Source organism: Hakea prostrata, chromosome 3, assembly GCF_041222555.1.
Source record: "Hakea prostrata isolate BN-2017 chromosome 3, UWA_Hpros_2, whole genome shotgun sequence".
Classification (NCBI taxonomy): Eukaryota; Viridiplantae; Streptophyta; class Magnoliopsida; order Proteales; family Proteaceae; genus Hakea; species Hakea prostrata.
This window is the reverse complement of record NC_142602.1, coordinates 22450276-22592384: the sequence shown is the minus strand read 5'-3', so window position 1 is coordinate 22592384 and position 142109 is coordinate 22450276. Positions and strand designations below refer to the sequence as shown.

At 38.1% G+C, this 142109-nt stretch overlaps 11 protein-coding genes and 1 pseudogene across 18 annotated transcripts in view; 3 read left to right on the top strand and 9 right to left on the bottom strand.

The window, feature by feature from the left end:
- The window catches only part of LOC149021629 (uncharacterized), a 14410-nt gene extending 10825 nt beyond the window's left edge, over positions 1 to 3585 (bottom strand). The window contains exons 1-2 of the mRNA XM_089149855.1: positions 3272 to 3585; positions 2997 to 3164 (exon numbers count right to left, since the gene is read on the bottom strand). Of these exons, the coding sequence (XP_089005981.1) occupies positions 2997 to 3164; positions 3272 to 3326 (223 nt within the window). The 5' untranslated portion in view covers positions 3327 to 3585. The remainder of the gene's footprint in view (positions 1 to 2996; positions 3165 to 3271) is intronic.
- Positions 3586 to 7683: 4098 nt separating this feature from the next.
- GNC (GATA type zinc finger transcription factor family protein) lies at positions 7684 to 9519 on the bottom strand. The gene is made up of 3 exons (XM_089147153.1): positions 9134 to 9519; positions 8609 to 9016; positions 7684 to 8406 (listed from the first exon to the last, which is right to left on the bottom strand). The coding sequence occupies exons 1-3, from the start codon at positions 9314 to 9316 to the stop codon at positions 8077 to 8079; spliced, it is 921 nt and encodes a 306-aa protein (XP_089003279.1). The 5' UTR covers positions 9317 to 9519; the 3' UTR covers positions 7684 to 8076.
- Positions 9520 to 19502: 9983 nt separating this feature from the next.
- LOC149021627 (beta-galactosidase-like) lies at positions 19503 to 27019 on the top strand. The gene is made up of 19 exons (XM_089149850.1): positions 19503 to 19968; positions 20084 to 20179; positions 20298 to 20410; positions 20530 to 20596; positions 20685 to 20777; positions 20889 to 21032; positions 21504 to 21592; positions 21727 to 21832; positions 21919 to 22006; positions 22664 to 22782; positions 22867 to 23031; positions 23460 to 23635; positions 23730 to 23839; positions 23961 to 24070; positions 24163 to 24273; positions 24379 to 24489; positions 24607 to 24812; positions 24894 to 25230; positions 26352 to 27019. Exons 1-19 carry the CDS (start codon positions 19786 to 19788, stop codon positions 26460 to 26462), a joined length of 2535 nt encoding a protein of 844 aa, XP_089005976.1. The 5' UTR covers positions 19503 to 19785; the 3' UTR covers positions 26463 to 27019.
- A 2069-nt stretch (positions 27020 to 29088) lies between these two features.
- LOC149021626 (acyl-CoA synthetase family protein) lies at positions 29089 to 36504 on the bottom strand. The gene is made up of 6 exons (XM_089149851.1): positions 36271 to 36504; positions 35996 to 36182; positions 34803 to 34992; positions 31866 to 32069; positions 30459 to 30782; positions 29089 to 30385 (listed from the first exon to the last, which is right to left on the bottom strand). Exons 1-6 carry the CDS (start codon positions 36466 to 36468, stop codon positions 29338 to 29340), a joined length of 2151 nt encoding a protein of 716 aa, XP_089005977.1. The 5' UTR covers positions 36469 to 36504; the 3' UTR covers positions 29089 to 29337.
- A 1558-nt stretch (positions 36505 to 38062) lies between these two features.
- LOC149021625 (uncharacterized) lies at positions 38063 to 40786 on the top strand. The gene is made up of 6 exons (XM_089149849.1): positions 38063 to 38897; positions 39664 to 39716; positions 39835 to 39949; positions 40072 to 40170; positions 40368 to 40495; positions 40576 to 40786. The coding sequence occupies exons 1-6, from the start codon at positions 38214 to 38216 to the stop codon at positions 40685 to 40687; spliced, it is 1191 nt and encodes a 396-aa protein (XP_089005975.1). The 5' UTR covers positions 38063 to 38213; the 3' UTR covers positions 40688 to 40786.
- Positions 40787 to 44793: 4007 nt separating this feature from the next.
- Positions 44794 to 46722, bottom strand: LOC149021624 (putative polyamine oxidase 5 pseudogene; annotated as a pseudogene).
- A 15972-nt stretch (positions 46723 to 62694) lies between these two features.
- LOC149021623 (transmembrane 9 superfamily member 7-like) lies at positions 62695 to 67686 on the bottom strand. 3 transcript variants are annotated; one of them, XM_089149847.1, is made up of 8 exons: positions 67617 to 67686; positions 67031 to 67160; positions 66267 to 66431; positions 65977 to 66086; positions 65675 to 65771; positions 65483 to 65595; positions 64461 to 64602; positions 62695 to 64380 (listed from the first exon to the last, which is right to left on the bottom strand). In XM_089149847.1, the coding sequence occupies exons 2-8, from the start codon at positions 67142 to 67144 to the stop codon at positions 63223 to 63225; spliced, it is 1899 nt and encodes a 632-aa protein (XP_089005973.1). In that variant the 5' UTR covers positions 67145 to 67160; positions 67617 to 67686; the 3' UTR covers positions 62695 to 63222. The 3 variants fall into 3 exon arrangements, with proteins under 3 accessions (XP_089005973.1, XP_089005971.1, XP_089005972.1); XM_089149845.1 differs by lacking the exon at positions 67617 to 67686 and adding an exon at positions 67235 to 67542; XM_089149846.1 differs by lacking the exon at positions 67617 to 67686 and adding an exon at positions 67231 to 67287.
- A 996-nt stretch (positions 67687 to 68682) lies between these two features.
- Positions 68683 to 86171, bottom strand: LOC149021622 (WD-40 repeat-containing protein MSI4-like). The gene is made up of 15 exons (XM_089149844.1): positions 85694 to 86171; positions 83778 to 83841; positions 82770 to 82856; positions 82567 to 82629; positions 80949 to 81014; positions 80571 to 80645; positions 79792 to 79867; positions 76693 to 76909; positions 75437 to 75518; positions 74321 to 74394; positions 74033 to 74144; positions 73799 to 73873; positions 72721 to 72800; positions 70505 to 70604; positions 68683 to 69158 (listed from the first exon to the last, which is right to left on the bottom strand). The coding sequence occupies exons 1-15, from the start codon at positions 85819 to 85821 to the stop codon at positions 69045 to 69047; spliced, it is 1413 nt and encodes a 470-aa protein (XP_089005970.1). The 5' UTR covers positions 85822 to 86171; the 3' UTR covers positions 68683 to 69044.
- Positions 86172 to 89927: 3756 nt separating this feature from the next.
- On the bottom strand, positions 89928 to 95328 carry LOC149021621 (uncharacterized). Its single transcript, XM_089149843.1, has 4 exons — positions 95185 to 95328; positions 94956 to 95062; positions 90456 to 90534; positions 89928 to 90353 (listed from the first exon to the last, which is right to left on the bottom strand). The coding sequence occupies exons 1-4, from the start codon at positions 95185 to 95187 to the stop codon at positions 90306 to 90308; spliced, it is 237 nt and encodes a 78-aa protein (XP_089005969.1). The 5' UTR covers positions 95188 to 95328; the 3' UTR covers positions 89928 to 90305.
- A 6055-nt stretch (positions 95329 to 101383) lies between these two features.
- On the top strand, positions 101384 to 121754 carry LOC149021620 (protein ROOT HAIR DEFECTIVE 3-like). Its single transcript, XM_089149842.1, is given in 26 exon segments — positions 101384 to 101460; positions 101539 to 101732; positions 102704 to 102853; positions 104311 to 104377; positions 104493 to 104595; positions 105194 to 105264; positions 105375 to 105438; positions 105534 to 105599; positions 105719 to 105766; positions 105852 to 105914; positions 106016 to 106072; positions 106204 to 106362; positions 106460 to 106493; positions 106496 to 106527; positions 106629 to 106720; positions 110723 to 110801; positions 111560 to 111725; positions 116396 to 116520; positions 116622 to 116884; positions 116966 to 117062; positions 117143 to 117220; positions 117222 to 117305; positions 118801 to 118905; positions 120458 to 120552; positions 120637 to 120733; positions 120960 to 121754. Coding segments are annotated over 25 exon segments (2454 nt in total). The 5' UTR covers positions 101384 to 101460; positions 101539 to 101728; the 3' UTR covers positions 121215 to 121754.
- Positions 121755 to 124697: 2943 nt separating this feature from the next.
- LOC149021619 (zinc transporter 4, chloroplastic-like) lies at positions 124698 to 126961 on the bottom strand. 2 transcript variants are annotated; one of them, XM_089147151.1, is made up of 4 exons: positions 126575 to 126961; positions 126431 to 126488; positions 125594 to 126324; positions 124698 to 125446 (listed from the first exon to the last, which is right to left on the bottom strand). In XM_089147151.1, the coding sequence occupies exons 1-4, from the start codon at positions 126590 to 126592 to the stop codon at positions 124991 to 124993; spliced, it is 1263 nt and encodes a 420-aa protein (XP_089003277.1). In that variant the 5' UTR covers positions 126593 to 126961; the 3' UTR covers positions 124698 to 124990. The 2 variants fall into 2 exon arrangements, with proteins under 2 accessions (XP_089003277.1, XP_089003278.1); XM_089147152.1 differs by having other exon boundaries at positions 125594 to 126310.
- A 1988-nt stretch (positions 126962 to 128949) lies between these two features.
- Positions 128950 to 136684, bottom strand: LOC149021618 (Protein kinase superfamily protein). Of its 5 annotated transcripts, none has more exons than XM_089149839.1 (14): positions 136112 to 136684; positions 134859 to 134936; positions 134579 to 134773; positions 134383 to 134454; positions 133581 to 133703; positions 133245 to 133484; positions 132974 to 133063; positions 132777 to 132878; positions 132593 to 132655; positions 132075 to 132446; positions 131705 to 131992; positions 131187 to 131579; positions 130800 to 131043; positions 128952 to 130577 (listed from the first exon to the last, which is right to left on the bottom strand). In XM_089149839.1, the coding sequence occupies exons 1-14, from the start codon at positions 136185 to 136187 to the stop codon at positions 129884 to 129886; spliced, it is 3030 nt and encodes a 1009-aa protein (XP_089005965.1). In that variant the 5' UTR covers positions 136188 to 136684; the 3' UTR covers positions 128952 to 129883. The 5 variants fall into 5 exon arrangements, with proteins under 5 accessions (XP_089005967.1, XP_089005965.1, XP_089005966.1 ...); XM_089149840.1 differs by having other exon boundaries at positions 128953 to 130577; positions 134392 to 134454; positions 136112 to 136682; XM_089149837.1 differs by having other exon boundaries at positions 128953 to 130577; positions 134383 to 134469; positions 136112 to 136681.
- Between the last annotated feature and the right edge of the window lie 5425 nt (positions 136685 to 142109).

Below are 142109 nucleotides of genomic sequence, written 5' to 3'. Positions count from 1 at the left end.
TGACTATGTGAAGTTACAATTAAGTTTTGCATATCGCTACTTATTTTCTGTTTTTAAAAATCATTTTCTAAGATAGGTATATTCTGATGAGATCTATGAGCATAGATGATTCCAAAGGCTTCACCCCTAGAGGATCCGAATGGCATAGACCCGCAAAGCCCCAGTCATATGATACTGCTATGAAGAGTGTTGATTCTACTATAGTGTCCCTCCAGGTTATCAAACTCAAGTTAGGCACCAGTGGAACCTTATGATTATGGAGCTTATGGTGTACCTCCCACTCTTAGCTATCGGAGTCAACCACTAGGACCTTGTCATGATTATGGAGCTTATGTTGTCCCTGCCAACGACTAGTGAACTTCATTGTTTATTAAGCAAATCTTCAACACTATATGTATACCACATCCACCACTAGCCCTTCTATCAATAGTCGAATTAGTTTATTATCCGGAGATTCCAAACTTCCCACCATCAAGACATCTTAGGCATGTGGATGAGGCCACATATAGAGCTGCAATTGTCGACATCCTATATAGACCATATGCCATAGGACATGTATTGTACTTGGTATAGGGTGCAAAGGGAAGAGGGACACATGTATTAAACCTAGCACAGTAGCAATGTATCACTTTTCTTCATTTGTTGTCTACTTGACTTGTCCTGTTGTCCATGTAATTGATTATTGAGTTACTAAGTTTGAAGTTCTAACTTTTAACTTCCTTTGTTCTCCATGATGGTTAGAAACTCTGTAAGTTGTAATGTAATAGAGTTGCCTACTTGGTAATATTGTTGGTTCTTCTCTTATAGTAGTATATACATTATGTTTATTATGCTTTAAATAGAAAAGACACAAGAATTCAGACCATCTGGAGGTCATATAAGTCCCAAAACAGACAGTCAAAACCTGGAAATTTTGGATTTTCCCTAAGTTGAAACTGAACAGAAATTTTCACCATGGTTAGAAACTTAGAATGGCCTCAAAGGCTTGGATCATCTCTTCTTCACCTACCCCTTTTCCCGCTTTCTATGGGGGAAAGCCTCGATCTCCATTTGGCCTATTCTAGACATTCCCTTTGGGTTTGCATGGGATTGGTCTTGGATCCTTAGATCATTCTCGAGCTCCCCTATTTGTGACCTTTTCCGTAGGTTGGTTTATAGAGCTATCATTCATCACTTATGGTGAGAGCTAAACCTCAGGAGAAGGACGTCTAATTCTAGGTCTTTGAATTTGATTTGGAAAGCTATCTACTTCGACGTCTTTTCAATGTCTCCACTAGACTCTAGTTGTTTCGCCATCCCCCTATTGATGACACCCCAAGGAACAAGCTCATTGCTGTAACTTGTAACCTGGGATTTAGGTTATACTTTTCAGTCTTCTTCTTGAAGGCTGGTCTCTCCTTCCACCCCTCACCCTCTGTATATTCTTTCTTCCCCTCTGCTAATGCAGAGACTAATAGGCCGACTGAGGTGGGCTGCACCAAGAGAGGATTAGGAACAAGAAGAAGAATTAGAAAGGGAAAACAGTAAACACTCATGATGGAGTTTCTCTGCTAAACTTCAATATTCAAATTTTCATAATCAAACTATGAGAATCCTCATAAAATTACATAATAAAAAGGCAATAAGCCTTGTCTCGTAAATAGAAACTAGCTGATACAGGAAAATATCATATTAGGCTAATGCTGAGAAAAGGAAATAACTTATATGATATTCCGTAATCTACCCAAATAATTATAATTATTAAATAAAGTAATACTAATATTATTGACAATATTACTAAATCCAGCCTTTTCCAGACCAGAAATCTGGTTTAGGCCTAGCCCTTGGTCTGGGTTTCCAAAGTAGATCATGTTGGTCCAAGCAAGCCAAGGCTACTACATCTCCAGGGCTTTTTGGTAATGATTATTTATTCATCCAAAAAACTAAAATTAATGAACACTCAAAAAAAAGCCAGTCACCACCCATGCTCAATCAACGTCACTAATTAGTGAAACTGGTGCTGAATTGGATCTGGTCAAATAGTGAACTTGAAGACCAGTTGACAACAAAAAATTGGGAAGTGCACAAAATTAAATCATCTGTTTTAAATTGTAATGTACTTATGAATGGAACTCTGCCCCAATTATATAACTCTCTCCTTCTGAGGTAAGAAAAAATGCCTGACCTAACCAAGGCTCCAAGAATAAGCAGACCTGATAAAGATAATTTCAATATCTCCAAGGGGCAAGATAAACAACTATTGGGTAGTAGGGACACAGCCGATGGGTATGTTGCATTTTCACCCATGACCATAATATGGATAAACAAGCCCAAATAAAACCTAATTTCTACAACAACAACAACAACAATAAGCCTTGTCCCAACTAAATGGGGTCGGCTACATGGATTCTTACCCTCCAATCAATTCTGTTCGAGGCCATGCTAGATACAAGGCCTAAGCTATACATATCCTTTCTCACCACTTCTCCTAAGGTTATCTTAGGTCTACCCCTAGCTCTTCTAGTTCCTTCAATATGGATTATATCATTTCTCCGTATAGGGGCATTTATAGGTCTCCGTTGAACGTGGCCGTGCCACCTAATTTCTACCATTCTCATAAATAACAGTTATATTGAGATGACATGATGACAAACCTTACAAAATGGCCTTTCTGTATAGGAGATTCACCATGCTTGAGCTATACAAAATTTAGCAAAACAGAAGCCACAACATTAACTAGTCACATTCCCCATTTTCTGTACCCAACTTAGCTTCGACACCATCCCCTAATATGGCCGGCTTTGACATCAGAAGTTCAAAATATCAGGAATTAAGATTTCCATCCAGGACTAACCTCAGTCAATGCATTTCAATTAATCACTTAATCAAACAGTATGAAGACAAATCCAAAATCCAATAATAGCCCTTCAAAACGAGCAATGGAACTTAGGGTTTTGTTTGAGTTCATTGGGTGTTCTCCATTTAGGGTATGAAAAGCTCAGTGAGCATTGACTGACCTCCCACAGCAAGATTCACAGTTAAGAGAAGTGGCCATAAGAACTTGTAGCGTCTGGCAAAGGATTCCGTCGGAGGCTGAGGAGGCGGCGGAGGAGCAGCAGCCGCCTTAGGTGTCTCCATGGATGGTGGTGATGTGAATTCTTTAGCCTTGACTTGTTTCAGGTGTGCTGCAAAAATAATTAGCAAACAACAACTCCAGTAATCAATAACCAACAGATGAAATTAGAGAGAGGTAATCAGAAATTGGAGGATCAGGTTCAGATTACAGTTTTACCTTTTTTAGGTTTGGCGGTATAGAGTTTTGGACCATCTGGGCCAGCATCACTCATTGTCTCTGCTTCTGCTTCACGGCTTCTTCAGCTCTTTTCCCCTTCTTTCTCTATATTACTCTTTCTTGTGATAATAATTTCAATTCAGGACTAATATCTCGGTTCTCAACTTATTTCAATAATCTTACATCTTTCATTTCTTATAAATATATATACACTCCCCTAATTTCTACCCAAAAAATATATAAATAAATTAACTAATCTCCCTGGTTTATTCCTTGGATCGCGAGTCTTAAACCTCTACTCTCAAAGTCTTAATTCTTAATCAAGGGGTTTAACCACTTCAACCCCCAAAAACTTTTCTTAATCCCCGATAAAAATCAGTCTAAAAATGTGCATTTATCAACTTTATCTGCCATAATTACGAGATTTCTGATGCATGCATCACACTTAAATGAAAATTTATTGGGTTTTATAATTTACCATTTGGACGGGTAATTTGGATCTTATGAATATTTGAAAAATGTCACGAGAATTCATACTTATAATCATTGCATCTATGAGAGTTTGTAATTTTTTCCCCCACTTCTCATAAAAATTGAAGTTACTCTAAGATTTGATCTTAGAAAAGGAACTTTAGGAAAGCCTTTCCATGTGAGTCAAACATCATGTAGGAAAACCCTTTTTATCATTTGGATTTCCCTCAATCATTCCCTTACTTCACATTTACCCATGAAAGCAACCATTCATTGTGTGACAGACAAACACAATTGCTCCATTTGGGAAAGAAACCAAAAGAAATCCTCTCTTGTCGGAATCCATCGAAATCTCCTCTTTTTCTATTTTCCTTTTCTCAGGAAAAAAAGAAAAAAGAAAAGAATTTGAATGGAGGTATCATGTCTTCACCATATTGCAGGCATTTTAGGTTTTTTAATCCAGGTGGGGTTTGAAGTATTCGGGTTTCCATGGAATTGGATTTTAAGTAGAGTAAGAGAGGGTGTTTAATCTTAAACCTTGGATCAGCATATATATAACATATGGCAACCCATCATACCTCATAGGGCACTCCTTAGGAGATATTCTCCGTGGAGAGGAGCTGAACCCAACTCCTAATGGGTATATAACTCCTAACGTAGAAGGGTGAATCTAGTGTTGGTGATTTTTATACAAGTAAAGTCTAGAGGGTAAATTTTCGAGATACTAAACTAACAACTTTTGTTGAGAGACAATTTGGATACTTTGACCTCAGTCTACAATCATACGCATAGAGCTTGCAAGACAGATAAGTGAAAAGAAAATGAAAGAAAATTTTCCTTTACCAAGCAGTGAAGGTTCATCAACTTATTTTAGGTTTCCTAAACTCTTCCCAAAATTGATGCCAAAACGACAAAGAAACTAGGTCAAATAGAATAATGGATTGAAAAAAATAGAGTACTCTCTCTCTCTCTCTCTAAAAGTTTCTTAAGAAACAACAATATTCAACTACTCTCCAAAAGACGCGCAAAATATGATTTTATAGTGATAAGAAACCTTAAAATGAAAAAAAAATACTGAATTACGAAAATGCCACTTGTGAGATCCCTAAAAATTCTAACCTGATAACCTGGTACTTGAGGTCTGCGTACTCAGAGTTCAGGAAGAGATCAACTCTAGACCATCAAAGTTGAACCCGAAGGTCCAGGGATCGAACCCATGGATTTGGATGAAAGACCCGGCCAACTTGTTTGACTTCACCAAGAGAGAGAAAATTACTCCAAATGCATTAAAGTGAGATTTTGGTATGCCCAGAAAGCTATGCAAGAGGACTTCAAATCTCAGGTAAATTATACCATTGAGTAGGAAATTTTGTAAGGTACCTACCCTCTGAGACCATCGCGATCGACCCTCACATGAGGAAGATATGGGGTTGTCAAATTTCATGAAGTATTTGATTGGTAATTTTTCTAAACATGATATTGGAGGGCCTAGGTTGAGGAGATGTTTTCTGACTTAGTATAAAGATTCGCATGGCCGTTGTGCACGTCTATGTCAAATATCATGCGAAACCGAGCACTTTCAACCGAGTTGACTAGGTGAGCTACCTGCCTAGTTAACCGGGTTGATTGGGGTTGAGTTGACCCGCCTTGTTGAATTAGAATTGATACCCGATTAATCCACGTTTGATCTATGTTCAAATTGAATCCCAATATGAATATTATTTAGCATATTTATTTGCTAGGTTAATTGAGTCTTGGGCATTCGTTAATTTTGTGAATTTGTGGGACTTTACGCTTGAGTTCTCGATTAACAGGTGATGATAACATCACGTATATTATGTAATTTCGTTGTGTATTTAGACTGTGAATAATGTAATATTGCATGATAATTGTTGTTACCTTATACAATCTAGATAATCCTACTTGCCATACTGTATTTTTGACTAAATGATTAAATGTGAATCGTATGTGATTATGTGATTGATTATTTCACTTGATTGATGCATGTGAATGTATGTGACTGTGAAATGGGGTTTACCTATCTTGGTATTCCTAGCTCAGGTTATCAAGGATTATGGTATGGGACACTGTCCTCTGACACCCCAGCGCTTTTCACAGTCGGTGTGTTGTCTAGATGCATTGGTTATGAATCTTGTGAGTGTTACTACCCTTTCAGCAGGGGTATTGAAGCTGAGTGACCCGTGATAATAGTAGATGGGGCTCTGTGTGCATCAAACAAACCCACGGTTATCATGCAGTGGTATAGAGATATGTGTTAGAATGGGACTCGTGATCACCCAACAGATGGCTTGAGTGTCGTGAGGTGACATGAGCGACAACCACCCTAGCATATGTAGATGACTACATGGTTACGGAATGGTAAGCCAAAAGACGGCAGTTAGGCGGTGTGAGGAATACCATTCCTAGGTGAGAACAATAGCGGACCAATAGGGTGTATAGGCATGAGGAAAGGTATTCGGATCACACGTAACAAGAGACATAGTGACTTTGCATTGGGTATTTGGGTTAGAGTAATCATTGACACATGCTAGCTCTTACACTAATGTTGATGTGAGAGAATGTTGACTTAATCCCTAGCCACGGTTGATGTAACAGGACCTATTTACCGTAGGGAACCCAACAAACAAGCTTAAGTGCCATTTGGGAGAGTGATGAGACTGCTCAGAGGAGGCTGATGTGATATTTTAAAGCGTGTCTACTATAAAGACTGCGAAGTAGAAGTTAGATTCATGTTTTTATGCTCATCCTTTGTTTCATCGATTGTATATACTGATATGGGTATGTGTGTGGGTGTGTGTGTGATGAATGCATGATGTATGATATGTTAGGCTCACTGAGTTTTGTAGGACTCAACTTTTGTCAATATTGTCTTTTTCTTAGATTCTATTGCTGGTAGTGATGACGCATGCTATCTAGAAGGCCCGCCGTTGGTAGAGTCCTATGTAGGACCCGCGTGCGAGGATATCGATGTACATGATGCATCGTGCGTATGTGCCAATTGTGCATATATACGGAGGCTAATCTCTTTGAAGGTTGGGGACTCTTCTTGGGTTTGGAGTACTTTCTTTTCTTTTCTTATAGAACACGTGTAACAGAACTTCCGTTGTATAACTCCTAAATACATTTTTCTTGTTGTGGACTTTTATGGAGGATTGTAATAACTTTAATAAATCACTCGTTTGTGCAACCTCACTCTTAATTATGTTATTTTGTATTTCTGTTATGGATTAAAACTCAACCAAATCCTATAGTGTTATCACCCCCGCGGGTATTTCAAGCAATACCGGAACCAGTTGGCTGGGGTGTGACACCACTAAAAATAGTAAAATGCCCAAAACGCCCTCAAAACGATTACAAAACACAAAAATGACGTCCTTCACTGCAATGAACTAAGTCCTTCTTACGAGCTCGTTTCGAATCAACGTGATGAATTTCAGCCCATTCCATGTCTAAGACCCCGAGATACCCCATGTATCACCCCATACGCATAAAAAATGCCCTCGTCAACTCATGGAGTAACATTGACCAACAGTTTTCAGATTGCTGCTCTGGCTAGAGTTCTTTAATAGTGTAATTACCTTTCAATTTATAATAGTTTGACATTTTGAATGTTTGGTGGAACTGGCTAGGGTTTCTGAGTTGTCTCCAGCCAGTGACCTCTTGTCCTTGGAGGATCTGCAGCCAAATGGATTTCTTCAAATATTTCTAGATATTTCTTTTTCTGAATAAGTGAAATCTTACTAATCTGCCACTTATCTTGCGGAGTTGCTGTTATACTACTTTCCATTGTGGACCAGGGTAAGTATACGACCTTTCTTCTTTTTAACAACAACAGAAACAAGTAAAAAAAGCTGCTGCCTGTGTCACATTATGGAAAAGTTGAGAGAGAGAGAGAGAGAGAAGAGAAGCCTATTGAAATTGACTGTCCATGGAGAAGGTTACAGCTGAGTTTGGCAAATAAATCTAGATAATTTATTGCATTCTCTATTGAAATTGACTATTCATGGACAGTAGACAACTCAAACGTACCACAAACTCAAATGATCACTCAAATAGAGGAACTAGAAGAAAAACACAAAAATCCTGAGACATAAACTTGAGAAATCACTCAAACAAAGGAAAAACTAAAAAATTATCCTGTTTGTATTGGTTTGGGTGCTTCTCTCCTGATCTTAATATTCTATCTGTTCCAGTAATCTCTCTTTACCACAGTACACACACACAATTTTCTTATCATAACTAATAGGGAATCAAAGCCAGACAATCACCAAAAACCCAAGAAATAGGAAGAGTGGACGAAGAGATTCAAGCCTTCAGCTACAAACAAGACCATATGATAGAGCCATTAGCAGAAGCGCAGCTTCCTTTTCATCTTGTGGGAACACTTGGTGGAAAGCTGAATTTTTACTCAAATTGATAGTGAAGTCTTCGAAACAAGGCTTCTTTCTGCTATGACTGTCTGTGAGTTTGCACCTTTTGTTGTATTGCTGGACGTATCCTTTATCTGCTTTCTTCTCCTTCTGGTGCACCTTTGGCTTCACAGCCGATGTTCCATTCACAAGAACTCCACCATTTGCCGCTGCTGCTGCTGCCATGGCACGTCTTGCCTTCCGTTGTCGAATTCCACAAGCGTTGCACAGTGACTGCACCCCATGAAGATTAGTGTTTGATGATTATAGAAGCAAATAAATATGCATATATTTCGCTAAAAGGTTATTATTGATAAATAAGGGAAATTAGTATACAATGACTAGACAAACATAAGGAACAATCTCCTCAACCACATCGAGAAAAAACAATCAACTACTCAAACAAAGACAGAGGAAGAGTACCACTTTGATTTACCTTGGGACCTCTTGGACCACTCCTCCAAAGAGGGGTCTTTGTAGTGTTGCAGTCACTACAAACCCTAACTGTACTGTTGTTGTTATATGAATTGTTGGCGGTGTTTTCTGGGTCTAAAGGTGATGTTAATGGCAGCTGATCATGATCCTGAAACTTCTGGCCATTCCCCAAGTGTTTATGTTCACCAGATTGATATGAATTCATCATCTTCCTCATCAATCTCATCTTTGAGGACATCCACTTAACTGGCCCACCATTGCTTTGATTGGCATGATCTCTATCATCTCCTTCACAAAATGATACTTCTAAGCTGTTGTTAAGGCCATTCTCCACAGAAGGAAGTGAAGGAGATTGGAGGAACCCATGATCATGATCCCTTGATCCACCTTGCACAACATACTTGTTTACCTAAAATCACAAAAAATAAACACATATTGATTACTTAGATCACAAGATCATAAGTTTTGATATTTAATTCAGTTACACCCCTACCGCCTCAGAAATTAAAAACCATTCTCCTCTCACCTCTTCTTGCTGTTGATGTTCTTGTGTATCATAGCTTCCTCCTTGCTCCTGAGCTTGGTTGAAGAAAATAGAATTTGACGGAGAAGAAGAAGACCCTTCAGATGATTGATTGAGGAGTTGAAAGTGTTGATCTTCATTGGGTTCTATAAGAGGAAATGGGGAGAGATAAACAGCTGGATTCATGGAGGAAGAGCAGTAGAGGGAGACAGCTAGGAAGCAAAAGAACAGTATTATTCTTTAATCCAGCAAAGGAGAACACTAGATATGAGAAGGGGAGAAAGAGGGAAATCAAAAAAGAATGAAGCTCAAAGGGCCTAATCAATTGGAAGGTAAATCTCTTTTAAGAGAGTCAAGAAAGAGAGGTCTGAAAGGTGTTCACGTGACTTCATGACACCCAAGCAAACAGGTTGAAGAGACAAACTAAATGAAGAAATATAGAATGCTATTACACATAATGACAAAACCCTATCTGCAAAAACTTCATACCTCTCACTCATTTGATTATCATCATCTTCTTCTTAACATATGAATAAACAGAAGAGAGCTTGATGCTCCCATAGAGCGTTATTGAAGATTCTAAATAATAAGTTTAGACCGTTTGATTGACAGACTATATCGCTCAAGTCCTCCTGATTATCAAGTCAACATAATTTTCTGAGTACAACCCACCAAATTGGATCAACTTAGTTTCATCAATCCATAATCTTTAGATTGGAATATTCAACAATCCTGTCATTCTGAGATAAACCCAGATCCCTTTTTTTTTTATCTTCCTTTTTGGTCAAAATGAAACTGATAAACCCAGATCTCAAATGGCTGGAATGACATATCTAGGCTTCATGCTCCCAGAAGCATAGAGTATATTCTCTACAGTAAATGATATTTTTGGGATCATAGTTGAATTTTATAGGAACTGTGCAATAAGAGGAGATGGGGTGAGATCTTGCATGGGAGGATCTTCTCTTTCCTTCTAGTATTGCCAAAAGGCATTAACTACTTTCGCAGGCAAGAGACACAGTGACCCCCCCTCCCTCACTCAAACACTCCTGCTTAGCCTAAGCAAACTTAATTCGACTCTTCTTTTGATTTTGTTTTCTTTTTTTCTTCCCTATTCTACTCTTTTTACCATGCTGAGTTAAATTACAGGAGTTGGTCAGCCTTTCCTTAATTGTTGATACTTTATCCCCTTTCTCTTGTTCCCCAGTGGGAGGAAATTAACCCAATAACAGGTAAGAAACAATTTAATTTATTGGGTCATCCATAATCAGATTTCACTTTACTAGGAAATATTAAAATAAGGATAAAACTGAAAGTTTCAGTGTTGGTGGGGAAATTGAATCGATTTGACTTATGGAACTTCTGACTATTGTCTTCCATTTAACAATCTGTGACTACTTCACATGAGGCAAACAATGATTACTTGAACCGTAAAACATTTGTTCTTTTTCTCTTGATTGTGTGAGATTCAGAGCCTCAAAACTCGGTGAAATGGCTTCTGGTGGGCTTCTATAATGTTAAATGAACAAACCTCCAAATGAGATTCAGAGCCTCAAAACTCGGGGAAATGGCTTCTGGTGGGCTTCTAGCTATAATGTTAAATGAACAAACCTCCAAATGAGAAGAAAAGATTACATCTGTTTTAATATAACATAGTGACCTTAATCTTGGGTTCCTGGCAGCTATCAGTACCAAGGAGTAAGGAGTAAGGACTGAAGCAGCTAGAAAAATATTTAATGTATAACCATCAGTATATATTTAGTTCCTCTCTACCTATGCTGCTCTTCTACCCATCGACACTCATACGAGTGTAAGACCTACACTGCACACGGATTTGTCCGTGTCAGATAGAGTAGTATAGTCCCAAACTCACACACCTATACACGGGTGGAGGAACAAGCATAGTGGAGAGGATCTGGACTATATGCATCAGCTACCTTTGCTTCCCTGTACAACATGAACAGCAAGGAAAAGAGAGAGATAAAATGTGTGTGTTTTTTACTTTGTCCTTTCAATTATGGGCGAGGCTCACCAGTGTTGGTTTCTTGGTCTGATACTCAGAAACTTAAAGGGTAGTTGTAACATCCGTGATACACATCGACCCAGTTGCTCCAATCCATCCAAGGGGAAGAAGACAAGATAATTTCACCATGAATTGAATCTCAAGTTAACATCACAAGTCGATGTAAAATCTGTCTTTCCATGGTAGGAAAATTCACGAGGATAAGTCAACCTCAAATTGGGACATCTTGATAAAACAAAGGACGAGTACTAGAATATGCATTCTGCACCAATCGCGAAGTCTCTAGCTAGATCTACACAAAATTAATGAGAAATAGGCAATAGGAAGAAAATATCAGTACTTAGACATGTTTTTAATATAAAAACAATGGAACCCACTTACAAATGTTAGCTAATTCCAACATAAGACGACCAATTATTTGTTCATGAACCACTAAGATCGTAGAATTTGTTGTGTGTTTCAAATTCTTATACTTATCTCGAAGTTTATCTTATCCCAATTCTCAAAAGCATTTGTGGTGATTTGAAAGGGTTGCTTTACAAGCTCGTCATGACATATCTTTTGAATTAAGGTTAGGTTGGTTAGAGTTCTTGGCGGCGACCTTTCAATTTTTCTCACATTGCATGGTGAATCATGTTAAATCTCTTTCTTATAGTTGTCTAAGTTTGTTTTATTTGACTGTTTCTTATTATTGTTCTACAAGTAAAACTACCAGTCAGCAATAATATAATAAAGATTTTTTTTTTTGATAATTTTATTAAGATCATTATTAGACAGGTTACGTAAACAGTCTAGGAATCACATCTGTTTGCATGTTTGACGAAGAGGATGGATCAAGAAGGACCAGCTGGAAATTTTATCATTTCTGCTGTCAATCTTATATAGTAAGTCCAATTAAGGGTAGTTTTCAGAAACGTCCTTGTAAATCTTAAGGGCCATGCATTGCAATCTGAAGGGCCATCACCTTATGGTTCAGTAGCTACAAGACACACTGTGCTTTAAAGTAGAAGGTCCCCCATTATATATCCTTATTGATAGAGATTCTAAGGTGGCTTATGGCTTTTAATTTTGATGGGCTCGGATAAAAGAGGCAGCATGGCGTATGTGTGGCTGTGTTGCCATCAGCTATGAATGAAACTAGCTTTCACATCTATTTAAGTAAGCTGTTTTAAGGCTCAAGCTGATTTCTGGACAAACTCAGCCGATTTCTGCGGGATCAGAATCTATAGATTTCTAGGGTTTACGAACCCACCATTGGATTTTTATTGTCTTCCTTGAATACCTCCAAGGGAGGAACATTTATTTGAATATTGATAACTGAATAACAAATTGGTAAATTGGTGGTCATTCTATTAATAATGCCCTTGAAGACAGCATATATAACTAGAGCACTGTAAGCATAAATGATAAATCACTTTGTTGTATCATTTTGAAGATAACACAATCTTCTATTCATTGGAAAGAAGATATGAACTCGCCAATGGAGGGTTAGTAAAATGGTTAAGAACATTTAGAAATCAATGAGAGAAACATATTGAGACAAAACTCCAAAATCCATTGAATCATGAATCTGATTTTTAGTAATCGCTTGAATACTTTGGTTAAACAATTCACATTAGAATCAAGAGGAGTTGACCCACCTCAAGCACTAATAAAGCCAATCAAAGATGGACCCTCTCCTAAATATGTAGTGAAGAGATATGAAATAAGTGCAATCCTCTACCTTCGTCCATGGAAAATTGTAACCCACAAGCAAAGGGTATGGAGCAAAGGATACTAAGATTTGGTTCAGTTCAAGGCATGTAGATGACTAGATACAATCTATTTATCCCTTCAAGGCACTGTTACATACTTACATGACAGCATATATGCCAAACGAAAAAAATCTGACTGTAGCGTTGTGCTGTTGTGGATCCCACATGCATTGCAAAGGGAATAAAGCCAAGAGTGTCTAGAGATGATGGAAGTGATGAATCAGATAAATCAAATCTTTATGGACTTGGGGCCTAGATTTTGTGTAATTTAGTTTGGGCCTGTCTGACCAACTTTTTTATGGGCCTCACATTTTAGCTTGCAAACAAATGAGACCTTAAGGTTCGATTTTAATAGTTGAAGTCCATATGTGATAGGCCCAACAAGCCCATGGCAAGAGTAACAAGAAAGATTGAAACCTTTGTAAAAATGGATCAGAAAGTTTGGATCTACATTGAACCCCAAAGTACAAGAATAGAAGAAATGGTTCTTTAAGGAAGAAATGGTTCTAGCAAATCACATTTGTCAACTTGTCAAAACACTAATAGTTCTTATAGATAAGGTTCTTTTTCTAATGTTATGTGAAGATAATTAATGGCAAGATGTAATAGGGTCAGAAGCTAAAATGATCACTTGGAAAAATTTAGTAGAAAGGGGCTCTTTGCTTTCTTCACTTTCCTTTGTAAATTAAGGTTTAATTTTTTTCGAATTGTGGAACTTTATATTAATATTTTTGGACCTAATATGGGTGTGAATGGACTCAAACCTTATCCAATCCTATCAGGGTTTTCAAATTCCAAACTCAAAATTTTATCCATATATAAGACTTCGCTGATTTACCCCGATAGGGTCGAGCTTGATCCGGTCTTTATTTTTATTTAATATTTGCTAACGAATTAAATTCCTTAATATGTTTAATTGAGTATATAGCTAAATAATTATAATTATTCAAATTCGATTTATATATAAGTCTAATTGAACTAACCCTATTGAGGCTAGTTATTATGCAAACAAAACCTACCAATTGAGTTAAAAAGTTAGGTTGGACGATTCAATACGAGTTGATGGGGTTTTCCCATCACCCCTAGTCGCTAACCAAGAAAGGCACAAAAGATTATTAAGGTTGGACTGAAAGTGTAACATTACTTGTGCAATCTTATATGGATCTCCAATCCCATCATGATTAGGTCACTTGTTTACATTTTCTTTCAGGTAATGATAATTAAAGTGTGATTACAACCTTTTTATTCTTCCTAAAGTCTGAAAGTAACAATTATAGAACAGAAGAAAATATACACATCTTAAATGGAAAAGACTTATGCACGTTTATGGATCTTTGTCGTTAAAATTGATTGTCAAAGACTCACAGCACTTTTCCATGCATTAGATTAAAATTTTTTTAAGGAAAAATATTCTATTTCATTGGATATAGTGAAAAATAAAAATAAAAAACTTTTCCTCAAATGTTCATCATACATTCATATCCATATATAATATATAATTATTTAAATATGATAATGCACCACTTCCCCTAAAAAAAAAACTTGGGGACTTTATGGATAATTATAGAAGTACTATGCGTTTAAGCTCAATCAAAGCTGCAAGTTAAGCTCAACTAGAAACCTGTCTTAAGCTTGAAGAGTGTTTGGGACTCAAATTTTTAAAATTGTGGTAAAATAGATCAATCCAGAGTTGATCATTCGAACAATATTGGCTGAACGTTACTATCTTATAGGGTAGGCAAAAGTAGGACAATGACATGGAATTATGTATTATTTGATTATTTTATGGTTCTGGTCAGGGTTAGGATCGGGTTAGTGTTAAGGTTAAGTATCTAACATGGCCCAGTTCAGTCTAGTGTTGTATAGTTAAGGTTAAGATTGGAGCTAACACCAATGTTAGAATTAAGTATCTAACATGACCCCGTTAGCCCCTATAAGATTCGCGATGTGGGTCAGGATTTGAAAGAGCCAGAAACAACCCTACCTTATCGAAACCCTAAGCTCGACTTGGTGAATTTCAGTAACCATGGATACCCTAGAATGATTTCTATACCACAATAAATAGATAGTCTATCTAGTTATGATCCACATATCTCCTTACAATTGAGAGATGATCATCACTGCTTGAGATTATCTTTCTGTGGATATCAGCAGTATACATGGATCAATTGGATAAGTTTGAATAAGAACAGCCAAGTGGCAAACTCATCCATCACTATTATAAAGATAAGCTTCCCAAAACCTTAAACTCTTCCATCTCCCTCTCCCTATCTTTTCAAGTCTCTCTCTGTTGTTCATGCATGCAAAAGAGATAATAATCAATCAATCAATGCATGGAATCCACTACAAGTAATCTGTTTTAGTTAATATTGTATGATGTAGTTCTTGGACCTACTAAGTATATTTATATTATATATGATCCAATTTTAGCTCTTGGAGATCTCCTGGGAGTACTGTCTTTGCTACTGATATGTTCTAATGAAACTGACAGATGATTAAAGTCTTGTCTATTTACCTGCTTTTAAAAGTATCAAGTTTCCTCTTTTCTTCCACATTATCTGCTACTTTCAACTTTTTTTTCTTTTGAGTTATTAGATAACTCAAAAGCTAGTGGATTAAAGCATTTATCATGCATGTTGAGTAAAGCAAATTAACTAACTAGTTGGAGATTACTTGGTAAGCTTGGCTTCAAAAGCATATATTTGCCTTCTAAGTTACTGAAAATTTTAAGTAAGTGAAAAAGATTCTAGCTGAATATCCATCATAACATATCTGAAATGCTATTCAAAATAAAGTGTATGATGATGACGCTTGTAGGAGAAAGATGAGATACTTTTACAGAGTGGCCTAAACTAAAGAAGAAAGGAAGAAAGAAATAGGGAAAATAGAGGTTTACAAGTTGCAAATGCAATAAGAACTGTTGGAATTTGGAGGGTATGAGTGGGCATCATGGTTACATCAAAAGGGTAAGCTAGGTGGTACAAGTTGTTCCCTGCATGCGTTCATGGATAAGTTCTTTCATATGGGTAGATCCTCTACCCCTACTATCCTCGTGCCCGTAAAATTTTCTCTCGCGGCCCACGTAACATAGGTGGGGCTAGGGTGGTCTATGTCAAATAAGCTGTGAAAGGGAATTTTGGGAACATGGGGGCAGTGAGGGTAGAGGATTTGTTTTCGATAGATAGACCAAGTTTTAGGGGAAGGGTGAGTTCAGATCAATTTCCGGCTAGGCATGAGAACAATGTGTTCCTTGATAGTTTTGAACTACATAGTAAGGAGTGGGCTTCATCGAGATTTTTACTCCCACCTCCCAATTGTGTGGTTCAAATTGTCAAGGAGTACATTGTCTTTCCAATCTTTTCTAACAAGAAGTTGATCCATACTTGATTATCTTCTTGTCCGGGGAGAACAATGTGTTGGCCTAACGGTTTTGAACCACACAGGAAGTGGACCGTGCTGTGGTTCACTTGCAAATATTAAAAAAAAGCTCAGTGGCCACCACCTATTGTGTGGTTTAAAACTGACAAAAGAGCACAGTTTTGTTGCTTTTAGATTCTTTTTTTGAAAAAAGAAATGAATGATGCACTAGAAAACTTCTTCAGAGAACAGTTCTGGTGCATGATAAGGTGTTTGCATTGTTAATCTTGATGAAGTAGTCTCAAAAATGAACTTAAATTCTGGGATTCTTCTGCATGACAGGTGTTTGTTAATTCTGACGAAGTAGTTTCAAAACTGGTTTTATACAACATCTCTGTGTTTTGTCTGGATAACAGAAAATTTGATGAACAGTTCCAACGATGAGAGTGTCAAAATCGCCCCCATCGTTTTCTCTCAAACTCTTATCTTGTTTTCTTGTTCTCTGTCTTTATTTAAAAACTAGATTTCTCACATTACAGTGCTTATTATGATACTCTTAGAGCGAGTTTATCAAATACCTCTTTTCAAACAAAGAATGATAACTCAAAACAGAATATGCAAAAAAAAGAAGCATATGTAATAAGCGTGTATCATTTTTAAGTGACAAATAAAAATAATTAGCATGTGTGAATGCACGAATTAGTTCATGATAGGTGGAAAGGCGTGAGATGTTAAATAAAGGGTGAGGATTTACTTTTCGGTGTGTGGGCCCCCACCATACATTTGGTAATTGAAAGCTTAGGGTGTAAGAGAATGCCTTCTCTTTAGTTGAACAAACTTTAATTTTTTTTGGAAGTGGAGAACACACTTTAATTTATTGCATCAATGCAGGGTTAGTCGGGTCATACGACCTCTCTACTGAAAAGTATAAATCTTACTACTCTACCGTCCCTTGAATATAAAAATACATTGTTTTCAAAAAAATATATTTAATTAATCAAAAGATAAAATGGAAACTAACCCACGTGTTATGCTTAGTTGTCGCCTTTCAAAATTGGATCGGAATCAGATAGGCTGACCCGCATCTCGACTCCCCGCCAATAGGGTTGAACCTACAACCTCTTCACTAAATAGTAATATTATCATTCGAGAAGTGGATCTTGGCCGTTCAGATGTGGACCCCCCTTTGGAAGAAACATAAAACAACGTGTGGATTAGAGAGAATCCCGTAACGAACGAAGACAAAGATTTCGTTGTCCTTTCTTGGGTATATCGTAAAACATTACACCGTCGACTGCCAGCTGTCAGTGACGGTGGAAAATTGAGAAAACAAGTTTGGAAGGACAAAAAAATCCCCAAACGCGTAACGCCCAACCAACTGAATTTTAAATTTGAAAATGAAAGTTAACAACGGTTTAATCTTTATGCTACAAAAGCTATTTCTGCCAGAAAATACAATAAAAGCTCTCACGGTCTCTCACCCAACCCTTCAAGCCTTCTTCACTGCTTTTCACTAATAACTCCCAACTACAAAATTGAGGGTTTTTTATTTTTTTTAATTTTTTTATCTAAATCGGTTCCTGGCTTGCTTGGATTTGAAAATTTTGAAGTGGGGCTGTCATAGATTCTAATTTCTATTCACAAATAAACATAACACAACCACTTAATTCATGGGACCCATTTGTGGATACACTTGATTTCCATTCTAACTTCTAAGCATTAGCTTCTCTGATTCTCTCTTCAATAATGCATCTAAAACATGGAACAGCAAAGATAAATCATATAAACAAAAACCCTTTGTGCAACAACACCCTTCAATTATTTGGTATTGTGGTATAGAGAAAGAAGAGCCGAGGTTTCAAGTTCTAAATCGGATTCATGTTGGTAAGATCAGAAACGATGATGCCGACATGAGTATTTGTTTAATCTTCTGTCTTTCAATAATTTAATGTTCTAATCAAACATTAAATATATTAATTGATTTTTTTTTGGTTGGTGAGTAAAGAAAGATTGAAGAGCCAGAAATGTTAGGTGATCTCCATCATATATTATTTGAAATAGGAGAAATGAAATATGTGTGTATGGAAGCTTAACTTTTCTTTGCTTTGCTTTGCTTTGTGTATAGGACTCTTAACAGAATTGTTCACAAATGCAATCCAACCTTCCTTTATTTCTTCTTCTTCCCTTTCTCCACCCGGCAAGTAAACCCTCTTGTTTCCTGTTTTTAATATAAGGAAAGCAAAGGTTCTCTTTCTTTTTCCTATTGTTCCACTATGAGATAAAAAGGGTTCCTAATGCTGAAAAATCTAATGCAGAAATATATTAAAAAAAACTGACATTATTTACAACATCAAAACATGCATTAATTTAATTTGTTTTCAAGTTGAAGGGGTAGGAAGATTTTTTGGATCATTTCTTGAGTTGATCATAGATCCATTGAGTGTGATATGCACTATTCTCACATGATTTATGTATTAATTCAGTTCAAGTTCATGTATCCTATTAAAGAATCCAGAACCACGGATTAACCCGGGCCCTCAATGGGTAATCTTAGGACTGACATATGATAATGCTTTTACTGTATTAATTAATAATGAAGTGATCAAATTCTAATGAAAAGCTTATTGAGTTTGTTTAGATTTCACTACTTCCATGGCTAAGCAAATGGATTCATGACCAAAAATCTATTTTTCTTTCCAACTGATTAGGACTTAGAGCACTAATAGAAGTAATGAATAAGACTTGGAAGAGCCACCATTAGAAAAACTTAAAATAATTTTAATGAGAGATTACATGCACTAGATGACAAACATTCAACATGGATCAATAAACTATACAGTAAGCAACCGACCGTGATTGGGTTGGGAATCTTACAGAAATCCCAGTAAGAACTCACACTGAGAAGTAGAAACGGAGGACCATTTCTCTGACTGGGTTAAATTTGATTAGATTAATTACATTTTGTAATGGTCAACAAACTTGATTAACTACTTGCTTATTATAGACTATAGAGAGAGGGAGCAGGAGAGAGAGCCAGAAAAGGGAAAACCCACTTCTTTTTGTTGGGTTGTGAACTTGTGATAAGGTTTTACAGAAAAAAAGATCAAAGCAATGAAGCTCCGCGTCGGTAAGAAAGTTGAAGTAGAAGTGTAGAATTTCGACCAGAAAAGTGGGTCCCTTCCCTACTTTTAGCGATCAATGGTGATTTCTTACAGTTTAAAAGCAGGAGCAAAGTCTCACAATTTTGCAAGACAACCCAGCATTAGCTTGCCAGCGCTAAATCTGCAATCTGTCTACATTATTATCTTTTTTTTCTCTAAAGAAGAAAGCAAAGGAAAGAATAATGGAGAAGAGGAGAAGCTAAACAGAACACGGCCGTTCGGTGGTTCTTTGTCTTTTTATTCTTTTTATTTATTTTTATTCTTTATTTCGCTTCTCATTTGTAGCTCCGAGAAAGAAAGAAAGCGAAGCAGAATAAAGTAAAAAGGAAGAAGGAAAACGAAGGCCATTGCTTTGAGATCATGGGTTCCAAGCTCGTAATGTGGAATATGTTGGGAACCAACGCGTTCCTGCTACTGTTCTTGTTTTCGTTCTTCTCGTCTGGTTCAGCTTCTGTATCTTACGACGAGAAAGCGATTATCATCAATGGGCAGCGAAGGATCCTTATCTCGGGATCTATTCACTACCCTCGGAGCACGCCGGAGGTATTAACGCAAATGTGGTTTCTGGGTCTTTCTGATTTCTGGTTTTCTCTTTCCCTCCCTCAGCCCTTCACTGGTTTTTCTTCATTTTTCTCTAAATTTACTGGGTTGATTGCAGATGTGGCCCGACCTCATTCAGAAGGCCAAAGAAGGAGGTTTGGATGTTATTCAAACCTACGTTTTTTGGAATGGGCATGAACCTTCTCCAGGCCAAGTAATGGAGATTCTCCAACCCTTCCTGTCTTCTTAAATTTTAGTTTGAAAACTATAATTTTCTTCACATTTTCTCCTAAGGGTATAGTTTTGATTTTCTGCAAATCATTTTTACACAGTATTACTTCGAGGACAGATATGATCTGGTTAAGTTTATCAAAATAGTGAAAGAAGCCGGGCTTTATGTTCATCTCCGGATTGGCCCATACGTTTGCGCTGAGTGGAACTTTGGGTACTGAATAATCTGACGACCAAGTTGTTCTTCTGCCCCCATATTATCGCTGAAGCAATGTGTCCTGTTTTTTACTCTTCTCTTTTTATAAATTTATTTATTTATGTTTTTTGGTGCAGAGGCTTTCCTGTTTGGCTGAAATACATGCCGGGAATTAGTTTCAGAACAAATAATGAGCCTTTCAAGGTTGAATAGAGAAATCTCTGTTCTATTGATTAAAACTCTTTGCTGTTAACTTAAGTTCAAATATTGATTTTGAGTGATTATGTTGAAGGCGGCAATGCAAAGATTCACAAACAAGATTGTGAATATGATGAAAGCTGAAAGATTATTTGAATCTCAGGGTGGCCCAATAATCATGTCTCAGGTAAATGAATATAAATCTTAGTAGTTCTCTCTACTCCCATGATCACATCTCTGATCTCACTGTTGAATGTGAGGACTGAAAGGTTGTTGCTCTCTGGGTGCTTCTGTGCAGATAGAGAACGAGTACGGACCTGTAGAGTATGAAGTTGGAGATCCTGGAAAAGCTTATACGAAATGGGCGGCAGAAATGGCTGTGGGTCTTGGAACTGGAGTCCCATGGGTCATGTGCAAGCAAGATGATGCTCCCGATCCCATTGTTAGTGCTTCTGTGTTTTTATTTCACTTTTTCTTGTCATTTTGCACCGGTTCTTCTCTGGTGCTCCTCATGTATTGTTCTCTTCGTTGTCTCAGTGGGGTTTTATCGCTTGAGCTGTCAGGATGGAACGTTTATAAGAATTTTTTTATTTCATCTGCACATGGGCACCGTACCTACCTCTTTGTTATTAACTTTCTGTATTTTATTTCCTGAGACTGAAATTTTAATATGCGCACTGCGGCACTGGACACAAGGAATGGCAACCTAAAAAGGTTGAATTTTTTCAATTACTAACTGTTGGGGAGTACATTTCTTGCTCGTTGAAGTTGGAAACTTCAATTTGGTTGTATTCATGTAATCTCTGATTGAATATCTTGTTCTTGTATTTGACTGCTCACTGCTTCAACAGTTTTTGTCATCTGCTCTGTACTCTCCTTTTAATTATTTTTCTGTTTATTGAACTGGCACCAGATAAACGCCTGCAATGGCTTCTATTGTGACTGGTTCTCTCCTAATAAAGCTTACAAACCCAAGATGTGGACAGAAAATTGGACAGGCTGGTAAGTTTTCTGCGCCATGTTGTCCCAAAATCCTAATGATTAGCAGTTTCTTTTATAATCTTTGGTTCCTACTTGGAAAATTAGAACAGGCTACTGACTTGTTCTACATTTTTTATGATCTGTTGCATGTGCAGGTTTACCAATTTTGGTGGTCCAGTTCCTCATAGACCAGCAGAAGACGTGGCATTTTCAGTTGCCAGGTTTTTACAGAAAGGTGGCTCTTTTGTTAACTACTACATGGTAAATTCAAGCCCTATCTAACTGGTACTTGAATATTCTTGAATGAATTCAACTAAAATACTGAGCTTTTTCATATTTATATCTAGTACCATGGAGGAACAAACTTTGGACGGACAGCTGGTGGTCCTTTCATTGCCACAAGCTACGATTATGATGCTCCACTCGATGAATACGGTATTTAAAGTCTCATAAACTGGTGTATTCCAGAAATCCACTTAGCTGATTTTCTTTGTCTCTGTGTTCATTTTATAAACTATGGGTAAATGTATATAATTGACATCACAAGCATCACAAACACTTTATTCAGCTGTTTACACTTGAGAATCAGTATGTGGGTACAACATGTTATGATCCAACCCGTAACTACTGAATATAATTGGAGCGTACTATGATGCTCAATGCTCCAACCTGTAACCATGCTATCAGTAGACTATGTCAGAACTAAGGATTCCTATTTATTCCATCATAAGGAATGGAACAGAGTTTAGCAGCTAACATCCTCAGAAAGAGTTGAGCTTCTTCTACAGAAAGAATATGCATTGGATGGTGGGTCCTCCTTTTTGTAATTGCTTCTTGTGTGGCTCTATGATTCTTGTAGCCTTTATATCTAGTATGCACTTCAGAAAGCTCTACATATCCACTTTGGCAGTTTTCTCTCGCTCCTAATTAATATTGATTTCCCTGCTTTTCCTGATGTTTGTTGAAGTTAGCATCAGTGACTTCGCAAGTTTCAACTTTCTATTTCTACTTTGTGATCAAGGCACTGTTTAATTAAGCTTTATTTGTTAAATTTGGACGGAGAATCTTATAAAAAATTCATTCCATTTCTAGGACAAATGAGGCATCCAAAATGGGGTCATCTGAGAGATCTGCATAGAGCCATCAAGCTGTGTGAACCAGCTTTAGTTTCTGCAAATCCAACTGTGACATCACTTGGGAATTATCAAGAGGTCCCTTGACTACTGTTCTAATAAGATCCTTACCCCATTTTATAGTCTTGGCACTGAGTGCAACTTTAATTGTTTTCTATCCAGGCTCATGTCTTCAAGTCAAATTCTGGGGCTTGTGCTGCATTCCTTGCGAATTATGATCCAAAATCTTTTGCAAAAATTAGTTTTGGGAATATGCACTATAATCTTCCTCCTTGGTCGATCAGCATCCTTCCTGACTGCAAGTACACTGTTTTCAACACTGCAAGGGTGAGAAAAGGTTCTACATCATATTTTTCCCTTACATGTTTGATAAACATATACTTATGAATTCATTACCCAAAAGTATGACAATAAGAGCGAGAAAAGGCTCTAAACTAACCTTAGCTTCATCTTTTGCTTGCATCTTTGGTAAGCATAAGTCTATGAATTCATTACCCAAAATTATGATAATAAGGCCATTTTCTACAGAGAAAGTGATTTACGTCTTATCAATTTTGGAAGAAAATGGCATGGTGCCATGGTTATGCTTCAAATTTTGATGTCTAGACTTGAATGGATCTACATTACTTTCATTTCTTCGTTAAATTCCCAATATTTTCCCCATCAACAAATATAAGATAAAATTACCAACATCCTACTTTCCCCTTGTATTCCTGAAACAAGATTCATGACCTTAGATACATATCTTTGGGTAGGTTGGGGCTCAAAGTGCAATAATGAAGATGACTCCATCGGGAAATGGAGGATTCTCTTGGCAATCATACAGTGAAGAGACATCCGCAGATGCTGACAGTTCATTTACGGTTGTTGGGCTACTAGAGCAGATAAACACCACCAGAGATTCCACAGACTATTTGTGGTACATGACAGAGTGAGTCATTATAATTCATCATTTACTGACCTCTCCCTCTCTCTCTCGTTTTTTTGTTTCTTATCCTTAATATGCATTCTCTTCCTACCTTCAGTGTGAACATCAATCCAGATGAAGCATTTTTGAAGGAGGGACAGTATCCTGTCCTTACAGTGATGTCAGCAGGCCATGCTTTGCATGTTTTCATCAATGGTCAATTGTCAGGTATATGAACTATAATGGCACTCTATGAAGAGCACCAAACTCCTTCCAAAGATAATTCCTAGTTTTGACTTTTCTTCCCATCCCCCTTTTTTCTGATGAGCACTTTTGCATGTTTTGACAGGAACTGCATATGGGAGTTTAGATAACCCAAAGTTGACATTCAGTGATGGTGTGAATCTAAGAGCTGGCAGCAACAAGATTTCCCTATTAAGTTTAGCTGTTGGCCTCCCGGTTTGTTCCTTAACCTTATTCAGATGCTCTTTATGTGCTTAAACACTGTAATGGAGGATTGAAAAAAATATATATGTATATATATCTGACAGAATGTTGGCACACATTTTGAGACGTGGAATGCTGGGGTTCTTGGCCCAGTTACATTGAATGGTCTCAATGAAGGGAGAAGAGACTTGTCATGGCAGAAATGGTCTTACAAGGTGTTTTTTTTATTGTCCTCCCCCAACCCAGAAAAGATATCCTCTATTTTTAACACCCTTGGTTGCCTCAGAAATGGGTATGATTTCTTTGAATGTACTTTGCAGGTTGGTTTAAAAGGAGAAGCTTTGAGTCTCCACACACTCAGTGGTAGCTCTTCTGTTGAGTGGGCAGAAGACTCACAAGTGGCTCAAAAGCAGCCTCTGACATGGTACAAGGTAAGTAAACTATCTCAGCTGTCAGACCTTCATGGTTCTCTTAAATTCCATGCAAGATCATGAATCTCGTAGTATTCGCTTTGCTGATGTATCTTTCCATGTGTGATCCATTCTCAGACTGTGTTCAATGCACCACCTGGCGGTGAACCATTGGCTTTAGATATGAACAGCATGGGAAAAGGTCAAATCTGGATAAATGGGAAGAGCATTGGACGCCACTGGCCTGCATATACAGCATCTGGTTCCTGTGGTGGCTGTAATTATGCTGGAACATATAATGAGAAAAAATGCCAAAGTAATTGTGGAGAGGCTTCCCAAAGATGGTGAGATAAGTCTACTTGTTTTGAGACACGGATCATGAAGTCAGAATACCTATTATGAACTAATCATGCCATTGATCTCAGGTATCATCTCCCACGTTCATGGCTTAAGCCTACTGGAAATCTATTGGTCATATTTGAAGAATGGGGCGGTGATCCAACTGGTATTTCTTTGGTAAGTAGGGCAGTGGAAAGTGTCTGTGCTGATATCTTTGAATGGCAGCCAACACTGGCAAGTTGGCATAGGCAATCTTCTGGTATAGTCCAGAAACCTTTAAGGCCCAAAGCACATCTCTGGTGTGCACCTGGACAGAAAATCTCATCAATAAAGTTTGCTAGCTTTGGAACTCCACAAGGAATGTGTGGAAGCTTCCAGCAAGGCAGTTGTCATGCTTCCAAGTCTTACGATGCTTTTGAAAAGGTAGGCCAACTAACTTGATCACCAGTACCACATCGTTTTTCTTCTTCATATTTTCTTTCAAGTTCTTCTGTAAAGGGTATCTTTCTTGGCAGTAGAAAGACTGAAAGGTATATAAGGCTGGGTGGCAACATAGCATGGTGAAAATCTAAACTGTCCGGGTGGCACCCATGGGCGGAGGAGCTCCCATGCCCTCGCCCCCCAAATTTTTTCAAAATTTCTCTCTTCCCCCTTAATTTTTTGAATTTTTTTAAAGAGACCCTTTTGGCCCTCTTTTAATATGTGAAATAGTAGCACTTGCCTCCCACCCCCATTGGAGAAAATTTTTAATGGTAAAGATAATGGGTAGAAAGGTCATTGTGTTTTGTGGTTTTCACTTGTTCTTGTTTTCTTAAAAAACTAATATAGATTTTAAATTAGTACCTGGTATTTTTTTATTAATATTAATGGTAGAAATTTTGTAATCATCATTTGGCTCCTCCGGATGTTAAATCCTGGCTCCGCCTCTGGTGGCACCATGTAAATCAATCCATTATAGGGCGTTGGAGAATGAGTCGTAAAATGGAATCAGGCTGAGAAAGAGGAGAGTCGATTCAATAGAACCCCAATAGAGTGGCCACGGGCGTTGTTGGAACGTGCGCTGTGGGTAACTGGCTGAAAATTTGGGCCTCCCCTGGCTGTTGCGTGTCCTTGGTTTTTGGTTTCCTGGTTTGAGTATCACTGGGGCTGGTGTTTCTTGAGGCTGTTCCGGTGGTGTTTCGTTGTTTGTTCTGTTGCCTGCTCACTTGTGTCCACCTTGTGTGTTCCAACCTTGTGCGTTGTTGTTCCCCTGGCCAGCCACCTACTGAAGGCTCCAAGTTAGAGAGGTTCTTCTCAAGTTCATAGGGTCAAGGGAAGAGGTTAACACATGCATTAGTAAGTAATTGCTGATATGCACCGACTTTTATGGCGGTTTCATTACTGTGTGAGTTCTGATGAAAAACCTGCCATTCTGTACACTCATTTTGTTAGGAACAATAAAAAAATTGACTACTTCCATACATTCTTTTGTGCTCCCCCCCCCCCCTCTCTCTCTCAATTGGGGGTGTGCTGAAAAAATCTTAACACCAAGTCAATTTTTGCAGAGGTGCATTGGGCTGCAGATGTGCTCAGTAACTGTAGCTCCTGAGGTGTTTGGTGGGGATCCATGTCCAAGCATCCTGAAGAAGCTTTCTGTTGAGGCAGTCTGCAGCTGATGGATGTTATCAACATTGTGTCTCGTGGAGATCACAATTTTTTCTTAATAAGGTTCTCAGGTTCCCTGGTAATTTAAGCATCCACATCCATGATTGTCAAGGCCACTGGTTTTAGTTCTGCACAGGGTGAAGTTCAAAATTCAACACACCATTAATCCAGAGCACATATAGATTGTAACGACGAGTCGGAAGAAGTGTCTTGTATATAAACTAGATGCTGTTTGTCAAATGGTCACTGCCGATGATAGTTAATTTGTGGCAGGGCCGTAGTGGAGCACATTGAGACGCTAGATTTTGCGTCCATGCTGCAAGAATTCAGTTCTTAGATAGAGCTGGGGGCAAGCTGCTTGCTTGCAAGAAATTGTCATTTGTATGTAAACACGCTTCTCCAGGGAGCAAATTTTCACCTTTCATTGCTAAACCCTGTACGAAATTAAGTAGCAGTAGCAATAAAATTCTAAGTTTCGTTATTTGTGTTTGAATTGATTCACAACCTCTAAGCATTGTGATTATCTCATGTTTTTCATCAGAGCTAGCATGAGTATTCAGAAAAGGAAAAATCTGTAACCGAAGTTGGAATAATTCTTTTCTTCATGAGAGTAAATCCAGTCATTCTGTCTCATCCCCAAGAAGCCTAGAGCATTGTCTCTTTTTGGCTTTCACCTCATGTCCCTTAGCAATTTTATTTACAAATTCATCTCTAAAATCTTTGCCAAACGAATTAAAAATGTCATTCCCTCGCTTGTGAGCTCTAACCAATCTGCCTTCATTTTTGGTCGAAGCATCTTGAATAATATCCCCATTTGTGCAGAAATAGTTCGAGGCTTTGACAGAACCTCCCACTCCCTAACTGCCCTCTTGAAAGTGGACCTTCATAATGCTTTGATTCTATCCATTGGGACTTCATTAGTGAGATCCTCTCTGTTATGGGCTTCCCCCCACCTTTGTCCACTGAATTGAGATTTGTATCTCCATTCTCTACTTTTCCATCATCACCAATGGCTTGCCTGTTGGGTATTTCCCCTCTAGGGCGGGAATTTGTCAAGGTTGTCCCCTTTCCCCCTACCTGTTTACTTTGGCTCTCAAGGTTCTCTCCCGTATCCTTCAATCCAAAACAGATCAGCACCTTATCTCTCCTATGCCTAAGTTTAGATCCACAAATCTTACCCACCTCGCACTTGTGGATGATCTCATGATCTTTTCCAAATCTGACCACCAATCTATCTATCTCTCTCTCTCCTCCTTTGAAGCCCTCTTTGGTCTCCGTGTGACCTATCTTGGCTTTCCTCTTATCCCTGATAGGTTCACCTGCCACCATTGTTCCCTATGCTTGATCATATCAGGAAAAAACTCCAACTATTATCTTTTGCTGGAAGAGTCGTGCTCATCCAATCTGTCTTCCAATCTTCATATCTTTATTGAAGTGGTATATTTTTTATTACCTAAATCCATTATCCTGTCTATGGAATCCCTTTTCTATGTTTTCCTCTGGAAATGCCAAGAATCCTCCCGCTTCCTTCATCCCATCTCTTGGACCGCAATCTGCCATCCCAAATCTGAGAGTGGTCTGGGAATACGTCGTATCCTTGATGTAACATGAACATGACTTGCCTACTTAAGCTCATTTGGAAGATTGCTTCTAAGCATGACTCCATATGGGTTTCCTGGGTCCACTGTTACATCCTCAAGCAAGACTCATTCTAGACTACTTCATGCCCCTCAAATCCCTCCTGGATTTGGAAGAAGATCTTCCTCCTCCTCAAGCCCTCTCTACAATTTCTATCCAAATTTATCATGGAATCTCCACCCTTTTATGGCTAGATCCCTGGCATCCATTGGGCGTTCTCTACACTCTTCTTTGCCCTCACATGATACGAACCCCGCATCCCCAAAACTGCACCCTTGATACTTTCATCATTAATGGGTCTTGGTCTCCTCTCCCTCACCCTAGTCTCACAAAGTCTAGAATACCCTCCTCCTATCCTTAACTTGTCCCAAGATACCACCATTTAGACACCTTCACCCTCCAAATCCTTTACCACTTCCTCCGCCTGGAACCTTCTCCGCACCCTTAACCCTCATGTCCCTTGGTCCCCTTTGGTCTGGTTCAAAGGCAACATTCTCCGCCATGCCCTCACCCTTTAGAAAGCTCTCTCAACCATGCCCTTCCAACCCAATCCTTCCTCATTAGCCGCCACATTCCTGCTAATCCTAGCTAACCGAGCTCATGTGGAACCTTTTCTTTCTGGCGTAACAAAATGGAACATAACATAATATTACGGCCGCATAACATAGGGGCCTACAGTACGGGGAACTCGCCCTTTGTTGAAATGGTTCAGAGGACATTGACCACCTTTCTTTCTCCTACTCATTTTCCCGAACCCTCTGGGTGAGAGCCCTTGCTTCCATTTGGCCTTGCTGGAGACGATCCTATGGATTTGTTCGTGATTGGACTTGGATTCTGAGGAGTTTTGCTAGGCACTCCATTTGCAACCATATTGGCAAGCTAGTCTTTGGTGCCACCTTCCACCACATTTGGTGGGGGCATTAATTAGAAGACGGACTTCCAAATCTCGATCCTTAGACTTAATTTGGAAAACCATCTATTTTGATGTGTCTTCGAGATTGTGAAAGTTGTGCTACACACTCTACGTTTCTTTTGGGTTCAGTTTCTAGCTAACACTTACTACACCACTAAAAGCAGTTTCCCAGTTGTGCATAGAGATTTTATTTCATTTTCTAACATACATAAACCAAATGTCAGCACTGAAAGTTAACCCTCAAGGAATGGAAATTACACATGCCATTTCTACAGAATCTTTTCTTAACGCAAGCCTTTGGAGATGCATCAACTTGCTTCTCAGTCTGATAGACCTCAGAACGAAGATATCTTGTGATTTTTTTGATAAAAAGATATTGTCTGATTCAAGGCACTCATAACATCATCTAAACCACTCTCACTCTGGAGCATTGCTGGTACTTGCTGCCTCCACCATTCTAGTCTACTGTGAAGATCCATTAGCATCAGAACTCTGCCTTTATTTTCGTCGGTATTAAACAGGAGTAGCTCCTTGATACACTTAACCAAGTATTTGACAGTCTTAACTTTCAGCTGGCAAATAAAATCTATACGCCTCTCTTCGATCTCAAAAACAGAAGTTGAAACATCCTCAATTAGTTCAAGTAAGTCAAAAACAAGAGAAGCGCCTGCTACTGCCTCCTTCAGTTTACCACTGTCTTCAGAGAACCTGATTGAACCTTCATTGCCATCATGCCCTTCATTTTTCTGGTTCATATACTTAGAACCGGTAGCCTTAGTTTCTGCTGACCAAAGGATTTCGCCATTTGCAGCATAGTGAAGCAGCAGCTCACATCCCTCTTCATCCAAACAATTGGAGTACCCAATCAAGATGCCTAAAGAAATCCTTCTAAATAAACCATTTTTCTGGAGGTCAAGAACATTTGGTGATGCATCCACTGATGCACCACTGTCAACCGTCTTAGTCCAATACCTTCTGTAACTGTCATGGAACTCTTTGAGCCAAAGCCCAACTCTCTGGCTATCATAATTCTCAGAGCCTGTATGATCATTATGGTTATCATGAAATTTGGGCTTCTTGAGCCTTTTCTTGCCACCAACCGTAATATTGTTATGTGTACCTGAACCAAGTTGTTTTAGAGCCCATGATCTTGATGTTTCAGTCAAACATTTAATTAGCAGATCAATATGGGCTTCACTAATGGGAGTTAAAAGCCATGCAAGGTACCTTGCAGCAGCAGTTGAATGTAATTCTACATCATTTGTCTGCTCATTGTCCGCCACTGGTGCGCATTTTGACAAGAAACTCTCTTGACAATCTTTTCCAGTGAAAAGCAGGCAAGCAGCAAAATAGAACCAACATGGGAAGTCCATCAACATAACCCTGTTATACAAAAAGGCATGATCATTAGACAAGAACAATATTAGTGACTGTTACATACAGGGCAAGTATTTACCAGATTGATTTAAGATTTGTCATTTCCAAGTTTCTTGCTGTTTGTAGTCCCAATGCTGTTGCAATTTTCATGTTAGTTGCATCTGGATATTCTTTACTTCCAGGAAATAGCTCCGTTATAAGATAAATCAAATGCAGAAGACTTTTGCATGAAAGTGGTCCAGTTAAAATCATCAACACTTTCTGTTCACTGGGGAAATACGCATGAGAAAATGGCAGCTTAGATCCCACTTCCATTGATATACCCCACCACATTGGTCTAGCTAGTACATCCAATATTGATGAGACTAGTGCAACCTGAAGATCCAGTATAGAAGCCAAGCCCCTGTGTAAAATAGGCAGTTCTTATGAGAACTAGAAGTGGAGACAACAATTTTAAGTCACAGCATAACTTACCCTTTTGAAAACTAGAAGTCATACCAGCATGATAAAAGCATACAAGCTGAATATAGTTATTACTGTGAGATGAAACCCAGTAACAAGATTCTAAGCTGAGACCTGCTTTAGAAAGTTTTCATTTCCCCCATGGAAAAAAAAAAAAAAAAAAAAAAAAAAATTGGGGGGGGGGGGGGGGGGATTGTAAATGGATCTGTTTTTTTTCTATGTGAGCAAAAACTGAAAATGGAAATTTTTCTGTAGAATAGGATTTTCTACATATTCTTTGGGGGGGGGGATTTATAAGATCTGTTTTCATGGAAACTTTTACCATGTAACTAATGGGAGTAAAAATAAGTTAGATCATGCTTTGGCTCTCATGCATCAGCCTCATTAATATGGCGATAAGATATAAATAGAGGACCTGGATTTATTAAGTGACTGTAAGATATGGTGGTCCTAACATCACCTAGTTTTAACTCCAGGTCAGATGGGACTGGAATGTTGTTTTCTAGTAGATCCAAGATCCCTCCTCACATGTCAAGTTTCAGCAAAACAGAATTGGCCATGTAGGAAAAGAAGCCATTAAAATTCTTGGACTGCCAAGAGGAATAGGGGACTATAAGGGGGTGCATGAATGTACATGTAAAGGCATCCATTTCATGGGGAAGTAATATGACTGAATCTGACTTTAAAATTGACATGTGGCATATTGAGACTGTTGAGACTGTTCTCTAGATATCCAACAGATAAATATTCCATACAGTCCTCCATGAGGAAAAACATGGTATGCCTTTAAAGTAGATTTCGTCCCAAACGGCTAAGTCAGATGCATTTTAACATATATAATAGACAAATTTGTGTCTGTAAATAAAGAAAGCTCTCTCCAAAAACAAATAGAAAAAGAGAATTTCAGTCACAAGCAATCTTCTGAATTGACCATCGTATTAGATTCAAACGTACAACTAGAATTACAAATAAAAAATAGCATAATATAATATAATAAAATATATATTGTGAGTCAGAAACTTACGTTGAAAGAAACCAGTTGTGCAATAGGCACCTCGTCTCAATAAACATAGCAGGAGAAAGTACCAAGCATATGATTATCGAATGCCAAGTCATCCTATCATGCAGTTCTTTGTTTACCGAAAGGAAAGGCCTTTGCACAATCTCTTGTAATACTCTTGAAATGTCATGCTTAAGACTCAGTGGATTAAGGTACCACAAAAGCAACCTGAAATGGTTCCACAAAAAAGACAATAATTTTGTTGGTGAAAAGAAAAGATAATATTTGGAAATAGAAAAACAGATGCAAATGAGAACAACATAAGCATTGGAATATTGATGAAAAACTTAAGAACTTTTCCACAATGTCCATGTTGGTGTTGATTCTGCCAAAGAGGTTAATCTAACCAAAACCAATTCGTTCTGGTCTGAGTTGAATGAGCTTCCTCATGAGATTCTGTACACCTACAACTAATCTAAAGAACAATGTTAGCAACGGAGTCGATCATCTTGATTGGCGATCAGTCTCCGACGATCAAGTCAGTAAGATCTGGTTGAAAGAAGAACTAAAGCTCAAAGGAACCCTATATTCAAAGGTTTAGAGAGGGGGGGAAACTCTGTTATCAAAAGTGGCGTACCTTAGCATTTGTCTTCTTCATATTTATAGGTTCTGGTCCCCACTTTGGTTTCACCTGATCTGTAGGATATTCAGTTCTTATTTGATGGTCATGATTTGTCCTAAGTGCAACGCGTAGTTTGATATTGCCTAATGCCTAGACCGCCAGCTGACTCGGTTCAAACCGGAAAATGGGTGGTTTACCCATAACATGAGCCCCCAAGCCTGAAGACCAGGTTAACCTTCATTAAGGCTCTGGTTAGGAGGCTTAGATTACACTATTAAGCTTGACTTTTGACTCAGTGCAGCGAGCCCCCAGCTAGATTCCATTTAGAAGTATCTCATTGTTCAACTCTTTTACTAGATTCCTTCTGAGTTCATCTTTGATCAAGAGAGTTCATCAGAGCCATCCATGGTTGTTTTGATGCTATCCATTCAATCAAATCTCATCTTTGAAATTTTGCAGACCATGTGGCTGATTTCAAAACTTTCAGTCGTTTGATCTGCTTAGGAAATCAGTCATTAATTCCATTTTAAATTCGATTTTGGGATCATTCAAGATCTTAACCCTTTTCTGTGTTGGGAATATCTTCAGCCCCCAAATCATTTTCACTTGTCTAATCAGATTCGTCTACGTCATTTTTCACATGCTTCCATTAATTACTCGGTTCCGATCATTCAATACACCAAGTCTCTCAGGGTGAAACTCTGCGCTCCCCCTTTTGGCCAATTTGTTACTTCCACGTGGACAGTCACCTCTTTCCCTAATAAAGAACGAATCGTCCTTATTCCCCAACCACTGGTTTGATTCGATCACGCCCTCTATTCAAAATGCGATATGCTTTCCCTCCAAATCTGAAAAACTTCCAATCAAATCATTTAGCTCTCTCCTCAGTTAGCAAGTTTCATTCTTCTTTCTTCAACTCTATTTCACCCCTTTTTACCTCTGAAATCTGCATCTGCAAGCTTTTCATGCCAAGTAAGTTTTCGACCTCATCTCTTTCTTCACGTTGTTTCGATCAGATCATTCCTCCTATCTCTCTAATCAGAATGTAGTGTTCATCTATCTTTCTTTTTATCACCTCTGCCATCTGCTTCTTTTCTAGCCTGTAAGATCTCTCACACATTTGCATACTGACTACAACAGATTGTCAGCTCCACCCCAATTAGATATTCCAAGAGATACCGTCTCAGGCACAAGCCCAATCACCACCAGCCTTGCATTTAGTTTTTACTTCAGTTATGTGAACTAAGTTTTATTTCAGATTACTTTAGAGCAGTTTATGTTTCTGTATATGGACATTTATTTTCTTTAAAGGGGCTATTGCAGTAACTTTGGAAGAGATGAATAACAGAATAGAGGATAAAAAAAAAAAGAAACAGAAGTCCCTAATATTCTTCATTGAAGTCCCTATTCTTCATCTTCACCCTTTCATTTTCAATCTTCCCTCTTCATTATATCCCAAATTCTACAACTACATCTTCTGTCTTTGTTCCTCTCCCTGTTCTTGTAGTATGCTGTTAGGAACAGAAGAAGGAGCAGAGTGTTTGGTTCTTAGAGGGTAACGACCTCCTATAGATGAGATAGAGAGGAGAATTGGCAAATTTCATTGATTCCATTGGGGTTACAATGATCACTTATATAGTGAGTCTCTCATGCCTCTCATGCTCTTCTACTTTTCTAACAACCAAAATGCTTCTCCAATTTCCCTAGCAACCCATGTGTCATTGTCTAAAAGTATTGGTCCCCTCCTACAATTCTTAACCGTTTTATTCCTTTTGTACCCTACTGTCTCAGGTTGCATAATCCTTCAAGTTCGTGGGCATCCTCTGTGAGCGCGATGATTTCCTTAGGGGCATGTTTTGCGGGATACTGGGTGGCTCTTCCTCTGGCACATGCTGTGATGCAGGGGGTGCGTCCTGAGTAAGTGTAACATATGCCCCATCAGTTATGTTGATGTTTTGCAATACCTTGTCCGAAGAGAGCCTGAGAAGCATGAGTTGCCCAGGCTGAGAGAGCTGTCTACCCCTCTTCTAGCTAACCATCTTCTTTTATTTTCCAAACAATTTGGTGTTTTGCTGCAACTTATCATCGATCCTCCCGTAGAGTGGTTCTTAGTTGAGTTACTCCTACATTAACAAACTATCCAACATGATGGGTAGAGAGAGAACTTTAGAATCCAACTATCTAAATCTGCCTTGGCCTCAAAACTATAGGTAGGGAAGATGTAATTGACCACCAAAGGCATAACAAGAGGTAAGTAGATCAAAACAACCGATGTTGTGAGAATGCATACTTTTTCACAACCAAATCATTGTAAATCTCTACAGGTTACTTCAGCATACCTAGATGGAATTTCACGGCTATTGGCTGAAATGTCATTTGGTGTAAAATACTGCAACTCTTTAACAGGGATGTCTTTTTTATTGCTTGCCTTTACACTGAAAACATGTTGAAATGGTAGCAGACTCTGGAAATAAGATGCAGAAGTTGCCACTCTTAAAATTGCATGTAAAAGCACATGAGGAAGCATCTCTGCAGCATCAGGAAAGTATGTTAAAAGACATGATTAAGACTTGGGAGGCAGCAAACCAGAGCCACTAAACCACATCCCTGAGTAGTAACATCAGAACTGTTCTCCCACTTTATTTAAGGACACAACTCTGAGGTTAATTCACAAATACACATGTCTAACCAGTAATTTACACCGTTCATTCCTCACTGGTGGATTAAATTGTCTTTTTTCATGACATAACACTATAACAGGCATATATCCTCAAATTCTTAGCCAAAGTTTGAGTAGCTAAAGCTTCCACAGTCAATGCTATAATATTAAATGTAATAATGAAAAGAGAGCTCCCCAACATATATTTACAGCTCATGTAACCAGAGGAGGAACTTGGTTTTCTATAATCAACTGAGTTCTGAAACTTTCATAGTTGAGAAATATCAGACACTAATCAGTTTCAACATTTACTGACTCAATGAAAATAAATAAGTCAGTGAAGAAAACTACTATATGGATAATCACTTTGAAATACCTAAAGTTTAGCCATCTAAGTGAGACACGTAATTTAACTTATCCAATGTTCTCTCTCTATGATTGGTCTATCACATTTATGTGCTGATGTCTATGAGCCATATTCTTTAGGTATCCATTCACCGAGAGTTTCTCATTTTTCTTGTCAGCAATCCTGGGAGACAACCTGTAAGATAATAATATACTGATTTAAGAGGCTCTAAATGTCAAGAATATCCACCAACTATCCAAGCTCAGCACAGTGTTATTAATAGTCAAGCACCTAAAAAATGGTGAAAGTGGTCACTAATTGATTTTGATAGAGGTATTTTGAAGAATTAAGTAGGAAACCAATACTAAACGCTGATACAGCACACTGAGGTGAATCTGGCGCACAGATACTGCAATGACTACTAAGCAGAAAACAACATAAAAATTGAATAATAAGTCTAAGAGCATATAGAGAAGATAAATAATTTCCTGAGAAAATCTAGTCATAAGAATCTCCGTTCAACCTACCATGTCCCTTCAATTTTCCTAGCATATCCACGCACGGTCTGATCAATTCAGAACATTGATGGCTGGAAATTGAGCTGCCGACCTGAAGAAGCTCATGTTTCTGAAAATTCAAAACCTTGCAAGATATTGAAGACGACAGAACGGTCACTATAGTCTGCACGAGATATGTGACCCTGGCATTGAAAACCTAGATAACAAGAACCAACCAGAGAAATAAATATATTAACGGAGAGATGGATAGAAATGGCATTAATACTACAAATGCAGAGACGAACCTGAGGTGCTTTGAAGCACATCAAGGAGAGTGCTGCATCTAAAACACTAACCATAGACTCATCATCCAGGTTGAGAGATCGATTAAGAGAACAAATTGCGGGATCACAAGGTCCATCATTGCCAGAATAAGGAATTTCGCTTTGAAGGTGCGTAGCGAGCTTCGCGAATAGTTCAGTTATTTCTGGTGATTCGCTCATGCTTTCGAGCTTGGCCCCCGGGAAATGAAGTTTGCAAAGTTGAAATCGAAACCCTAGAGTTAAATAGTAAGCGCCAAAACTCGGGATTTGAAGTCTTAGAACGAACTGGGCTACCTCTACCCCAGTCCAGGGCTACAGAAGCCCAAGCCCAAGCCCAAAAATGAAAACTGATATTAGTGAAGCCCAACCAAGTTTTCCTGGGTCAGGAATTTTGTAAAGCTCTGTGTTTGGCTCGTCTTGTTTCTTACCGAACAGAAGAAATTAAAAGTATGGTTTTTTTTTTTTCTTTTTAAATCTCATGTTCATCCAAACCAGCTTACGCATACCTCAACTACATTATCAGATCGAAGCGTTGGTCTTTTGCCAACTAAGCCACCCCTGAGATTTATTAAAAGTGGATTACAATTTTGAAGTCATAATATATACGTAATCAAATTCCAACTTTGAATTTGTTGGATAAATATTCCTAATTTGATAATGGAGGTCAAAATCAAACCCAAATAAAACATCAAATCCACCTCATTAGATTTACACAATAATTTAATATTATATTAATATTCTATAATTAACAAAAATAATGATTAAGGATCAAGTAATGTGGGGACCATTCGCAACCGAATACACCCTAGGGTCTATTCCATATAGATAGTTAAGACCATCTCAACCTCAAGTCAATCGGAAATTCAAATCCTTTACATGCAAGTGTAGAGCAATTTGTTTCTCGCATATTTCTCTACCATATATTTAGGGAAAGTGTTTAGCACTAAGCACTAATAACGTGAACTCGAGATAGTTCTCTTTATGAACATATAGTGAATAATGATGTCCGCAGAGCATAGTTTTTTACATACGAAAATAGAAAATCTAAGTCAGATAATTGTCCATGAAGACTCACAAGTAATAAAATAATTACAACAAATTCAGAAACAAAGACGTTCATTAATGGAGTTGAGCATTGAGAATTTAAATGAACTGTCCTATTCCAATAACTAAACAGGATATGATTAATCATCTCAGCATAAAACCCATTTGTCTCTTCAAAAGTTATGACTATTTGCCTATGCACCCATAACATAAGCACATTTTGTTTGCTTCCATTTGATCTCAAAAGAATTGAAACAAATGAATGATGATGATGATCTTTGAGTAGGATTTGAAGAATGTAAATTGATTTTCTTCGTTAAGAAGTGAAGTAAACAAAAATGATGTTAGTTCAATAATAATTGACTTAATTCTACTTCAAAATCCAAACATATAGGATTTCTTCTCATGATTGAGGGTAAAGCTGTAATAACATATTATTCTTTTTATCTGCATTATCCATGGTTTTTTTTTTTTTTTTTTTGGCCATTTTTATGGTTCTTTATTAAATTAAATGTTATAACTAATAAACGTATATATTAAAGGAAGAAGATTTTTCTGTTTTTTCAATTTTTTTTTTTTTTTTGTTTCAAGAATTAAAGAAAACAATCTAAAGAGGTAGATTTGGGAATTTGGGATTCTGGGTTGAGTTGATCCTCAGCTCATGTATTCGTTATTCCTCTTTAAATGGGGAGAGATGTGCGAAGTAATCCAACACTTGGAGCATGAGAATGCTTGACTTTGAGAATTCAAAGAAACCCAAGAATCTGGAAATGCTTTGGATTTTGAAAGCTTTTAAACCTCAAGGAACAAGAAAAGCACTCTAAAGGCATTTTCTTCTCTTCTGTATTGTTTCTTGGTTTCTTTCTCGTTCTGTAAAAGTGATGACGCGTTCTATGGCGATGGCTTCCTCTACTTTCTCATCTATCTGGTTCACTTATTCATCATATCTCAATGAACATCATCGTTTGCTTCTAACCTTCATGTTCTGTATTTTGTTCATTGCCTTCTCCATCTTCTCTCTTGGCTTGTTTTCCTTTTCCATGTTTAAAAGATTGAAGAGAACAAAAGAAGAAGAAGAAGTAGCAGTGGCTGCAGTTGAAGTACCGGCTCAAAACCCGGACTCCATTGTCATGGACATCACTGATGAAGCCCAAGAGAGAAGTTTAGACATCCTCTCCTCCGATCGCTCCAAATGGGACTTTTTTATTTCTTCTTTGCCTGCTCATCTGTCTATCATTGATAGCGGAAAAATCGCGACTACCCAGCTTTCTGATGTGCCTAAGCCTGAAAACTATGGTAACGATTCTATTGCCGAGGGTTTGTTAAAAACTGGGGACCAGATTGGGAAGAAGAATAAGAAGAGGGCCAAAAAGAAGCGACAGAATTCACAGGGCGTCGTTGATGGTGCCGGAAATGTGGTGCTTCTTTTTCCTGTACTGAACGATAATGATTTGAATTCTTTATATCCCTTCACTTCCATGTCCAGTGAAACCCAGAGGAAGATGAAACAACAATATGATACAGTTCTTAAGGCCAGTGGTTCCCGGTCCTTGACTTATACTCAGGTTCTACTTGCTTCCTGTAGTACTATTTTATTTCTCTTTCGTTCTTTAATATTCAACCCCATTCCCCCCCCCCCCCCCCCTCTCTCGGGTTAAAATTCAATCCAAAGATGTAGTGTTATATTGTTGAGACGTGGAAGACCAGTGTAGTAAGGTGTCTATGATTTATGTGTTGTTCCATGTACCTAGGTTGGGTATCTAAGTAGTGTTTAACTATTTACTAAATAATTATGTTAGTTTTTTAGAAATGAACAATGAACAATGTTAGTGAGCATTTTGGGAACGGAAAGAGAGAGAGAGAGAGCATAGCCATGAGTCTGAGAAATAACACCAAGGAGTCGAACTCATTGTTTGTGAACAGGACTCTTTTTCAGATGAATTGGTATCGTAAATGCAATTAAAGGAGGAGAGAAGGAAATGTGAGTGAGGTTCAGGTGATCAATTCGAGCTTGGAAGTGTTTGGGTGGTGTGGTTGCAGGCTGAGGAGTAGAAGATGAGTGAAGGGTGATTCCTTCACCAACATCTATTAGTTAATATTCCTTGCATCTCATCTTACTTGGGCTGTCCTATTTCTTAGGGTCATTTCCATTTGTCAGCCAATATTGCAACTTGCAAGTAACTTTAATGGACCACTTGCTTGGTTTGTTAAGCAAAAGATTGAAATTCTACTTGTGGGATTGTGAATCTCAGTTTTTTATTTTTCTTTTTGGAAGTGGATAACGAGTGTGGCTTGTACCACCATTTTAATTGCGTCCGACTACTTGTGCAGGTTTATGATTATGATGAGTTCTTGAAACAAGTCGACAGTGATTTACAGAACGAGTAAGCAATTCAATCTTTTTTTAGAAGCTTTAATATGCTTTCTTTTGAACTTTGGGTTGATAATTTTGAAACATTCAGATCTGGATGAATATTTCTTACTGTTCTTGTTTCTTTAAAGGTATAAGAATGTTCGGTGGAAAATTTCAGTAATACGCACTCTATTCCATAAGGCAATAAAAAATGCTCAACGCTCCAAGGCACACTGTGCTTCTTCTCAACGTCTTTCTCAAGAGGTTGGTTGGTGACTTGGTGTACTACTACTATATCTTGTTACTACCATGAAGAAGCACGTATTGTTTTTTAGGACCTGCTGCTGGTGTGACCTCTGAAGTTCACGTATTATGTGCTATCATAGGTACTCAAGTTAAAGGCCAAAATAAAGGAATTACTGGAGGATGCACAAATCTGTGCGGAGATCCATTATTGGCTTAGATCCTCACCAGGCTACAAGAAAGTAATACTGCGAGCCTAATGTGTGTTTATGTGGTAGTTCAGCTGGTGCAAAATTTTGTCATCATAATTTAAGCCTTTACCGTGCGATTATATCCTGTTCATGCATCATGCAAACTAGTCATGATCCACTTTGCAAAGTTCTATCAAGTTGCTTGTTTTAACTGATGACTTGTGGGCTCTCTCTTTATCTGTCCCCAGATGATAGAAGTTGGCTCTCAAATGAAGTCGAAGGCTCGTTCTGATCTGCTGGTAGAAAGTAGAGATGTAGGATTTTTATTCACCCCTGTTGAGGATTTCATAGAAATGGAAAAGAAAGATCCATTCTGGTAGGTGACTGGAGTGAAATCATCAAAGTTAGTAGCATATGGGTGGTGATCTGACAAAACTCCATTTCCATACCTTGCAGGCGAGTAGACGGAAAATGGAGGACATTTAGCCATTCCAAAGTGGCGAAAGAACAGAAAACTAAGGTCTTTAGCCGTTCCAAAGTTAGTGGCCCTGTTCGTTTGGCTGACTGATGCTGCCATATACTTCTTGTTAATCAGTATGCACATCTGACGCTGATGATTTGCACTAAAGAGAAGATTTTTTGCTGCATTTCTTTGTTACGGCGTACCCTACCCACCCAAAGGGAGGGAGGGAGGGAGGACTTACCAGTTCTCTTGTATTCTTTTTCTACTCAAAGCTAATCATTTGTGACAGCCTAGTTTTTTAATTTTGGAGAACATGGTACTCCAATAATCTGATAACAAACACTATCATGTTGTATAGAAATCTGACCCTTCTTCTTTCTTCCGATAATTGTAAACTTGCCATTTGCCAATGTATTCCAATGCAAACCCAGAATCCAAATCCTTGCTTCTGATTGACAAATTATCAAATATTAAATACAGTTACTCGATAACTCTTATTCCCATTCTCGTGGACTTCTGATGATAAACAAACAGCTTATGTTTCAGGGGGAGGTGAAACGGGAAAGTGTATGTTTCTCCTTTTATTCTTCATGGGCAGCTGTATTCAATGTGCCATAAACCTGACTTCAGCACTGAAGCATGAGCTCAGAGTTGATTTTGGACAAGACTTGTGTGAATTGCAGTAAATATTTTGCTGTTCACGTGTAATGAAATGTTTGTCGAGTATGTGTTGACATTCAGTATCCGAGATGGAAATAATGAGAGTTTTGCATGTGTTTCGACTCATCGAATCCTCCATCAATGTAGGAATTTTCAGCCAAGATTAAATTAAAAGAGCCACTTTTTTCAAGTCTTAAATAATTGAACAATGGAGAATATTTGCGGAACTAAATTGTATTTGAGGTTATAGAGTTCGTCTACAGATGACTAGGAAGAATGCATATAATATTTTTTATCTTTTCCAAATGTGCGTTTCCAAGTTTAGTTCTTCCCCTTATATGATCTCATGTATCTCTGTGGTTCCCTTAGTGGCTTGATTGATCCCAGCAAGAAATTCTTGGCAGAATTACCCAAAACGTTTTCCTAAAAGCAAGTCTCTCTAAAATCCAGTCCTCATCTTATTCTTATAAGCTCAATCACAGTTATGTTTTAACTTACATCTGAACAATCCCACAGAAATTTTGTTTCATCTCCCTACTTCTTTCTGAATTCTGTATTCTGGTGTGACCCATCAACAGAGGCAGCCATAGTTTGAGAGGTAGAAATTGATTGTTGAAATATCTCAGCAGCCTCACCCTGTTTCTCAACTGTTCTTATTCTAGTCATATCATCCTTCTTGGTGTCTGATCTCTAAGCAGGCAAAACTGGTAGGAATGAATTGGGGAGAACTCGATTTTTATTGGAACAGAGTGACTGTAAAATTCGTCTATAAAGTGGATTGCATAGTTTCAGTAAGAATCTTAAGGGGAAGGGTTTCCAATGCCTCCCAATCTCTACCTACCAAATTTCCTTTTCATTTTCATTTCATAAAAACAAATAGGATACCCAAGGGGAAGAAGACAAGTGTAAAATGCAAACAAAGAGATCCTTCTCATTCTTCTCAATTTACTCCTATCACTCCACATTAAAAAGTGGAAAAGGCAAGCTGTCCATCCCATAATCTGACACTACTACAAAGTTATTACAACTACCAAACAAAAAACCAAACTAAAACCTTTTGATGCATCCAAATTGCAACCCCACCACCCGCCAAAGATTTTCAACATTTTACTGATTGTTTCTTTTGACTTTGGTAAAAGGTTTGATACGAGAAAGGGGGATTTTGGGTAATCTATAGGCTATCATGAATAAATGATAAATTGTACATTTTTGCTGCAGAGTGATGTGTATATCTTGAGAATCTCTTTTCGAGTGGAGAGTTGGGTTCGAGGAGTAATGCTGGGTAGGTAGTTCCAGACCCAATCCCCAAAGGGCAACAAACCACTTGAGTCAAAAGTTGATCAATGCAGAATGTGGAAAAGCTTTGGAGACAAAACAGAGGAGAGTTTGTGGGGATTCTTAGTAACAGTAGCCGTAATAGTATTATATGTATAAGAAAGTGAAAACCCTAGATTCCCTCCCTCCTATCTCAACAATCAACACATGCGAGATGGGAAAGTGTGCAGTGTTTAGTTGGTTCTCCTTGTTCCACCACACACTTTTGATTTTAAAGGTGGTTTTAGATAGTCATTTGATGTGGGACTTAAATCATCCTTGCCCCAAGGCCAAGATCCCAGTTCCTTTGTGGAGTGGTGAAGTGTCCAAAGAATAAAAGTTCCATATGACCATATCTAATCATTGATATAGTGGGTCCTGATCTTTCTTGAGCAGGAGCCAAGGTCAGGCTTCATATTCTCTAGGCCAAGCTTCTATCCTTTGCTTTTTAATCTTCCCCCAGATCACTAGCTGTAACAATTTTTTATCCTACTGATCATGGGTATTGATCTTTAGGTTCAGCAAAATCACTATGATGTGATGTTGAAGTTCTGTTCAAGTGCATCTTTCACACAGCATAAGTTCCTTAACCCAGTTGAAGTTGGCCAATATTATCATTTTTAAGTCAATAAGATAGCAGGAAATCAATAGAAGTTGCATCCAGTATAAGAAAAGTTATAGATTCCAAGTACTTGGTTTCTCTTCTTAAATCTAATTTTTATGATTCTAATAAACATTTAAGAACCTAGAAATGAACAGGAGATCATCAATCAATGGCACGTGAGGATTGAATCTCGTCTCAGTTCCCACTTTAAGTTGTGGGCTTTTTCTACATAGACCCCCCAAACACTGATTGATGCTATTAAAGTGAAACTTATCTATCCATGTAGATATGATGATGATGATGATAATAGTGACTATGATGACGGCGCTGGTGGTTCGTACATACCCTCTTTAAGTATACTTTATTTTGAAATGATTAGAGCTTAATCATTTTGATCAGTGACACAAAACAAGAGTGTGGGCACCCATTGGTTGATAACCAGATAAGTGTCAAGTGGACTAACTAAGCCATGTTCTTTGTTTTTAGGGTGAAAGGAAAGGAAGTGGAGGTTGTATGATGTAAAGTAAAGTAATAATAAAATTTGTTTTTGTTAACTAATGCAATAATCATGTCGGACAGATCATTAAGGCCTTAATCCTTTCCCCTCTTCCAACCAGAGAAGCTGTAACATGAGAGGTTAGATTACTTTTCTGAGGTATTAGGAAAATGGAGATTTACATCCGTTTATTTATGACAGAATCCAGAAACAGAGAGGGACATGGTGCCAGATTGTTTCGCTCTATCTACACAAAATCAACAAAAGAAGATTAATTAGAATCGAATAGTCTCCCAGAACAATAGGAAGAGAAGTAGGATGGAGAAGAAGACATTGGACTATTGCAGTGGGTTCCACTCCTCTGTTCTTGGGAAGGAGATAAGTGCCAAAACTCAACAAATAATGGAGTCAGTGAGTCACCAGTCGAGACTTGAGTGGCTACTTTGGTCTTGACTAGTCGTTTCCTCCTCCAAACAAAAAGCCTCAGTTCTCATCAGACTACACGACCACTCCACCACCACTCTTTAACACCCTTCAACGTCACTACCCAACTAGTGATTGTGATTGTTTGCTTTCCTTGGTGGGGAGTTTGAAGAAGAGAGATCACAATTCTGGTATCTTATCGGCTAATCCGTCTCGGCATTTGCTACCTAAAGATAAAGGATAACACTGTTCTCACACCCCTCCATCACACATTTAGGAAGCCCAAAACCATTATAGACTCTATAAAAGATGGATTTTTCCCCTTGAAAAAGTGACATTTTGATAGAATGGTCTCAGAAGATAGATATAAAGATATTGTGAAATTTGATCCCCATCTTAAGTCCAAGAGCATCAATCACATTCATTCATTAACATCACCTGTTAGGCTCTCTTTGCTCCACACAACCGTGCCTGCCCTACCATGGCCAAAACAGTAAGACCAAGATACAATTAGGTAGGCATGGAACTGTTTCCCATTTCATGGATTGTCGCCTCCTGGTGAGGTATGAGTAGCAGTAGTAGCAGCACAAAGACATCCTAAGCTGAAAGGACTAGGATTATTGGATCCTATCCAGTTAAAAGGAATTGATTAACAGAGACAGTGAAAGGGAAGAAAGAGTTTGATTAGATCTGAAGAGATGAAATCATGAGATTGAGATAGAAATCTCCTTTTTTAGCTTTTCTTTCTTATTTCCAATATACAAATGCCAAACATGATCTCAGCAAAGTCAGCTTTCAAGATCAAAAGATCAGATAAGAAATTCTCAAACAAAAGCATCCAATAGAAAAAGAAGGGGGGAAAAACCTAAAAGAAGGTTTTTTAAATTTAATACATTCAATACATTTTTAACTAAAGAAAAAATAATAACTGTACCCATTTCATCTGGTTGAGCTAAGATTGAGATTTCGAGGGTCCTTTCAGAATTCTACTTTGGTGCAAAGAGCTTCGAAAATCCACTACCACAGTGATAATGTTGGAGGAGTCTATTAGCTTCCCTTAAACCACTGAAATATGCTCCATGGGTTGTAGAATAGTGTGTTCTATGAGTTGCTTCGCCTGCAAATAAAATTTGAAGAGGCGAAGCTTCTCCAACACATTCACTGTTGCTACAATTTGGCAATGGCACCGCCATTAAATCCAAGTCTTCTCCACTCGACCCAACTGCTACATAACTGTAAGAACCCAGAAACAGAGGATTGCTTCCCCATTGGCTCCTTACAACCTTAGCAAATTTAAGGTTTTGGTACTCAGACTTGGACAAGAAATTAGATACAGTTGTAGAGACTCCAGATAAAATCTGTTCATCTTTGAGTGACTCGGTCTCTAGAGCTTCTTCACCAGCAAACCAAGAGAGGATGACATCAGAGTTCTTGTAGATTGGACAGAATGAAACTGTCTTCCGCATCCACCAGGGGATTTTCTGGTGTCTTGACTCTGAATCAGGCTGGTGGAACACCATTTCCAGGAAGGGAAATGGTTCAAGATTCTTGCTTTCTCGATCCAGTTGCAGAAATAGTTTGTCAACGACACCAAAGCCCAGCCTCGAAATTGCTTTTGTTTTGAAGGATGGAAGTGGAGGACTAAACATACCTGAATCTTCCTTAATGCCCGCTTTGAGAACTCCCAGTGACACAGTCACTATCACATGATCAGCCATCATTTCTGAACCATCATCAAAACAGAGCTTTACAGACCTTCCGCTGTTGCAATCCCCTTTATTTTCCATCTCAGGACCTTGGGGCTGCCACTGGATCCTCTTCACCTTCTTCCCGAATTGGATCATACCCGTGGGAAGTGCAGACGCTAGCCACTCCAAAATGGTTACATATCCCTTAGCAATGGTGATCTGCTCACCTGGGAACTCACGGTATTCACTTTCGGCACTGAAATCCAGGGTTGAAAGGTCCCCTGCCGAAGTATAAGTCCTTTCTGTGTTCTCGTGCATCGCAAAGATGGCTTCTTGGAGCATTTTCGAGCTCCAGCAGCCGAACCCTTTGACATCATCTCTGTGTTTCACGGTTGCCCAGTATTCTTCGAGAGCCCGTCGAAGGAAAGCACCAATGCTGAGACCTTTGTTGTATGAACCCATTTTCAGAGCTCGAACTGCAATTGCATGGTAATCAACATCAACACCGCCATTGCTACTGCTTTCATCTGCTTCAGAGAGCTTCCCCTGAGCGAACTCCATCATTTTCCGGTAAAGAGAGGAAATGGGTTCGACGATGGAAGGATGGAGCTGAAACCCACCTTCTCCAACTGTTAAAGGGTCTTCGGCAAAACCATCCATGCGCTCCCATGGCTGGTCAGATTCCAACGCATGAATTTCCTGGGCAATCTTGTGGATAGGGCTTCCACCGATGCCATGGATCCAGGTGGCCCCCATCTCAATTCGGTCACCACCGAACTCAGACGTGTGAATTCTCCCACCAATCCTGTTCCCTCCTTCCACAACGCAGAGCTCAAAGAGCTCTGTTGCAGCTGTGGCAGTATAGATCTTATGGGCAGCTGTAATTCCTGCCATTCCTGCTCCAATAATAACGATTCTGGGTTTTTTGACCACCATGATTGCTGGTTTCACAACCGCCCAGAATCAGAGAGAGGGAGTGAAAGACGAGAGAAAATGAAACCAAGAGAGATAGGGTAAGCAGAGACAGTGTTCTGTCTGTTAAAACGTTTGCCTGGATTTTAACTTTAACCAGAGATTTATAGGAAGGGAAGACTGTCCTGGGTATGTGGTTGAATTGTTAGTTTTAAAAAAAAATTGAGTTGAATTGATGATGTTTATTTAATTCTATTGCTTGAATAAAGACGAACCACTCCTTTTACTGATGTGATTAGAATACTTAATCGAACACATCTCTCTGCTTAAATCAAGGAATACTTCTACTCAGAAAAACAAAATCAGGGAATAGGCTTAATAAATAAATAAGGGAGAAGAAAAACTAGGGAATACTATTTAGGGATCCACTTCCCCAAGTTTATCCAGTTTGCCTTGGTACTCAACCTAATGAACTTGTGGAGGAGATGTGAGAAACAAGAAAATATTCTTTTGGTGGGGTTGGGGGTGGGGAGAGGGTATAAAGTGATAATTTGTAAGACAATTATGGGAGAATTTTTTCTTGCTTTTCTCCGATGGAATGGGAGTGTAATCATCGTCCTAAATATATATGTACGAAAAGTCGACAAAAGTTACTGAGAAACATGTTGAAGGGATTTTTCCTTCTCATTTAAGGCAACATCATCATTTTATCCTTCATTGTATTTATACATAAAGAGTTACTACCCCCATGGCACCTATCATTTAGGGTGATTTCGCATCCATTTATTCGAGGAATTTGGTGCCTCATACACTTACAAAGCTATGCTGAGCTTGAAGTTGGATATTCTAAATTACAATGGAGCTTATGATTATAGGGCATATAAATCTGAAGTAATTATTACCAACAATGAGATAACATGGGATCCAAACAAGTTGGATTGATTTTCAATATAGAACTTTGAATTACAGAAGAATTTGCATTACATTCAACAGCTAATCTAAGCAAATGGGAATTCATTTGAAATTTATTACGTTTCTTAAGTATAGTGTCAACAATGAAGAGAACTGGAATCCAAACAAGTGGAGATTAAATTTCAATTAGATTTAAAAGCTAAAACCTTGCTTTCCAAAAGATTACTCTCTTATCAATCTATGGAACAGCCCCTTTGAAATCATTACAGTCCCAATTCATCAAAACCCTATAGACCTATTATTGCCAAACCAACCTTACTTCTATACTTCCTCAAGGCTGGTTATTCAAAACCTAGAAAGAAACCCTGTTGATGTTTCTAGACACCCAAACACTTGAAAGGCTCAAATCAATAATGGAGCTGTCAAAGATCCTGAACAGCCACACATTGACAATACGTGGAGTTCTTCTACAGTAGTCCTTAGTTAATATCTTCTGGGAAGAAGCATCAGTGATGTAAAAGGAGGGACCATCAATTTTTGACCTTTTCTTTGGTTTCAAATAATTCAAGATTCATAACCAAAAATAAATAAAATACAGTTTAAGATCAATCCACCAGGAAAAAGTGCCCAAATATTCTAAGAACTGAAGAGAACTTTAATGGTTCAGCAATGGAAATGGTCAACTTAGGTCTGGTCTCTGACCCATTTTCTTATATTAATCATTCATGTTAAGACATTTGTAAGGTTGACAAATAGACCTTTCAAGAGTGGCCAATACATGTAAAAGTTGCAGAGTTAGTGCTTGCACCACCAAGGCACAGGTTAGTCAAAAGTTGACTTTTTAAAGCCCCAGAGAGAGAGAGAGAAAGTTGGAGAGAATTGCCTCTTAATCCTAAAGCCTCTCATCTCAACTCAGAAAAACTAAATTTGGGTTTATGGTTCTGCCCAGATCCTCTATTTTATATTATCTTCACAGTCTACTTGTGTTTTTTTTTTTGTCTAAAATATTTACATCTTTCAACCACAGATTTAAGAAGAAATCATCTTTGAACAAGAACAAAATGAATTAGATATAAGTCTCTTCTTAAAGGGTGATGAAAAAGTATAAGTAAGGTGAAATCATGTCTCAACTTTTATAAGTCAAGGCCAAATTGCATTATTAGAAAATTTGAATTAAAAAAAAAAAACAAATAGAAAATAGCTCTGATTAAGACTAAAGTACACTAATTAAACATGGACAAAGCTTGCTGTTGTTCTAAATATAAATACCCTAACTATGAACTACTATGTTAATGTCAATAGTAGATCCATTTGTCAGTTTCATATATGAATTAAGGATTTATCTTAAATATTATAATTTTGCTTCTCTGTTCTTCAAATATCAAGACTGGATCAGATCAAATATATAGATATTTTACACTGATAGAGACACCATTAGTCTAGAATTTACAGATACCACCAAGTTATTAACATTTCTTGCATCAAATCAATGATGCACTAAGAGTGTTCTGTTATTTATATACAGGTGGGTCCACTTAATTAAAAAAAATGCAAGAGGTGATGACCTACTAACAGCATCTATATATATTTTTTTAAAGTTCTCTAACTATTACTCTTATTATACAATTCACATTTCACTCTCAAGGCCGTGCATACATATATGTACTCACTGTTTGAAGTTAAACAAATCAATAACTATAAACAACCCCCCAAAAAAAAATCTTTAAATCTATCAGCAGGGTTTTTATCTATCTAATTGATGATAATTAATTAATAAATATGAGCTAAAGTCAAACCCAATGCTTCCTTTCTAATATTGCTTCACATCATCTCTTGAGTCGACACTTTCGTTTGTTTTCTTTGAGCACCCCACCTCACCTCAAAGTCTCAATCAAAAACAAAAAGATTAGAAACATTAATCACTATTATCTCTTTTGGATCTTCATTACAAAATCACCAAAACATATCACTAATTACATTTGATGCTGTCTTATCAAATTTACAAATTCTTTACTTTTTTTTCGATATGATAGATAATCACCAAGGGAGGTTTTTTTACTTATGACATTAATTCTTGAGGTGTCAACATCAGATAGGGTTTAGCTTAAGCAAAATTAATTTTGCTTTAAAAATTTAACTTGAAACCCATGATTGATGGGTTTATGTTGATAAAATGATGATCATTCATAATAATGGAATTTGAAAATTTCAACTGAAAGTAAATATAAAATTAAAATCAAACTTGAATGACGCGTATTAGATATTAAAATATCAACTCATTATACATAATGTACAAAGGTATTTAAAACTGTACCACTAACTATTCTAACGGAACTGAAAGATGTGTTTTTCAAAGCCTATGTTCTTGGGGAGCTAAGCATTTTGTATTTTTTTTTTTTTTTTTTGGGTGTATTTTGTGGGCCTTGCATTTTTTGCCCGAAAAAAAATTAAAAATGCAAGGCCCACATAAATACACCAAAATGTTAACTCTAAAGTTTGGACCACATGAAAAGAGACACGTGTAAAACCTGTGCCGTAATAAATATTGATTTTGGTTGGACAAAACTTGTTAATCAGTAAAAGCCCAATTAGTAAATTCAAAAGAAGAGGTGGGGGCCTCTTGGGTAAATGGGCCCCCAAACATCCCCACGTGATGATGGGAGAGTCTGATTGAGTTGTTGTTAGGTACGAAGGCTAATCTTAAAAGTGATAAAAAAGAGAAAGAAAGAAAAGAAGAATGAATAATGATGGATATAATACCAAAATATAATCATAATCATAATCATAATCATAACAATAATAGTAATGATAAAAATGATTGATGGATAGATTAGATATTTGAATTAAAAAATGAAATATGTAGAGGGTGAAAAGTAATTTACATTTATTAAGAACGATTAGAAGTTAATTACTTCTATGAGGGATTCTGGAATTACTGTAGACACCAGTAGCAGAATTTTTTTTTTTTTTTTTTTTTTGTGTGAAACCCTAGAAGGAGTTGAGGCCTTTTTAGGGTTTGAAGGGTGTTCTTGAGCCACAAAAAACTGAATTTCAAAAAAAAAAAAAAACAGAAGATTTTTTCTCTGGGCCGAAAAGCCCAATATGCTTAACTGGATTAGGTCAAATCCCAGAAGCTGTAGGATGGCTCTCTGGACTGAGACATGGGCCTAATGGGCCTACCAGCATTTCTTCACCAAAAATTGAGCCTTTACCAGGCCCAGGCCCTACTGCATACGTCGTCTTTTTTGAGAGAGAGAGAAAGAGAATGCCCCACAGCCCAACACAGACCTTGTTCTCTTCCAGGCATGAAGGCAATGTTTCTGAATCGATCGAGTAATTCTAATTGAGTCTGGAACACCTCCTCTTCAGGAGACCCACTGTGTTCCCGCAACAGTTTTGAACCGCACAGTATGCAGTGGGACCCACCCACCTGTGAATATTAAAAAAGCTTCAAGAGTTTTTTTTACGTTTAGGTCCCCTTGGACCACAAACTAATGTTGGATCTTCTTAGTGTAATATATTATGTGTGGGTCCTAACTAGACTAACAATATTAGTTTAAGCAAATTTCAAATGGGGTGGTTATTTAATATATTGTATTATTATACTTTTGTTTCCTTTTGCTGAGTATATATATATGGGTAAAGAAAAAGAGGGGATGCAGTAGCGGCGACTTAGTGCCCCCCGCTACGCAATGTTCGGACTTTTTATCGAGTGCAACCTATGCAAGCATTAGCCATGTGCACTACCAGCGCAAGCACTGGTCCCGTCAGCGGAGCCCCACCGGAGCCCCACCGGAGGCCTAATATAGTCCACAGAAGCCGGTAGCACTCATGCCCAGGCCAAAGAGCACACAACTGTCCAATGCAAGAAACAGAGGAACAGAAGGGATTCGAACCTGGGACATGAGGTTTATCAAACCACTTAGGAGTGAGCTTGGGACCACTAGACCACCACCCCGGTGGTTATTCCACTAAATGGACCCACACATAAAAACTCACACTTCAAAATATAAAAAATTCAATGGAACCCATGTGGGTCCCACCCCCAATAGTGTGGTTCAAATCCATCGAGAGACTAAATTTTAATTGGCCTTTTGCAATCCATCCATAGTTAAGATTTATTCAACGGCTATGATTTCAAGGGTTTTTTAGGAGTTGGGATCCTCTACCAGTTAGGGGAGAAGTCCTCGTGCTCCCATCACACCTCTTCGCCGCATATAACACATATTAGGAAGAGAGTCACATCTAAATTCTAATAAGAAAAACCAGAGGTGAGCCCCTCTAGTAGAACTCCTTTAATGTGTGATAAAAAAAATATATAAGATAGAAGCATAATCGATAGAGAATGCAGCCTCTTTCGTTATATAGATTCTAGATTGAATGGCCAAGAATCACCTGTAATCCATTACAAACCAACCTATTATAGGAATTTTGAGGATGATTCGATCCTAGTTTGACAAATCGGGTTGGAATCATAAGGATCAATTTCTCCTCAATTTTAATTTGAAAAGTTCGTCAAATAAAACCACACTGTAACCAAATTGTCAGGGTTTTGAGTGCGAAACTTATCATTTTGTGAAAGCTTGTGCAAAGCTATGCACATTAATAATACATGTATATTTTTTTAGGTTAAGAATAATACATTTATTTTCATGTATTGATAAATGATGCTAGCAAATTAGGTGAGTTTTTTCTCTCCTTTTTTTTTTTGCCAAAAAATTAGGTGAGTTAGAATATAAAGAAAGAGAAAATGTTGTTTGGCCAGTGGGTCCTATAATTCGCATTTCAATTTAGAAGACAATGAAAGTAAATACGTACTCAACAATCAAAGGATGCGAGATTTCCGCTTTTTCATGAGAATGGGGTGATCAGATTGCGTTTGCCTAGACCTACTATTTCCAAATGCAGAACAATTTAAGTACAATATAAAACGGATGACCAATGATAGTGTTACATTTTATGTCTCTTTACTATAAAAAAGAATAATGATTAGATTACAATGTTTTGTACAATGATTTTCTTATCAAAATTAAACTATGAAACTTCCCTTAAACTACAGTCAGTTTATCATGAAACTTCATGCATGCGCCAAGAGATGTGAAAAGAATATCGTTACAAAGAAATTTGCAAGACATAAGAAAGTGTGGTGAAGCTTCATGGAATGGTGAAAGAAAACTCACTTTTAGAAAAGGAGTATCCTTTGTGTCTCAAAGTCTTGTATTTTGAAATGCAATTTGAATCTCCGAGGATAAAGGATAACACCGCTTGACCTAACACCCCTTTACCTTCGGTGCTATATATTTAGGACAAAATAGGAATCCACTTTGTCAACATTCAAAAGTATGCCCCTCTTCTTAAATGTGCACTTTAAAAGACGTTAAGAGTAGAGACGATCACAATTCACAATTCCGTGAAGCACATCTTCTCTTTAATTTGCAAGATGAAAAATTATATGTCATTGATACGATCCACCTGCTAACTTAAATGATTTTGTGACATCCGATTTCACACCTTCTAGGTGTGACATTCATCATTTAAGATCGAAACCCCCTATCTATGCATGATTTGAAAATATCTCCTTCTTCCCCAGCAAGGCTTAGTATATGTAAATATGTTTCTAGCATAATGGTAAGTCCAATCTGATTCTAGACCGATTAAAGCATGCCGTTTTAGATTATATCGGAGTCTGACCCGGTTTACAAACCCTTCCTTCCATAAACCTAGGAGGGGAGGGGAGGGGAGGGGAGGGTAAGGGTGTGGGAGAACCCTATTTAGTCTAGAATAGTTCTACAGGGCTACAGCTAGAGCCTGACAGTGATGGATATGTATATATAATTTGATTACCCTGTTTCTGTTTCGTTTAAAAAAACTGTCTCCATCTCTTTTCAGTTCAGGACATGCCTTGAAGCTTAAAAAGGAAAAAAACGTACGGTTTCAGCAGTACACTGTGCAGAAGCACAGGTAAAGATATTCACGTCGATCATCCACACAATTTTTTGAAAATGAAAGCTCATCATCAACCCCCATTCCCCGGAGAAAGGCACCGTAACGGGAAGAAGAGGAAGAGGCGAAGAGCTTCAGCTTATTCCAGTGCAGACGAGAAAGAAAGAAAAAAAACCAAAGCAAGGAATCTAATCATTCATTTCATTTCTAACAAGGATTACAGCAAAACCCTCTTCTTCTTCTTCTTCTTCTCTCCTACATCTCATTTCTATGAAATTTTTCTGTTTCTGTTCACTTTACAGCACTCTTTGTTCTTCTATGGACAAATGTAAAACGCTTCTCTGCATCTTCACAAAATAAGAAAACCCAGGAGAAAGAGTAAGTCATGTGTATGTATATCACTCAACAAAATCAGAAGGAGCTCCATTCAGAACACGAGCCAACCAATCGTCGTCGCAGTCACTCTCCCCAGCAGACCCAAACTCACAGCCCTTCCCTTTCTCTGATATTCCAGGAAGAACAGAGACCTCCCCGATTTCCGGCCACTCCAGCTCCTCTTCCGCCGACGACGGCGGAGGTAAATCTGGGGTCCCACACCCACTTCCACTATTGGGGAAAGGAAACACCAACCCATCCTTAGTGGGACCCACGAAAATACTACCCATGTCGAAACTCGCCATCACGGTGGAAGACGAGTCAGAGAAGGAAGGTCCACAACTCTCTTCGTAGCCGTTGATCGTCACAAACGACGACGACGACGACGATGGCGGAGAGCTAATCGCCGAGCATGGATTGGCATTAGTATTAGCAGGAGGACGGTTTATCTCCTCCTCCAACAGCTTCATCACCTGCATCAGCGTCTCTTCCTCCACAGAAAACCCAGCCAACATCATCATCTCCTCATCTTCTTCATCTTCTGGCTCAGTCAACTCAGCCGGTCGAGGTCGTTTCACGGCGACTTCGACGGGTTCTACTTCTTCCGACTCCGGCCGCTTCATCCTCTTCGCCTGTTTGGTTGCAGAGAAAGGAAGAGAGAAAGAGAAGGAGAAACTCCTGAAACAACAACAGTAGCTAAGGAATGACACGGAGGGAACAGAGAGTAAGTGAGTATTAAATAGGGGGAGTTTCGGTCCGTTTCGTTTCGTTTCGTTTCGTTTCGTTTCGTTTTGTCCGTAGGGAGACAGACTGGGAGAGGAGGGGTGGAATCTGCCTAGGTGGCAGGTATGTTATGACGTGTAGGATGTGAGACACGTGGCAATAACGGCAGGTTTAGGGTCGCTGTCACTGTTGCAGAACTGGCGGGGATTTTTCTGTATTGTATCTGCGCTCCAACGCGGAAGAGCCCAGAGGATTTGTCGGTGGGCTGTTTCGGGAACCTGCTGCCTCCAGAAATTTGCTTTTCCATTTCTTAGTTTATCTTCCTTCCCTTTTATTTTACAATCTTATCCTTTACCTTTCTCATAATTCCCTATCAACCTTTGTTCCCAAGGTCAGGTCTGGTCTGGTCTACTACAGTTTGGGTCTGTAACGGTTGATTCGAACCGGGTTTTAGGTTTACTCTGGTTTGATCAGGTTCCTTATTGGATACGTTTTCTTGTCAGTGAATTCCATTGAATTTGTTCTGGCACGGATTATTTTAGGAAATACATGAATGGTTTTACTTTTACCTTTACTATTTATTTATTTCTTAGGGGTCAAGTTTTACTACCATTACTATTGCATAAATCATGTTGCTGCCAACCCATGCCATTCTTTATATCCTATTATTTCAAATCTTGCTCTTCTTTTCTACCAAAAAGATTTTCTTTTTTCTGTTCTGTCAATCCCAACCTCCAATTTGGATTTCATGCTATTCTTTTTTTTTTTTTTTTTTTTTTTTTTTTGTTATACATATGAACGTTTCTACTCTTTTTTATTATACCAATTGAGGAACCACCGTAACATCTTATTTATGTGGTGTTGGTTTTTATGACGAAAGCAATCTTTATGATTTAAATTGAAGAATAATCTTTTAGGATCGTATACTTCTTATCGAAAAATTAGATCCAATACTATTTAATCTTTTTCCATGCAGTGTGTGAGAACCTCGTGCAATAGATTTGTCCTTCACTAATAGTTTTGGGTTCTACCCACGTATGACTAACGCATGCCTTTTACTGTTCAATATAGTCACACAGTCTTTTAATTACTTGCTAAAAGTGGTGGTAATGAGGATATGAACTTCAAAAGTGAGTTGAGATCCCCTATTTGCGAAATACGAGTTGAGATCCTCTGCTGGGAAGTTAGTGCAATATAGAAAATCAAGATATCAAAAGTGAGTTGGGATTATCTATGCACAACAAGTGAATGCAAGATAGAAGATCCAGACTCCAAAAATGAGTTGGGATTCTCTACTTGTGAAAAGTAAGTGCAAGATAGAGGATCCAGACTCAAGAATTAGTTGGAATTCTCTTTTTGCTACAAGTGAGTGCAAGACAGAAGATCAGACTCTGAAAATGAGTTGAGATCCTATACCAGTGAAAAGTGAGTGCAAGATAGGATCCAGACTCTAAAAAAAATGAGCGGATAATAGCGGATCCAGACTCTTGAGTTGAGATCCTCTACTGGTGAAAAATGCACGCAAGATTAAGGATCTAGACTCCATAATGAATTGGGATCCTCTACCAACAAAAAGTGAATGCAGGATAGAAGATTCATATTCCAAAAGTGAGTTTCGATCCTCTACCCATCAAAAGTGACGAAAATTCAAATTTCAAAAATGAACCGTTCCTCTTGAATATGTGATGAAAAGATATAAAACTAGGGTAATTCTCCGGTATCAATAAAACATATTCTAGACTCATTGGAAGTATCATATATTTATAAGTATTCTATGATTCTATCATGCTTTGACTCTTGTGGCTCCCCAATCAATCGATCAAATAAACCATGGTATACAAGAGAAAAAAAAAGAATAAACCAATCTTCCTAAAATATACAAGCATGTATCTTAAAAAAATATGGTCAAGTAGATGAGATGAATTCTATGTTCTTTGAAATTAACGCTGTACATCTCTGAAGTTGACCTTCTGACCATATTAGGCCTTGCATCAAAACCATGCTTCTACCCATTGCCATGTCCCAAATTGATCTGCATTTAGCAATGAGATTGACTCCTCTACTCCCATTTCTCTCTTTCCACCTCTGGTTAGGGTTGAAGTTCCAGATTTCTAGATGATGTTGCTGGAAAAAAGGAGAGTGGAAAAGAAAAGAAAAGCTTCACATACAAAGAAAGGTGCAAGGAACCACATTAACATTCATGTATCCTTATCCATTTTCTGTCAACTTTCACATAATCACATGTGTCTTTTCACAGAGATTAAATGGGAAAAAGATAAACAAAAAAGAAAGCTTCAGGATTCAGTAAACCAACTTCTGCAAAAGAGCCAAGAGGAATTGAAGAACCTTCCTCTCTTCTTTACATCGCATTCTATGAATTTTCTTTTGCAACTATAATTCTCTGCTCTGTGAGTCTATGTTCTATAAACAAAAACAAAACTCTTCTTCACAAAACCCAAAAACACACAGGGGTGGCAGAGGCCTCGAAGACTGATCTCAACTCCCAGTCTCACCTCACTGTTATGAATTAATGTATATATTGTATATTCTACTCCAGAAACTCGAAAGGAGCTTCACTGAGGACACGAGCTAACCACTCGCCATCACTTTCCTGCACAAACCCATAGCCCTTGTTAATCTCTTCTTCTGCAATGTTAGAAACAGAGACCTCCCCAATCTCCGGCCACAACAGGTCTTCTTCCACCTCCGCCATCGCCGGCAAATCCAGGGCCGAATTAGGAAAGGGGGTTAACCCATTAGAGGAACCCATGAAGTAAGGAATGTTATGAACACCTCCCATGTCCAAACTTGCCATGACAGTCGAAGATGAATCAGAGAAAGAAGGTCCACAACTCTCTTCGTAGCCATTTATCGTCACAGACAACGAATCACTATCACTTGCATTAGCAGGGCGGTTTATCTCCTCCTCCAAAAGCTTCATCACATGCATCAGCGTCTCTTCTTCCACGGAAGACTCAACCAACTTCATCTCCTCCTCGTCTTCATCCTCCGAGTCGAACAGCAGAAGCGGCGTTCGTGATCGTTTTCCGACAACTTCGACGGGTTCTCCGAACTCAGGCCGCTCATGTAACTGCTTCATCTTCTTGTTTTTTGAGCAGAGAAATGAGAGAGAGAAAAGAGAAGCACTGAAACAGAGGGAGGAATCGAGAAGAGAAGAGAAGAGAAGAGATGAGAAAAGAAGAGAAGAGAGTTATTATATAGGGAAGACGAGGCACGTGAGGCGTAAAGGAGCAAAGAGACTGCCAAGTAGGATGACACGTAGGATGAGAGAAACGTGGCAGGAAAGCAATGGGATTGGTTCGTCACTGGGATGTTGTGGAAATGGCGGGAATTTGGTTTTTAAGGGAAGTGGTAAGTCTGCAGCTGTCCAGGGGTTGGCTGGTGCCTGGTGCTGGTGTCGGTGGGCTTTTTTGGAAATGAAAAAGCGACCTATATCTAGAAACGAATTAGCTTTTCCTTTTCTCCTTTCCTTCTCGGATCTTGAATTTAATATCTTTCCTATTTTGCCCTTTGGGCGTTTTACCTTTCCTGCCGACGTTTTACCTTCTACAGTTGTCTTGTATTGTAGTCCTCTCCTCGCTCTTTATTAGCTCTTCCTTTTATTTATGAGTTTTCATTGTCCGGTTGGTTCTTATTCCGGTCGGGTTTAAATGGTTTGATGTTTAGACGGTCTGGTTTTGTTTAATCTTCTTATTCGGTGATTTAAAACATTTATATTGGTTTGACTATGTTTCCTATCCAGTTTGTTGACTTGAGTTGTACTTCCCATGGGCCATGGGCCATGGGGGGGTGGATATGACTCGAACCAAACGCCACCTTAAGGATTTCTTGATGGATTCCAAGCAAGATTTGGTTGGTCTTTTCTATTATTATGGGTTTGACGGATTTCTCCTCAACACCTAATCCTCATTTAATCTGATTAGACCAACTTCATTGGTTTAACTATACATCTAAGACTGAGACTGAGACTGAGGCCGCATATTAGTCATGATTAATAAATGAAATCTCAAATCGAGAAAGGGTTCATTCAATTTAAGTTTCCCAATCGATTGAATCAATTAACTCCTAGTCAAATGAGGAGCGGGTTTACTATGTCAATATGTTTTAAATTTTAAATAATCTTTTCTATAAAAATTATGAAATAAATAAATCATTGTCAATATACAAATACTAGACTGCAAACTGGTAATGTTTCACATTATTTACCGAAAAAAGAAAAGAAGTAATGCTTCACCTTATGACTCTTGATTTTCGAACCCCCTCCATTAGTGTTCTTATATTTGTATTATTCTGTTGGATTTATTTTAAAATGTATTATTTATGTAAATTCAGTGCCCAACAAATATAAATCATATAACAAACAGAGCCTAAGATTATTTTTTTTTTTTGGGGGGGGGGGGGTGTAGAAAGAGAGCCTAACATCATATGCCAACAGAATGAAACAAAAGTATAAAACAGAATAGGAACCAAATAAAATAAATTCGATTTGTAACTTGTGAGAGGGTGGAAGGAGAATTTGGTCATTTTTTGAAAATATGTACTGTGAGTCCCAAAAAACGACAAAGGGGGGGGTCTCGAATTGTGTCTCTCCAACTCTGTACACCCATCGGAAGGTCTTCTGTTATAAAGTCAGAAACTCCAACCCCACAATCAGTCTATTCAGAACTGGTGGGTCCCGCTTCCTCACTGTTTGTCTTTTTTCTCTTTTCGAGTTTCGAGGGCGTTCTCTTCGCGAATCACAAACGCCTGACGTGGCAACTGGATAACGACAACCGTAGCATCAGTGCAAGTGCAGCAGCACAACACAAACAGAGACAAAATCCGGTACGGTGTTCATTAGACCTTTCTTTACGTTTTACCTGCTTCGTTTGAACCGTCACAGATATGGTATCGGATCGGTTTTCGTGTCAGTTGATACGAATATAAATTTGCAAATAGAAACCAAACGGATCAAAAATCGTGTTCCCAGCTTTGATAGATCGAAAAACGGAAAACGTCAAGAAGAGTTCTTTTCACGTGAACCCTTGAAGTTTATCCTAGTGCAGAGTTCGTAAAATTATAAATATACCCTTGAGTTGTCAAAGCGTGGATGGAGTTCTCGCAATGACCATGTGAAATTGAGATTGATCATTGTCATATTTACAGATATACCCCTGTCTTTTTATATTATACCGTTTGGTTTCATTCTGAAAACGTAACGTAGTTAAATCTAGACAATTGGTTGCATGTTGCATCAGCTGCGGCAAATAAAAATCCACAAAAGTCTCACCCCAAGGGTCAACAAGAGTCATTGAAGGTTGCCACTTTTATACTCCTCAAACATCATACAACTTGAGCCCTCATGATCTAGCGTCTATGAGAATGGTATGCAAAGGTCCAATCTCGGACAAATGTCATCAAAAATATCTCCCACGCATAACCACCAACTGGTTCAAGATGAGGTCTCCTGGTATATGCTTTTTACGGATGATATTGTGTTGATTGATGAGACTCAAGTGAGAATTAATATCAAATTAGAATAATAGAAAGTAGCTTTGGAATAAAAAAGCTTTAAACTTAGTAGATCGAAGACAGAATATCTAGTTTGTAACTTTGATCATGATCAGGCAAATGATGAGGTGGTGATAATTGACAATAAAGAGATTCCTCAGACTAATTGTTTTAGGCCCTTGTTCTTGAGGGACGAACACCCCCCGCGGGATTTGGAATTCAAATTTTTGTGGTTCAACCCGGGGAACCGGCCCTCCCCACTTCCGTTGGAAAGACTTCGCGGCCCCCACGGACTCCTGGTCCTCGGCCCCCCGGGTACCTAGGTTCAATCATAAGTAAAAGAGGTGATTTAGAGGATGTGATTTCCTAAATAATTAAAATAAGGTGGATGAAGTGGAGAAGTGCGTCCGGGTTTTATGTGATCGGCGTATTCCATTAAAGCTTTAAGGAAAATTTTATAAGACTGTTGTTTGACCAGCTATGATGTACAATGCAGAGTGTTAGACTACTAAAAATAATCATATAGATAAACTCAGTGTAGCAGAAATGAGGATACTAAGATGGATGAGTGGCAAAACTAAATTATATAATATAAGAAATGATCATATTAAAGTTGGACTCGGAGTTGCTCCCATAGTTTCGAGAAAGTTGTTTGAAATGGCACGACCATGTTAAACAGAGACCTATAAATGTCCATGTACGAAGAAGTGATATAATCCATATTGAAAGAACTAGAAAAGCTAGGGGTAGACCTAAGATAACCTTAGAAGAAGTGGTGAGAAAGGATATGCATAGTTTAGGCCTTGTATCTAGCATGGCCTTGAGCAGAATTGATTAAAGGGCAAGAAACCATGTAGACAACCACATTTAGTTGAGACAAGTCTTGTTGTTGTTGTTGTTGCATAACCACCAACTGGATTCCATGAAACCAAGTTTTTCCACTAAGCAAACTCTTCAATCGTATATGTTGATGAGACATTTCTCTCCAAGTCTTTCTTGGGTGGCACAAACTTTCATTTTGTCCACTTGAACGATCAACTGGTCGATTACCAAAAAAAAAAAAAAAAAGATCGATAATCTGGTCATGAAAAAATACTTCTCATCTACCACATTGTTGGTAATGCTTATTTACCTCACAACTCTCTCACTCTCTAAGCTTTTTAGCTTTAGTTGTTAAAATTTCTTCCTTAAGTTGGTGTTGTTTTCGAATTTGACTTGATCTTGGAAGGCAGTTGTCCGACCACCACCTGATTCAATCTACACTCACTCTCTTCTTTCTAAACAAGAAAGCTAAAACAAGTAGAGTCAAGTATGGTTGACTGAAGGGAACGGACTTACGTGCAACAATCACAAATCAATATTGATCCGGGATATAACTATATGAATGAACCGATATAAACAATCCAAAACCACTTAATAGAATCAATATTAAGCTTGAGTACTTGCAAATACAATGATCGATAATAATTAGCCGACTAATCCATCTAAGATTGATTCGACAAACCGTGAATTTTGAAAGTTGGTGAGGTGGGAAAAGTGACACGCTAACAAGAAGCATGTCTATTCATTTTTCCACTCCCATCGACTATATAAAGCATACTTTGGGGGAAATTGCTTTGGGGGGCTGAACGTACGCCCTGTTGTGCGACGTTTTCGTGATGTTTGGGGGGTCGCGCTGGCTATGTTTTTGGGCTTCTCCTCTTTTTTTTCCTTTTGCTCTCCGTTCCTGCCCTAGTCTTTCTCGACCGTTTTGGATTATTAGATCCTAAATTTCGGTCGAAATTTCTATCTTGACCATTGATTATCAATTGCTGAGATTTCGATACAGCGGCTGAAAATGTAATACTTAATGCGCAGGATTGAAGCAAAGTCCTACTTCCGGACTTCATTGAAAAATTTACTTTATCTTACCTTTTTTTCCCACCCCCACCATTTATCTGGCATATAAATGATACCTTCAAAAGTCACTTTTGAATAGAACCCTACATTGCAAATCCCTTTCTTGATAAGCATGGTAATGGCCAATGGGGTTCGGGTGATCAAATCAGATGATCTCAGCTGAGATCCCTAACTTGTGAAGATAGAAGATTGTGAGATCCGTATTTCATATTTTTTTTTTCATCATATATTTAAGAGAAAGTATTGTGAAAGCATTGTGAAAGCAACCTTAGCTACATTTTTAGAGTCCACTGAGACTCATATGCATAGATTGCATAGGTAACTATCCCATCAATCCAATCTGTTTTTGAATGTTCTAAGTTTCCAGTCACACCTAACTTATCCAATCTCAATTCTCGATCTATTTGATGGGTGCCAAGTGCCAACGCATTAGGTTCGTTATATTGATTTATTGTGTTTGAAAAAATTCTGACGTATTAATTTTGAAAAAGATTTATTAGAAGTTTTTAGAAGAAATTATCTTTGACATATTTTATTTTTAAAAAGATTTTTTTTCCGTAAAAGGTTACTACAAGTCTACACGCTTAGTTTGTTGCTAATTTTTTTTGGATAATTTCTTTTGCCTTTGTACTTTGATTTTATTATTATTTTATTTTTTATACCTTTTAAATTGTTTTATCTATTTTTTTATTTTGTCTACATTTAATAATGTCATATGCTTTCCCTCTTTTTTGGGGGGATGTCAAAGGCTTGATCAGGTTCTCACATATAAACCAAGAGTTAGTAATGGCCTTAGCTGCACAATGAAATGTAAACACTCTTTAAACTATGATTATGAGGTCAATACCATAATACTCTTTAATCTGTAAAGCATTTAAATCACAAGCTTGTGTTACTACAATCAAACAGGACACACCCTAAAAATCCAATCATCTCAGTAGCATAGCATAGCTATCTAAGCTTCTTAACTGAAAATGTACAGATTAGAATGACTATCATGAAAAAATGAAGAGGCATAAAGGAACAGAAAGGTAGAAGCAAACCTCCTAAAGCTAGCATCTACAAAAAGACTTTGGGTGATCAGAAGAAAATTCTCCAAGTCAAAAATTATTTGTAGCAACTAGAGAGGGCAAATTCTTCTCCTTCTCCCCCAAGTCTCATTTTAGATCATACTGGTATGTCAATCAATTTTCACTGAGGAGTATATCTTCCGAACAAACCAGAAGCATGCATAGAAGCCAATTGTACCTGTCGACATGAAGAACGCATAGGAAACAAGTGACATGTAGCCAAAGTAAAAGATGCCCGGCACCAATTTCGTTATCTCCAGCTTGGTGAAGAAGTAGAATACCGAGTAGAGGAATAGATAGAGAGCAGAGGATCCTGCTGTCAAATAGGCTCTCCACCACCAATGGTAATCTTCACTACACAACTGGAAGTAGCAGAGCACTACTGTTATCTCAGCACAAGTAATCAGAAGTATGATGAAGACAATGAATAGGAAGCCAAAGATGTAGTAGAATTGGTTCAACCACATAGATGTCAGGATGAAAAAGAGTTCAATGAAAACTGCTCCAAAGGGAAGTACACCTCCAATAAGTATAGAGATGAATGGTTTCATGTACCACGCCTGCTCTGGTATCTGCCGGGGGATCTTGTTTGTCTTCACAGGGCCCTCAATGACTGGCTTTCTGAAACCTAGATAACCACCCACAAACACCAATGGTACCGAAATGCCAAACCATAAGAAAACAAGGGCAAACATGGTACCAAAGGGCACTGCACCCGAAGACTGTTCACCCCATATAAGTGCATTCAGCACAAAGAAAACTGCAAAAAGCATACCAGGAAATGTGAATGCAGTTTTTAAAATATTCTCCTTCCATTCTGTGCCTCCAAACATCTTATACAAGCATGCTGAGAAGTAACCTGCAAATAAGCCCATGAAAACCCACAAGAGAACCATGGCAGTCATGAGTCCCCCTCGGTTTGAGGGTGACAGGAAACCCAGTAATGCAAAAATCATTGTAACAAGTGTCATTGCTAAGATCTGGACGCCTGTCCCAACATGAACACAGAGTAAACCAGAATTGCTGGGGGGCCTGAAAACATCTCCATGGACAAGCTTCCACCCTGTTTCCTCTTGTGCTTCATCCTGGGTCTCCAACTGGTTGTAATTGGCAATATCTCTGTACAGAGTTCTCATCATTATCATAGCCACCATGCCGGAAAGGAAGAGAACAATCATCAAAGAATTTATAATAGAGAACCAGTGGACTTGCTCATCATTCATAAGTAGATACGTGTCCCAACGAGATACCCACTTGATTTCACTGGGCTGGAAGTGGAAAAATCCCATCAGCAACTAAACAGCAGCAGAGGAGAAGAATCACACAAAAGGATTGAAGCAAGGGGTACCTTGAAAGAAACATCATATGTGAAAATAACCTCCTTATCTGCTTCAACTTCCTGTGGGACAGTACTACCTTGATCTATATCTTTTGTGCATGTCAACAATTGAGGGTTCTTATCATCCCAAACCTTGTATTCATGATGGATACTGCAAGCAGAACCCCAAATGAAAATAGGCCTAACAGAATCCCTACAAATCTTGACAAAAATGCACAAAGAAGAAAGGGTTGACGACATGAGAACGGTATAAAAAACAAATGCCCATAAGTGGTAATGAAAACCCTACTAATTCAACATAGACTTCCTCAGATGGCAAAAATACATTTGAGAACACAAATAAAGCAAGTTTGTTTACACAGAGATGCAATAGAAGTTAAAATCAGACTGATAACTGAAATTCAAGATCCATAAAATTATTCTCTGAAATTCAATAATTAAAATAAAAGATACAATAGTTTATATAGCCTTACCCGTTTATCTCAACCATGTGAAATTCCAGAAATTTAGGTAGAAACAAGAAACAGGCAACTTCATTGAGGATCAAAAGTCAAAATGTAAGACAGATCTAGCCCATTACATGCAGCATTCTTTTCTTATTGCCATTAAGGGAGAGGTAAGCAGATAAATCAACAGAAAGAAGTGAGATTCTGCAAGAAGATCAATGATACCATGATCTCAGCATCTTTATTTAGCAATTAAGAGAGGTGAGAGTAAACACGTCAACAGAAAGAAGTGAGATTACAAGAAGGTAAATAACAGCAAAAGCTGTTTCTCTCTCACGCACATTTAAGATCATTGTCCATTATTTCTTTTGGCGAATTCAAACACTTTCTGATCTAGATAATAACACTATTAACACAAAATCTTCCCTGAAATTACATCCCCTTCCTCCATTAACAAATTTAAGTGCTTCTGTAGCAGAATGTTTCGTCTCATTATGGCTAGTTCACACTTTAGAGCCATGACAATATATAACGCATTTTCACAATCTAATATGCTACATAACAGTGGTAACAGAAGTACGGTACCTGCTCGGAGCAACCTCAAAGCCAACAATGCGAGCAGAATCAGTTTCAGGATCATTGTGATACATGACTCTGAAGCTCAGGTGGTTATTAATAAAATATTTCTTGGTTTTGCTCTGCACATGCGCATTAAATTTCAAGCAAAAATAACGTCTGGTAGTAAAAAACACAAATAACTACTTTGTGACAACTTACCCCCTTATAGCCAACAAGAAAACCATGTTCATAGGCTGTTGACTGGCTTACATCCCTCCTTTGGCGAAGGACTGCAACAGGAAGGTTATCCAAAATCCTGTAAACCATCAAAGAGATATCAGTAAAGGTTTCCTTTTGTCTTCCTGCAAGTGGACAACAGAACACCATTGAGGACAAAAGAGAGATGCAGTCAGAACAAGAAAGTAACTTCAGGAAAAAAAGATACATGACAGAAGTATCACACTTATTGATATTATCAAACTGGAAGAGCCATGAATTGGCATTATATTGAAAGTACTTACATATTCACACGATATTCATCATCAATTTTCTCCCTAAAATTCTTTGCAGATTCAGCATCAAGCTTTACTCGACAGGCTAGCTTGCATGAGTCTTCCTTTCTCATTTGAAACTGGCACATACACAAGTATAATTAGTCCATTTTTTTTTTATAGAGATGCATATCATAAAAATATTAAGACAACAAAGTTTAACAGTTATATATAACTGAAACAGTAAATTGTCCCAATTATTATCCAAAATGAATAGCTCAGTGTACAAAAAATACCAACGAAGAAGGATAAAGGCTCACATTATAGACTGAGTTCTCAATGCGATCACCACGAAGAACCTCTCCTAAATTTTCTGCACTGTTCATAATTTTGGAAGGCTTGCAATAGTTCAGGAAATAATAATCGTAAGGAAGTTGTGCCTTTATGGACGAAAGCTTGTTCACTTTGACTTGAAGGGGATCACCCTATGTGAAAGACAACCAAGATAATAATCTGAATAACTGAACAAAACTTAAACAAACAGAAGCCACCTACATAAACTACATAAGCTTAACATGATAATATCAAATTAATGAAACCTGGTAAAAACATAGTAAGCATCTTCACAGGGGCTTAGACTTTAGGCAAAAATAGTTCTGAAGGCAAGGGACCTGGGTAGAACAGAGTTAACAAGAAAAACTCAACCAGGCAAAAATTCAACAAAAATTGTCACATTGTTGTAATTTTGGATACTAAATAAACAACAATTGTTTATGTAAACACCTGATTGCAAATCAAAATAGTAAAGTGAAAGAAGCAATTGGATCCTGAAGAGGATCATCGCATACACCACCACTAAGTACTAGAAGTTAATTGGTACTTACCCACCAAACAGGGAAGCGAGTACAAGAACATTCAGATCCACAAACGTATAAAGATTAATTAAACCCAAGTCGGTCCCATTTTAAAAATGTTCATTTGAGGAAGGAAAAAATAAAAGAAGTGCATGGAGAAATCGAAGATCTTAAGAAACTCGAACCACATTGATACATAATGTTCCAGAATAAACAGTATACGACATTACCTTGCTGAAGTCGCGAGGAGCAACACCCGGGAGGTAAAATGCCTGCCCATATGGGATGAGAAGAAGAAGTAGAAGACCAGCCAAGAGGGTGGCGACACCAGCGACGCAACCCATCTTAAGATTGAAGTTCCTACAGCGACAAAGACGAACAAAGTGATAAACAGAAAAGAGAATAACTGAGGACGGGAAGATAGAGCTACCTACAAATAAAATTTTGGAGCGAGAGAAAACAATGCAAAATTGCCCGTTGGATGGTTGTACGTATTACAAGAAAGATTTCCTTTTTTCTGGGGTAACATTCGGGCTAAGAAAGATTAATGGTCATTGTGGTCAAATGAATTAATTTAATTCCTTTCCATCGTTTCATCAAGCAAAAAAGTAAGGTTAGATTTTTAATCTATTCCGGTTTTTCAGTTACGCTTTTTATTTCCTCTCTCTATAATCTAGTTATGCAGATTTGTTTTTTCTTTTGGGAAAAAAAGTCTCGGCTCTTTCTCTGGCCATTGACAACAGCTTGTAATAAACCTACAATTACAATTTCGTAACCTGAAAGCATACACTGCCGCTGAAATGTTCAAATGCTCACCTTATCTGATGGCCACAATGAAATGAGGTATTCTCAGGACCACAGCTCACTCTTGCCTGGAAACAAATAAAGCTTGTCGGTAACCACCGAAAGCAGCAAACGTGGTTTTAAGCCTGTGGAGCCTAACCAAGGATAACCAAACTGGTTTTGCATCCTCCATTTAAGATGGTTTTAAGTCTGTGGAGCCTAAACCAAGGATGGCCAAGCAGATTTTGCACTCTCCAATCACACATTGCAAAATGGTGAATTTTGGTTTCTTCGATTCAGTGACACTTGGAATTCAAGCCTCAAAACTAAAACCTCCATTCTCTTCACCCCCAACTTTTTCTCATTGATTTCCCCATCACAGTGAAAGCTGGCACTGGTCTGCGCCATACATTTTCAAGCTTTTATTTTGTTGTCCCAACTTAATGAAGAAGATGAGTCACCTAGTATAAAATGTGGTTCAAACTTGAAAATGGGATATAAAAGCAGAAGTATTTTAATCATTTCAACAAATTAAGATCATTATGGTTCTTAAAAATGCCTGACATGAAGGACTTTTTACAAAATTTGGAAACCACGCAAGTCAGGAGTCTGATTATCTCCCTGGAGGAGCACACTGCTCCCCCAATACTTTTCACTATCCAAAAATTAATTCAAAGATAGAACCCTCCATAAATTCCACATACACTCCATCCCTATTGTGCATGTAAAATGTCATGGGAGCAGCAATAAATGAGCTCCACAACAGAAAAGTGATCCAAACTCTTTGGGAAAGGGATTCCACAAGTACCGATGCAAAATTGGAGGTACCTGTACAAAACTATATGGTGAACCAGCCAGCTAACCGATCATCAACTAAGGTTTCAAAAATGGCACAAAAATCCAATCTGAGCTTCCCAATCTTGCTTAGGCGAATTCAAGCACCTGACATTCTAAAGACCAATGGCAATTATGACAATTGAATGTACAAGAACACAACCCTACACCCCCCCCCCCCCAAAAAAACCCTTTTTCTTCCTTTTAACTCCATCCCTAAAATTCCATGTGAAAGAACATAAGCATCTAAAGGGGGGGGGGGGGGTACTCCACAGCCAAATGTGTCCAAAATAAAATTACAAAACCATAATTAATACACCGAATGGTACTGTTTCTAACTTCATACAGTTCATCAAGTTTAGTATAGAAATAAAGTTGACAAATTAAAAAGGAACTACCAACTACGAAAATTGTACCAGCTAGAGTATCTACTAAAGCACATTAAGTTAACCCAAATACATCCTAGTTTATGGTTATAGATGAGGATAGTCAAATACAACACCCCACCCCACCCCCAACAACAACCACCAACACTTCCTTTTCCCCCTCCACAAATGGAAGATCTGGCATTGCCATAGCAACATACGAGACCAGACCCCAAAAAGTGCAGAATCTTGTCAAATTTACTCATTTGCTGTCTCCAGATTTTGATGAACACGAGAGTATGTGTGATTTGAACTTCTCCAGCTCTGAAAGAACTTCCTCTTCTGGTCTATAAATCAAGTCACTCATGCGCCATATCTGTGCAAAAGAGAATCATTTACGTTAAGGCACTAAAGACCAAACTATAGAACAAGAAAAATTATAGAAACATGAAACAGTATGCATGTGGGTATGTGCACACTATCTCTGTCATATGCCATACTAGCATTCTTTAACCCTGATTAAATATAGGAACTGAAAACGATCATGTTATTAGCGTATAGGATGGCGAAAGCAACGCTGAAGAACATGAATAAACTCAGCAAGCTAGCAAGCAGTTGGCAGTTTTAACCGATGTCTGATTGTTCACCATCCTTGATAGATGGTCCTTACATGGAGATACTTTGTCCATTTACACCTTTTACTCAAGCAAGTTACAGCAGATGTCTAAGAAAGTTTTGAAGTTTTGCATGCATAGAATTTTCTAACCATAGCATGGTGGACTCCAAACTTGTTGATGCATAAGCCTGTAGTAATTGGGTCGCCAGTTTGACTAATCAACATTTACAGTCAACCAGAAAAAAGCAATCTGTTTTTGCCAAAACCTTGCAGCAGCAGGTTTTGATGAAACGGGTGCAGCAGCAATGGTGGAGTTGAATCCATGGGTGTTCCAGCCACTTTTCTCAGTCAAGCATTTGCTCTCATTGCAAGCATTTTATACAAAAGAAAAATATACAGTAAAATTGTACTGATATGCTTACAATTTAAGCTCCATTTTATGGCCAAGTGAAAAAATGGAAAAGAAAATCAGTTAAAATATTCACTCGTAACCACAAGCTTATAAACAGATTAAACCTGAATTACTAAATATAAATTCTCTTCTGGGAATATAGATGCATACAATGGAACACAACCATGAATGAAGATTGAAGGAGATAACCAAGACATTCAATCAAATTCAGACCGAAATTATCTAAATGACTTTTGCACATCTCAGTGTTTGCATATCCCATCTCCCCCCCCCCCCCCCAAAAAAAAAAAAAGAAGCCAGAATAAAAGCAAGCCATTACTCACTTGAATCACACAGGTGCACGCTAGAGTGGTCAAAACTTAGGAAATAGGAGAAGAAAAATAGCACACCATACATAAAAGGTGTCATTATAAACCACAAAGAAAGCATTTAATAAACCAAAAGGACTATCATCTTTTCTGGCAGATAGCTAATCAGTGCAGACCGAACACCAAACTAGTATGCCAGGGAATCAACATCATTGGAGCCAATCAAAAGGGATTGGAGTTGATCAGGGTCAAACGGAAGCAGCGCCGTGCATTTAAAGAATGCATTTATTGGATGAAGCTAGTTCTGAAATAACATTCAACACTGAAGCCCCCCCCCCTCCCAAAAAAAAAAAAAAAGAAGAGGAAGCCCATTATGTGTCCATTACCTGCAATGTGCCACCTCCACCAGTTCTCTCACAATCATCAGACACACTAACAATTGTCCATGGGTCAGATGCATTCCAGTGGAAATCAACAACTTTATCCCTGCACACACAATATACGTGGAAAACAATATTTTCATGAGTAAACACTACCATGACCAGATTCAGGGATTATCATACAAACATTCCAGCATAAAACAAGAAATGACATATATATCAACCATTAAGTTGGATCAATTCTCCAATAAAATAAACAATATACACATCATACCTATAATTTTTAAGTCAAACAACATCTAAGAAGATATGCTAAAATCTTTAAGATCCATGCAAATCCACCCATTCCTAAAGACTAAATTTCAATGCAACATAAACTGTACCCCAGAAAAGATGTCATTTCTTGCCACTGTTCCACAAAATTTCTTTCATTAGTTGCATAAAATAACCCAACCAGGCACTACAGTGGTAAGACACTACTCGCTACTGAAGTCCATACAGAAACATTTGACCCTGCTGACTTTCATCAACCCACCCGACTGACCAAAATGTATTTCTCTGATAAAGATTATTCCTTCCCCATCCAAAAGGAAACAAAAATAATGATAAACTATTAATCAACTTCATAGTTTTATAAGCTTATTAGTAGTACTCACAACACTTCCCATAACGTTGACAGAGAACTAAGAAACCCCTAAATATCCACTTCTAACTGGATGCAACAGTGCCCACAATAGTATGATGCACTAACACAAATAATAACTCATCCTCCTCAATTCTTAATAGCTTGGCAAGCATACCTTCCTGAGGTCACGTAAAGACTAACCTCAGTGCAGCTATTCTTTTGACTCTCAAGAACAATAAATAAATAAATACACAAAAAAGGCATAAAATTGACGTCAAGCCATCCCAACCCTCCTATAATGTCTCAATTTGTGATATGTGCTCTGTATACCAAATGATGCTCATCATTTAGGTTTTCTGCAATCCAGAGTTGAATGGCAACCCGTTGAACAAAATATAAAAGCTGGACCCCTGCCTTTTGTAATGATTAAGTTGTCAATGAAAGAGAATATGAACTGCCGGTCCAGCAGAAGACTCGTAATCACATCACTGCTGGATCATTAAGAAACTACCTTGACCACAGTCAGCAAGCCAAGTTGGAATGGACAAATTAAGTTAATAACTTTTAATAACACGTAAACTCTAAAAAATAACTCTAATGGATGAAAGGACCATATGGTAGCCCCTATAAAACATGGCAATCATGTACCCACCAAAACAGTCACAGGGACAAATTCATTTCAAAGAAAGACGGGAGAAGAAAAGAAATTAGATTGATTATTCTTTAGAGTTCATGGATTGATTATTTGTTACATGAGGAAATAAGTCAACGGCAATCCCTTATACACATAACGTGCATCAAGTTTGAAGAAGATCCCAATCTATAATGAAGAAATGATTAGGGGCCCCAACACCCATCGTCAACGTACTTCACTGCTCAGGCCTTCAGAGCTCCCGGGGACTCATTCTGACTGAAACGAGGGGTGGGTCTTTACCAACTTCTTTTTTGTACAAAGGGACTTTATTAAGCCGGGGGATGGGGATATTAATATACCTCAGCAAGAGTCGAACCCACGACCTCTTCACTAAGAGGTGTTGGTTTCAACCACTAGAACAGCTCTACGTTGGCGTCTTTACCAACTTCAAAATAAAAGATTGTCAAGAGTTCAATCCCTGTCATTCGCTTGAACCTAAGTTGCTAATAGAGTGAACAGGAATCAGCAACGAAATATTTTCTCTCCCGTTTGCAGTCAATCCTTCAAAACCAGCACACACACAAACCCTGACCACTTAACAGGTGAACTTTGTACAGCCTGATAGCGTATTCATATTGCATCAGGTTGGGCTCATACCAAGAAGCCAGGGCAAGTCTGGGTAAAGAATCTTAAACTTAAATAGTTTATGTTATTGCTTCCCAGGTAATAACCCAACACTGCTTCAGCCTACTACCCCTCCCATCAGCTGGTTGGAGCAAAACTTAATTGGTTATGTATCATCATCTAGGAAAGGTCTAGGTTAATGAAATCCAACCAGTTGAGATGCATGAATGGATAACTTGCAAGCATACATATAAAAACTAGACAAGAAATTAAAAATAAAAAATTATCATATTTATAAGCCACAAATATATGCAAATAATGAGAAGAAGAGCTTTCCACCTGTGCCCAGCATGCTGGAAAAATAATCCTGGAGGAGAATTTGGCATTCTTGTACCAACACGATCCTTCTTTTTACCAATCTGAAACATAATATAGGGCACTGAATCATCAGTTTCTTTTATCATATCATAAAATATCAGATATATGGATTTCCAAATAACAGATTACAGCCACATCAATATATTCAGACTTCATTTAAGCCAACAATATAGAGAACTCAGAAACACCGTATAGCATATATGCAGCTCTTTTGGGAATCAGAATGTGATATCAAAAGGACGAACCCGGTGGCAAAGGCTTCCACACAAGCAGTGTCAAGGGAGCAATTTCCTAACACATACTTACCTCAGCAATTTTTGCTGAGAGTGCTGTACTGGTACCTTGACTTTAGGCAACAACTGTGGTCCGCCAACCACTGCACCAAGGCCCACCACTCACATATACCAAAATATACCCGTGCCAAAGGTATCGTGAAATGAGAGTTAGAACTACATCCTTAAAATGAAAAACAGGGAACCTTTGCAACCAGGGAGAGCAGCAGCTTTCTCTCCCTAACCACTCGCTCTACTTAAGTAGAAAAGCTCAAAAAAAGTTTGAATGGAATAACAGAAGCAGAGGACATTGAGCTCATGTAGAGACAGTAGAGTACCCCCCCCCCCCCCAAAAAAAAAACCCTAAAACCCTGTATTTATCAAGTGGTGAAATATGTCACAAAATCAGTTTGAGCAACTGGTCCCACAATCTTCTGGTACATTTGACAACACCAAGTGCTCGTAGGATGCCAACCCAAGGTAAATAACAATTACATTACTAGGTTTTGAACCAAATGAAGCTACCCATGCCTAGGGGAGTTTGGCAGCATACATAGAGGCAGGAGGGTCCTATGGGCCCCAGGTCCTTGTGACTGGGTTGATGAAAACCACCCCCCCCCCAACAAAAAAAATATTTAAACACTATGCCTAGGGAAATTCACAGAAAACATGGAGGACCAATGGCTCAACTTCGTGTCCTTGTAAACTTCAAAATGCAAATTTCAAATACAGGGAGAAAACTCATCTAATCAATGAGATTTTAGTACCTTCTCATGATCCCAGATATTTAAAAAACCATCCTCCGCAGAACTGCCAAAAACAGAAGACTTGTCTGGCGACCACTGCAAAATAATAAATTCCATACTAATAAAACAACACAGTACCAAACCAAACTATAAAGGGGCTTCTTTTGTGGATAAGCCACAAAATGTGTTTTAACTTAAAAGAGTAGCATGACAAATACCAAAATGAAAGCTAAACCCAAAAAAATTATCAAGTACCTGCACACAAAGAACAGCAGCTTTGTGACCTTCAAATTTATGAATGGGTGACCCAACACCGCCAGAGGTGAGATTTCGACGGTCAAACATACGAACAGAAGTATCAGCTGACCTGTAGAGAATGACCAGTCAATTAAAATTCCGGGTGAAAAGCTTGAACAAGCTCCAGTCTAAGCAATATACGGTATCAAACTTACGGGATCAACCTATTTTTCCTATAAATTTAATTGACAATGAAAGGAAAGCGCGGTAGCAACCAGATGCAAGAACCATAATAAGTGCACACACCCTGTTAAAATAAGGTTTTCATCATGTGGATTCCAATCAACACAGTGAAGGTCGGCATTATGAGCTTTCTCAACCTAGCCACCAAATACAAAATGAAAACAATAAAACATCAATATCATAAGTTAGAGTAACCAAAAAGGGAATCAGACAGTGAGGTAGAAGTAATATCACAGCTAAATGCATCCAAAAGACAAGGGAGGAGAGATGTAACAGAAAGCCAACTATACTGAGGGGCTTATCCATTTAACCCACCAAATATCACATTACAGCCACCCTACCAGAGAGTAACGAGATCTCATTAAATGTGTAGTCATGAAAAATTATTCCGACTAAAGCAATAGTTAAACCAGACACTGAAAGAATTGCACCCAAAAAGGGTAACCAATGGACATTTCCCATACATCTTTTTCTTTCATTATGTTCTCATATATGTAATTTTTGCAGCAGCTCAGGTGTTGGTCCTTGTGACTTCCCAAGTAATTACCTTGACAAGAAGATAGCAGACCAAATTGTGTTCAAACATGTTCATCTACTTGAATGAGAAAAAGTTAATTAAACCACTCTAGAGCACCGAAGGAGGAAGTTCATGAACCTGTGTTGCGACTAAATAGTGAAATTCTAATTAAACAGGAAAACAGAAAATATAATCTAGCTAGGCAACTTGTACATTAATAATGTGAAACATAAATTTAAAAAGTACTCTTGATTCTAAAGACCAGATACCTCAATATTTTAAGAGCATGATGATAAAAATTTTAAATATGCTCCTCAAGTACTATATAAATACATACACTGACACCACACAAGAAAGAAGAAGCTGAGCTTTATGTGAACTACTAAGAAAGAAAACAGACCCATGCTCATTAATAGATAAATCCTTTAGGTTCATCAAACTAGAGATTTTTGAGCTTACACTAAGCACACTCATCCTATAATAACACAACATATGAATAAAGAAGCTGAAGGTTATGTGAACTACTAAGGGGGTAAAAAACAGAACCATGTTTGTTGATAGATTAAATCCTCAAAGCAGAGTTTCCTGAGCTTATAATAAGGCACTCTCAACAGAAAAAGAGAGGATTATTCAAAACAAGAACTAAAGAGAAACAATTTAACCTTTATGGCTGGACTAGTGCCAGCTCGTGCATCCCATAGTATAAGGCAAGAGTCATCACCAACACTGCAGAACTCCTGCACACTTCAGCAGAGTCACAGAAACCATTTTAACCAGGGGCCGAAAAAGTATCAGGGACATTCGATATGAAAATTCATGAAATAACTAGTATTTATTAGACTGGGAAATGATGAAAATTATTGAAGACATATTCAACTGACTTCATTAAAATGATGAACTACTGACAGAATTCATGAATAATTCAAAACTTGGAACCTGAACGACAGAAAGCACTTCTATCATGCAATAGAGGAGAACATATACATTAGTAAGCCAACCATAACAGGGAACAAAATCCAGCTCATTTGACTGTATCAACTATCAACCTGTGCGTGACATTTTTCCTTTAAAAGACAGATCTTTTGTCTAGAACATCATTTTTAACAGCGAGAAAGTATCTTTCTCTTTGATAAGATGACCCAAAATGAGGCAAATCTTAGAGGCATCTATGGTGAGCTCCACCAAGAGAAAAGAATGAGAAGGAGAAGGGAGAGGGGGAAATCACATTCACACACTCACGCTGGAGCCTAACTATGAACTTCAACAACTAAATTTCAAGCACTCAATCTGCTACGGCTACAATAAAATCAATCGGCAATAGGCCCAGCATACTAAATTAGAAAGCTAACTAGAATGGAAATAACTTCTAGTAGGAAACTACAGAACTAAGCTAATGCTTAAAAGGGAAACTGCCCCAATAATTGTACATAATCCAAGCAACTAAAATACATAAAATAAACTAACAAATTCCAGCCCTTCCCAGACAAGAAAATTGGTTTAGGGCCAGCTCTTGGTCTGGGGCTCCAAAATGGATCTTGTCAATCAAGCCAGGCTAACACTACTGCATCAAGAGATGCCTGAAAAGTGAAAGTGAATCGTAAGCAATGGAATTAAAACTTGCTATGGCCCTATCCCGAGGTGAAACCAATTAGAAAACCTGAATGCTGAAGGATGCAGGAATTAATTGCATGAGTTTCAGATAGTGTGTCAGACTAGTTGAGGCGAGGGAGATAAAGAGAGAAAAACAAACGAAGGGTAAGCAGTTTTTCATTGTCCTTCACATTCAAACTACAAAACTTGTTGGCATGAATACGTGTGACCTGATGATGCAACAGCATAGCACAAAGGTTTTATGGAACCCAGGTTTCCATATTAAACTCTATACATGGGGATGCAATTGAAGGAAATTGCCATATACCTCGAAGGACAGAATTGTACATCTTCAACAGTATCCTCATGCCCTTGATAGATACCACGTGGTCCAACAGATGGACTGTCTGAAGCTTTATCACCAATCTTTGGGGTATGTTTAATGCTAGAGCTTCCAGATGCTGGAGATTTAGCAGCTCCTGATTCTGTGGCTGAAGCAGTGATATGATCATGAATGCTCCACAAGACCACTGACTTGTCTTTTCCTGTCATAACAAGTGTTGAAGACAAATTAGCAAATTCAGATGCTGTGACAGGAAAAAGAGCATCCTATACACTCTGGAAAAACAACTGATATTAGATTTACCACTTTACAAAATGGCAGTATCCACACTATGATAAAACTCATGCCACATAGACATTGTATTCTGTAAACATGAGGAATTTATCTGCTCAAGGCCATCTACTATTAGATTATTGAAAGACCGATGCAAATCATGGGGAGATTTGGAGAAAAATGCTCTGTTAAAGATACACCAGCTACTATATGGGGATCATGGTTTTCATTTTGTTGCTTCTTACTTCCTATTTGTTAAGTTAGAGAGGTGATGTGGAGAAGGGTCCACTCCCTGGCCGAAACCCTGGAGCGGGCCCCAAGGTGGAGCACCTAGGGCTGGCTGAACCCCTAAAAGAGGCATTTTGGTCAATTTTCAGCCCTAATTAGCTGCTGAATATTATTTTCAGAATTTTAGTTTTAATTTCCAGAGTCTAGTTTTATTTTAAAGTCTTAGTTTAAACTTGAGTTGAGTTCTTGAGTCCTAAGGAGTCTTTCTTTAAAGTAGGACTCTTATAGATAATAAATTATTTTATTGCAAGAAGAGTTCTTTTAATTTATGAGGTGGTTATTAATTGTTAAGGGTATTCTAATTTATAAAGGAAACCCTAGTTAAGTTGGTTTCTAAGTCTTAGTTGAGTCCAAATAGAGTCTCCCAATTAGATTTAGATTCCTTCTTTCTTGATGTAAGGCTGTAAATAAGCCAACCTACCATTGTAACAATTAGTCTGTATTGAATAAAGATTGAAGATTATTGTGGGAAACAAGTCGTGCTTTCTTTGGGAGGGCCACGGCAGAATTTCAGCTCTTTGAATTCAATTGCAACATTCAAACTTCAAGAACCAGCAGCCTCCACCTTCAACAGCAGCAAACCTAGTACCAGCCACTCCAACCCCTTCCCCTACCTCCAGCCCCCATCGCAGCCCTTGCCTCCCCCTTCTCTCTCTTGCTCACCTAGGGAACCAATCCCCCCCCTTCCATCACAGCCCTAACCCCCTCTTCTCCACCCCTGCTAGTACGGGTGTAAACAGATCGGATTCAGATCAGATAATGGTAATACCATATCCGCATCCTATGATATTCATACGGATTCAGATAATATCCTATCGGTTTTCAGACGAATTAAGTCGAATTTGGATGATAGATATTTTTTGAGGTAGATTCTTCTAAATGGGTATGAATATAGATAGATTGCGTACAAGTTTTTGATTACCTGTTGACATCTTTACCATTTTATATGTGAAAGTTAGCCAGTTAGGTATGAAATTTAAAAACTTGGCAACTTTGGTATTTATTTTAGTAGAAATTTTAGAAAATATTCACATATCTCAAATGAAAAAAAAAAAAAAATTATAAAAATAAGAAGACAACTCCAAAAAAAGTAACTCAATCGGATAGTTTTATCGGATGGATAATAATCGGTTGGAAAGGGTATTATCGTATCCACCTCCTATTAGTAATCGGACGGATCCCAATGCCCCTAAACGGATACAGATGTGAATTCGGGAACAGATTTCGGTTATCCATTTACACCCCTGCCTACTAGCACCCAAGATCCCCTCCCCACCCCTCCTCTACCCTGCAACTTCCCCATTCCCTCTCTCTCTCTCTCTCGACCCCCTCCCTCCCTCTTCTCTAACATGTGGCACAACAAAAGACAGCAAAGAAAGAAGAACGAACGAAAGAAAAAAGAAGAAAAGAAAAGAAAGGATTGAAAGAGTGCACAAGTTCTTCATCAAAATCCATCCCCAAAACCCTAAAATTCTCTTTCTCAATTTGTTTCACCCAAAAGATTTATCCATATCCCTCCCCATGGCCAACCGCAGGCTTCCGTTCCCTTTCCAGTTAATTTTAGGTAAAGACCAATCACCCCACCACTTACCCACGTAAGTTTGTAAAAACCCTAACTCTCCCAAGACCCTCCCATAAATTCTTTAGAGATCCACAAACATCCCAAACCTTCCGCAACCCAAGTCAAACAATGCATCTTTTGCATCCAAACCACCACATAGGTTATCCAAAATTTTGGGCCATCTCAAAGTGAACGCAACCCCTCTCAGAATTTTAGAATTAGTTGCTGGAAAATTCCAAGCAAACCTTAAATTTTAGGGAATTCATCCAAGAAACCCTAACCCCAAAATTGGGTTTACATCACTATGTTAGTCAATACACTATTTTAGAGGCACTGTTTATTCTGTAACATAGTTGTCATGGTGTCCAGGAGATCCTAGCATTGAAACGAGGGAAACATAAAGACATCGCCCAGGTGAAAAAGATGCCTGGAATCCTACGCAACACCATCACTACAACGTTTAATAATGTTCTAGATAGTCTCCACTGTTAAGGAAGACTACAACTATAAGGATACCCCTATCATGCTAGAAATTCCCTGTTGTGTGGGATTCTATGATAATAAATAAATAAAGGAGAAAGGACTTGGAGCCTTAGACCTTCTAACAGATGGGAGCAATTTGGGGCTTCAGCTCTGTTGGTGCTGCAGTTATGCTGTCAAATTGGACCCTGGTGATGCAGCTCCTACCCACTTATGGTGATTGCAACAAGACCCTACTGGGATGATTCAACAGGTTGGATATGGTAGTGATTCAATTCCCGCAAGCCAGCTGGTGGTCTTTTTTTTGCCCCTTCTTGTCTCTTCTTTCATACGTTAAAAATAATTATGTTCTTAATATCAGTTTATCCCCACAAGCAATCTTATTGTGATTTATCTCCCACTAACTTTAATAGCTCAAGATCAATTCTGCATGAATGACATGTAAAGAAATCATCAGAGAGGGGGGGGGGGGGGGAACTAACCTCCAGATAGCACATAAGGTTCAGTTGGACACATTGCAAGTGCAAACTCCGCATTATCTTGATGTCCGGTCAATATCTGCAAGGTGACAAGATGACAAGTTTTCATATTAACTATGTCAAAACAACGAAAAAGAATAAAGCAAACAAGACATTCCCTTTTTCTTTTTTCTTTTTTTTTTTTTTGGGGGGGGGGGGTGAAAACAAACAAGACATTCAATTCCTAAGAAAACGAATCACAAACCAAATGGCCAATGTTATCAATTACTCAACAAAAACAAAATGGTGAAAACTTCAACTCAATATGTTCCTGACATAAAAGGCATCCAAGAGCCCAATTTGACTTCCAAAAAAGGAATCAGAATAATAAAAATGTATATTTCTTAGAAAAGGCTGAGATTGGTTATCTTAGTACTCATAAAGATGAGGATATATCTTCTAGAGGAACATAAATGAAATAAGATCCTCCAAACAAGTGACTGCTGATCCACAATAGATCAAGGCCGGAAAAGAAAAGGGTTCAATATTGCCCATGGCAGCATCAAATTGTGCAGAACCCCAAATTTTTAAAAGAGGCATACCCAGAGAATGAGACTCTTGACACAGCAAGGTCTGGGGAGGGCCATATTTAGCCTCAAGGAACAATTTAACAAACATTGTCACACAAGATGAACAGGGGATATAAACAGGGAAAGCATAAAGAACAAAGTAAAGAAAGAGGCAGCAGGACTGAAAAGAATAGCACAAAATCCTGAAACAGAGAAAGTTTAGCTAACACAAACCAGGTCTGGTCGAGAGTCTGCAGCTCCTAGGACAGCATGACGATTGGGTTGAGCCTCAACGTCCCATATGAGAACCTGGTTTACAATCCCAATACCTTAATATCAACCAGACTGTGATAGTACAGAAAACTTAAAAATGAACAGAAACAACAATACTGCATGTATGCTTAGATGACTCACTGAATTCGCAAAGGAAAAATCATAATAGGAACACCAATAGGTAGGAATCTTAAAATTAAAGGTTACCAATACATTACTGTGATAGTACAGAAAACTTAAAAGTGAACAGAAACAACAACACTGCATGTATGCTTAGATGACTCACTGAATTAGCAAAGCAAAAATCATAATAAAAACACCAATAGGTAAGAATCTTACATCTGGACTATCAGTATGGGTTGCCACTATCTTACTGTTCTGTGGCAGTTCTCTAATTCTGTTCACCTACAGAGTCACATCAACAATTAAAAGTTAAACCAAGAATATCAACCAGAAATTTGAAAGTAAAAGCAAGAAAGTAGCCCAAATTGGAACAAACATTTCAGATGCAACTGGATAGAGATCGTTTTCTCCACTTACTAAAGCAGAATGGCTGTACGATGCTATCTAACATTAAACGGCATCCCTGCATCTATAGAGCAACTTCTCCTCTATATTGCTCCTATCAGTAACCCTATTGAAGAAACTATGCCTAATTTAAAAGACCACCTAGTTGCCTAATGAGTTCACTTAAACTGTCAGAGTGGCATATGCTTATAACTGTTCATCCAACAGCAAGAAATAATATTACATTAAATATTTATGCATGTATCCAATACAAATACCTCAGTTCAAGGCATAGGATACAGTCTCTTTAACAATACCTCAGTTCAAAGCATAGGATACAGTCTCTTTAACAATACCTCAGTTCAAAAATATTACATCAAAATGTTCTCGTGAGTCACCACTAGGAATCGAATGTTTCCATATCCAAGAATTTACATAGATCAAAATTCATTTGACACAGCTTTATATATTGGACACTTATACTTTCCTTTTCATTTTGACTGATATTACCATGAGATAAAAATTCATTTAGGCTATTGATAATAGTAACTAGTATTGGTTCACCATGTTCCATTTGAGTATTTGATAGATAAGCTGAAAACAAGACCTGGATTATTATTAAAGCACCTAGTTGAATCAGCAGCATCCAACAGCAAGAATTAATATTGTATCAGTTCAAGATGAGGTTTTAATATTGAACATTATTTTAATTTGGTGACATATATGTGATACCCTACACATTGGTAATTAGAAGATAATGCTTCAACAAGGATAGTCACTGCCTTTCCAAGGATTCAGACTCAGAAAAAAAGGAGGAAGCTTGAACATGATATTAGCACTCTACTCCCAATCTGGCTATGACCAACCCAGGTTTGATATATTTGAGCATACTAAAATGGATTAGTTTGATTTTCATACGAGTCAATTGGACAGGAGGAACATTCCCAAATCACATCTATAAGTTACTTCTTGAGCAAGCATATAAGTCTAGACCTTGCCTAAGAAGTAAGCATTAATGGTCCAGGCATCCCGCTTAAGTTTTAACTTCAACAAAAATCACATTGTCCCATTTGTCTTTTTCTTTACATACACTTTTTAGTTAGCAGTTTTTAGTCAGAAGACATCAATCAGTCATCGTTGCTTCTCTAAAAACAGAGAAATTAGTTGAAATATTGAACTATTGGTGCTGCAAACCCAGGATATTTTTCCCTTAGACCCTACCATACCACCCACTGAGGCCATCCCCCCTGAGATGACTCTTATGGAACATAAAGTACTCAAACCAGTTTGCAAAAAGCAGCAGAGTACATAATTGGACCACTCAAAACATGGGTCAGTAGTTCTTCAATAGTATCAGTCATGAACGAACATGCTATCTTAAAAACCCTTGAGTATGCAAACCATCAAAATAAACTTAGAAACAACAGAAATTTATAAATTAGCTCCATACTTCTCCAGGATGAATAATAGTTTTGAACTTCTTTACGAAGGGAGACCGCGCTTCTTCGTTAAACTGTAAAACAAGAATAACAGAATCATCAAGACAAAGATATAGAAAGGGTGGTGAGATTGAAACCGGGCTGAAGAAAATTTGAATTACATGAAACTCAGAAGAAGCCAAAGAAGGATTAGAGGAAGAAAACATGAATTCACCTGTGATATGTGCTCCGCTGCAGCCACCCTTGGTTTAACAACTTCACAATTAGCCAGCACAAGAGTGTTGGGAACACTTCCATCGGTCTGAATAGTTAAGTGAGAGACATCAGCAGAAGCTTTTAGTAACAGCAAAGATAAATTCATTTACTACACTTGCATATGCAGATTTCATATTACACACACAACAAAAGGGTTGCTTGTTCCTGATCAAACTTTCCAGAACAAGTACAACGAGTAGATAATACATAAAAAATAAGCACTCGCATTTTCAGCAGCATTAAATGTATCAGGAGAGAGATGTTATACCAACCTAGGGATCCTTAGAATAACTAACAAACATGTTTGCGTTTCTTGTCTCACAAGAAATTAGCTCTACCACCAAAATTCAAGCAAGCCATTGTGCTGGGGGATTGGCAATGCAATCCCGTGGATTAAAATACCCAGTCAGAATCACTGTGGGCCCACCCAATTACAAGAAAAAGTTACAAAGATTGGTAAATCTGTAAATTATCACCACTGATTTCCCAAGGGGCCGGGCAAGTTAGTAATAGAACGGACTACCATAAAGGGTTATTAAAGTAAAACAGGACATAATAAGGGTTATAACCAAAAGTGGAGGGGTAGACTGGACCAAATTAAATAAGGGACCATAGTTACTAAGCACAAAAACAAGAGGTAATATTCTGATTTGCTCAATGGGGCCTCCTTTTTCTCTGAGCAATTCTGGAATAACATTTTTATCTATCTCTTTATCATTGAACATGCATTATCCATTGATTCAGTAAAAGTGCTTCTAAGATAATCTGAGACATTACAATCTTAATGAACTGGAGATGTAACAAAATTTAAATTTCATCATAATCTACCACACACCAGAACAGATCAAATAACAAAAGAACTAGCTCATGAACAGAACCATAGAAGCATACAAACTAAAACATGAAAAGGGGGGATTTGGGAAAAAAAATGAATTGTGAAGGTCTGGTTTAATAAAAGGCCCCTTACCTGCTCAGATAAGTATAACCGCTGGCGATTTTTATAAGTTGCCTGCTCCAATTGTGGTCCCCAACTAATATATGCAAAATGGAGAGCAAATGAATATCAATTTTTTTTATAAAGCACTTAACAAGGACTAATAAAAATATAAAACAATTATTAAAAAATAAAATAAAATACTGCAAAGTTTAACACAATCCATAGACCTAAGCACAATCTTAATCTCGTAAATTCACACAGATGCACATCTTAACCTATGAAATGACAGTTTTTGAGTTCCAAGTTTTTCTTTTTCATTTTTTTCCCCCATCAGAAGGGCACGGGGGTTGGGTGAGCATGTGCCATATTGAATCACTTTCTTTTCTACAACTCTTAAGTTTCTTGATAACTCTCTATGTGTTCTAACAGGAAGTTGGGGTAAACTTTCAGTACTAAAATAGTATGTGATTGTTTAACATCATCCACATGCCAATGAAACCTTTTACCTATCATACACACAGGCAATAAAAATATTAGGGTTCTAAAATCATAACAATTTTCGAAAAAGCATGGAATACTCCCCCCAGCTGAAGTTCTCTTTCTCTTAAATTATATTTTCCAATCTGATAGTAATAAACAACTTCTAATGAACCATTTGAGATAGATGAATATTGTGAAAGATTGTAGTCAATAAAAAAAATCAGAATGGATTATACATTTTGCAATATTGCCATTGTCAAGCTAGTCCTTGGCTACATACGAAATTTTTCTGACAAGTTGAGAAGTTTACGTGACAAGGAAAAGCCCTCTAAGTACTACCCAAAAAAAGCCCTCCAAGCCTACTAGATAAAGTACATATAAAAAGGTCACTTTTTATTACACATTTTTTATAACTTTATGCAACTGATAACGATTTTTGTTATGCAATGTCACAGAGGAACTCATTATATTACTTAAGTTAGGCCTCTGTTTTACTTACTGGTTAATGGCAACCATCAAAAGCTATTTACTCTTCTGCTTCCAAAACAAAAAATTGCTGATTCTACAATAACCAAAGCTTGGTGATCTGTCAATTCAAGAATACCTTTGTATTCATTCACTGATGAGTGCTTTTTTTTTCATGTACAGTGAGATATATTTTTAAGAATCTTGCTTTTTCCACTTATATATTATTATATCATTTATACGAATTAAAAGGGGTTTGTTTACATAATCAAATACAGAAAACGTTTGATCTTTTTCAATATTTGCATGAACCACCAAACTGGTTTTAAATTTGGTTTCTAGATACTTCTATGCACTGGCATCATCATTTTAATGCTCGAAACGGAAGTAACTGAGCAATCTCAGACCCTACGTGCACCACGGTGTCTGGAGTACATCGGACGGTGCTGCAGGCACCAGCACACAGACAAGGTTCCTGTGGCCGCAGTGTGCTGGTGCCAGCAGGGCCATCTGATGTGTCACAGACGATCCAGGTCACAATCAAAGGGTGCAAAACAGTAAAACACAACAGGAGAAACACTCTCCCCCATCCCAACCCACCAAAAAAATTATCTTTTTATCTATTTGTGAAGCTGGGTGTTATTTGTATAACATATAATAATTCTAAACGGGACACACCAACTGTCCAGGTATCATGAGTAACAAGCTACGTAACCAAAATATGAGTAAAAAGGCCGAATGTTTCCTGAAACAATATGTACGTAGTAAAAGAAGACTACAGAAGGACAAAGCTAGAGAAGGAAGAAAAAGAAGAAGAAAAATAAGTTCAGTAGCGGTAAGGAATCTCAAAAACAAGCGTAAAAATGTTAAACCCTAAAACGGTTATAAGAAGTTAACAAACAGATGAGTGCAAAAGATAAAGGAAAGAAGAAGAAAAAAAGCGAAAAGACAGAAACCCTAAAAGGAATGAGAGACAGAGAGAGAGAGAGAGAGAGAAATACCGGCATGAGAGAGACGGCCAGACAAGGTTGTGGTTAGCAAGCCAGTCGTAGAGGACGGGAACCAAAGACTTCCATTGTGTGTATCTCTCGTCCACCGATGGCTGCCCTGCTTTTCCCCTCTCCCTCATTCTGATCTGCTCTTTTGATTTTTCCCGCTCGTTTTGTCTCCTCTCTTCCACCGAAAATTGTAGAAATATCCCTTTTTTTCTCCTTTTCTAACTTCTAACTTCTAAGTTATAATACAACAAGGGAGAGAAGAGAACACAGGGGTCGATGCCTTCATGTGACTAACACGGTGACTGGTGACTGGTAACTCCAATGGTAGAGACCAAAGGGCGGTAGAATGTGAGCTGTACTATGGAGTGCTTGCCTTCTCAAACTTTTCCTTTTTCCCTTCCAAAGTAAATCACCGCCTTTTTTGGTTCTCTCTTCTTTTTTTTTTTTTCCTTCTTTTCGGGTTGAATTCACCAGCCGTACCTGGAGTCTGAACTTGTTTGAACATGGACAAGGTACAAGTGTACAATCCCCATATATTTGTTTGCCGGATTCTTCGGTTTTTGGGGCTATGACAGTCATTTCATGTAGTCAAGTATCTAGATTCCAGTCTTGGGTGCATGTGACTTCCGATTTTCCTCCTTTTTTGGGGTTACAAACGTCATTTCACTAACCTTTTCACGCGACCTGATGAAAGATGATAATATTATTTTTGAGTATTTTTTAGGTGTAAATCTCTTAATGAGCACAAACTAGTATTAAGTTTCTTTAGTATAATATGTCATAATGTCTTTAGTTGCTGTTAAATATATTCAAATTTCAAACGTAGAAGAATCAAAATATTTTTGTTTGAGGTTATTTAATACATTGTGTTATTATATTTTTTTCCTTTTTTCAAATATTTATATATTTTTAAATCGTATAATTAATATTTAATGACTAATTATCTATTTTTTAAATTATATAATAACACAGTGTATTAAATCAACTGAATGACATTTTCATCCCTTCACGTTTAAATTTGAATATATTTAACAGAACTAACAGTGTTAATCTGCTTGGGACTCACACGTAATATATTACATTAAAACGATCCAACATTAGTTCATAATCCATTAAAATAATCTACACGTAAACTTTTTCTTTTTTATTTTTTCTTTTTCTTTTTCTTTTTTTGGGGAATGGATGACTAATGACTTTTTTTCGAATAGGCCCAATGGGGAACTTTTACATATATCACCAAAATACTTGAACCTATAAACTCTTCAATAAAATATGACAATATTATTACTTGTGGACTCTTTAACGGTGCGACCAAAATATTTTGAAGTGTAAATGACATTTGGACATGTTGGGGTAATTGTATTACAAATTCTTCAAACACACAAAAATGAAATTGCAATACAATTGAGAGATGAAGATCTTTAGCAAATCCGAAGAGCTTGAAGTTACAACCGAACGAACCACCGATCGATGAGGTTGAGTCACACCTTGAATGTTGTCTTTAAGGTAATTGATGCACCCTACTACCAAAGGGTTCTTCGCACCACCACCTCCAAGATAAAGCAACCTCCAACTAGAATATAAGGTAGTTATTCTAGTCCCTTCAATAAACCAAAAGCTAGAGCACAACACTTAGAAACTCAATAAATAAATGAACTTTGTAAAACAAACAATGTAAGTGAGGAGTGTCTCTATTAGCACCACATGCAATGAAGGGTTGGGTTTATATAAGCTCAAACCTCACCTTACACCCCTTAGGATTCTTAAGGGCATGTTTGGTTACATGAGTCTGGAGATTTCAAATGTCTGGAGTTATGATTTATAAAATTCGATATTTGGTTGTGGAATGAAATCTGTGGATTCATCATAAAAAACTATTTGATCGACGTGATTTTTGTGAATGTGCAAATATATAGCTTTTTTGAAATCTCTGGATTTCACCTCTTACCCATAAATCTACAGATTCATGTTTTTAATGTAAAAAGGTGAATCTAACAACAATTAAATAAAAGAAATGCAAAAAACTAATTTTGAAACTTAATATAAATTTTTAATAAAAAACCTAACAACACATCACAGGGAAATATTTAAAGCATTTAAAAAACAGAGTATTGTCACACTCATCTTTCAATGCCCTTTGCCCTCACAAACAAACACGTGCTGTATTGGTCTAATCCTTCCCATGTATTTTGCTTTTAAGATTTCACACTTTTTTCTATGGGACATGAAGGGTTATTTCAGGTGGTTCGATCTTTAATGCTAGGCATCTCAAAGAGAAAAGAAAAGCATTTAAGCGTTTCATAAATGAATTGTCAGCGTTGACATACCTATCTTTTCAATTTCTTTTCTCCACATTGATGCATGTGTTGTATTTGAATAAGCTTCAAGACTCCCATGCCTCCCTCCAAAAACAAAAGACTCTTATGATTTTTTATATTTTGTAAGGTACAATAGTGATTTCAAGTAGTGGTTACTAAGGAAGAAGAAAAGAAAAATTAGTTAATTCAAATGGTCCATTATTAAGTGTTTCAAAAGTTATATGAATTTAGAGATTTGAAATCTCTATATTTTCAAATGAGAGATTTATACTTGTTTGGTTGTATGAATATTTGGATTCATAAAATTTAGAGATTTATCTTTTTACACTAAAATATGAATCTGTAAATTTATAGTTATATTATAAAATTATTAAACATTTGAACCATGACTCTATAAATGTTTTTTCAAGATAAATCTATAGATTTCATTCCAAAGATTTAGGCTAACCAACAGTTAATTTTATAAACCATGAATCCATAAATTTGAAATCTATAAATTTTGTAATTCTCGAGACTCAATTAACCAAACAAACCCTAAAGTATTTATTGTTTTTTTTTTTTCTTCCTTCTATGGCTTTATGAGCCCTCCAAATGGAATCTAAATAGGTCTCCATAATCAGGTAATCATTGAAAAGTTGCCTGACTGCACTTATTAGTAAACAAGTCATGAATTTGACGTTCCCTGCAATATAAGTAATGATCCCCATCTTATAATATAAAACTACCAATTTCAAAGAAAATAAAACTAATATTTTTTTTCCTGCGATCAGAGTCTTTCCCTTTCCATATTTCCTTTCCCCTTGGAACTCCTCCACACTGCTTTTCCTCTCCTTCCCATATCCCCACTTTCACAACATACAGTTCTTGACCCAAGTTTGAATCACCGTTGTGAAAAATTGATGGAGTTGTCAAAAACATCGGTGCCTAGGTAGAGTGAATTTCAATTTTTGACACGGCAGTCCAAAGCATAGTTCATTGTGTCGGCCATCGCCCATGTGACTCCCCCGGCCGCTTTCCAAATGTCGCGCTGCCGGCGGCGATGCGCCCATTCGCTCCTGCGCTCATTCGCCTTTCCCTCGTTTGTTTCGCCGTTTCGCGCTTTTGGATGTGGCCTCGCCCGGGGCGCCCCCCCCCCGCCGGGCGGCCTCCCCGGCCCCGCCCGCTCCCGGGGCGGGCCCCGTCCGCGGCCTTGTGCTCCCTCTCCTGTTGTTTTTGTCTTTGTCTCTCTTTCTCTTGTGTTTTGTGTTCTCTTTGCTTTTCTTGTTTTGTTTTCCCTTCCTTTTGCCCGCTGTTGGCTGTGCCTTTCTTTGGTTGGTGTGTTTTGGTCTCCCCCTGTGTTTTGGCCTCTTGGTTCCGTCTTTCTGTCTGCCCCTCCCTTCGGGTTCGTTTTCTCGCCCTTCCTCGCGCTTTGGCCGCCCCGTGTCGCCGTGCCGTCGCCGCGCCGGTCCTCGCCTTGGTCCAGATTGGGCTACCAGCATTTTTTTGACCAAGTTGATGCCAGTCTGATGGCCCACACTCCACAGGCCCCTTGGGGATGGGATGAGATGGGGGTTGGTGGGGGAGGGGACTACCAGCATGATCATCAGAAAATCAGCACACTTTCAGCCACCCCCAAAAGGACATATGTGGCCAAAACTGGGTGGTGCATGCCCTCATACTTGTTTGCTGAGTTTATGAAAAAAGCAAGGGAGTCCACCGAAAACAGTACAGAAGGATCAATCAATACTAGATTTCTAGGGTTCAGGCTTATTTTGGCCAACTTCTCCCCAGCCCCAGCCGATCTTCTAAACCCTGATGGTAAGAAACACAACACGGTTACTCTCCTTGAAACGTTTTTAAATTTTTCAGAAAAAAAGAAAATTTTTTTGTAAAAAAAAAATGAATCAAATAAAAAGAACCTTGTCCCCCCCCCCTAGGTGGGGAGGTAAAAGAGATGAACAGTAAGAAGATGGTCATGATACTGATTAACTATCCAAGGTTATTACTTCACTGGGTAAGCTTTTAAAAGTATGAAAATTCAGCACCTTGAGTTTTTCCTTACAGGAAGAGTGGCTTGCAGACCAGCAAACTTATGTGACCTTTGATGTGGTTGTAAGTCCTAAGTTACCTGGTTGGATTGACCACCATGGATGCCACTGAACAAAATTGCAAAGTTTTTCGATTACACGACCACTTGAGGGTTGTTCTCACATTAACAACTAAGCATAACTTCTAGAAATAGCATCATAAAGTATCATTTTGAAATAAAACTCATCTAAAAAATAAAATTTCAAACTCCTGTCAACTGTCTACAGAAGTCAAACATAAACTCCACAAGTAAGTAGCAGGAACAATGATCCAAAGCCCTGCCAAAAAAATAAAAAATACCAGACTGTTGTAAAAAATGCTGCAAGTAACTTTATTAATTGTTAGTGGGGCAAAGCAGAGGCAATAGATTATTAACATACCAAGAAAACAGATGCTGCAGCAGCAGTTGTAAGCTCCTTTGCTAAACTGCGGGATTTTTTAGATGCAGTGGCTGCATAGCTGCACCATGGAACCACATTATCATTTAAGTCATAACAACAGATATACTAGATAGATAGATAAATAGATCAAGAGAGTAATATAATTCAGTGATCCTTCAATAGATAGTACATATGACTTCCAGCAATGGTATTACATACTCTCAACGTCCATAGATCTTTCAAAGTTCAACCATTTGGAAGGCTAGCAAAATGTTGAGAATATCTTTAAAAGAATTAATTTGTGGAAATTAATGAGTTCGCAATGAGGGGGGAACCAAAACCAACCTCTCCAGGGTGGGTCGTTTTCCAAGAAAAAAGGTGCCAGTTAGCAGTATGGACCAGGAGTTATTCCCGTTAGACTTTCAAGCTTGATACCTTTAGTGCCAACATGGAATTCATAATTACCGTTCAATCTTTGGTACATGATTCAATGATATTAGATGTAAAAGGTTTCCCATCCAAAGAGGCCATGAATCCAGAACTCAAGGTACATAAGAAATCAAAATGGTAGTAGGACATAGCACACAACCCTCCATACAAATACACAGCTTCAGAGTAAAATATTTTCTAGAAACGAGTTTGAGTGAAGATAAGAATGTGTTAGGACACTAATGTGGAGGGGCACCCTACGAACAGGCGACTTGTAGGGGGATCATTTCCACTCAACCATGTGAGGGACAGAACAAAAAGACAAAGGACACATGGCAAGAGCTCATTGGGGAGCATCTACTTACTGTTGGGAATATTCAGATAGTATGGCTGAGGTGGAAAGGGTTTAGTTAGGATTTGATTTGTGGCATTGGTTTTAGGGTATATTAGGGGGAAAGAGGGGGGAATGAATTGAGTAGTGTTGAGGCAAGCTTGCTTGTGGGGAGCGGGAAGACCCTTGATGGCGGCAATTTGAGTTGCAATTCAGGTTGAGGGATATCTTCTACTGCATTCATGTTAGTCTTAGAATTGGATTAATGGAGTGAGTTCTTTACAGTTTCTCCAGGTTTTGATACCATTCAAATTGCAGAATGCGTGAGTGTGATGTGTGAACTTGCAGGTTGCTAATTCCAGAGGTTTTAACTATTTAATCTAGGGATCAGTTGGGGGTTCCTATCAGAATGGGACATAAATCTTAAAGGACAATGAACACATTTCAGATTTATGGTTCTATTTGACATGGAATATAGCAATGAAATTTAAAAATACACAGTAAAACTCCATGAATTAATACCTCTCTTAGATGCAATGACCAAGTATCACATTATTCATTATCAAATAGAACCAGTGCCGATGGGAAGGATAGAGGAAAGAATTTGAGATATATCAACTGTATGAAGTTTTCCAAGGATACAAAAGAGAATGAAGTTCCAAGAAATGAGGCAGTGATATGAAAAAGGGTTGATCCCCTGGCCAAAACCCTGGAGTGGGCCCCAAGGCCACTCCAAAGTGGTGCACCTAGGGCTGGCCAAACCCTCCTAGAGAGGTATTTTGGTTAATTAGAGATCTAAATATCTGCCGGAGTTAATTTTCAGGATTTTTTTTCTTCTTACTTTTCAAGAGTCTTGTTTAGTTTAGAAGTCTTGTTTTGGTGTAGAGTTGAGTTCTTGAGTCCCTAGGAGTTTTTTTTAAAGGACTCTTACAAGTCTTTATTTACAAGAAGACTTTCTTTCCTTTATGTTGGGAGTCTTCGTGTCATAGGAGGAATCTATTTTCAAGAAGAATCCAACAGTTGTTTAATTTAAATTAAAAGTCTTTAATTGTGTGGCTGAGATTAATAGGGAGACCCTAAACCATAAAAGATTCCCAATCAGATTGGAGTCTTTAGTAGGCTATAAATAAGCCTAGTCTTTCATTGTAATCTTTAAGTCTAATTATTAAATCAAATTGAGTTTGAGTTAAGGGTCATGGCCTTATGAGGAGGCCACAGTTGAGTAATTAAGATTTCTCATTCAAGATCAGCATCTCCTTCAAGAATTCCAGCTTTCTTCTTCCAATTTCCAGCAGCCATCAACAGTCACAGCAACTTCTAAGTAAGTACAGCCGTACAGCAAGCCCCATCCCCTCCCCTCACCCCCGCCCTAGGCCTTTCCCAGCCTCCCGCCTCCCACCTTCCTGGTGACAGCAAGGAAACCCTCCCCCGGCCCCTGCCTACCTTGTGGCACCCTCCCTCCCCCTTTCCTTCCCTTTCAGCCCCCTCTCTCTCTCTATTGACTAGTGGAAGAAACAGAAAAGAAAAGAAAAAGAAAGAAAGATTGCCCAACATCTTTAAGGCTCTATCTCATCCCATCCCGTGAGTTGAACTGTTTTCCCTCCAAGGTTTCCCTAATTGCCCCTTGTCATCCCATAGGATCTCAAACTTATTTCCTAGTCATTCTCTCCAATTCCCATCTTGATTTGATACAACCCTAATTTTACCCTTCTTCCCAATTTGAACCCTACCCATCTGATTTGCTATACTTGAGCTTTCCCATAATAATTTTAGGATCATCCTTGCCCTTTGTACCTTCAATCATCCCATTGACTTTTGGAGATTAACTGCTCGAAGATTCTGAGCAACCCTAAATTTTAGGAATCCTTCCAAGAAACCCTAACCCTAAATTGGGTTTCCATCAGGAAGACTTGTTAGTGGGTTTTATAGTAAAACAGTTAAACAAAATTGAGTCTAAATGCATATTTTTAGCTAACCTGAACTTAGTTCTCTGCAAAGGGAAAATGGTTACCTCTTGACATCCAAATCTGAACTTATACCCCAAAAACATATTATTTTATTCTCCTACTTATATCCCAAAGGAATGAGTCACTTTAATCAACTCCATTGAAGCACAAGAATAACAGGAAGATTTGAGTCCATTTATAAAATTAAAACATGCTATCAGTAAGGTCATAACAACTACAAATAGATACATTAATAGTCTGACATGAATAAATTACTGTACATGTATTCTTATATATATTAGGTTCCTCCCACACACACACCCCCACAACGGAAAAATGTTATAAGGATATTCTGTTGCTACATTTGGTGTAACTTTGGTCTGATTTGAAGCATGGGAATGCTTGATATGCTGAATGTGAACTGCTTGATATGCAGGTTATTGACCATGTTTAAAATTCTCCAGGCTGCCTCAGTTTTATTATCCATCTTTCATGCACTTCTTTTCGTCTTCTTTTTTTTTTCTTTTTTTCCTCCATGCTCCAAAAAATATTATTCTTCTCTCCCCACCCCCCCAAAAAAAAAAAAAAAAACAAGTGTAGCAGTACAATCAGTAACAAGAATATAATACACTAGAACAACATCATCCGGAAAAGGAAAAAAATGTAAAGAGAAAAACCATTCTACTATATTTTTCTAGACACCCTGAAGAGTTTTAACCATAGTTCATGATTCTACATCTGGCTTGGAAATTTCAAAACTAATCATGCTATTCACTTGACCTTCTTGCACAAGATAGTGAACAACTGTTCTGTAGGTCTTCAGCAAGGAAAACTTAAAGACTTTTTGACACCAAGGATAATCATCTGATGGTTATGTCCACTGTGGCAGTATGAGGAATGACTCACATCAAGGGGGGAATGAAAAGTATGAAGCTGAATAATGGGATAGAGGTTGGAAAGTATTTGGTCTATCAGGATGCTCCCATAACCAAAACTGAAACCACAGACTAGCAACTATGATGTGGGCTGGAATGACAGCAGCTCAGGCCACAATAACCTTTTCTCCACAGAATCCATCCGTTCCGACATATGAAGTCACAACCATATGCCACAGCAATGATGTTTCCACCTTATATGACTCTTTGGATGACGAATGTTTTATGGGTAAATCTTGCCAGTAAATTTGGGGCTAAAGCAGCCAGTTCTTAGTTGGGGATGTAAATACTCGATGCAATATTAGCTAACTAGCAAGCACGTATCACAAATATTTGATAATGGATATCGAATAAATTCTCTGGTTAGCACCGCGTTTCAACGAAAGGAAAGAACACTTCTCTTTGTTAAAATGCCGAAAGAAAAAGAGCCATAAAACCTAAATGCCAGTTAAGAGTAGAAAGACAGCATTTGTGGGATGAAATGATAGACTACAAAAATAACAGATCGACAATACAAGACCAGATCGAAAGATAGTAAAGACCATGATACGCATCGTTTTAAGGTTTATCTAGGATTTCACTTGGCAATCAAAACATAATGACATCACATCACTCGCAAGATAATGAACTACGCTCAGCACCCACTACGACCTAATAATTCTTCAAGCTTCTAACCAGAATTGTCGATGATGATTCAGATTAAACAATAGCAGATCCCAAATAAATGGAAAACACGACTTAGCGAGCATTCAAACATAATAACAATATACAACGAATACATAGATCGATGGAATTGAATGTGATTTGTAGATCTACGTGCTATCATTAGATGAAGCGCGAACTGGATTTGAACACTTACATGAAGAATGAAGCAGTGATTACTAAGCCGATTGCGAGCATGAAAAGGGCCAATGTTGGATACAATGATTCTGGCACGGGGCTCGTGATGGGTTTTGCTACCGGAGCCTATTTCCAAACAAAAACAGAAGAATTGCATTAAAAATCAGAAGATGAAGAACAAAGTAGCTTGATCAACCCGACTGCTTAGATCCATATAAATTAATTCTCGATGTAGAAGATGATCTCACCATTCGTAGTGAATAAGGGGAAAGATAAACTTGTGTGGTTGCTCGCCCTTGTACCCTGGTTGATCTCTTCTGCTTTGTCACACTATTGTGGCACAGGCGAAAGCTTCTTCACAAACACGGCCGCTGAATTCGCGAGCCGCGACCAGGGTTTTACGAATCCGTATCGGATACAGGATCAGTCGCTGCCGGAAACGCAACGATGGATTTCAACTTTTCGGTGTTGCTCTCCGATACATGGTCTGTAACCTGGGAACTTTTTTATTCTTTTTTAGTTTTTACTTAATCTATGATGTTTTTATGTATTGGGATATAAATATTACATATGCCGTCACCAATAGTCGAACCTACGATCTCTTCACCATAAGGTGTTGGTCTTACATAAGCAACCTTATGTTGGCATAGCCTCAAATATAAGGAGAATGAGTAGGGTAAGCCACTTCTTATGTGAGAGAATATTATAAGACATTTGAAAACTTGGAGGGTCATTTCGTGAATTTCATAATTCAAATCTATCTGTGTTTTGGTTGTTAAGTGGGTAAGAATTGTTATTATTATTGGGTTGAGTAGATTTAGACTGACTTGTAACAAGAAATGTAGAAGCGGATGGGAATTATTTAAGGTTGATTAAGTGCTCTTGTAGCCATGATGTAGTTGTTGCTCGTTATTAAGTAATTTGGCCCTTAGGTTTGTAAAGGTAAGGGGTGGGAAAAATATTTTTCATACCAATGATGAAAGTGAGATAATCTATAGCAATACTATTTAATGTATATATTACAAAGTATAATGGCCGGAAATCATTCGATCAAATTATTTTGTTAATAATGATTTTTGCAACATAATCTTAAACTTAGAAAAACTCATGATTCAATAGTCACTTTGGAGGCAACAAAAATTTAGGGGGGGAACTCATCCATTGGAGGTTACAGAAGGATACTCGTAGATTTTGGTATTATAATCATAAGAACCTTGCTAAAACCCGCTTTCACATTTTGCGATATGACTATTCTCTTTGGCTTATTCAATCATAATTATAGGGATCATTCACTTCTACATCTTATGTATCTCTAATCGTGACTACATTTCTTATTCATTTTATTTATCTTTAGTGAAACCCTAGCCACTATCTACTAGTCCATGATCTTCATGTTCACTATATCTAGTTACTACAATAAACATCTACTGATATTAATTATGCTTTCAAAAGCAAGTTTCACCAAACGTTTATAAAACTGTTTTTGCTTTGATAAACACTCGAAAATTTATCTTAATGTTTTTCGAATTAAGCTATAGATTATTATCAAATGGGTCATATAAGTCTTTACGATACCAATTTTCATTATCATTTTGTTGACCTTTTTACGTGTATTTGATACCTCTTATAGTTTTTTTTTTTTTTTGTTGGAAGGGGGAGGCAATCTGAATAACAGTTGGACTTGTCTCTCTAGGTGAACGTGAAGAGTGAGGCAATCAAATAGTCTTACATTATCAAAACAAAATGACGTGATCTACGGTAGACAAGGTAGCCAAATAATCGGCACATCTATTAGTTTCCTTTACCCCATGTTGGAAATCAAAGTAAGTGAATCTTCTCTGAAGCTCGAGTAATTTATTAAAGATTGTCTATAATGGTCCAGGTAGGCTAGTAAGAGCCTAGTATAGTCTAAACTCTAAACTACAATCATAGAATATAGAATATTATAAATAGAGCTGCAAGTTTGGCCCCGATCGGCCCTAAGCCCGCCTTAAGCCTGAACAGGGCTTTGGCTCAAGATTTTGGCTTGGAGGACTAGTTATGGCCAAAATATTATGGCCCTCGTAGGCGGGCTTGGGATTAATCTTTGGCCCGCAAGCCTGTTCTGACTTGTCCATGATTTTTTGCCTTGACATTGGCTCTAATTTTAGCCATAATTTTGTCCTTGTTGCTTGATCTCAATGAATCAGGAACATGAATAATGATAGAGTTAGGGCTAGGGACAGGGCCAAGTATATAGTAAATCAGGGCTAGGGCCAATTAGAGCGGAAATGTGATTGGTTTGACCCTGTAGGGCTTAGGGTCAGGGACAATAATCTTTGGTCATGAGTTAAGGTTAGGGTAGAGATGGACTTAGATTATAGTATATAAAGATGGGTTTGGAATTGTAAAAGTCTGGCCTAGCCAGACACTATTGTAATCATAATTATAAAAAACTTGATGGACCACGTATAAGAGACCTATTTTGATTGCAGTCATCTTAGCTTGTAGAATGGTAATATTATTGAACCCACCAAATTCATCATGTATGGAGCCATCATATTTATGGAAAACCAAGATGGTTGGTTCACGAACTGAACTCAAGGAACTCCTTGAACCAAAAAGAGGTAACGCTGAAGATTATTATTATTTTTGGATAAAAGAAAATCTGAATGGTGAAGATTAAGTTGTATGCTGCCAATGGGTGCCGTTCCTTCATTTGGAAGATTATTTGATAGTTGTTGTAGTGAGGGAAAATTGTGTTATATCATTTTTAGGATGGCTTCCCTTAAAAGTGGGGTGTAAGCCAATCAATCTCAGTGGACCATGAAAGTGGCACAAGGTTTTGATAACCATTCATGAACTTTGTCATTCTCACCATCTAAAGAATGATTTTAATAAGCATGTAAACATATTACCTGAAAACCAAGGATAAAAAAACTATTTACTTTAAGATAATTATAAAAATTATATTTCTCCAGTTATTTTTCTCTCACATCCCATTTAAAGAAATATTACAAAATTTAACCTTAATATTTTAAAAAATAAGACCAAAAGCGTTTGGACGGGGTCACCCAAGTCGGTTCCAGTCAATATTGGTGTCTCTAGGAGATTGAAATTCATATATTTGACCATAAATAGATATTAATGGGTTATTATAAGTCTTCACAACCTCATTGCATAAATCGAATTAATCAATATCATGAAAACATACTTTAGGCATGGAAGTTTTAAATTGGTAATGTTCAGCCAATGTTTAAGTACTAAAATCAAGAAAACATGGTCATGAGGCCTAATTCAATATTTAAGAAAAATAATAACATGATTTGACATTAAATTTAGTGAAAACTTAAAAATCTATATTATCCATCTAGAAGCTAAAAGAGAGAATGAAGATATCGATTTCATCAATATTGACTAAAGAATTGCAAGCCACAACTGAACATTCTTATGAACGATAATGATTAAATTAGAAGGACCAAACTTTCGTAAAAATCTCACCTAACAAGACAAATAATTTTATATTATTTTTAAGAATACGTGTAAATATGTTCGTATTACAGTATAATAATCTCTAGAGACAATAAGATCAAGGAAGTCTTAGGTTTTAACTATTTTTTTCTACCATTTTTCCGACTAGTTTGACGATGAGAGTTTTGTCTAAACACATAAGTGTTCTAATATCGTAAAATTAATATTTTTACATGAAAGTTAAATGAAAATCTTATGGTAATTAAGGGATTTTATGTATTTATAATACATGATCCCTTGTCTTACGCATGATGTGGTGACATTCTTGTTTTGAGAAATATTAGAAAATATGTTATTATATGAAATAATAGTTTTGAAAGATTAAGAAAAGATTAAAGATATGTGATGGTATTATTTATTGGTAATTATTATATGGGTCCAGCCTATGGGTGGGCGAAATTCCAAAGCTTTCGGCAGCGTTGGGCTATGGGTGGGCGGTCACCAACGCCATTTATGAAGTTGCAAAGCTGGTGGTGATGATCTCGAGGAACATTTAGCTTTCGTGGACTCCAAAGCATAGCTTTATTTTATTGTATTCTATTGTATATGTATAATGTAATAGAGACTATTAAATATATATCATAAGAAACATCAAATTCATAAGCTCTTCCCTGAGAATTACTAGTCATTATTAACTAAGCAATCATTTGATGGTAAATAATCATAATGATCTTAATTTTTTATTCTCTTATATAAAATTAAAGAAAAATATTAAGGGACTGTTTGGTTACGTGAATCCAGAGATTTAGACTCGTTTGATTTTGAAAATCTCTAGATTCATCTTTTTACACTACAAATATGAATCCGTAGATTTGCATAAAAATACTAAATATTTGCACTTTCACAAAAATCACATAAAAATTCACATAGTTTATTCCACATATTCGATTAACCAACAGTTAGTTTTATAAATTATGACTTCATAAATTTGAAATCCTGTAACCCAACATGCCCTAAGGGCCTGTTTGGTTACATGAGTCTGGAGATTTCAAATATCTAGAGATTTTCAAATCTATAGATTTCAAATCTATGGAGTTATAATTTATAAAATTAGGTGTTTGGTTGTAGAATGAAATATGTGGATTCATCCTAAAAAACTATTTGATCGACGTGATTTTGTTAATGGCAATGTATGCTTTTTGAAATCTCGGATTTCACCCCTTCCATAAATCTCGTTCCGTTTTGTGTAAGGTGAATCTCGTTTCATGAATCTCTGATTTTTACAACCCGGGTATTTCTCGGGATCTGGTTTTCTTTGGATTCTGACCAAGCGCTAAAAAAATCATGTTATGATACACACTTTAGTGCCTACAAGTGTTTTAATTATTAAAAATGTCATTTGGGAGCTGAAATTGGGAAAATTTGCGAATAAAATTGTTTTATAGCATATTTATTTATTTAAGATGAAAGAATCGTAGTTAGTTGTATGTATGATTGCTGATCTAATTATTAAAGCGTGGTAAAATAACATACTATTATTCATGAAGAGGTAAGAATTTTGCTACAACTGATGCTTGTGCATGCATTCACATTAACTAACAATTTTTTTTTTTTCTAACACTTACAGATTTAGTTACATCCTTTGCATTAAAATACAATCACGTACCCTAGACATGATAATAAATGAATTTGAATTCTCAAATTAATGTTTTGTTATTTGTAGGTGTAATATATGATATTTATGTTAATGTATAATCTCTATTTTATCCTTGGCTTTATGCGTATATTCAAAAGAGCTCTCTTTAGTGTTCCCTTATGAACTTTATATAGAGTTGATGGATATTCTTTAGACATATTTGGTTTGATTGTTTGTGCACTGAATTTCTGCAGAAGTGTCCCCATCCCCTCTGGCACAATTCTGAGTTTTTCATCAAGCTTCCTTTCAAAAAAAATGAAGATGTTAATCATACAAAAACAAGTTATTATGGTATGAATCCAAAACATTTGACACTTGCACGGGCGGAAATCTTTGAACTTTTGTCACAACATCTCATTGAACCAACCACTTCACATGGGTCGCTTTTCTTTGAGTCTCTGGCACAATTTATTATGTACAAAAAACAAATACACGAATATAATTAAAATTTCTAAAATTTTAAGGCTATCACCTCTCCACCAAGAAGAAGATGTATGTGTCTGTTTCTCTTAGATTTCTCTGCCACTTAATAAGCTTGAAGTCCAGATGAAACAAATAAGGATTTTACTTTTGGGTACTTAAAGGTAGACCTTACTTGATAATGTGGTGGAGAAGCCTAAGTTTGTGTTTGTTTGCTGGAATAAAGGTAGGTAGAAAAATAGGTGAGATTTTTATTAAAAAGCAAAATTTTTCATTAAATTCAAAAAACGTAGTTTGTTTAGTTAATGGGAGTAGAAAAGCTGGAGACAAGCCTCTTTAATTTAAAAAAACTTGTTTTGTGAGGGGGCATGCTAACTTACCCACCTCATGTCTTTTCAAAATCTCACAAAATAAGTGAAATTTTATAAAAAAATATAAAAAACTAAAAAATAAGACATACATTTAATATTTTGTTCGCAAAATTCATTTATGTTCGCAAAATAAGTAACACATGGAGGTGACATTTTTTTTTCATACCCATTTTTTCCCACTCTACCTTTACCAAGCACAACCTAAAAACGTAACATAAACCTTCATCCTAATACGTAGAGAATCCAGAAAAAAAATCCTTTAGGACATCAATGGGTTTTAATTTTTACTTCGGAAGAGGGTTGTCATTTTCTATTTAATAAACAGTAAAAGAAAATAATTAAAAAGTTAGTTTTACAAGAAAAGACGAGAAACATAAGAATTTTAAACCCGAAAGGTAGGTTGGACGGTTCGTGGGGCCTACTCAGAGTCGGTGACCGGGAGGACAGCAGCAAGCCAAAAAGGCGGAGTAAAGGTGGTTGGCGGCGGAAACATTACATCTCTCTCTCCGTCGCTCCAAGTTCCCATCTCTCATCAATCATCGTTCCCTCCGGAAACCGTATAATCATACGAAGCCAACGTATACACAGTACGTATTTGAATCCAAATTCATGTATAGCTAGCGTATTTAATGATTTTATTTAAAATCATAGTAATATTTTTACAGGAGAAGCACCGAAGCAGTCAAGCCAGGCCAGCCTAGGATACTTTTTTAAAAGTAGGGTGATTCGATAGCCATCTTGGATCATTCTTCATTTTTTCTCCTGCAACTCGATCTTTTTCTGGATTTTTGGAGTTCCATCTAAGCTTCGATTTCTCGTCCTGACTTTTGCCTAGTTTACGGCCAAATTTATTCGATGGGTATGTATTCGACTTCTTCTGTTTCTTGGCCTATCTGTTCTACTTGATCTGTTTTTTTAGGGGTGTTTTGTTCTTCTAATTAGTAATTTTCTTTGTATGATAATCGCTCCTTTTGGATGGTTTTGTGATCTAGGCTAATTTAATTCGTCTTACTTCACACAGTTCGAATGGTTCTTTAGGTCCTTGTCCCACCCTAATTTTCTTATTTCTGCTCTGGTCGGGACTGGGAATGGAGATTCTGCTGCTAATCATATGAGTTGAGCTTAGTATTTAATTTCACCTAAATATCATTTATTTATTCCGTTGATGCAATATCCAGATTGCAATTTCACGAAGAATAACGGTTGTGAGCTATCTAAGACTGGGTACTCGTCTTACCATTCGTCATAACAAGCTTGTGAACTTTAAGCTTTATATACCTTTCTACCTGTTATAAGGATTGTGGAGGAAATACAAAAGAGACTACACTGTATTTATTTAATTTTTTTTCTCTCTGGATAGTGTCTTTCTTCAATGATTAAGTGCAGCGGATGATGTGTAGTTTGAATGAGTTTATTTCAATTGACTCTCTACCACCTGGTACACTTCTTGTAGTATTCAAGATGTAACCACTAGTCATTGGGTAGCACGTTTGTCAAGGTCTTGAATCGGAAAAGAGGATCGATTCTTGTGAAATTAAACATTATGGGTAACATAGGCCACCAGAAAGATATATAATGCCGACAGGTTTTTTATTCGTTTGGTTGCCTGTGTAGGATATTGATGGTCAAATGTAAAGCTTCTTAAACTCACACTCTCTCTCTCTCTCTCTCTCTCTCTCATGCATAGATGCTTTAAATTTGGAAGAAAATCATTTTGCTGAGCAAATGCACTCTTCAAATTTAGCTGATACACTATTAGTCCATTAACTTCAATTTCATTAGAATGTATTATAAAAGTTAATTCATTGGTTTGACTGCTCCATTTAGCAGGGATGGATGAAGCTTCTTGCTCAACCCATCTCATTGATGGAGATGGTGCATTTAATATCACTGGGCTGGACAACTTCGCAAAGGAGGTGAATCTTGGTGCTTGTGGACTCTCCTATGCTGTGGTATCTATCATGGGTCCACAAAGTAGTGGTATGTATTTGCTACTGAATTTTCAAATCTTTTTTTTCTTGATATTTACTGGAAAATGTTATCTCTCAGTCTGCTTTTTGGTCATTCATTTTCAATATCTTGAATGTGTACATTTTCCACACTAGAGCAAAAATTATTCTTACAAATGAAGGCCAAAAAAACAAATCTTGTACTGTCAAGCTGGGACTTGGTTATTCTTCCACATGCTTGAATGAACCATCCTGAATTTGTTTTCCAATGCAAAATAACACAGATTTTGGTAAAGCCAGTAGGTATTGATGGATGGTTGTGAAAGTGTCTGCCTAGGTGGCAAGGCGGTTGAAAAATTGTCTTGCTTTACACTGTTTAATTGACGTGCTGTTTTTTTACTGCTTTTCCACATAGGCGCTACCGCTTTGTCGCCTTGTGTGTCTTTTTGCCGTTTGATGCTTAAACAACTATTTTTTTGACATTTTGTACATAGTAATTTTTCCTTTAATTTTTTTTAATCAAAATTGATTCTACAAAGCCGTATATAAATTTAATAGTTAGTCATTTCGGAATTGAGACCCAAACTGCAAGGGACCCCGTGTCCATTGGCAACAGAATGTGAAGCATGAACCATACTCAAATCGAGAATCATTGAATCATTAAATGGACAATGACTTGAAAATCGGAATAATGAGGTATATATTTTTTGGATGAATGTGATTATTGAATGTTTGTTTAGCTTGTTATAGAAAGTAGTTATATTGAAAATTTTTAAACCAACCGCTTTGGTTCGCCTTATTGCCGCCTAGGGGGACTGCTTTGTTGCCTAATCGCCTAAGCGGAGCCCCAACCTCTTTGGTCGCCTCGCTGCCTTGACAACCATACTAACCTACAATTTGCTTTTTGCCTGGAATTATCTGTAATAAGTTGGATCGTATTGTATTTTGGCACAATATAATTCTTTATCCATGAGAATAACTATTTAGTAGAACTCAGTATCTTTGTTGATTTATTTTAGAGCCCCAATTTGCAAACTTGGTGAAGTTACAAGGTTTGGTGGTTTAGTTGTGGAGTTTAAACTCTCTTGCTCACCACTGAATCAAACAACTGACCCTTGCCTATTCAACCAATTCCACCTCTTCAAGACAGTGAAAAAAAAAAAAAAAGAATTAGAAAAAATGTTTCTCAGTTCATAGTTATCATAAATTATCATGTACCGCCACATCTTGTACCATATGTGCAGATTCTTTGTATTCTAGGAGGCTGTGAACAAAGCATTGTTTGTTTTTCTATACCTGTTATTGTTCTTGACTTCTGTACCATTAGCATATAGATAATTGTAAACTATCATGTACATTGAATGAGATGAAGCATCCTCCCAGATGTTATGTGTGCTTTTCAATATTGTATCGATATGCATAGACTATAAATTTACTGGACTAGTGTTATTCAAAAAATATTTCATCTATCGTCTATGCTTTTGACAGGGAAGAGCACACTTTTGAACCATCTATTTCGTACCAACTTTCGAGAGATGGATGCTTTCAAGGGAAGGCAAGTGTTTTTTTCTCCTTAAACTTGAAATTATTTTCTTTGTTTTTGTTTTATTTTGTTTTTTGGGTAGGCATCATATCTGTGGTACTTGATGTTGAAATTGCACTTGTTCCAGATCTCAAACAACCAAGGGTATTTGGATGGCAAGATGTGTTGATATTGAACCTTGCACGATTGTCATGGATCTGGAGGGCACTGATGGAAGAGAAAGAGGAGAGGTGCTACTCCAAGTCATCTTTTATGTTACTGTGTATTGTTTACATGCATGCCACTTTATTTTAGCTCTTCTTGCTGGGGAGTTTTTTTGTTTCTGAAGCTTATTCCTTTCCAAAAGATACTACATTTTTGTTAGAACCATTTTAACTTGGACGTTTTATTTAAAAAATTCATGTCTATTGAGTGCACATATGTGCATGACAGTTTTTTTTTTGGTTTTTAAAATTTTTTTTTTGGGTTTGAGTTAAAATCCAGTTTTTTTTTTTTTTTTGGGGGGGGGGGTATGAGTTAAAATTCAGTTTTGTAATGTCTTTAGGTGTGAAAATTCCAACAACTGATTTTTTTTTTGGGGTGACATGAAGGGGGTTGATTGGTTGTCCTTGGAATTTGCATTTGTTGTCTTCTTCTTTGCTTTACTGGGGTATTAAGGATAAAAGCTTCTAATTGTATTTAATCTAAGAACCTTTCAGGCACATGATTTTGTGAAGTTTCAATCTAGTCTCTTATAGTATATGCCCAGGATTTGGTGAAGGGGCTAAGGTACTACATTTTTACTATGAGATATAAGATCTGGTTTTGAAGCTTTTGTATTATTTGCAGGATGATACTGCATTTGAGAAGCAAAGTGCCCTTTTTGCTCTTGCCGTTTCAGATATAGTACTCATAAATATGTAAGCCACGACTTTGAGATTATGAACACATCTTAAGTTTCTTTCATTGGATAATTTCTTCTTTCATGGGTGACATTTTGTTGTACACATGCTAAAATTATTCTGTCTAGGTGGTGTCATGATATTGGCCGTGAGCAGGCTGCAAATAAGCCTCTTCTAAAGACCGTTTTTCAGGTATCTTTTTTCCCTGGGATATATGGCGTCCAGGAAAGTTTGCTCAATGTCTGTTGCGTTGGTTGTTATCTTTTCTGATGATATTTCTGTACCAGGTCATGATGCGATTGTTCAGTCCACGCAAAACAACTTTATTGTTTGTTATACGTGATAAAACAAGGGTCTGTCCGCAGCTTCTGTCCCTTCTTTGCGAGTTGTAGCTTGTACAGCGTTATCTTGTTTTCCTTGATGGCTATTGATACCATATTTTTTTCTTCTTATCCTTAATTTTGCCATGCAGACTCCACTGGAAAGCTTAGAACCTATTCTGAGGGAAGATATCCAGAAGGTACTGAACCTAGTGATCCTTTCTGCATCTGTTGGGAACTTGGGGTTGATGGATATGCTTCTTTACCTAAGTTTTTTCTGTTCAGATATGGGACTCTGTTCCTAAACCTGAAGCACACAAAGAAACGCCATTGAGTGAATTTTTCAATGTAAGATCATGTGCTTCTCAGTTGACTGTATGTTCTTTATTCATTACTCATAAATGCTTACATGGTTGCAATTAAATGGATTATGACTGTATAAATAACAGGTTGAAGTAGTGGCACTTTCTAGTTATGAAGAAAAGGAAGAGCAATTTAGAGAGCAGGTACATTAGCTTATGGTGCATGGCATATGGTTTGTTGGAAATCAAATAGGATTTCTGCTAAACCTTTAAGCTTGTGAACATTTTGGAGATGATCTGCTTCATATATGGTCTTCTCTGTGTTGTTTATGAAGGTTTCTAGTTTAAGGCAGCGATTCTATCAGTCTATAGCTCCTGGTGGACTTGCTGGAGATCGACGGGGTGTAGTTCCTGCTTCAGGGTTTTCGTTCAGTGCGCAACAAATTTGGAAAATTATTAAAGAGAACAAGGACCTTGACCTTCCTGCTCACAAGGTAGACCTGGCAGATAATCAGTTTGTTGGATCCATTAAGTTAAAGATCGGATTGCCTCATGTATATGTAAACCACACCTTTTGTTCTCTGCTTGTAGGTTATGGTTGCAACTGTGCGATGTGAAGAAATTGCAAAGAAAAGTTTGACTCTTTCACTGCAAATGAGGTACTTGATGTGCACCAATCACCATCCAACATTTGGTTTTGTTTATCCTCTAATAGGCAACATTGATGACCATGGTATCTCTTTCTTTCTAACTATCCCAGGAATGGTGTCAGCTGGAAGAGACTGTCCAGTCTGGACCAGTTATAGGCTTTGGGAAAAAGCTGAGTGTAATTCTAAACACGGGTTTATCAGAGTGAGTGCTCCAGATTTATTGAAATACTAGATCTGTTGGTGGTGTTGTAAATGATACATTTATTAGTGCTTGTAATAGAATGATTTAGTTCAATTTCTCTCTCGAAGAAGACACATTATTTTTCTTAACATGTAACATTGCTTTGTGTGACTCTTAGCATTTGACTTTATGAGGTTATGTAGTTATGGTACAAACCTTTGCATGTCCATTCCTTCAACCATTACCAGGAGAAATTGATGGACTAGAGAAGGTTTGTGTTTCTTTGTATTGGTTTGTTAGGTTCTAAAGTTGATTCAGTAATGTTTGATCTTCTTCTCATGGTAAAATTTCACTTTAAAGTTGAGTTCTTTTTCTTTCTTTCTTCTACATAAATAAATTATTCTCTAATTTCAATAACTACTGGACTAGAAATATCTGCATTGCATTTCTGTTCCCTCTTATCTTGTTCAGAATTGTTGAAGTGTCACCTTTATGCTTTGATAATTCCTTTTCTCTATTCCTTATATTTTAATCATCTTGGTTTGCCCTTCTTTTGGTTACTACATCATGTTTGGTGTTGCCATGTTTGCATATGAAAGAGTTCACATGAGAAAAGAGGTGGCAGTAACTTAATGCAGAAGATTTCCAAAATCTACATTGTGTATGGGATTGATTTTGACTAGTGCTGGCTAAAATCTTGCATGTCATGGGCAAGAATGCAGGATGGTCTTCAAGTTGAGTTGGGGAAATTATTGTAATGTTTCCTATTATTATTATATTAGTGTTTAGGAGATAGTGAGCCTGGGACAATGTTTTAGTTGTACTATTTGATCCTGGTTGTGCGTTTGAAACTTGGATAGAGCCTCTATTAGTCTATTGAGAAGAAGGGGGTATGGCTGTGTATGTTTGCCCCCTGTGGTAGCAGGAGTTTCTGGTGCCAGAGTTGATTTGTCTAGAACAAAAACAATGAAAGGCCTAACCGCCTAACACAATCCTTAACAATTTAAGGTACATACTGGCTGTGAAGCTGAAATAATAAAGGAAACCAAAAACATTACTGGCTTATGGAATCCTAATCCAGCCTAAGTAAAACACATAATAGCATATTATGGGCCAATTACAGAGCAAAATCATTGGACTAAAGGCAACTCATATGACATATGTAACCGAACTGAAGCCTTATTTCTAATAAGATATGACCATTTAGGTGATTTAGCAAGTCACTCTTTTATTAAAACACTTTTTTTTCCTTTTTAGTTATAGCAAATTGCACCGACACCCCAAAACAGAGGCCATAATGCACTGACACCCCTTTATAAGTTTGAAAACTTCCATCCCCTTTTCTGTTAGAATGGTTAGTATTAAAGACAAAACGACCATTATACCCTTCCACAAGTTTAGGCTAATTTAAAAAAAAAAAACCCCATTAAACCACCCCCCCCCCCCCCCCCCCCCCCCCCCCCCCCCCCCCCCCCTGTTTTTTTTGCCCCCCCCCCCCCTGGGCCCGCGACCCCCCCCCCCCCCCCCCCCCCCCCCCCCCAAGCCGGTTGCTGTTGCCCGCCCGCGGGGAAAAAAGAAGACCCGGCCGTTCGATCCCCAGCCGGGGGGGGGGCCGCCCCCCGGCCCTTCTTCCTCTTAGTGGTGAGTGAAACAGGTTCTTCGGATTTTCCCAGCGTCTTGATGTCATGGGGTTTGGTTAAGAAATTCTTCTAAAACATACCCATGATGCTCGAACCCCCCCGCCTATCGAATTATTTATTTTTTATATTTGTCAGGGACAGGATTGTTAAAAAATTTAAAGCAGTAAGAATTATATTTTTTTCGGGGGTGGGCTGTGGTTCCCCCCCTTTTTTTTTTGTTTTTTTTTTTTTTTCTTTTTTCCTCCCACCGGGGCTGCAGTAAAACATCAGAGATCGACCTTAAAACAGAAAAAATGGCTTTCTTTTTCTACTAGAGTCTTGAAGAACATGAGGGAAGGGAAAGAGAATTAGGTGAAATAAGGGAAGATGAAATGAATTTAGGAAACCAGAGAGATGTAGTGAGCAGAAACGAGCAGAGGTGTGGTTGGCACTGATTAGAGTTCCTCGGGAGTGAGAGAAGAAGAAGCAAAGACGGAAATAGGTACAGCTACTTATCTCTCTCTCAATAAATTCTCCTCTTCGTTTTCAGGAGGTTGCTTCTCTCTCAGTTTCACCCTGCTACTCCCTACTTTCTTCACTCTCTGCTACTTCCATCTTGCTGGCTCCATTGTGTGCTATTCTCTCTATGGCTCCCTTATTCTTCTTATTCATTTTCTCTATACTGTTATTCATATTGTTCTGGACACAATTGCATCCCAAGAGAAATGAAGCGTCTTCCCTTATCCCTGATCTTCTTTCATTTCAGATTTATAATGTTGCTTCTTACCCAAGGGTGACCCCTTCTTTGGCACGTTGTGATCAACATTTAGGTGAGTGAAAATTACATTTGGCTTTCAGATCTAGTAATCATTTCTCCGTTGGAATCCATTTCATAATTCTCAAAACAAATTTCCGATTGCTAATTCAAGGGTTTTATGGGTTGGAATTGATAAAGCATTCAAGTATCAACCCTTCCTAAGAACTCATCTTAAGTTTGATTGAAACCCCAGAAATTTGGACCCTTACATTACTTGTCTTGCAAAGACCAGGCCTGTAATGAGGTTGGCTTTAAGCATATCTGCCTGGCGTTGTTTCAGTGGCTTTTCTCTAAAGCTTCGGAATGACTTTGCTGTTTACTGGAATTAATAGATCTGTGGATCAGTAGTATCCTACCAGGATTTCAGCTAAATTGGATATCATTTTTTACTTTCTTTCACTCTCTGCTATGTTGTTCTCACTGGCTGTGGAGGAATAAGGATGAGCTAAATGGAGAAGACAATTGGGTGTCGAAGGTATTCAGGTATTTCCAAGGATCTAAAAGGGTACTTTCAGGATTTATAAACAAAAATAATGGTGGTTTAATGGTGTTTAGTAATGGAATGGACTAATGTGTCCAATAAAAGTTTTCATTTTGGGGCATCTTTGCTTTTCAAAGATAAAGTAATTACAATCCTTCGCCTTCTACAACCATTCACCTTTCTGTACTCCTAAATGTTAGATGGAACACCAAAGAAGATACAGAAATAAACTAAAACTGAGTAAACAACACAAAGATTCAATGTGGTTCACATACCAATGCAATTTTTCCATGCCCACGGGTGAAGTTGAAGATGTTTTCATTGTTTATGGGAGGAAGTTAGACGAAGATTGCTCAAGGACACCCAGAATGTGGCTGCGAGCTCTCACTGGATATCCCAAGTCAGAAAAAAACCCCCCAAATCTCACTTGTGCTTTTAATGAAGATGGTAAAGCATATGAATTCTTCTCCAAACAGGATTGGTCTATCGGGTTGGGCCGTACCATATGCCAAATTGGTTGGAGTGGGTTGTTCTTCAAAATCAGGTACAAGAATTTGAGAAGTATACATCACTTAAAATCTTCTATCCACCATTGATCACCCTTTTCTATCTTCGCTATTCCATCTTATTTGTATCTGTTATTTGGGTTGTTTGATTTCTGATTTTATCTTGAAATTTTAATTTAAAATTATGTTAACATCTTTGATTTAACCTGGCCATTAGCTCCGAGATCTGATATGATCAAAATTTAGCCATCAGAATGGGAGCTCATCACTTAAATATTGACTTAAATTTATCTGCTTCAGACTGCACTTTGTATCTTGTTGGGAAGACCAGATTGTACTTTCTCTGCATGTGCCTACTCATTTTATGAGGGACTCAATATGATTACTATGCTTGTACAATCTTCTGATTAGTCTTTCTTTGCCTATAAAAAGAGTGGAATGTTTTGGAAAGATGTTGACTGGCTTCTTAGGAAGAGAAAATTTTACATGTATTGTGGGGTTTGAATCATTTATTGAATCTCTTTGTTATGTGCTTTGTTTGCTTTGTGTTAGTCTTTCTGCTGCAAAATTTATTTGTTGAGTTCATTCTTCAATTTGCAGGTATGATGCTGAAGCTGTATATTTTGAAGAAGGTGTCAGAACAGCTAAGCGGCAGCAGCTAGAGGCAAAATTGTTGCAAGTATTTACTTAAAAGCCTTCAACTCTTCTGGAACTAGAAATTCTCTCTGATCAGCAGAATAGTTAAAGGAATTGTCCAAAACATTTTGGAATTATAAAAGAAAAACTGTTCTTACCTATCTAGCAATAATAGGGACAGTGCTACAAGGATATTTCATTTATAAGTTATAACTAAGAATGATCAAGTTGGTGGGGATAGGGCTTGAGGTACATCATTAGTATATCATGTTTTAAAAAAAATTAGAATAATTTATGACCAGGGTTTAGAAGTCAGATGCTCATTTGGACCCTAAAATAAACTGTAATTGGTCTTAACATGTTCAGAAGAAAAATACAAGGAAGATCTGGGTTTAAGTTATATTTTTGTGAAATTACCAAAAAGGTTTGTTTTGGTTGTCATTTTTAAGCTAAACCATGCAAGCTATTTAGTCAGGGGTGATCCCTCTGACCAGTTGGTGTTTTGGTTTACTGGAAGGATACATTTGATTTGGAGGGTCACTGGAATTGTCTTCTGTGATAATATGAAATTCTTTTCTTATGCTTCACTCAAGTTTTTTGTAATTGAAGCTTGTATCATTGAGTTATGGGTTGCCTGATGCAAGACTGCATCACTGTACCCATACTCCCCCCCCCCCCAACCCACCAAAAAAATAAAAAAAAAAAGGGAGAGGGGGAGAGAGAGAGAGAGAGAGAGAAGAAGAAGAAGAAGAAGAAGTTGCTCATATTTTCTCATTGCTTTTTTTCTGATGAATATTTCAGCTAGTCCAACCTGCCTACCAGTCAATGCTGGGCCACATACGGTCTGGAACTCTGGATAATTTTAAGGAAGCATTTGAGAAGGCTCTGAATGGAGGGGAGGGATTTGCTCTTGCTGCAAGTCATTGTGTTCAGTCTTCAATGGATGCATTTGATGAAGGAATTAGAGGTACAGTTGGAAACATTCTTGCTGTGTTCCGTTTATAATCTTGTCTCTTAGACTCTGAGTAGGTATAGACATTGTAGTTTCATTGTTTCCTTGGGTGTTTCTGTCTGTTATTTGTTTTCTTGCTAGCTTTTAGAGGTCTTAACTTAAGCTTAGTCATCCACTAGATTAATATATTCTGTAAAATTGTGGAGACCTCAGCACCTCCATGATGTTTTATTTATTTTACACAATATTTTTTTACCACAGCTCTGGAGTGTTCCTGGAAAAGAAAAATAGTTTTTGCTAGTGATTAAAATGACTAATGATTCCTTTGCTCACATATTCTTCTATTCACTTCCCCTTTATTACTGTAGTTTTGTGGCACTGTTTGGTGATAATCGGAGAGAAAACTACCCTAGTTCAGGATGTTTGATGCTGATGCAAGAGCAAACATTGATCATTTGAAGTATGGAGGATTCAATCTCTCTATGGTTGTCCATCCCTGTTTTTTTTTCAAAAATACCAAAACCAAAACACTTTCTGTAAGACTCCTACGAAGAGTGCTCATTGTTCAAGATAAAGACTTAACCACGTATGGTATGGACACTCTTCTTTTAAAATCTTGGTGGTGGTGGTGGTGGGGGGAGGGGGCGGTTTGAGTTTACCAGCAGTCCAAAAAGACCCTGAAATATTAGGGGAAGTTTCTGGCTTGATGGAATATTCAGTGGACCTTCAATACTGCCTTGGTAGTAAAACCGGAAGAGGCATGCCACCACTTATAGTGTTCATCATACATGAATTAGACTAGCTACCAATTGCAAAGGAACTTAAAAGAACTAGAACTGTGGAAACTTCACTATCCATGTAGAGTAGAAATCTGCGGAGTACTGAACCTTCTGCTGGCAGCATAGGTTCTGCCTTTTCCATCAAAATTTTCTCTTATCAAAACTAGTTTTTTGTGTGTAATATAGCAACCCTGGAAAGAAGAAAAAAAGGAGGTGTCTTGAGTGGGAAGAAAGGCCTCACCCAGAAACAGTAAATATACTTCAATTGGTTCTCAGATTTGCTGGAATTTTAGAGTGATGGTAAAAAAAAAAAAAAAAAAAAAAAAAAAAAAAAAAAAAGAAAAAGAAAAAGAAAGAAGAAGAAGAAGAAAAAGAAGAAAAGAGAGGAGAAATCTAAGAGGGGAAGAAGATAGTGTAGCCTCTCTCAGATTTGGTCTCTCATTGATGGACTCTTGCAGCATCATAATCTGTCACCAAATAAAGGAAAAGGCTATATTTCCTTTTTTTTTGGCCCCCTCAATCTCATTAATCAAATTCATGTACAAGGCGGTAGCATTTACAGTCTTGTATAGAACACAAAAAGATTTAAACACAACCCTCTCTCTTGCGGATTATGAGAAATCTATCTCCCTGGACCTATCTTCCCCTTATTTCCCAGGAAGAAAGCTTTCTTCGTCAAAAGGCGAGAATCAAATGGCTCGAGCTTGGGGATGCCAATACTGCCTATTTTCACCGCTCCCTTAAAGCCCGCCTTAATTTCAATTCCATCCCTTGCCTCCTCTCTAGGAACGGCTCGTGGGTCTATGATCCCCTTAGTATCAAGGCCGAAGTCACTTCCTTCTTCTCCCATCTTCTCTCCCCTCTTCTCCCCCCCCTCCCCACCTCCCATCTCAACTAAATTTGTTGACCCCACTTCCATTGATTCCCTTAGTTTCATCTGCTCTCCCGAGGAAATCATCTCGGCCATCTGCTCCCATAAGGCTAACAAAGCTCCTGGCCCTGATGGCTTTAGTATGGGATTCTTCTTGGCTTCTTGGGACTTCATTGTGGATGACCTCTTCCATGCGTCCGTAGTTTCTTCTTCAATCCCTCTAAACTTTCCTCCATTAACCATACCTTCATCTGCCTTATTCCAAAAAAAACCCGGGGCCACTTCCCTCTCTGACTTTCATCCCATCTCTCTTTGCAACCTCAACTGTAAATTCATTTTCAAAGTCCTTGGGAACTGAATCATGGGAGTCATCCCCTCTCTTGTTAGCCCCAATCAATTTGCCTTCTTCTTTGGGCGTAGCATTTCGGATAACATTATCCTCTGTGTGGAGATTGTTCATGGGTTTTATAGAGTTGACCACTCCCTGGCAACCCTCCTTAAGGTTGACCGCCACAAAGCTTTTGACTCAATTCGTTGGGATTTCATTAGTGTAGTCCTCTCTGCAATGGGCTTCCCCCCTCTCCTTGTCCACTGGATTGAGATATGCATTTCTACCCACCATTTTTCTATCATCACCAATGGTTCCCCTCTGGATATTTCCCCTCCCGGGTCAATATTCGTCAAGGTTGTTGCCTCTCTTCCCTATCTTTTCTCCTTGGCTCTTGAGGTCCTCTCCCACCTTCAAACCAAAACTTATCAACGTCTCATCTTCCCTATTCCTAAATGCAAATCCCTAAAGCTCATCCATCTTGCGTTCATGGATGATCTTATGATTTTCGCTAAAGCTGATCACTCCTCCATCTCTTCCATTCTTGAGGCCCTCTCATCCTTTGAATCCCTCTCTGGTCTTTGGGTCAACTTGGAAAAATCCTCTCTCTCTTTCTCTCTCTCTCTCTGAGTCTCTCTCTCCGGAGTCTTTGTCCGCCATTCCTTGCTTCTCCTCCTTATTGGTTTTAGGTCGGGGTCCTTTCCTGACACCTACCTCGGCTTTCCCCTCATCCCTAGCCGCCTCACTCGCCATCATTGTTCGCCGATGCTCGACCATATCCCCAAAAAATTCCAACTTTGGAAAGTTAAACTCCTCTCCTTTGTTGGTTGAGTGGTGCTCAGCCGTTATGTTTTCCAATCCTCCTATCTCTATTGGTGTGGAATCTTCTCCATTCCAAAATCCACTATCTGGGCCATGAAATCATTCTGTTGTGCCTTCCTTTGGAAAGGTCACGAATCCTCCAATTTCTCCATCCCATCAGCTGGATTTTTGTCTGTCGCCCTAAATCCAAAGGGGGATTGGGCATTTGCAGGATTTTCGATATCAATCTTGCATGCCTCATGAAACTCATCTGGAAAATTGCCTCCAAACACAATTCCATCTTGGTTTCTTGGGTTTACTCTCACTTGCTAATTCTGGACTCCATTTGGACTGTCTCCATCCCTACTAACCCCTCTTGGGTTTGGAGAAAGCTTATGCTCCTTCGTCCCCGAGCCCTTCCTGCTATCTCTACCCAAATCTCCTTTGGATCCTCCACCTCTTTCTGGCTAGACCCTTGGCATCCGTCGAGCATCTTCTTTAAAATTTTTGGGCCCCGCTTTGTCTATGATATCCGTATTCCCAAGCTCACCACTCTCTCTACTTTCATCTCTAATGGTTCTTGGTCCCCTCCCCCCCCCCCCCAAGACTCACATAAGTGTGGAACTCTCTCCCCCTACTAGTGACACCTCTCTTAGTGACATCGCTATCTGGCTTCCCAAACCCACGAAGCTCTTCTCCACCTCTTCTGCTTGGAACCTTATTAGACACCCCTCCACCCCGACCCCTAGGCCCCCTAGTTTGGTTCAAAGGTCACATCCCCTTCACTCCCTCACTCCCCCCCCCCCCCCCCCCCCCCCCCCCCAAACCCCCCAAAATCTGTTTAACCCTAACTCCCTCCTAGAGAGGACCTTGAGCACCTTTTCTTCTTATGCCCCTTCTCCCACTCTCTTTGGGAGAAAGCCCTTGCTTCCATTTGGCCTAGGTTGAGGCGCTCTTAGGGTTTTTGTTCGAGATTGGGCCTTGGTGCTTGAGAGTTTTCTCTGGCTCTTCCCTTTGTGACCAAGTTGGCAAGCTTGTGTTTGGTGCGATTATCCACCACTTGTGGTGGGAGTAAAATCTTAGGCGATGGACCTCCAAATCTTGATCCCTTGACATTATTTGGAAGGCCATTTGTTTTGAGGTATCATCTAGACTTCTCTCTTTTCCCCACCCCCCAATGATTGACTTCCCTAGAAATATAGGCTGATTGTTAGTTCCTGGAGTCTCACCTCCCCCTTTAGGCCTTCCTCTTGAAAGGCTTTGGTTCCCCCCCTTCTCTCCCTTTGTATTCTTGGAGTTGTTGTTTCAATCTAATTATTTATTCATCCAAAAAAAAAAAAAGATTCAAACACTTGGAAAAGCAAGGTCTGACCCAATACTCAACTAATAAGATAGCACAGACTGATGTGAAATGAAATGAAAGTAATGAAGGAAATTGACATGACTCTTTAACTAAACTAGTTAAGTAAATCCTGTATTCCTTCTTTATACCCTTATTTTATGCTCATTTAATTGGCCCAATACCAAGAAAACTCATAGGATTTAAGGCCCAATACTTACACAAGCCAATCTAAGGCTAATTTCCAATAAGGCAAGCCCTTTAGGTGGCTTCATTTGCGTCAGAAATTGAAGCATAGAGATACCACATGGCTAAGGTTCTCCAGCGGAACTTTTTAGGTGTTTCATGTTTGAGTTTGGTTTATGTGTTGGTGTATTAGGTTTGATCAAGTTAAATTTTCCTCACCATACAACTGGCAATAATTTCAGGAAATGCTATGGTGCTTTTTTTCTTTATCAAATTCTTGTTCTGCTTTGGCTGGAACTACTTTTTTTTTCTCCTTTTTCGGGGGGTGGGGTGGGGGGATTGCAGGTTTATATTTAAAGTGGTGTTTCATTTACTTTACAGATGCTGCCATCGAACAAGCAAACTGGGACCCATCAAAAGTTCGAGATAAGCTTCGGCGTGATATAGATGCTCATGTTGCCTCAGTCCGTGCTGCCAAACTGGCTGAAATTACTGGATTGTATGAGGTGTGAGAAAATGGGTTTGCATCCGTGAATAATTATAGAATTAGCTTTGCTTTCTCCATTCCACATCCAGTTGTGATTAAAGATGAACTACTTTCTGGCAGGGTAAACTGAATATGGCACTGTCAGAACCTGTGGGAGCTCTTCTGGAGGCAGCTAATGATGAAACATGGAAATCAATAAGAAAACTTCTTGAGCGTGAGACAGAATCAACTGTCTCTGGGTTTTCTAGTGCGCTTTCTGGCTTTGACATTGATCAAGAAACATTGGAGAACATGCTTGCAAGCCTAAAGGACCATGCAAGAACCGTGGTTGAAACAAAGGCAAGAGAAGAAGCTGGAAGAGTCCTGATCCGCATGAAGGACAGGTAGAAACTCTTTGCAGTGTTTATGGACCAAGCTATATTTGATTTTACCCAGTGTGAATGACCATGGGAAACTGTTTCCAGGTTTTCAACATTGTTTAGTCATGATGCTGATTCAATGCCAAGGGTTTGGACAGGGAAGGAAGACATCCGGGCAATCACAAAAACTGCTCGTTCTGCGGTATGTTATGACTTGGAGTAGTTTTCTGTTTTTTGTCAGTATTTGCATCTCTTGAGTGTTTTCTCTTTACTTCTTTTCAGTCCTTGAAGTTGCTTTCTGTGATGGCCGTGATTGGTTTGGAGGAAAATACTGATTACATTTCCAATACTCTGTCAACTTGCTCTGTTGGATACTGCAAATAGTGAGAAGATAAACAAGAGCATCTCAATTGTTGACCCACTTGCATCAAGCACTTGGGAAAAGGTAGTTATTTGTAGCTATGGTTTTTTGTCATTTATTTTTGCATATTCAGTGAACAGGATCCGAGAAATCGAGAAAAGCTAAAGAGTTTTGAATAAAGGACGAATAAAAATTGCCTGCCATCTTTTGGAAGAATCATCAAAAACCTCCTTCAAGTGGAAACTTCAAACTCAGTGGAACTTAAACATGATACCTCAATTCTTAATATTCTATGAAACCCTTCCTACGGTATCTAGAGATGCCCCACTTGGTGGCTGCTGGAAATTGCCGAGATAGGGAAAGGTTCTAGAAAAGAGATTACTGGAGTTGCAGCATCGCTGGAGATGCTGAGTATGTCAGAATAACTGAGTTGGAAAAATGGGGAACATCAGTGTTATGAGAGATCACTACAGTGGCAGACAATCTCTGGTCTGATTGTCTAATCTAAGCCTACTCTTCAAGAGATAACAAACTAGACCACAGTTGAATGTGTTGCCTACCCTGGCAGTAAGACCATGGATTATTGTGGCCAGCTCTTGGGATTGATTCCTTTCTGCATCCTCCGCTTCATAACCCTCCAACCACACTCTTCTTAAAAACATGTGCAGGTAATTTGGAGAATATTTGGTTTTGTTAAAAATTCAGACTGGGTTCAATTTATTTAAAAGAACTAGAAAGAAAACGTATTTTTACTGAGTTTCTGATTGTGTAATGGTGTGGGAATACTTGTACTCAAAAAGATTCAGTCTTTAAGAATAATTAGAGAATAAGCAGGTTTGAGTATGAGATGGTTATTTTATGCCAAAAAATAGCTGAATCTTAGAAACCGTCTTTCATCCATTGTGTAAGGGCTTGTACTGGGTTATGTTCGTTTTTGTAATTTCATTTATGAATTTATTAAATAATGTGTACGTCCATAATCGCATATGGACTCCATAATTGCAGTTAAACCATCCACCTTACCTTATGGCGATTTTTCCCCAGTTACCTTATAGTTTGGATGTACTAGATTGGGGAAAGGGATTAACATGGGAGTGGGAGTGAAATAGGGAAAGAGTATCTTTTTTTATGCTTAAAGAACTGAGTGAGAGAGCTTGATGTTTTGAATGGTATCCGTTACTTTATGTAGCTGACAAAAACTTGCTATGTTAAGATGTCTATTAAAAGTAAAAGGCTGTCCTGGTGTACATGGTTCTCGTTACTGCAGAATCTGGGAGGGCAACTGTACACAGCCTTTGCCCTGTTCTTCATAGAAGAGGCTGTTTCCAAGATTTGAACTGGCAACTAGTAGGTTCTAATAGCCCAACTTTTACTGTTGCACCAGCCACCAAGGCTATCACTATGTTCATATGTCTGAATCTTTACAGCTAATGCACTGGGAAACTTCTTGGTTATACCCATGTATCTTTCTTTTGGTGGTAAACAAAACAGATAATTTTCTGCCTGTGCTATATGGTCAGGAACATAAATTTTCTTTATCTTAATTCACTAAATAGTTGTGTTTGGTTCTTAATCTCAGGTTTCTGCATCAAAAACTTTGATTACACCCGTCCAGTGTAAATCTTTGTGGAGGCAGTTCAAGGTAGAGACAGAATACAGTGTCAGTCAGGCCATTGCTGCTCAGGTATGCTTTAGTTGGTGCTATGATTTGGTCAGTTATTTTTTCTCATAATTTGTCATGGCAATTTCTTTTCTCGTTTAATGAGCTCTTGTTCCAGGATTTAAGAGGGCTATTTGGTTTTGCAAAATTGTCTTTGAATAGTGATGGTTAATAGTTTGGTTGAAACACTGAGGGGGTTTAGCCATTCCCTCTTTCCTTTCCTTCTCTCTGATAAGTACACTTGAAAATTTCCAACCAAATAGTGAAATCTTGCACTTGGTTGACATAAGCTTATCCATACTAATCTTAAACTGTGTATGGGGAGGTTTGAATCAGTAATTGACACCTATGTGTAGAACTGGTTATTCTGTTTGTATTGAATGACCATAGAGTATCTGTTGGTTTGAGATTTCTTTTGTGATGCGTGATGTGTGATGCAATTATCCTGTTGGCTGCATGTCAGTATACTGAGAAATTTGATTGGCTTGTTGTTAAGTATTTTAAATTTTCATTGGCAGGTCGAGTTGAGCCAATGCCACCATCCTGAAGTTGCCAGTTCATTAATTTTCTCTTTCTCCATAAGCCAAAATGCTTCTCTCTTTTTTGATATGATGATGTACTTGACTTCTCAATTCAAGATATCCATTTTGGCGGTTCATTAATTTTCTTTTTCTTCATAAACAAAAGGGCTTCGGTGTTTTGTGATATAGTGACTACATGTTACATGACTCCTCTATTTAAAATTTCCAGTTTCTGGTGCAAAATGCTATGAGTTTGGCATTCTTTGTTTCAGCTTCTGCACTTTTAAATAATAAGGTGTGACTTGTGTCATGGAATGAATTTCCAATGCAGAACAGAGTTTTGCTGGATTTGATATGGATAAAGAAAATTGATTCTGCATGGACACTGCCACAGTTTGTTGCATCTTTCATTTTTGAAAGTTTTCTAGAAAACTTATTCTACTGACTGCCATGATGCCGATCTTGTCGCTCCCAGGAATGTTGTTTTCCTGGAGGACCCTCTGGGTGACTCCGGCGAAGTCTCTGATTTTTTTCAGCTTCCGGGCAACAGCCCTATCAAGCTGCCGCTGCTCCCAGGCAGCCTTTCCCCTGTCCCTCTCATTGGGTTGGTTGAGGGCAGGTGCTTCCAGCTCCCCCCCTCCTTGCGGTAGGTGCCCCGGGGTTCGGTCGGTCGATGGTGCAGCAGAGGAATTTCCCTCGTTATCTGAAGAGGGGTTTAGATATTGCCTCCAATTCCCAGAGCCGGAAGTGGAAGATGTGCCATGTTCAGCTTAGAGCTTGCATCTTCATCTTCTTTGATTACATCTTTTCAGTTGTTGCTGAGAATAAAATATAAGCAAATATTTCTGTGTATTCAAGTATTTTGATTTTGTAGTATTGTTGAGTGCTAGTTATTTCTGTAGATGTCTGTGAATATGCATTGCTGATGATAGTGGTTTACTTTGTTTTGTTGTCAGTAATTGCTGGATAAACTTCTTATACCTGTCATTTTGACAAAATTCTTATTTTCTAAGGAATCTTGATTGGCCTTTCCCCTCTCCTTTTGAACTTTTCAGGAAGCCAGCAAGCGCAGTAACAATTTCTTGCCTCCTCCATGGGCAATTGTGGCAATGCTTATCCTTGGCTTCAATGAATTTATGACACTTCTAAGGTAGTTTACTCTCTGGTGATATCAAAACTTCCTAATCTTAATTGTAGTTGTACATTAATCTCATGTTTGTTTAATTGATTGCAGAAATCCTTTATACATTGGTATTATTTTTGTTGGTTATCTACTATTCAAAGCTCTGTGGGTCCAGCTAGACATCTCAGGGGAATTCCGCCATGGTGCTGTGAGTATCCTAAATGATATGTTGAAGTGTGACCTTATTTTGGGACAATGTTTCATGTTTAATCGACCCGACCTCAGACATTATCGCCCCTTGCCCAGTCTTACTCCAAGGCGTTTTAAAATTGTCTTCCCTTTTGTCTTTTGTGAATGCAATTATTGTCCCCAAGGGGAAAGAAGAGCTTGAAAATAAGGCTGATGACCTTATCCTTGGCATTCTCTTGCTGCAGCTCCCAGGGCTTCTGTCATTGTCTACCAAGTTTCTTCCTACTGTGATGAATCTTCTCAAGAAACTAGCAGAGGAAGGCCAAGTGCCAGCATCTGCTGATGCTCAGAGAAATCCTGCTGCAGAATCAAAGAGTTCGGGCAGTGGGGCACATGTTCATAGCAATGTTACATCGGCTGCATCATCTAGTCTAACATCCTCTGAGAATGGAGTTGAGTATTCAAGTCCTTTACAAGAAGATAAGGTGAAAGCAAATTAATCTTTTTGTCAGCTATATCGTTGTTGGTTAAGCCCATGCAAATGCAACTCTCCCTCATCAGAAGTGCTACCGTTTTGCTTACTTTGCGGTGGAAACAAAAGTAGAGATAGTTCGGTCACGTCAATCAAAACTGATCTGCACTTGTGATCGTGCTGGAGAGAAGATTTTGATTTATATTTATATTAAGAGCTTCAGATTGGGGGGGCCTGTGTTTTGGTTAAGAAATGCCCCCAATTAGTGTTCCTATAGTTTGGTTTATTGTTTAATTTACTGTTTTGACATATCTGTATTTTTTTTTTGTTAAGAGATTTGACATATGTGTAGCTTGTCCGAATAAAGGGTCAGAGGGCAAGGGCAGGTGATCCTGACCATCTTTTGGATTGTTGCACATTGGATGTATTTTTCCTATTTTGCTGAAAAAAAATTGCCAAAGAGATGGGTATTGTGTTAAAATTAATTTGGTTTTGTTGTATTCAGAATTAACTGGGGTTTATAATGACGCAAAAATATTGAGGCCATTTTTATTTGGGTAAAGATATGCCTCTTTGATCTCATGATTGATGATTCAAGACTTTTTTTTTAAGGACAAATTGCATATAATTGCTCTGTGTTTGCAATCAATTGCATCTATTATTTCTAAAAAGAAGTTAATTACAAATGTTCCTTTGTTGCTTTAAAAATTTATAATTGACTTTTTTTTTCAGGAATAATAGATATAATCGATTATAAATATAGGGAATTTATATGTAATTTGTTTATAGTTATTTATTTTAATTCGACTCTGCTCCAGTTTGGAACCAGAATCAGTTTAAATTAGATTTCTGGAAGAAGATAATCCATAACTTCATTTAATCCTGCATTGGTTGGGAGTTGGATGCATTAGTCTTGTTTATGAGATTCCACGTCCTTGTTAAAATAGATTCCATCAACATCGGTGTCCAAAGGCCAAGTGCAAGAGTGGGAGAGTGGTAAATGTCTACCAACTGAGAGGAACACGGCCAATTCATCGCGCTCGAAAGCTATAGGGCCTTCGGGCTAGAAAATCAGCAACATTGTTTAATCTTCTAGGTAGAAACATGAGCCTAAAGCCCAAAAACATTAATATAATACTTATTATATCCTCTACAATTGTTAACAACTAGACTCGACGTCCAAGTAATCAAAACAATTAACAATTGCATAAAGATGACCTAACCTCATTGCTACCGCCTCACCTTCCAGTGCCGAATAAAACTCCTGAGGTTCAGATAAAGCCAGCAACGGTTCACCAGTGCTGTCCCTGAACACGATCCCTATTCCTCCTTTTTTTTCTTCTTCACTTTAAATGCAGTTAATGTTCAGTTTAAGATAGGGAAGAGTTAGTGGCTGCCATGCATGTTGGATTATTCCTGGTTGTGTTCCATTCGGGATGTCCGTATTTTGAGGAGGTTTAGAGAGGGCCCAAAATTCGTTGTGTGCTTTAATCATTTCTTCTATTGTCTATCTTTTACTTCTTGAAACTCTTGCATTTCTGGCTTTCCAAAGTGTCCGAAAGACATTACCGATCTTGCCGCTTCCAATATTGTGAGCTTGATGTGTATTTTTAGCTGATAATTTAGGATCCGTCATTAGCTGTGAAAAATTTTGTATTAAGAAACACTTTTGATGCAACAACTATTCATTCCATTGATTTTTGAAAGTAAAATTTGAATGCTAAGTTGAAATTAAGTAAAACAATTTATTAAGAGTATTTATGCAATTTGATACTCTAAACATCACAATTGAAATTTTAGTAAATTTTCTTATGATTTCTATATTTGTTTCAAGAGGCAGTTTTATTAAAATGCAGACAGGTATTGTTTTTACTTGTAGAAACAAATTTTATCAAATACCTAAAAATATATTTTTATTTTTCGAAACACTCATAATTGTTTCTAAATGTTTCTTGAAACAGAAAGGAATTGGCATATGGGTTCCCTTGAAAAATTGTTCTAGTACTTACACTTGATTCAAATTGATTTTTCCGAAGCCTATTTTTGTTGTTGCTTTCTTACTTTGTGTCCTACGGTTTGGCCAAATATAATAGTGGGACAAAATAACAGACAATGGTGATACCTTAAATCATGGTATGAGAAAATCTTCATATATTTTCATAAGGCAAATGAAACTCCAAAGTGTGGTCCATTCTTTATTTTATTTTATAAAAAAACAAAAATTTATAAGCACATCAGTCCTTAGTAATACATAATGCAGCGCTGGATTGGTACTAGTATTTAAGTTCTGTCCTACTTTAGAGGCTATAGTATATGCTATGTTAGTAAAAGTGGTTTAAGAGGGTGGGGGATTTCAAGTTACAAAACAATGCTTGTTGGCCTTTTAGTTAGGATGTCCACCAAAGATGTAGTTAAATGTAGTGGCCATGCTATTTTTTTAGGTTTTGGTAGCATGTTGAGAAATTCTAGGATGTTGCACCAGATTTCTTTAATTGGTATCTTTGTTGTTGTTGTGTACTTCAGTCTTTTTCGAATTACCACCATTGCTGCTTCCATCTTGTTGAGGTTTTGATCCGTTTATGCTTTTATATTATTTATTCTTCCTGTTCAGCTATCCCCACATTCCACCCTATAGGCCAGCATCATATACCCTTGCACACAAACATGGAAATGAGTTTGGTATATATTGATCAATTAATACATTGTGAGCTTGAGTTTTAGATATGTTTTCCATATTTTTTCCTTGGGTGGGGGTGTTTTCCTGATTTTGTTTGTTACCTGTAACCAGAGTTGGACATTGTCAAGAAGTTTGTGGGGGATTTGGTTTGTGCTTTTTAAAAATTATACAGTTTTTTTTTTCTTTCCACACAAAATAACAGATGATGATTATGTTGGAGAAAAACCATCGCTTTGCTTTTATGACCAACCGGAGGTTAAGGAGAAAGCCATTGCATATATGGTGTATGGATTCCTGTGCAATTTGCTCTGTTTTTAATCTCTATTGGTCCTGCTGCCCAGATTCTCTTAGTCCATTTGCATAAAACAAAGACGTGCCATAATGTCTCCGTTTTGTCTCCACAAAGTTCACAACAAATTTGCATTTCCTTCCATTGGATTGGGACAGAGTAGATTTAATTGGTAATCCTGCATTTAGAAGATGCCAAAAGAAAGCTTTAAATTTGGGGTGCAAAGGTAGTTTCTAAAAAATTTCCACCATTGCTGGTAGGCATTAGGCAGAGTGGTGGATTTTTCTTTTTCCAATGCTTGTCTTGCTAGACTAGCAGTGGATTCATGATTAGGAGAAATAAGAAAAACCTACCAATCAACGAGTGAAAGAGAGGGTGTGGATGGAGTAGGATTAGAGATATTGAAGTGTATGAGATATTCCCAGTCAGAAGCAGTATTTGTGACATTTCAGCCACCGAAATGCCCGGATTCCAAATATGTGCTTCTGGGAATTCTTTGTAGATGGTGTTTGCATGCAAGTACCAAGACAATGGTATTTGTGGTCCATTATTTATTAACATCTCATTTTGCAGCTTCAAATCTCTAGACAATGGTATTTAAGGTGCCCTATAACTTGAAATGACTCTCCAATAAGGTAAAAGTAACGAGGAGAACATAAAGAACTATAAACTTGGGATTGTGTTTTTTTCTTTCTTTTTTCCTTTCTTTTCATTTCCATGAACAATGGCAGGAAATAACAATAAAACATTCTGAGCCTATCTCTACCTTACTTTTCCAAGAAACAAATGGCTCCTGGGACAAAAAGGTATAAAAAAGAAGGAAGAAGGAAGCAAAGATTCAAGCCCAAATGGCAAGAGAAGACATCAATAAAGCCCCAAGGAACAGAGCAAAGTATGACAACACCTGGAGACGGAAATTGCATCTCATCCTCTTACTCAGAAAATCTGCAGCAATGAGGTCAACCAATGCCATGTAAACGAGGATCCCAGCAGAGATACAATCCAGAATTCCTTCCACCACCAGAGCCCTGGGACTGTTAGGGTTGTAAAAAGACGCCACCCCCAATCCAGCAGCAATTCCTGCAGGTGTAGTGACTGCGAAGAAGCACGCCATTAACGTAGCGGACATCGTCTTGAACTTTGCCTGCGAGATGCAACCTCCCAAAGCAAACCCTTCAAACAGCTGATGAAATGATAATGCTGCTATCAATGGCCGAATCGTACATGGACTCTGCGATACTCCCAACGATAACCCTATTATCACCGAATGCGATACGATCCCAAATTCCAGTACCTGCAACACTGCAACTGTCAGATTCTCAGATTGGGATTGGGATTTGGATTTGGGGCCCATCCACCAAATGGGATTTCCTGCTTGAAGATTTATGAACAAAGAAACAAATCACAAATGGGTTTTTGGAATTTGGAATTTGGGATTTACCTGTGAAACGACGACATGTCTAGCAGCACCTTCTTCTTCTCCTTCGTCGTCTCCAAATCCATGCGAATGCGAGTGCGGATGTAAATCCTCTTCTTCTTTGTTGGCGTCGCACCCGTGCCGCCCATGAGGGTGGTTGTGTCTATGATGCGCCGCGTGCGCGTGGATTCCCACGATGTGGATTCCTCCACCCTCTTCTTCTCCGAACACTTTCACACTGATTTCCTTGTCCGGCAGTTCCGGCACCGGAACGATTCCTGTACTCGACAACAACTCTGACGACGCGTCAGCCGCCGCAACCTCCTCCTCCGTTCGTCTGTTCTCTTGCTTCCTTTCGTAAAACTGAGTTCCGGCGAAATCGAACATAAGCGTTGCCAACGAAGCCATCATGGCGATGAAGCCAGCGAACGGAAAATACGACCATGGAAACTCCGGCAAGCAAGGATCAGACAGTGCAGATGAACCGTCGGGGAGCATATGAACGAACCCAGTTGCCAGAATTACTCCCGCCGCTAAAGCCTTCGCAGCAACGAATAGATTCCCATCGGTTCGTAAGAACTTACGCTGCTTTCCGACGAGGGGAATTGAAACACCCACAACACCAGCCGTGAGAATTGCCCCAATAGCGACCAGTTTAAGAACCAACGCTTCTGAGTCGTTCCGGCAATCGTCTGTTACGGTGCCACCACACGTCGTTGTAGCCAAGGATTCCGAAACAAACTGTGACAGAGTTTCTTCGATCAAGAAGAAGAAAGACTAAAACTTAATTTCACAATCCACAGCTGCATCGTATTTTATTCAATGTGAATCGAGTCTTCATTGAGATATAAACATACATACCTGATAAAACATGAAATTTACCCCCGAACCGTCTGAGGTGGAGTAGAGGCTCCATATCCTGCAAGATTAGAATTTGTTTAGAATCCCATGAGGCAAAGCGAAAAGAATTATTGGGTTCTGTGTGAAAACTCTCGAAATCCTAACCTCGAGGAGGAATGCCATGTTCGAAATTTTGAGGTAAAGGTAATCAATCAATCAATCTGGGTCTCTGTGATGTTGCAGAGAGGAACGGATCTCGGAAATGAAGAACAATGAATGGATAGATGAGTGGTAAAAACTCGAAGCTGCAAAATTAATAGAAATCCAGGGAGAGAGAGAGGAGTAGTAGTCTGAATTGATTTGAGTTACGGCGATGGTGGTTTAATGGAATTGGTAAAAGGAAGGCTGATGTGCAGGGACAGAACTGAATGGGGTGTGGTGGTGTAATGAATGTCGACATATTTGAAGGGTGGGAGGGCAAAGCTGTACGTTGGAAGCGTGGTTTGTGAGTTTTAGTGAGGAAACAGAGAGCCACAGTGTCGACATTAAAGCATTCCTTTATAACAACCTAAGTGAGGAAGGCCATTTCTGTGGCTTGGACTTTTATCTGAACCGAACCTGTTCCCTTCAACACACGTTGGCAACCCAGAGGAAGAACCGAATAAAGATATTCAAAACAAAAGAAAATAATAATAACCCAGACAAATAAATTTGTTGTTTTTTAGATGATTCTTGTTTCATGGATGAAGACATATATGTTACCCAAATAAAAAAGATGTAGTCATATATATCACATTTTCTTTTGGATGAACACATGTTAAGTTCATGTATTGCTGGAGCTACTCATGGGCATCCATCTTTTAAAAAGCTACAATCTACAGGTATAGTCAATGGGTTTGATTGTTGCTTCCCAAAGAAAAAATATAAAAAAAATAAATGGATTGTTGATGTATTCAAAAGTGAGTTTTTTTTTTTTTTTTGGTAGAACGATTTACTATGAAGAAAGAGGCACATGGACTGGAGAAGGAACAGACTCCTTTAACTAGCAAGTGGAAATAGGCCAATCTAACGCCGCCTCACTCGTTAAGGCTTCCTAGGCCAGGGAATGAGCCACCGAATTGGCATTCCTTGGAATAAAAGAAAAGACACAAGTAAGTGGTGCCATTCAAAAGTGAGTCTCTATGAACCAATATTCTTGATTAATGAGGAATAAGTACGAGTGAGTGTAAATGATAAGTCTTTGAATTCAAATTCAAATTCAAATCTACTGTTAACTAGCTCCATCCTCGATTGATTTTATCTCCATCCTATCAAGAAAAGTTTTGAGTTATAGTCAAAGTATTAACAAGTTATAGAGTTTGACACTAAATAAGTTGTAGTTCAAACTCAAATATTTGAATTGTAATTCATATAATATTAATATACATATATTACAATTGTAATATATGTATATTAATATTATATAAATTACAATTCAAATATTTGAGTTTGAACTACAACTTGTTAATTCTTTAACTATAACTCAAAACTTTTCTTGGATGGAGATAAAATCAATCGAGGATAAAGCTAGTTAAGGTGGATTTGAATTTGAATTTGAATTCACAGACTTATCCTTTACAATGAAGTTTAGAGTCAACCAAGGTCACCTGATTCTACCCAAACCGACTAAAGTAAATTAAGGTCCATCAAAGTTGGAAAAATCTATCAAGTTAAGGTTGGTTTTGTCTAAGACTCTAAGAATCTGATGAGTTGGATGTGATTTGAGTTTAGGTTTAACTTCAAGGTGCGATATTTCAAGGGTGCGATATTTCGGTGAAGTTTGCCAAACAAATTGGGTGAGTAATTCAAGCTCGAAAATGAGAATTTGTCCACTTGAAAGCATTATTTACTCGAGACTACAATAATAGCGTCTTTGACATTTCTGCTCCTTTAAAATTTTTCTTCTATATCCACACACAAATTACTTTGACTAACCAACTTGACACACAATTAAACAAAAGGAAAACAATGAGATTCAAAAGTAGCCGCAATTCAATAGTTTGTTTATTACAAATTAATAGAAAAAAACAAAAAAGAAGATAAAAAGTTGAATAGGATCTCATAGATGGGCGAAAAAAAATCAAACGGTGGATGGAGACTTAAAATAAGATTTTCCATAAAGGATAGCGAGACGGTTTTCAAAAAGAAAGTGTAATAATTATGGACCATGTGAGATTTAGACTATTTCGAGCCATTCAGAAAATATAAAAAATCATACATTCACACCATACATATTAAGTTGAAATAAACAAACATGGTGTTGTTTCATACAGGTGTATTATATTTTTTTTAATTCTCTGAATGAAGTGCTGTTTAACAAAAAATTTAAAAAAAAAAACATGATGTTATTTTGAAATATCGCCTATTTTTTGTAAATCTAGTTTCGGATGGATGGGTATTTCAGTTCGGTGAGTAGGGAAAAATATTGCCATGTGTTGGCAATATTTTGCCAAAATTTCTTTTTTAACTCTAGGGTTTGGATTGCCCAATCCCACCTGGCTCATTTGACAACTCTAATGTCTCCCACATATTCCAACTAGGACTAAGTCTCCAATAGTAGCTCTGCCTGAGTGGATTTAACAGACCATGATATGGATGGGTCACTGATGGCCAGCTTGGGTTTGGTTTGTTAATGTTGGAGCTTAAGTTGTGTCCTTTGGCATGGTCATTGGTTCCGGTCTTTCATTCTCCATCTGCTTGATGGTCATATCAGCTCTGTCATCCTCATTAAAGAAGTTGCTTAAAGCCTTAAAGACAATATATACATGGAGAAGTGAATACCTATTAAACATGTATGAATCCCTTACAAGGATCTGCTGGATATTCTAGTTTACTAGTGTTGGTTTGAATTGTGGAAAATCAACTTCAAAGAAATTGGTTCAATAGAACAAAGTACAAGAGGAAGTTCAATCTATAGTGTCGCACAGGATGCTAGAATTGCCAACAATATCAGCTCTCGAGCAATGCTGAAGCTTGCCCTTGAAAGGATCATAGAGAATACGCAAACCATACACCTCAGTCATAGAGTACTCCATGAGAAATATTTGCCCTCCATTTTGAAGAAACCAATGCCTTCAGGGTTGCAGACAGCTGCATAACCTCACACACAAGATAACAGAGGGGTTTCTCCCGATCAACAAACGCGGAACACTCAATTTGGGTTTTCACAAGAACTTCACTGCTTGCAAAACAACTGCATTTATCAGGGTCATGGGCAGGAAAACATGCCAAGACTTTACATCACAACTGATGCACGCCTTAGTTCCAAGCAGCACAATTGCATATGGAAGACAAGATTTACAACTGACCAGCCATGCATCTTGGACCTTGTGTAACTTTCGTATGAATTTGCATGGAACATAAACTGCATTGCATTACAAAATTGGACCCTCAAGGTGGTACAAGTAATTCCTCATGGATGGGTCCTTCCATTAGTTATCTGGATCCTGACCGCAACCTGAATGCAAATCCATGCTCACTCATACTGCCTCTAGATGATAATCCTCTTAATCTCTGCCAGAAGTGCCTGTTCCTTCCCATCCTCAAAGGACCTGAGCTTGAGTGTCTCCTAAAAGACCCTGATGACTGCCTCTCAATGCCCACTGATGTACTGAATATTTCTGAAGCTGATAGTGCCATCTGCGCTTCCAGAGTATTGTCATGGTCTGAAATTGGGTACAGAATTGGCGAAGGCTCCAGAGGCTGACCAGAGCCAACACTGACTCTACAATCCATATCAATGGACAAATCCTCATGACTATGACTTTCTGATCCCATTTCTTTTGTCCCATCACACTCATTGCATACCAGCTTCAATGCCTGTACAACCTCACCCATGAAAGGACGGTGTGAGACTTCTGGTTGAACGCACATGGAAGCAATTGCAGCTACCTTAGCCACACTATCAAAAGAGACACTAAGCTCTAGAGAAGCATCAATAATCATTTCTAATCCCTCCTTGCTTGTGAGAAGTGGACGAGCCCAAGCAACAAGATTTTCTTCACCTTGTGGCTGTGACATATCCACTGGTTTTCTTCCTGTTAGGAGCTCCAGAAGCACTACACCGTAACTGTAAACGTCGCTCTTTACTAGAAGATGCCCGGTCATTGCATACTCTGGTGCTACATAACTAAGAATCAGGATTTAATTAGTATGGAAGGTGAAAATGCAAAAGAAAAAGATTGACCATATCACAAACATATATCTGCCAACAGACATCAATTTGAGTTTATCTATGATCACTAACAACTTGGACACCCATACCCCATGCACTCTTAATTCCTATCGGGTTGAGGCATGCACAGAGTCAGCAGAATTTAAAGCTTGTACCAGAACAAAAACAAATACATACCCAAAAGTGCCCATAACACGTGTTGAGATGTGTTTGTTGCCCTCATCCAAAGCTGTTCTGGCCAATCCAAAGTCAGACACTTTAGGGGTAAAATCATGTTCCAACAAGATGTTGCTTGACTTGAAATCCCGATGTATAACACGAGGGCTTGAATCTTCATGAAGATACGCTAGACCTCGAGCTGCACCAAGAGCAATCTTCATACGGGCACTCCAATCTAGTGGAGCCACTTCCTTATCCACTTCTAATAGAATATGAGAACAGTTCAAAAACCTTTTCCAAAGGGGATCAACCAATAAAAAGCTTCCAAATATCCAGCACTTCAACAGAAAGTGACAAAAAAAGAAGAAAATTTTAGAAAAAGCAAGATCAAATCTTGAGTACTACCATGTAAATGGAATTCCACACTGCCATTTGGAATGAGTTCATAGACAAGACACCGAACATTGTCTTCTGTGCATATACCAATTAACTTGACCAAATTCCTGTGATGCAGACGGCTAAGCATCTCAACCTCTGCCAAGAATTCCCGGCTACCTTGTTGGTCATCTCTTTTGAGAACTTTTACAGCCACATTGAACCCATCATCAAGGATACCTTTGTAGACACGTCCAAAACCCCCTTCTCCGAGTATTCTTGAAGGATCAAAGTTATTTGTGGCTCTTTCTATTTCAGCTGCACTAAAGGTCTTGGCAGATCCTGTATATGTTGCAATGCTAGATCCAAAGGAAAGTGATGCTGAACTCGGTATGCTTCCAAACAACATAGATCCAACAGCCCCTGTTATATTTTAAAAATTCATCTTTCAACATCATGAAAAGAGAATATAACGGATGTGTAGAAGGGATTAAGGGAAGACAAGTCTATAGGATGAACTCATAGATTTGCATGTTCTACAGCATTACCTGACGGTTTTGCAAGGGAACGCACCAGAGTAAAAGGCACCGGTTGACTAGTATGGTCACGATATTTCAACAACAGCAGCCAAGTAGCTCCAATACATAAAACCATGACTATGGAAGATGAAAGGACTATAATTGCAATCATACCGCCACCTAGCCCTTCTCGGCGTCTTCTCCTCACATCAACTCCCAAAGGCTTTATTGCCCTTCCATCATTGTCACGGCCGGAGTATGGCCCAGCATCCACTGTGCCAATGCTTGATGATGCCAAAGGCGGGGAGGGAGGAAGGCCTGAGCATAACAACAAATACAATCTGAATGATCTACCCCAACACTAGAATATTAGAATCTGCAGATAATTCTATATATATACCTGAATACCGTACATATAATACTTCATAGTTGCCAAAGAAGGAAGTCTTTATATTAACTTGCTTATTCCAAAATTTCTCATAAACCAAAATTGCTGTGTTATTATCAAACTTCTCCGCAAGTGGTACCAGATCAATGAGGACAATGGTCTTCTCTGGCTGCTGGTTGGCTTCATTTGCTCCCATTATGCGTACTTGACTTTGTTTCATGAAAACCCCAGCTGCTATTTCTTCAGCTAATTCTGAAACCAAAGGAAAGAAAGTGTACAAGGCAACACTGAGGCGAACTCCAACTTGTATTGGCCAAACACAGCCACAGGGGGATCCTGGAGGGGTGTTTGTAAATGGTTCTGTGCATGTCAGTGACATACAATCTGCAAATCAGGATTAATATGCATCAGTTTCCAGAAATATTAAGGCAGGGGATAAATATTTGGAGTAATTAGAACACCAAAAATAAGCTCGCTTAAAGAGAAAAGTTTGTCTCTGTAATCCAGTGAACGACAAGGAAATCTGTTACCTTGGTTAGGAGGTGGAGGAGGCAGTGCCTTAACTGGAGAAGGAATTGGCATCAATGGATTTCCTGGAAAAGACCGTTGTGGATAAATCTTGGGGAAAAGAAGAGGTCATTGCCAGTTTTCTCATAGTAGAGACATCATATCAAACAAGTCATAACATAACAAAGAATATGAGATTTCTCATACTTGCATTTTGACCAGATGGTACTCTTGGTGATTGTACAGGTCCATGATAGCTGGATCCCTCTTTTGAAGAAGGTGGAGAGTCGACCACTGGGCCAGAAGGAGCTACCATGCAGGAAAAAGGTAAGAAATTAGAGAATAAAAACAAGTTTTTATACCAGAAACACCATCAAACATGTCATCAGTCTGGCACCCTATACCTGTAGTCATGAAAGGTGGACTATGATGCCTTTGTCTACTCTTCTTTGGGGCTACAGCAACATTTGGAGGAGCATGAGGAATAACCGGACCTTGACAAAAGGAAAATGAAAAGGGAAGATAGACAGTTTGACTTTTGAAGCCCACAAAATTATAAGCAACCAGGAAAAGAAAAAGAAGCTAAAACTATAGAAACAAGTTATTCAATGTCAATGATTATCAGAGAATTGAAAATTAATTTATTAAAAAGAAAAAAAATACAACACAACGAACCTAGATCGTAGGAAGTGGGAGAGGATGGTAGATATGATGGTGCAGGGTTAGCAGTGTGAGCCCTTTTGTCTGCATGATGATGCCTCTGTTTCAATGTTGAAGGTGATGGTGCAGGATTCTGAAATCGTTCCATGCCAGGGGGCATGGCAGGGGGCTGAAGAGATGACTTGGGAGGGTCAGGTGCTTTTGCAGATGGCCATACAGCTTTGAGTGGTGCAGGGGCTAAAACAGTGGAAGGACCTGCAGACAGGTTTAAGAGTCATTTAAGTATATAACTTCATGTTTCCAACACCAAATACAAGAAAATAACTTGATAAGCTCAAGTTGTATAAATACCTTTAGTTGGGGACCTATTCAGTGGTGATAAATGGTTGAATGAATCCTTTGAAGGAGCAGCAAGTGGCACTCCATGTCCTTTCTTAATGCTAGGCAAAGGTGTAACTTCTGGAGCAGCATCGTCTGTAACATCATATTGTGACATATTGAACCTAACATCAATTACAAAAGTTCCTAGATGTTGGACTTGCATGACAATCGAATCATGGGGCACTGAGTAACAGATATAGAGATAGTACAGAACACATAAAAGTAATCAAGAGAAAGCAACTCTGCCTGGTCACATGTAGCTTGCACCCAGAGTCAGGCACCCTGAAATGAACTCCCTGCTTCCCCAGAAAATGAAAAAATCCCCCCAGATTGGTTCAACTGTAAGTCCCCTTATTGGCCCCAGCTCTGGTGCAGGAGGGATGGGACAGGGGCAATGTTCTTCTACCCTATACTCAAAATATTAATTAATAGAAACCTCTAATTACATCTAAAATAAGGAAAATTTTGTAGCAAACAATTTGTGGTCCAGATTGATCTCAGTACAGCTCCACCAGTATTGAAGTTGTGTCATCAAGCTTTCACTATTCTAAAAGAATGAAGTTTTGGTAGGAAAAGAGGCCCATTTTGGTATCCATACAGCTAGACCAGTACCCATGTCTTATCACCCAATTTTCAATACAGAGAGCTGTGATTCTCAGGACAGAACTTCCACGAGCCACTGGAGAACTAACGTGATTCAATTGACCAAAGGAGCAATAATTATTCCAGAATAAATGCTCCCCAAGTGATTTATCATGAATGGGAATATTACAAGAAGCACCTGGCAGTGAAGATGGAGCTGTTCTACTTGGCTTGAAGGATGGTGACTTCCACGGCAATTTCCCTGGTGGCGATGCAGCTGATACCGTATCATTATAAATCAGAACAAATAACAACAATTTCAAAGTTCTTCTTGACGTGTCAATGAAACATGTATATGTAGAAAGGGACATGTTCGGAAGTATTACCATCTGGATGCCTTCTATGAGGTGATTTTAGTCGAATTGATGGTGCAAGTCCTTGAATGGGTTCAGGCAGTGGTGCCGACTCAGGTGTTGGCAATACCATAGGAGGAATTGGTGGCATGGATGGCACTAAACCTTCATCATGTGGAGAGACTGGTCCAGAATCATGGGTCATCGATTCCATTGGAGGATGTAAAACTGATCCCAGATCATTAAGCCCAAGTTTAGCAAATTATCTGTATTCAAACAGCAAGCTATCTATGTCATGATAAAGCAAGATTACCATAATTCCCCGGGGACAGAATTGGTGTGCCAGTCCTCAGTGGCTTTCCATGATAGCCAAGACCACGTTCTGTTTCTCCTGTAAGAGGAAGCACAGCAAGATTGGCTGGCAATGAGAAACCATCATACATTTGAATAGAGTATAAACACATAGGTGGTCTTTACCCAAAACAGGAAAGAAAGACTTATTTCAGGGAGTATGTATATCAATCAGCATAGAAACAAATTCAAAATGAAGGTTACCTTTATTGAATTCAAATGTCCACAGATGAGTTAAATCAGTAATGCACTTTCATTAAGGTTTAAAGCCTTAATCTTTGGAAAAAAAGGAAGACCTCGTCTTTGCATAACCTAATTTTACAAGGTACAGTGGGGATACAAGTTCGCTTTCAGCATTTATGGTTGAAGGGTGTCAGACATGGAAACACATGGAAAGGGTCTCAGTTTGAAGTGCTTCTACGACATAGCTAATTAGCTGCCACTTCTAATTACAGAACTGAACAACTCATAGAAAACAATCCCTCAAAGAGAGAAAATAGCATGATGCCAAACAATGCGCACAGAAGATGACTATGGAACTCTACCAGCCTAAATGTTTGACCTTGATTAATGCGTTTTAGGATGTCTATAAAACAAAATGTGAATTTCATTAAATGGCATAAAAGAAAATTCAGACACTTAGATAAGAGAAGCATCTACTGTTGCATCTATAGTTGGCAAACTGACTTTTATCATCACTTATTTTGGGTAAACGTAAGAAGTTTTAGTTGCAACCATCACCTTTTGGGTTTATCTAGATACCAGTGACGGGTATTAGGAAAAACAAGAGGTTCTTAATTGACCTGTTCCTTCACACACCCCAACCTACAGGGGGGAAAAAAAGAGAGGGTATTCTTCACTTAGTTATGCATGAAAGCTCAAAGACTAGACTCATTCCCCGGAAAAAGCTAGAAGTATTTATCATGAAACAAGGAGATCTCAGCCAGAATAAGTGAAATTTGAAACAACAAATTCCAAGACTGAGGATCTCCAATCTTGTGTTATCGTCCTGAAAGATGAAACCCAATTCCGATCAAACTCAACCCAAAACAAAACTGGCACCGACAGCTTATTTAGAACTTATTCAAATAGGTAAAGTTTTCTTATTGACGAAAGCAATTTCTCTTAAACAAAAATATCAAAACAAACAATTTATCAAATTGTAAAATCCAACTGAAACCAAAATAAACACATTGGTGACCATATATCTCTTACCTGCAGATCCAAGAATACGCAAAGTTATGAAAATGATGCAGAGTTCCACCATCAGAAGAATCACTTGCAGACCCATCTTTCTTCCTCTGCGAATGAGTTAACTGGAGACTGAATCCTGCAATCTCCGACTCACTCACTCCAGAGAAACAGGCGCAGTAGAAAAAAAAATGCCAAGAACAAACGTACTAATAAATTATAGGATAAAAAGAATATTGAAGTGAGAGATGGGTAACCTTCCAAGTAAGAACCAAAAAAAAAATTTATAGAAGACCCACTAGTCGTAGGAGGAAAGCAATGAGAATTCAGTCCCCCCTAAGCCCCCGAAAAAAGGATGGCATGTAAGAACCCATGTGCTTGTTGTCCATCAAGAATACACCCTGTATCTCTGAGTTTTGATACGGCCATACAAGAGGAAACCGTTTCTGCTCTTATGAGTTGTTAAAGGCAAAGCTATCTCAATAACCCAAGAAGATATAGAAAGGAGAGACAAAATGCAATTAAAGAGAGGAAGGGGAAATGCAAACCAAAGTCTCATTAAGAGAGAAATAGAAAGGTCCTTAGATTTGGTGATGTGGGTCTGTACTAAAACACACAGACCCTAGTTCAAAGTAGCTGGCATTGTACTGAAGTGGGGAGATAAGTTTAGAGGATTTGGAGTTTGGACTTCATAGTTGAAACTTGAAATCTGGGGTTAATTTTAGTGACTGATGAAGAATTTTTTGACTCATTTGTTTACTAAAGTGGTTTGATTTAATTTATAGCTTTTTACACTAATTGGATTACAGTTACACAGATAACGGAGAATTGAGCTGTGTAACTTGCGATCTGGGGAAGGCCCAAACGGCCTAAACCTCATTAACAACCAAAGAACCCTTTTTCTGCTTCTTTAAACCTTTTTCCAAGAGTAGTTATTAGGCACTTGAACACCATAAAACTAAACCCTGAAAAATTAATGAAATGATGCAGATGTGGCTAAGTAGTTTGCCCTTTATAATTAATGAACCTGCTGCTGAACTGTGAAAGTGGGTGGCTCTTGAATCTGATTCCCCTAAATGAGGGTAGATCCATTGCTAAGGGATACAGAATCCCACCAGTTTCTGAAGCATATTTGCAACTTACAGAAACAATAATTGAAGCTTTTCTACTCCCAACCAAAGTGCATTGAAGGCCTTTTAACCCTTCAACTCAAAACTCAAATGGGTACCTGATACAAAATACAAATACTGGACCCAATTGGTAATCATCATGGACGAACGAAGTGGACATGGGGACCCCAATGGATGTTGTTTTTGTCCACAAACTCAGCATGTGAGAGCGTTTCCATGAACGCCAGGGCATCAGGGTGAAATGACATTTTCACCCTCATGATTTCACATGCCCCTTAGAAAGAGAGAGAGAGAGAGAGAAAATATCTGAGGGCACATTGGTCAAATGCATGGTATAGTATTTGGGTTTTTTTTTTTAGTGTGTGTCCCAGGTTCATCCTGGGCAGCTTGCGCGCACCTCGATAACATCATCAGAGGGAGCTTTGTCGTCGCAAGGATCAAACCCATGACCTCTCCACTGAGAAGTATGGATCGTACCACTCTACCAACCCTGTGTTGACAAATATTTGGGATTTTGGATGTAGAGGCTAACTGCAACCAATTAGGGTTCTCTTTCCTCAATAACAGGCAAATGACTCCTACTTAATGATGTGCTAGGTTGTGTACCTAATTCTAAGCGTAACCTGATGTGGTGTATAATCACATCTAGTGGTAGAAGTTTGGCCTTGATGGCATGAGCTTGAGCTCATCTTAAGCTCAAGTAAAGGCTGGACTCAAACTTCTGGCCTTAACGGGCAATTAGAGGGACAGAGTTGAGTGTTTAAGTAGACCCGCCCATCACCTTGTAGGTTATATTTGGTAAAATTAAGGCAACAATATACAAAATTTTGTATCGTCTTATTGATCTGTGGTTAGGACAAGATAAAAAATCTAATACAACCCAACCCTATTGCATTTCTCTTATTATTTTTTTGGCACAAGAGAGGTTTCTATATATATGGCATATGGGGATATTATATATGCCTTCAGCAAGAGTCAAACCTTCGACTTCTTGGCTAAAAAGTAAGACCTATCGGTCTTACCAATCCGCCTACCCTGCATTGGCACTTTCTCCCATTTTATTATAATTATTTTTCATGTCCATGATGAAGTGAGAATCTCTTCGTATATTCTAGTCTTTTAATCCGAATTAGAAAAGAAAAATATCATGGATCATAAACAATAGGGGATGGAATCATGGAAACAAGGACAGATGCAACAATAAGTCAAAATTGGCTGATTTCAGCCGAAAATCTCGATCCCCTGCCAAAATCTGGGTTTAAGGTCTTCAAAATTTGGCTAGATTTTAATAGATTTTAGCTGATTTGAGTCCAATCTCTGCTCTTTTAAACTTGGGTGCGAGTCAAGAATGAATCTAACATGGGTTACAAAGAATAAAAACAATACATTTAAGTATCTAACAGTATAAAAAATTGAGTCCACCAGTGTTCCCAATACCCTTTTTTGTTAGGTGATGCACTTACCAAACTTCTGTTCTAATTTCTTATCAATCTAAGATTCTAATTCCAAGAAAACTAATTTTAAAAAAATCATTTTGTGTCCCCACCCGTCTCCCTCTCTGTTTGGTTTTACAAAATCAGACAGAAAAACCACCTTAGCTGAGAATGATGATGAAGATGATTTTTTATATTTTAAATTTGGTTGATGACTACACATTTTAACATAAGATTTCAGGTGATAATCAGGTAAAGATCAAATTGTTGAAAGTTGTAACAGTATTTGTGTCAAGACTTTTGTTTTCTTTATTTAGAGATAAGTGTATTGGGTGATATAAATTCATTTTATGAGTTTTAAGCATAAGAAGTAAGAACTTTATTTTTTTTTAATTGCACTTAGACTTGAGAAAATAAAGATTCATAATTTTAGGATCAATGAAAACCTAAAAACTGAGAAATTTTTTGGGGTAAGAATTTACAAAGGTGTTAGTCCTAGAGTAATTAAAATCACAAGATTTAAGACATCTTAGAGCTTTGAGATGCCATTTTAAGTCCATTCTAGAATCAACTGAGAGAAATTTTGTTGGTGATAATAATGCAATTGAATTTAGACCTACAAATCATACACATTTTTCAACTGAAATTCAAAGGTTTTTGAGGTAGTCTCTCACCTACCACCTTAGAGATGAACGGAGGTTACCTAACCACCCTAATAAGGAGGTTTTAGTCTTTCATTGAACCTCCTTGAAATGATTCTGGTCTTTTCAGCACCTTCTCCATTGGGTACAGATGCATTTTTTTTATGTTACATTCTTCATTACATGTTCATATCCATTATAAATTATCTTTTTCCATCCCATGCTTAAAATAAACCTTAACATTTTATATGGAATTTAGAAAACTTAAATAAGCCTGTGGGGCCCACATATTTAGGATCTAGGTCCTCTCCACCTAGGCGGGTTATCCTCCTTTGCCCCCACCCTAACAAAGGGCCTGACACAACCCTACTTGTGGTACATAGGGATGCCCAGATGTGAGGGGGGTAGATGGTGTTGAACATATGTATTCGAAATAGCAGAAAAGAGAAGATTGGATGTTGGCACTTTTAAAAGCATTACAGTAGTCAGTAGTGCTTTCTTAAGACTTAATTTGCCCCTACCACTATGTGCAAACGGGTTACAACAAATTATCTCCCAAGATACAAGAAAGTTCAAGAGTTGTTGTTTTTCAGGTTTCGTGCATACCTACGGGTACCTATATAAAGAGAGGTGGTCTAGACTGATCAGACGTGTTAATATGGATACCTTTATAACGGATGGATTACTGATGCTAATCTATCCGTTGGATCTTCTTGGAATCACCTTAATTGATCATTGATCAAACAAATGGTCCAGATCAGATCTCACTCAAGGTGATGCAAGCGTGCCAAGTGCTAAGTGTGCACTAAAAGCTCCTATGGCTTGTGCGCCACACTCAAATGGTAAACCGTCCACGCTCATATATCATAGATATGTATTACCATGTCTTGTTAATGTAAATTGTAACTAATGGAAAAACCCTATTATTTAACTCGAATTCCAATTTCTCGGTTTCTGATGCAGGACTAAATTCCTAATAAAGAAACAATATCAACACTTTACTTAATTAATTCCAACGATCTAATAAATAAATAAAAAATACATCTATTATAATTCAAAATATTACAACATATGAGATAATAGGCAGTTGGGTGGAGAAGACCTTTGTGTCTGAGTTTGGATTCTCTACACCTAGCCTACTCCCCCCACCCATTCAACTATACTCAGTTGAGTGTGAGATCTACACTGTTCTTATCGAACACAGAAGACGTGTGAGTGTGTATAAATAAGTGAAAATGCAAACTAAATGGAACTATTTTTTTTTCCCTTTCACACTTGTTCTTCTTTTCCTTCCTTGTTCACCAAATTAATATCACTCCCACCTTTCTATCCTTTTCATCCTTTTCCTTTTTTTCCCCTTGCAAATAAAGAAACCGTGTAACACAGTCAGTCATGAAATGTACTTCCTAATTGCTTGAGTTCGTGGAGAGAAGCAATCCCAAAAAGAAGATCCTCTTAAAATCTGTCTCTACTCAATTCCCAATGCCCTCCATGCCCTCCCACAAGTGGCTAGAGGCCCACATCATGAATGGGACCCACAAATTACTACCCAATCCGATTTTAGCATCCGATTTACCCAAAAAAATTGGTGTAGAGTGGACCTGCACTACCAGGGCTTCAATATCCAATATCTCAAAAGAGTGATATCTGATTCTCATCCTGATGCCAAAATCCAAACTGTACAGCTTCACCATCACCATCTACTAACTCCAATGCCAAATCATATAGATTTGATTCACATTCCAACATATGCATGAGACAATATATTTTGATAGCATCAAGCATCATGTGACATTCATACAGAATTGTCTACAGTTATCTTTATAAAATTCCCATATTAACTAACTTTTTCTACTAAGTTATGAGTTTAGATGTTGTGATCATTTAGAGATGTCACCATCTGTTGTTGATGATGGAGAAAAAAGAATTCTACTTTCTTCTAAAAATTGGTTCCACATACCTGGACCCGACAGAGGCCATATGATGCGTTTGTCTCCTATATAACAAAACCCAAATTGATTTTCATTTTTCAACTCTGGAACTGATTTTCTTGGTAGTTGGTCCTAACAGTCACTGAGAAGATTATTATCATATTGAAAAGCCTGGGAGTTAGCAACTGAAGGGCCCATGGCATGTGACAATATGAATTAGAAAACTATATCTTGACAGTTGATACCCCATCTTTGCATTTATTATTCACTTGTCATTGGATTGCTCAGTAGCACTTAATGGTTAAAAAAAACCTTGTATTTTTATTCATTCACAAGTGATCATCCTTTCAGAAGACACCTTTTTGGCTAAATAAATCATTACAAGACGAAAGCCATCAAACCAAAGCAGAAGTTTTTCTGTCATTTTGTTACTTTGTTCAATGATCATGTGAAAATGCATTTTGATCCCATTTCATAGACCATAAAGCATTTGGCTTGATGCTTTTCCTGCATTGCTTCACTTTTGCCAAGCAGCCAAGGCTGAAATTAGTTGGATTGTAAGGGAGAAACAAGAAGGGTTGCCTATAAATGAAGAATTCTTCTATACCTGCTGCCCTGCTGGTGAGTTTGTAACCCACCTCTCAAGTAACCTTTATGAGGGCTTCAGAGTTTCAATTTATCACATGGACAAAGCCTGTACCACACAAAAAGGTTGTTGGGTCCTCATTTTATGTCAGCTTTGTTTGTTTAATGTAGAAGCGAACTGTTGGAATTTTCAGAACAACGAAAGTTAAGCCAACTTGGTAGTGAAGCTCCCATTGGATTGGGTAACTTCGACCTACAAGGAACTGATTGATTTTGGATGGATTTATTGAGAAGATAAAGAG

Excerpts from the sequence above, each read along its gene's own strand:
- LOC149021623 (XM_089149845.1), bottom strand. The coding sequence starts at position 67,329 with ATGTTACCCCAGAAAAAAGGAAATCTTTCTTGTAATACGTACAACCAT. Across the intron at positions 66,087-66,266 it reads TTGAGAACTCAGTCTATAAT|TTTCAAATGAGAAAGGAAGA; the intron begins GTGAGCCTTTAT and ends TGTATGTGCCAG. Across the intron at positions 64,381-64,460 it reads CATATGATGTTTCTTTCAAG|CCCAGTGAAATCAAGTGGGT; the intron begins GTACCCCTTGCT and ends TTCCACTTCCAG.
- LOC149021619 (XM_089147151.1), bottom strand. Across the intron at positions 126,325-126,430 it reads TAAATTTCATGTTTTATCAG|AAACTCTGTCACAGTTTGTT; the intron begins GTATGTATGTTT and ends TCTTGATCGAAG. Across the intron at positions 125,447-125,593 it reads GACATGTCGTCGTTTCACAG|GTACTGGAATTTGGGATCGT; the intron begins GTAAATCCCAAA and ends GCAGTGTTGCAG.
- LOC149021622 (XM_089149844.1), bottom strand. The coding sequence starts at position 85,821 with ATGAGGGAGAGGGGAAAAGCAGGGCAGCCATCGGTGGACGAGAGATAC. Across the intron at positions 83,842-85,693 it reads TGGCCGTCTCTCTCATGCCG|TTGGGGACCACAATTGGAGC; the intron begins GTATTTCTCTCT and ends TGCATATATTAG. Across the intron at positions 82,630-82,769 it reads CAGCGGAGCACATATCACAG|TTTAACGAAGAAGCGCGGTC; the intron begins GTGAATTCATGT and ends CTTGTTTTACAG.
- LOC149021618 (XM_089149837.1), bottom strand. The coding sequence starts at position 136,187 with ATGGGTCTGCAAGTGATTCTTCTGATGGTGGAACTCTGCATCATTTTC. Across the intron at positions 132,879-132,973 it reads TCCACCTTTCATGACTACAG|CTCCTTCTGGCCCAGTGGTC; the intron begins GTATAGGGTGCC and ends CCTGCATGGTAG. Across the intron at positions 130,578-130,799 it reads CGTGTTATGGGCACTTTTGG|TTATGTAGCACCAGAGTATG; the intron begins GTATGTATTTGT and ends CCTGATTCTTAG.
- LOC149021621 (XM_089149843.1), bottom strand. Across the intron at positions 90,535-94,955 it reads ATCACTGCTTCATTCTTCAT|CTATGCAGCCACTGCATCTA; the intron begins GTAAGTGTTCAA and ends TCCATGGTGCAG. Across the intron at positions 90,354-90,455 it reads CTGCAGCATCTGTTTTCTTG|GGCTTTGGATCATTGTTCCT; the intron begins GTATGTTAATAA and ends TTTTTTTGGCAG.
- LOC149021626 (XM_089149851.1), bottom strand. The coding sequence starts at position 36,468 with ATGAGCGAATCACCAGAAATAACTGAACTATTCGCGAAGCTCGCTACG. Across the intron at positions 36,183-36,270 it reads TGTGCTTCAAAGCACCTCAG|GTTTTCAATGCCAGGGTCAC; the intron begins GTTCGTCTCTGC and ends CTTGTTATCTAG. Across the intron at positions 30,386-30,458 it reads ACAAATCTTAAATCAATCTG|GGTTATGTTGATGGACTTCC; the intron begins GTAAATACTTGC and ends TTTGTATAACAG.
- LOC149021625 (XM_089149849.1), top strand. The coding sequence starts at position 38,214 with ATGACGCGTTCTATGGCGATGGCTTCCTCTACTTTCTCATCTATCTGG. Across the intron at positions 38,898-39,663 it reads GGTCCTTGACTTATACTCAG|GTTTATGATTATGATGAGTT; the intron begins GTTCTACTTGCT and ends CTACTTGTGCAG. Across the intron at positions 39,717-39,834 it reads GACAGTGATTTACAGAACGA|GTATAAGAATGTTCGGTGGA; the intron begins GTAAGCAATTCA and ends GTTTCTTTAAAG.
- LOC149021627 (XM_089149850.1), top strand. The coding sequence starts at position 19,786 with ATGGGTTCCAAGCTCGTAATGTGGAATATGTTGGGAACCAACGCGTTC. Across the intron at positions 22,007-22,663 it reads TGCTCCACTCGATGAATACG|GACAAATGAGGCATCCAAAA; the intron begins GTATTTAAAGTC and ends TTCCATTTCTAG. Across the intron at positions 24,813-24,893 it reads GGAGAGGCTTCCCAAAGATG|GTATCATCTCCCACGTTCAT; the intron begins GTGAGATAAGTC and ends CATTGATCTCAG.
- GNC (XM_089147153.1), bottom strand. The coding sequence starts at position 9,316 with ATGAATCCAGCTGTTTATCTCTCCCCATTTCCTCTTATAGAACCCAAT. Across the intron at positions 9,017-9,133 it reads AACATCAACAGCAAGAAGAG|GTAAACAAGTATGTTGTGCA; the intron begins GTGAGAGGAGAA and ends TTGTGATTTTAG. Across the intron at positions 8,407-8,608 it reads GTGGTCCAAGAGGTCCCAAG|TCACTGTGCAACGCTTGTGG; the intron begins GTAAATCAAAGT and ends CATGGGGTGCAG.